Source organism: Podarcis raffonei, chromosome Z (assembly GCF_027172205.1).
Source record: "Podarcis raffonei isolate rPodRaf1 chromosome Z, rPodRaf1.pri, whole genome shotgun sequence".
NCBI classification, from domain to species: domain Eukaryota; kingdom Metazoa; phylum Chordata; class Lepidosauria; order Squamata; family Lacertidae; genus Podarcis; species Podarcis raffonei.
Window position 1 is genome coordinate 990,960 of NC_070621.1, and position 110,053 is coordinate 1,101,012.

General features: G+C 50.6%; 2 protein-coding genes and 1 pseudogene across 3 annotated transcripts in view; 2 read left to right on the plus strand and 1 right to left on the minus strand.

The window, feature by feature from the left end:
• The window catches only part of NR6A1 (nuclear receptor subfamily 6 group A member 1), a 44,498-nt gene extending 9,999 nt beyond the window's left edge, over positions 1 to 34,499 (plus strand). The window contains exons 4-11 of one of the 2 annotated variants that reach the window (XM_053373341.1): positions 5,865 to 6,095; positions 12,019 to 12,074; positions 14,961 to 15,118; positions 19,700 to 19,930; positions 20,357 to 20,611; positions 25,953 to 26,074; positions 30,929 to 31,081; positions 31,575 to 34,499. In XM_053373341.1, the coding sequence (XP_053229316.1) occupies positions 5,865 to 6,095; positions 12,019 to 12,074; positions 14,961 to 15,118; positions 19,700 to 19,930; positions 20,357 to 20,611; positions 25,953 to 26,074; positions 30,929 to 31,081; positions 31,575 to 31,663 (1,295 nt within the window). In that variant the 3' untranslated portion in view covers positions 31,664 to 34,499. The remainder of the gene's footprint in view (positions 1 to 5,864; positions 6,096 to 12,018; positions 12,075 to 14,960; positions 15,119 to 19,699; positions 19,931 to 20,356; positions 20,612 to 25,952; positions 26,075 to 30,928; positions 31,082 to 31,574) is intronic. The other variant, XM_053373342.1, reaches the window with a different exon arrangement.
• Positions 34,500 to 65,519: 31,020 nt separating this feature from the next.
• NR5A1 (nuclear receptor subfamily 5 group A member 1) lies at positions 65,520 to 108,789 on the plus strand. The gene is made up of 6 exons (XM_053373870.1): positions 65,520 to 65,797; positions 71,192 to 71,333; positions 78,633 to 79,393; positions 100,064 to 100,183; positions 100,986 to 101,133; positions 108,455 to 108,789. Exons 1-6 carry the CDS (start codon positions 65,693 to 65,695, stop codon positions 108,700 to 108,702), a joined length of 1,524 nt encoding a protein of 507 aa, XP_053229845.1. The 5' UTR covers positions 65,520 to 65,692; the 3' UTR covers positions 108,703 to 108,789.
• LOC128406549 (U6 snRNA-associated Sm-like protein LSm3) lies at positions 106,125 to 106,680 on the minus strand (annotated as a pseudogene).
• Positions 108,790 to 110,053: the final 1,264 nt, after the last annotated feature.

Here is a 110,053-nt window from a genome sequence, read left to right on the forward strand (position 1 = left end):
TCCTCCATCTCCTTTGACATTTCTCCCGTGGGAATATGGATGTTCAACTATGGGGTAAAATCCACAAGAAAAGGTCAACAACTTTGGGGTAAAATGGTAAAAAAAGTTCCACAACATCAATTCTAAAAATAGGCCCTCACACATGTTCCTGTCATCAAATCTGGCCCTCTTGCAAAAAAGTTTGGGGGCCCCTGTTCTGGGACAATTCTCCCCTAAAAAAAGGGACATCATCCCCTCCAACGTTTCTCCCCTAAAAAAATGGACATCATCCCCCCTGACGTTTCTCCCATGAAAATAGGGACGTTCTGCCATCCCCTCCAACGTTTCTCCCCTGAAAAAAGGGACGTTCTGCCATCCCCTCCAACGTTTCTCCCCTAAAAAAATGGACATCATCCCCCCTGACGTTTCTCCCATGAAAATAGGGACATCATCCCCTCCAATGTTTCTCCCCTAAAAAAATGGACATCATCCCCCCTGATATTTCTCCCATGAAAATAGGGACGTTCTGCCATCCCCTCCAACGTTTCTCCCCTGAAAAAAGGGACGTTCTGCCATCCCCTCCAACGTTTCTCCCCTGAAAAAAGGGATGTTCTGCCATCCCCTCCAACGTTTCTCCTATGAAAATAGGGACGTTCTGCCATCCCCTCCAACGTTTCTCCCCTGAAAAAAGGGACGTTCTGCCATCCCCTCCAACGTTTCTCCTGTGAAAATAGGGACGTTCTGCCATCCCCTCCAACGTTTCTCCCCTGAAAAAAGGGACGTTCTGCCATCCCCTCCAACGTTTCTCCTATGAAAATAGGGACGTTCTGCCATCCCCTCCAACGTTTCTCCCCTGAAAAAAGGGACGTTCTGCCATCCCCTCCAACGTTTCTCCTGTGAAAATAGGGACGTTCTGCCATCCCCTCCAACGTTTCTCCCCTGAAAAAAGGGACGTTCTGCCATCCCCTCCAACGTTTCTCCTGTGAAAATAGGGACGTTCTGCCATCCCCTCCAACGTTTCTCCCCTGAAAAAAGGGACGTTCTGCCATCCCCTCCAACGTTTCTCCTGTGAAAATAGGGACGTTCTGCCATCCCCTCCAACGTTTCTCCCCTGAAAAAAGGGACGTTCTGCCATCCCCTCCAACGTTTCTCCCCTAAAAAAATGGACATCATCCCCCCTGACGTTTCTCCCATGAAAATAGGGACGTTCTGCCATCCCCTCCAACGTTTCTCCCCTGAAAAAAGGGACGTTCTGCCATCCCCTCCAACGTTTCTCCCCTGAAAAAAGGGACGTTCTGCCATCCCCTCCAACGTTTCTCCCCTAAAAAAATGGACATCATCCCCCCTGATGTTTCTCCCATGAAAATAGGGACGTTCTGCCATCCCCTCCAACGTTTCTCCCCTGAAAAAAGGGACGTTCTGCCATCCCCTCCAACGTTTCTCCCCTGAAAAAAGGGACGTTCTGCCATCCCCTCCAACGTTTCTCCTATGAAAATAGGGACGTTCTGCCATCCCCTCCAACGTTTCTCCCCTGAAAAAAGGGACGTTCTGCCATCCCCTCCAACGTTTCTCCTGTGAAAATAGGGACGTTCTGCCATCCCCTCCAATGTTTCTCCCCTGAAAAAAGGGACGTTCTGCCATCCCCTCCAACGTTTCTCCTGTGAAAATAGGGACGTTCTGCCATCCCCTCCAACGTTTCTCCCCTGAAAAAAGGGACGTTCTGCCATCCCCTCCAACGTTTCTCCCCTGAAAAAAGGGACGTTCTGCCATCCCCTCCAACATTTCTCCCATGAAAATAGGGACGTTCTGCCATCCCCTCCGACGTTTCTCCTGTGAAAATAGGGACGTTCTGCCATCCCCTCCAACATTTCTCCCATGAAGATAGGGACGTTCTGCCATCCCCTCGGGCGTTTCTCCTGTGAAAATAGGGACCTTCTGCCATCCCCTCCAACGTTTCTCCCCTGAAAAAAGGGACGTTCTGCCATCCCCTCCAACGTTTCTCCCCTGAAAAAAGGGACGTTCTGCCATCCCCTCCAACGTTTCTCCTATGAAAATAGGGACGTTCTGCCATCCCCTCCAACGTTTCTCCCCTGAAAAAAGGGACGTTCTGCCATCCCCTCCAACGTTTCTCCTGTGAAAATAGGGACGTTCTGCCATCCCCTCCAACGTTTCTCCCCTGAAAAAAGGGACGTTCTGCCATCCCCTCCAACGTTTCTCCTATGAAAATAGGGACGTTCTGCCATCCCCTCCAACGTTTCTCCCCTGAAAAAAGGGACATTCTGCCATCCCCTCCAACGTTTCTCCTGTGAAAAAAGGGACGTTCTGCCATCCCCTCCAACGTTTCTCCTGTGAAAATAGGGACGTTCTGCCACCCCCTCCGACGTTTCTCCCCTGAAAAAAGGGACGTTCTGCCATCCCCTCCAACGTTTCTCCTGTGAAAATAGGGACGTTCTGCCATCCCCTCCAACGTTTCTCCCCTGAAAAAAGGGACGTTCTGCCATCCCCTCCAACGTTTCTCCCCTAAAAAAATGGACATCATCCCCCCTGACGTTTCTCCCATGAAAATAGGGACGTTCTGCCATCCCCTCCAACGTTTCTCCCCTGAAAAAAGGGACGTTCTGCCATCCCCTCCAACGTTTCTCCCCTAAAAAAATGGACATCATCCCCCCTGATGTTTCTCCCATGAAAATAGGGACATCATCCCCTCCAATGTTTCTCCCCTAAAAAAATGGACATCATCCCCCCTGATGTTTCTCCCATGAAAATAGGGACGTTCTGCCATCCCCTCCAACGTTTCTCCCCTGAAAAAAGGGACGTTCTGCCATCCCCTCCAACGTTTCTCCCCTGAAAAAAGGGACGTTCTGCCATCCCCTCCAACGTTTCTCCTATGAAAATAGGGACGTTCTGCCATCCCCTCCAACGTTTCTCCCCTGAAAAAAGGGACGTTCTGCCATCCCCTCCAACGTTTCTCCTGTGAAAATAGGGACGTTCTGCCATCCCCTCCAACGTTTCTCCCCTGAAAAAAGGGACGTTCTGCCATCCCCTCCAACGTTTCTCCTGTGAAAATAGGGACGTTCTGCCATCCCCTCCAACGTTTCTCCCCTGAAAAAAGGGACGTTCTGCCATCCCCTCCAACGTTTCTCCCCTGAAAAAAGGGACGTTCTGCCATCCCCTCCAACATTTCTCCCATGAAAATAGGGACGTTCTGCCATCCCCTCCGACGTTTCTCCTGTGAAAATAGGGACGTTCTGCCATCCCCTCCAACATTTCTCCCATGAAGATAGGGACGTTCTGCCATCCCCTCGGGCGTTTCTCCTGTGAAAATAGGGACCTTCTGCCATCCCCTCCAACGTTTCTCCCCTGAAAAAAGGGACGTTCTGCCATCCCCTCCAACGTTTCTCCTGTGAAAATAGGGACGTTCTGCCATCCCCTCTGACATTTCTCCCACGAAAATACAGATACCATCCCCTCCGACGTTTCTCCCATGAAAATAGGGATGTTCTGCCATCCCTTTCGACGTTTCTCCCATGAAAATACAGATACCATCCCCTCCGACGTTTCTCCTGTGAAAATAGGGACGTTCTGCCACCCCCTCCGACGTTTCTCCTGTGAAAATAGGGACGTTCTGCCACCCCCTCCGACGTTTCTCCTGTGAAAATAGGGACGTTCTGCCACCCCCTCCGACGTTTCTCCTGTGAAAATAGGGACGTTCTGCCACCCCCTCCGACGTTTCTCCTGTGAAAATAGGGACGTTCTGCCACCCCCTCCGACGTTTCTCCTGTGAAAATAGGGACGTTCTGCCACCCCCTCCGACGTTTCTCCTGTGAAAATAGGGACGTTCTGCCACCCCCTCCGACGTTTCTCCTGTGAAAATAGGGACGTTCTGCCACCCCCTCCGACGTTTCTCCTGTGAAAATAGGGACGTTCTTCCACCCCCTCCAACGTTTCTCCCCTGAAAATAGGGACGTTCTGCCACCCCCTCCGACGTTTCTCCTGTGAAAATAGGGACGTTCTGCCATCCCCTCCGACGTTTCTCCTGTGAAAATAGGGACGTTCTGCCATCCCCTCCAACGTTTCTCCTGTGAAAATAGGGACGTTCTGCCATCCCCTCCGACATTTCTCCCATGAAAATAGGGACGTTCTGCCATCCCCTCCGACGTTTCTCCTGTGAAAATAGGGACGTTCTGCCATCCCCTCCGACGTTTCTCCTGTGAAAATAGGGACGTTCTGCCATCCCCTCCGACATTTCTCCTATGAAAATAGGGACGTTCTGCCATCCCCTCCGACGTTTCTCCTGTGAAAATAGGGACGTTCTCATTCCACATGCTCCTGTGTGTCTTAGGTGCTTTAAATGCATGTTCTTTCTTTGATGCATATGTAATAAACGAGGACCACGTTATGTAAAAGTTACATAGTTGTTTTCTTTGACCTACTCTTTCTGTTAACTTTTCCATCAAAATTAATTCCTTAAATTAAAATTAAGGTTCATGTTTCATGTTCTCCGGTGTCTAGCAGTGCCAAGATGCACAATGAAGTCTTTTGTCTCTTAAGATTTTGTGCTTCATTTGCAAATAGAGAAAGCTATGCTATTTTGGGATTTTGATTGATCAATTGAGATGGAATTGGTTCCATTTCCTGGGCAGGATCTTTAGGAAAGGAAAGGGAGTCATTTCTGCTGTTTCCGGACATTTTTTTTTTTTAAATGGTTTTTATTAAGTTTTCATTTAAAATACACCAACACCAACAAAATACATAGATATTTCAAATCTTTTTACATTTGTCCAGACATAATCTAATCAGCCGGTCAGGAAGAAAACAGCATCCATCTGCAGAAAATTCAGCAATGGAGACCTGGGCAAGGGCAGCAATCGACCCCACATTCGCTCCATAAGACGCACAGACATTTCCCCTTTTTAGGAGGAAAAAAACAAATTGGAACACACCTATCTGTGCTGAAATAGCGAAGGCGAAAGCGACAGTTCGCCATATTAAATCTTATTTTCCCCCCTCCTCCTCCTGTAGGAAATAAATATATCCCAGCCATGTTGCAAGCGATTGATAGGAAGCTTGGTGCTGTGCGATTCCAGCTACGACCTTGGGGGGGGGGGAGAAAAACATTCAACAATGGAGGCCTGGGCAAGGGGCCGGGGGCCAGAAAGGGAGCCAACGACGGACCCCACATTCGCTCCATAAGACGCACAGACCCCTCCCCTTCCTTTTTAGGAGGAAAAAGTGTCTTACGGAGCGAAAAATACAATAGTTGCTCTCAAAGGCGCTCCTGGACAGTTTGCCTATCCCTGCCCTGAACCGACTCTCCCTGCCCATTTCGAACCTGCGCCTGGGTCCCTTCCCCAGGCGGTGGCACCGAGGTCCCCTGGACCGCCTCTCCCAGTCTGCCCCATGGAGGACCTTAAGGTCCATAAATAGCAACACCCTAGAGGTCCCGGGCCCTAAAGAAGTCTGATTAGCCTCTATTGCTGAAAGGTTCTTACAAGCAATTTGTTCTCAAATATGATGCTCGACTGCCCCTCAGTGGCCGAATGTGGATTTGCAGCATGTCCTAATCCTGCTCTGTCTCCCTGAGCTGTTCACACTGTGCTGTGCTCCTGTGATGAGGCTGCATTTTAACGTTGTGTTTTAATCTTGTTTTTTAAGTTGCATTTCAATCAACTTGTTTTTTATTGGTTGTTAGCCGCCCTGAGCCCGGTCTTGGTTGGGGAGAGCCGGGTAGAAATAAAAGTTTTTTTTAAAATTTTATTATTATTATTATTATTATTATTATTATTATTATTATTATTATTAAAACTGCCCCATGTCCCCTTCATTTCTCTGCGTCCTTGTCCCCGCATCTCACCCGCTGCTGTTTCCTCCCCCCCCCTTTGCAGGCGACCGGGCAGAGCAGCGCACCTGCCTGATTTGCGGCGACCGCGCCACCGGCCTCCACTACGGCATCATCTCCTGCGAGGGCTGCAAGGGCTTCTTCAAGCGCAGCATCTGCAACAAGAGGGTCTACCGGTGCAGCCGCGACAAGAACTGCGTCATGTCCCGCAAGCAGCGCAACCGCTGCCAGTACTGCCGCCTGCTCAAGTGCCTGCAGATGGGCATGAATCGGAAAGGTACTTAGGCTGGGGTCCGAGGTGGTAATAATAATAATAATAATAATAATAATAATAATAATAATAATAAAATTTTATTTACCGTATTTTTTGCTAAAAAGTAAGGGGAAATGTCTGTGCGTCTTAGAGTCCCTGGAGCCGAATTGCCCAGGGGTGAAAAGCAGATCTTTTCTCTTTTTTTGAAAGAGGGAAGTGGGTGTTGAAACAAAGCCGCTGATGGCAAGCGATCGGAAGCGAGATAAGGGACGCTAGCAACAAAGGAGGCTGCCTGGGAGGCGGGGAGGTATAGACAGCAAAATTGCAAGGAGAGGAGACAGGAAGACTAAATCAATGAGGAAAGAAATTAGAAAAAAAGAGGAGCAAAAAACTGCTCCAGCTAAGGAAAAGACACCAAGGCAAACAGGGAAGAAGGGAGTTTTGAAAGGAAGCAGCTGATTGGTGGGATCGGGAGAGAGATAAGGGACGCCAGTGATAAAGGAGGCTGCCTGGGAGGGGGGGAGGTGAAAGCCCATGGACCCTCAGGATTTTTACATTGGGTCACCCCAAATTCACCGTTAGATCACATAGCATGTCCATGTCTACAGCCTGCACCAAAAATTTTTGCATTGGGCTACCCCAAACTCACCGTCAAATCACATGTCTGTGGCCACAGCATGAACCAGCAAAATCATACACCCTCTGTTTCGTTCAGAATATTTTTTTTCTTGTTTTCTTCCTCTAAAAACTAGGCGCTTCTTATGGTCAGGTACGTTTTATGGAGCGAAAAACACAGAATATCCCACCCTCCCCAGCCAAAGCCAGGCTCAGAGCGGCTAACAACAGTAAAGCAATACAGCATTCTAAAATCAATTCATTCTAAAATCAAATTGATGGCAACCATTGGGCTAGAGTTCTGTGAGGATTGCCAAAGGAGGTGGTCAGGCTGTGCCTTGGCCAAAGGCCTGGTGGAACAGCTCTGTCCTGCAGGCCCTGCGGAAAGATGTCAAGTCCCGCAGGGCCCTAGTCTCTTGTGACGGAGCGTTCCACCAGATTGGAGCCACAGCCGAAAAAGCCCTGGCTCTGGTCAAGGCCAGCCTAACCTCCCTGTGGTCCGGGACCTCCAAGGTATTTTTGTTTGAGGATCACGGGACGTACCAGGAGAGGCGGTCCCGTAGGTAGGAGGGTCCTAGGCCGTATAGGGCTTTCAAGGGTTAAAACCAGCACCTTGAACCCGATCCTGTACTCCACTGGGAGCCAGCGCAGTTGGTATAGCACTGGGTGAACGTGGTCCTGCGGCGAGGACCCCGGAAGGAGTCTTGGCGTGGCATTCTGCACCCGCTGGAGTTTCTGGTCAGTCTCAAGGGCAGCCCCACGTAGAGCGAGTTACAATGATCCAGTCTGGAGGTGACCGTCGCGTGGAGGTAGTTCAGCGCACGTCCTCCAAGTTTCCTAATTGAGCCCTCTGTGGGCGACTCGCCCCAGAGCTTTTGGGGAGCCCCTTGCTCTCGTGCCCGCCCCCAGAGGCTGGCCTCCAGAAGGTGCCAGCACCCTCCTTTGCTGCCGGCCATCTGGAAGTGCCCACAGTTGGAGAGATCCCTCAGCCCACGTTCTCCCTTATCGAGGAAGAAGTTGAGCCCCTTGTGGACGCCTCGCCCCAGGGCCTTTGGGGAGCCCCTTGCACTCACGCCCACCACTAGTAGCTAGCCTCCAGCTCCTTCCTTTGCCGCCGGCCAACTGGAAGTCCCGGCAGTTGGAGAGATCTCTCAGCCCACGTTCTCCCTTGATAATAATAATAATAATAATAATAATAATAATAATAATAATAGTAGTAGTAGTAATTTATTATTTATACCCCACCCATCTGGCTGGGGTTCCCCAGCCACTATGGGCGGCTTCCAACAAAAGATTAAAATACCGTAACCCATCAAACGTTCAAAGCTTTCCTAAACATGGCTGCCTTCAGATGTCTTCTCAAAGTCTGGTAGTTGTTGTTCTCTTGGACATCCAGCTGGAGGGCATTCCACCACCGAGAAGGCCCTCCGTCTGGTTCCCTGTAACTTGGCTTCTCACAGCGAGGGAGCAGCCAGAAGGCCCTCGGCGCTGGACGTCCAGGCAGAACGATGGGGGTGGAGACGCTCCTTCCGATACACTTGACCAAGGCCCCAAATTAAGAAATCTGTATTTTTCAGGTCACCAGAGATGCCAAGCTCTTCTTTGGGGCGATTTCAAAGTTGTTGAGGCTTCTTTTGGTGGGGCAGTGGCCCTCAAATTTGCCTACAGAAACTGCGTAGGAGACTAACCCCCCCTTTTTTTGCTCAAAAAATTCAGGAGAGAACATCATGCTTAACGGGACTGCCCCTCCTGGTATGTCCCGCAGAGGACCCTAAGGTCCATGAATAAGAATAGCTTAAAGGTTGCAGGCCCTAAGGAAGCCAGATTATCCTCCACCAGGGCCAGGGCCTTTTTAGGGGTGGCTCCGACCTGGTGGAACGCTCTGTCCCACGAGACTAGGGCCTGTAAGACAGAGCTATTCTGCCTGGCCTTTAGTTTGAATTAGCCTGATCCTCTTTCCCCCTTTCCCTTCTATGAAGAAACCCTTTCTGGGACCCCGCATTTACCGTATTTTTCGCACGATTGGACGCACCGGACCATAGGGCGCACCTAGTTTTTTTGGGGGGAAATAAAGGAAAAAAAATTTCCCTTTATTTCCCCCCCCCAAAAGCAGGTCAGGGAAACCGAACCAGGTCGAGGAACAGCGGGATAGTGGCGCTGCGCCTCCCTGCTGTCCCCCGAGCTTGTGGGGCTGGCTGATGTCTGCCTGGCGCGAGGGGCGCTCTGCTTCAGGGCGCCCCACCCGCCGGGCGGCAGGCTGCTATCCGCAGCTTGGAGAGCCTTGCGGGGAACTCCTGCAGGGCTCCCCACCCTGCGGATGTCTGCCCGGCGCGAGGGGCGCTCTGATTCAGGGCACCCCACCCGCCGGGCGGCAGGCTGCTATCCGCAGCTTGGGGAGCCTTGCAGGGAACTCCTGCAGGGCTCCCCACCCTGCGGATGTCTGCCCGGCGCGAGGGACGCTCTGATTCAGGGTGCCCCACCCGCCGGGCGGCAGGCTGCTATCCGCAGCTTGGAGAGCCTTGCGGGGAACTCCTGCAGGGCTCCCCACCCTGCGGATGTCTGCCCGGCGCAAGGGGCGCTCTGATTCAGGGCGCCCCTCCCGCCGGGCGGCAGGCTGCTATCCGCAGCTTGGGGAGCCTTGAAGGGAACTCCTGCAGGGCTCCCCACCCTGCGGATGTCTGCCCGGCGCGAGGGGCGCTCTGATTCAGGGCGCCCCACCCGCCGGGCGGCAGGCTGCTATCCGCAGCTTGGAGAGCCTTGCAGGGAACTCCTGCAGGGCTCCCCACCCTGCGGATGTCTGCCCGGCGCGAGGGGCGCTCTGATTCAGGGCGCCCCACCCGCCGGGCGGCAGGCTGCTATCCGCAGCTTGGGGAGCCTTGCAGGGAACTCCTGCAGGGCTCCCCACCCTGCGGATGTGTTCCCGAAGCGCCGGGCGCTCTGCTTTCAGGGCGCCCGACGCTCCGGGCGGCAGGCTGCTATCCGCAGCCTAGACATCCCTGCGGGACCTCCCGCAGGGTTGCCTAGGCTGCGGATGAGTTCCCGAAGCGCCGGGCGCTCTGCTTTCATGGCGCCCGACGCTCCAGGAAGCAGGCTGCTATCCGCAGCCTAGACATCCCTGCGGGACCTCCCGCAGGGTTGCCTAGGCTGCGGATGTGTTCCCGAAGCGCCGGGCGCTCTGCTTTCAGGGCGCCCGACGCTCCGGGAAGCAGGCTGCTATCCGCAGCCTAGACACAGCTAGCGGAGCGCTAATCCCGAAGCTTGGGGCTGCGGAGCTCAGCGCGCCCCAAGCTTCTGGGTGCCGGCAAGGTCTAGACGGCTAGCGGAGACCTTGCCGGCACCCAGAAGCTTGGGGCGCGCTGAGCTCCGCACGCCCCAAGCTTCGGGATTAATGCAGCGCTCCGCTAGCCGTAGCGGATAGTTTCCTGAAGCCTGGAGAGCGAGAGGGGTCGGTGCGCACCCACCCCTCTCACTTTCCAGGCTTCAGCGAAAGCCTGCATTCGCTCCATAGGACGCACACACATTTTCCCTTGCTTTTTAGGAGGGAAAAAGTGCGTCCTATGGTGCGAAAAATACGGTAAATTCTTTCCTGGTCTCCTTGCTGGCCCCGGTAGGACCAACTTGGCCAGTTAGCCCTGGCGATCATTTGATGTCTACGGACTGGGATTCCCCCTCACCAAAAAAATGACCCCCAGATATTTGAATTTTCTTGATATTGATGCTGCATTTATGTTGTATTATATGTTGTTTTTAAGTCACATTTTAATCAGTGTTTTGTATTTGTTGTTAGCCACCCTGAGCCTGGTTTTTAAACCGGGAAGGGTGGGGTATAAATTTATTATTATTATTATTTATTATGCACGGGAAAACACGGTACATATTTGCTGTGTTTGGCGTTGTCATGTTGCTTCCTTTTTTCCTTCTCCCCCCTTTCCCAACCTTATTTCCTGACACTGATCCTTTGGTTTTATCTGGCCGGGCTGGAGTGTGAAGTGGATTTTTAACGTCTGCTGCCGAGGGGGTTCTGTTGTTGAGAATTTAGAGGAAGGAAGCAAGCAAGGAAGGAAGATTCCCCAGAAACTCTTTTAGCAGGCATCTTCCTAGGTCCTAAGGGAAAAAAAAGATTCCCCCAGACCCTTTTAGCAGGTATTTCCAGGTCCAAAGAAATAAAGATAGTGGCATCTACACACAATTTTTTTTTTTTAAAAAAGCTCTGAAACGTTTTGAAAAAGAAGTTGAATTTTGTATAGCTCTCTCTCTAGCTCTAGTGATTAAAACATTAATGTGTTAACATTGCATTTCAATCTTGTTTTTTCAGTTTCAATCCACTTGCTTTGATTATTGGTTGTTAGCCGCCCTGAGCCCGGCCTTGGCTGGGGAGGGCGGGGTATAAATAAAATGTATTATTATCATTATTATTATTAGTGCCCCCTTTGTATATTGTGCTTTAACACCCTTGCCTTGCAGGCGAGTCCTGCATGTGAACCCAGAGGCCTTCGTTTCGCGAGGAGCGGCACGGAAGCGAAACCCACGTCTTGTTTCGCCACCACGGTTCCCCCCTGCAAATAAAGGGGGCAGGGGATCGGGAGCCGCGTGCAAAAGGCTGCGAAACGAATTGTCTCCCCCTCCCGGGGCGCCGGGCTTTTTTGGGCGGGGTCGTTTGCCATTGCGGCCGAGACCGAAGGGCTGTGCTGGCCAGGACCGAAGGGCGAGGGGCACAGGATTGGGGGGCAGCGGCGGCCGGGGAGAGAGCAGCCGCAGTCCTGGAGCGCAACCACTAGGGGGAGCCTGCTTGGATCACTGGCCCACAGGCAGAGGCCAAACCGCCCCCAATTTCTCTCCCGAGGATCCGTTAGCCGGATCTCCAGAATCTGAGAATTATGGGCACCATTCTTTCTCTCCCAAGTATGTGTTGGCCGGATCCCCGGAATCTGAGAGTTATGGGCATCATTCTGGGCACCTGGGAATTACGGGCCCTGTGCCACGGAGACCATCCTTGCCTGCTGGCCCGTCTTTCCTCTCCTGCTTCAGCCCAGCTTGTTGGCCTTTCCCTTTGGCGCCTCTGAGCGCCATTTTGACTTCTTTACAATTTAAAATATATATAAATTTATTTTCAGTTTTTGTTACGGTCACGGACTTCCAATGCTAATGCGTATTAGGCTTCCCTCCCCGCCCCCTTTTGTGGTTCCTTATCCATTTAAATCAGGCACCCCCAACCTTCAGTTCCCGGGTGGCCCACCCCGCCCGCCCCTCCCGTGGCAACGGGCGGGGGGAGGCCGGGTGCCCGTGGGCCAGTCCCTAACCATCTGCTCTCGCTGCCTTCTTGTTTTTCAAGCAATTCGCGAAGATGGCATGCCCGGAGGCAGGAACAAGAGCATCGGACCTGTCCAGGTGAGCGGCCGTTGGGTTTCTCGCAAGTAGGCACCCCCAAAACCTTCGGCCCTCCCGATGTTCGCCTGCTGCCAAATAGATCAGTTCCTTCCAAGGATTATCGGGACAAAAGGAACGAGGAGGCGGAAGGGGAAGCGAAGCAGTTTTATTAACGAAACAGCAGGCGTGCAAAGCCTACCCGACAGGGGCTACCCAATCTCCCCTTCAGCTGCCCAGAGCCCCCCAGGTAGAGCAGCAGGAGAGAGACCCCAGCCGTTGGGTCTCCCACCATCGGGTCCTTTGATTTGGGTAGAAGCCCCTCCCACCTTATGGCTTTTATAGCCTGCCTTGATGTCATCAAGGGCACCCGGCGTCACTCATGATCAGCCTCGGCCCCCGAGACGGAATTAACAACGAAAGACCGATCTTTTCCCAAAGTGCTGGCTGCAGGGAGACTCTCAGCCGCTCTGTATTCATTTCATCTCAGGGTCCTGGGCTAATCACGAGTCACACCAGGTGCCCTTGATGACGTCCAAGAAAAAAAGCACATCGATAGGAACAAAAACTAATCCATTCAAAAGTACGCCTTGTGACAAGGATTACAAACTCCAATAGAGATTGCAAACTCGAACGGAGATCTCAAACTCAAACTCATAAAAAATAATTCATTACAGAATTATAAGAGTTCATGAGTAGAGATAAGTTAATGTAATCCAGATTCGTCGTGGAGGTCTTCGTTTCAATCATTGAGCAGAAGTCGGAAGTCATTTATGGATGAGAAACCAGGACAACGTTCTTATCCCTTGCCTGGTTCCGTTCATGTGCTTGTCCTGGGTGCCCGGGAGCCATCAACTTTGGGAGAAGATCGGTTGTTCATCCTTAATTCCATCTTCCATTTATTTGTTAATAAAACGGTTTCGGTTCCTCTTCCACCTCCTCATCCCTTTTGTCCTGATCTCCTTGGAAAAAACTGCTGTATTTGGCAGCACATTTGGGACTACAATTCCCATCCTCCCTCGCCGCTGCTCCCGTTAGCTAGGGATTCTGGGAGTTGTAGGCCCCAACATCGGGAGGGCCACAGGAGAGCACCGAGCCTACCCTGGGTGGCACATTTTCTCGCCGCCTCCCCGTTTTTGTGTGCGCTTGGTTCGGGGAGGGGGCCCTTTTCCAGAACGCTGCTGGCGGCCAGACCTTGGGCTGCGTCGGCGCTCCTGCCTCCCGGTCCTGCCGCCCTTGCCCGCCCCAGCCAGCCCCCCGGGAGCTGCTCCTCCCGAAGCCAGCACCAGCCCTTTGGTCCGTCCCGAGCCCTCCGGAAAGCTGCCCGCGCCGCAGTTTCCGAAGCCGCCCGGGGAACGTCCGCTTGGCGGGTGGGGTGACTTGCCCGGAGAGGTCTTGCGAAACTCCGGGCAGTTTAGGTCCTGGCCAAGAGAAGGCGCCCAAAGGCTCTTGCCAGACTGCGGTGTTTTTCCGGGGACGGGGGCCGCGGCGGCAATGTGCAACGGCACCTTTGGGGAGTCTGTGGCCTCGCCCTCCGGCAAGCTGTGCCGCAAGGCACGGCTGGAGAATCCAGGTAACGGGGGTCCCCAGAGAGGTTGTCCGGCTGCCCCCTTTTTCCTGGGAAACGTCTGAGCTGATGGGGGCCTGCGATTTTTGGAGCTGTGATTTTTGGAGCGATCAGGGGAGAGAATTCATTTCCATGAAAGGGATTCGAATTTCTGTTCTGTGTTTTTAGCCGCACGCTAGCAGAAAAGCATCGTTTAAAAATCTGTAAGAAATGTTATTTGTAGATAAGCGGCCCCCAAAACAGCCAGTTCCCGGCAGAAAAAACTATACAGTGGACGCTCGGGTTGTGAATGTGATCCGTTCGCAACCTGCAGCGTCTGCGCGGGTTGCGATTCGGCACTTCTGTGCATGCGCAAAGTGCGATTCTGTGCATGCGCAAAGTGCGCACCTGCACGATTGCCGAAACCTGGAAGTAACTCGTTCCGGTACTTCCGGGTTCCGACGGTCCGCAACCCGAAAAAACGCAACCTGAAGCGGCTGTAACAGTATGACTGTGTATTTGTAGATAAGCAGCCCCCCCAAAAGCCAGTTCCTGGCAGAAAATACTCGTGCGATTACCCTTGGGACATTGTAAGGTTGTTGCAGCAAAACACACACACTCTCTCTCTCTCTCTCTATATATATATATATATACACACCCCGAATTTTTTGCTCTACAAGACTCACTTTTTCCCTCCTAAAAAGTAAGGGGAAATGTGTGTGCATCTTATGGAGCGAATGCAGGCTGCGCAGCTATCCCAGAAGCCAGAACAGCGAGAGGGATTGCTGCTTTCACTGCACAGCGATCCCTCTTGCTGTTCTGGCTTCTGAGATGCAGAATATTTTTTTCCTTGTTTTCCTCCTCCAAAAACTAGGTGCTATATATATATATAGTTTTGCTGCAACAGCCTTACAGTGTCCGAAGGATGTTGCTAAGGCCCTTGCAAGGCCGTTGCTGGAATAAAAACCCACGTGAGCCGACAGGTGCAAGAGCAGGAGGAGTTTTCTGGGACAGGATGTCCTAGGACGTCGCTAAGGCCGTTGCTAAGGCCGTTGCTAAGGCCGTTGCTGGAATAAAAGCCCACTTGAGCCGACTGGTGCAAGAGGAGGAGGAGCCTTCTGGCAAAGGGTGTCGTCGGCTGAGCGCACTTTGCTCCACCGCCACCAAAGGGGCTGGCAGGGTAGCAGCTCAAAGGCTGGCAGGGAGCTGGTGTGGCACAGCAGGAGGGGTCCCGGCCTGAGAACCCCTTCTTCCCTTCGGCTCGCTTACTGCGGAGGGGGCCGCTCAACCCTTGGAGGGGGGCGGCTTGAGTAAAGGCCGGGGCGTGTGCATTTCCCTCCTCTCCTTCTCCCCGCTCTCCGCAGATCTCTGAGGAGGAGATCGAGAGAATCATGTCCGGGCAGGAATTCGAAGGCGAGGCCAACATCTCGTGGAGCAACAACGGAGACAGCGACAACAGCTCCCCCGGAAACGGGGTCTCGGAGAGCAACCAGCCCTCGCCCGTCTCAACGCCGTCGTCAAGGTGGGATGCTGGGGGTGCGGGGCAAGGTTCTCGGGGGGTCAGGAGGCAGTTCTCGCACTCGGGCCCGGTAGCCTACCAGGGTGCAATCGGCACGTTGATTTATTAAATTTATATACCCGGGGGTCTCGACATTGGGGTGGGGAAAGTTCTCAGGCTGTGTGTCAGGAGGCGGTTCTCGCATTTGGGTCTGGTAACTCACCGGGGTGCACATTGGTTATTAATTTTATTATTATTAAATTTATGTACCTGGGGGTCTTGACTTCAAGGTAGTACACGGGGGGGTGATGAAAAGACCTTGGGCCAGACCAGAACGGGAGTCGGGGGGTCAGGAGGCAGTTCTCGCACTCAGGCCCGGTAGCCTACCGGGGTGCAATCGGCATGTTGATTTATTAAATTTATATACCTGGGGGTCTCGACATGGAGGTGCGGAAAGTTCTCAGGCTGCATGAGACCGGTGTGTGTGTGTGCCAGGAGGCGGGTCTCGCATTTGGGTCTGGTGGCTCACCGGAGTGCACATTGGTTATTAATTTTATTATTATTAAATTTATATACCCGGTGGTCTCGACATGGAGGTGCGGAAAGTTCTCAGGCTGCATGAGACCGGTGTGTGTGTGTGCCGGGAGGCGGGTCTCGCATTTGGGTCTGGTGGCTCACCGGAGTGCACATTGGTTATTAATTTTATTATTATTAAATTTATATATCCGGGGGTCTCGACATGGAGGTGCGGAAAGTTCTCAGGCTGCATGAGACCGGTGTGTGTGTGTGCCGGGAGGCGGGTCTCGCATTTGGGTCTGGTGGCTCACCGGAGTGCACATTGGTTATTAATTTTATTATTATTAAATTTATATACCCGGGGGTCTCGACATGGAGGTGCGGAAAGTTCTCAGGCTGCATGAGACCGGTGTGTGTGTGTGCCGGGAGGCGGGTCTCGCATTTGGGTCTGGTAACTCACCGGGGTGCACATTGGTTATTAATTTTATTATTATTAAATTTATATACCTGGGGGTCTTGACTCCATCTTCAAGGTGCTATACGGGGGGCGATGAAAAGACCTTGGGCCAGACCAGAACGGGAGTTGGGGGGTCAGGAGGCAGTTCTCGCACTCAGGCCCGGTAGCCTACCGGGGTGCAATCGGCATGTTGATTTATTAACATTATTTATTAATGTACTCGGGGGTCTCAGTTACCGTCTTCAAGGAGGGGGCTGGGGGAAGATGTTCAGACCGGTCTCCAGTCGGTTTTGGGAGGCCTATTGGGTCGTTTTTATTTTGATTAGGTATTTTGTGGTTTTATATAGATTATTGTTAATAATAATAGTTAATAAAGTGGGGGTCTGGGGGGTTTTTATGTTGATTATATGTTTTCAGGTTGATTATATGGGGCTGCCCAGAGTGGCTGGGGAAATAACAAATTACGGCGATAACGTTTTGGGTTTATAATATATAAACGCAATAATAAATATAATAATAATTATATGATAATAATAAATAATAAATTTTTATTTATGCCTAGGCTGAGACCGGGTTCAGGGCGGCTAACACCGAATATAAATGCAGTTTTATATTTTGATTTTGTTTCGTGAACCGTATATGGCAATGCGGGCCAGGTGCCCTCCAGCTCTTTTGGGACTACAACTCCCATCATCCCTCTCTCGCAGGACCAGTGGGTCAGGGATGATGGGAATTGCAGTCCCCAAACACCTGGAGGGCCAAGGGATCAGGCATGGCCCAAGTTGGCCCTCCAGCTCTTTTCTGGACTACAACTCCCATCAGCCCTAGCTCCCAGGAGCAGTGGTCAGGGATGATGGGAATTGCAGTCCCCAAACTGCTGGAGGGCCACGTTTGACTCCCATCATCCCTAGCTCCCAGGAGCAGTGGTCAGGGATGATGGGTATTGTAGTCCCCAAACTGCTGGAGGGCCACGTTTGACTCCCATCATCCCTAGCTCCCAGGAGCAGTGGTCAGGGATGATGGGTATTGTAGTCCCCAAACTGCTGGAGGGCCACGTTTGACTCCCATCATCCCTAGCTCCCAGGAGCAGTGGTCAGGGATGATGGGAATTGCAGTCCCCAAACTGCTGGAGGGCCACGTTTGACTCCCATCATCCGTAGCTCCCAGGAGCAGTGGTCAGGGATGATGGGAATTGTAGTCCCCAAACTGCTGGAGGGCCACGTTTGACTCCCATCATCCCTAGCTCCCAGGAGCAGTGGTAAGGGATGATGGGAATTGTAGTCCCCAAACTGCTGGAGGGCCACGTTTGACTCCCATCATCCCTAGCTCCCAGGAGCAGTGGTCAGGGATGATGGGAACTGTAGTCTCCAAACAACTGGAGGGCCGGGGATGATGGGAATTGTAGTCCCCAAACTGCTGGAGGGCCACGTTTAACTCCCATCATCCCTAGCTCCCAGGAGCAGTGGTCAGGGATGATGGGAATTGTAGTCCCCAAACAGCTAGAGGGCCACGTTTGACTCCCATCATCCCTAGCTCCCAGGAGCAGTGGTCAGGGATGATGGGAACTGTAGTCTCCAAACAACTGGAGGGCCGGGGATGATGGGAATTGTAGTCCCCAAACTGCTGGAGGGCCACGTTTGACTCCCATCATCCCTAGCTCCCAGGAGCAGTGGTCAGGGATGATGGGTATTGTAGTCCCCAAACAGCTAGAGGGCCACGTTTGACTCCCATCATCCCTAGCTCCCAGGAGCAGTGGTCAGGGATGATGGGTATTGTAGTCCCCAAACAGCTAGAGGGCCACGTTTGACTCCCATCATCCCTAGCTCCCAGGAGCAGTGGTCAGGGATGATGGTAATTGTAGTCCCCAAACCTTGCAGGACCAGTGGGTCAGGGATGATGGGAACTGTAGTCTCCAAACAACTGGAGGTCCGGGGATCATGGAAATTGTAGTCCCCAAACTGCTGGAGGGCCACGTTTGACTCCCATCATCCCTAGCTCCCAGGAGCAGTGCTCAGGGATGATGGGAATTGTAGTCCCCAAACTGCTGGAGGGCCTCGTTTGACTCCCATCATCCCTAGCTCCCAGGAGCAGTGGTCAGGGATGATGGGAACTGTAGTCTCCAAACAACTGGAGGGCCGGGGATGATGGGAATTGTAGTCCCCAAACTGCTGGAGGGCCACGTTTGACTCCCATCATCCCTAGCTCCCAGGAGCAGTGGTCAGGGATGATGGGTATTGTAGTCCCCAAACAGCTAGAGGGCCACGTTTGACTCCCATCATCCCTAGCTCCCAGGAGCAGTGGTCAGGGATGATGGGTATTGTAGTCCCCAAACTGCTGGAGGGCCACGTTTGACTCCCATCATCCCTAGCTCCCAGGAGCAGTGGTCAGGGATGATGGGAATTGCAGTCCCCAAACTGCTGGAGGGCCACGTTTGACTCCCATCATCCCTAGCTCCCAGGAGCAGTGGTCAGGGATGATGGGAATTGTAGTCCCCAAACTGCTGGAGGGCCACGTTTGACTCCCATCATCCCTAGCTCCCAGGAGCAGTGCTCAGGGATGATGGGAATTGTAGTCCCCAAACTGCTGGAGGGCCACGTTTGACTCCCATCATCCCTAGCTCCCAGGAGCAGTGGTCAGGGATGATGGGAATTGTAGTCTCCAAACTGCTGGAGGGCCACGTTTGACTCCCATCATCCCTAGCTCCCAGGAGCAGTGGTCAGGGATGATGGGTACTGTAGTCCCCAAACTGCTGGAGGGCCACGTTTGACTCCCATCATCCCTAGCTCCCAGGAGCAGTGGTCAGGGATGATGGGAATTGCAGTCCCCAAACTGCTGGAGGGCCACGTTTGACTCCCATCATCCCTAGCTCCCAGGAGCAGTGGTCAGGGATGATGGGTATTGTAGTCCCCAAACTGCTGGAGGGCCACGTTTGACTCCCATCATCCCTAGCTCCCAGGAGCAGTGGTCAGGGATGATGGGTATTGTAGTCCCCAAACAGCTAGAGGGCCACGTTTGACTCCCATCATCCCTAGCTCCCAGGAGCAGTGGTCAGGGATGATGGGTATTGTAGTCCCCAAACAGCTAGAGGGCCACGTTTGACTCCCATCATCCCTAGCTCCCAGGAGCAGTGGTCAGGGATGATGGGTATTGTAGTCCCCAAACAGCTGGAGGGCCACGTTTGACTCCCATCATCCCTAGCTCCCAGGAGCAGTGGTCAGGGATGATGGGAATTGTAGTCTCCAAACTGCTGGAGGGCCACGTTTGACTCCCATCATCCCTAGCTCCCAGGAGCAGTGGTCAGGGATGATGGGTACTGTAGTCCCCAAACAGCTAGAGGGCCACGTTTGACTCCCATCATCCCTAGCTCGTAGGACCAGTGGTTAGGGTTGATGGGAATGGTAGTCTCCAAACAGCCGGAAGGCCATATTTGACTCCCATCATCGCTAGCTCCCAGGACAGGGATGATGGGAATTGTAGTCCCAAAACATCCCCAAGTCTGGCCATCGTTGGTATAGGGTGATATATTGATTCAATCAAACAATCATGGCATGGAATGGTGGAAGCTCTGGACCCCCCTCCATTTCCTGCGCCCCCCTTCCCCTCCCTCTTAACCCCCGCCTTGCCTCTTCCAGCAGATCTGTTGAGCTGAACGGATTTGCCGCACTCAGGGATCCATACCTGGGGGGCCCAGGGCCCGCCCCCTACCAATACCTCCCGCACCTTCAGAGCTGCCCGGCGCACTCGGCCCTGCTGCCCCCGCCCCCTCGGAGCCTCGACCCCCAGGCCTCCGCTCTCCTCATCAGCCAGCTGGTCTCGGCCGAGGACCTGGACCCCCTCGGCACCCCCATGCTCATCGAAGACGGGTGAGTGACACCCCCCTTTCTGCCTGCTGGTGGCCCCCTCAGAGCGGCACAATGGGGAGCCTTGCCACACGGGGGGGGGCAAAGCCGCTTTTGGCAAACCAGAGCAGCGCACGGAAACGCCATTTACCTTCCCTCCGGAGCGGGACCTATCAATCCACTTGCACTTTTGATGTGCTTTCAAACTGCTAGGTTGGTGGAAGCAGGGACTGAGCGACGGGCGCTTGCCCCGTGACGGGGATTCGAACCGACCGTCCTAGGCTCAGTGGTTTATCCCACAGCGCCACCCGCGTCCTTTAAAAAATGCAAAGCAGACCCGTGAAAAAGGAACCCACGGAGGGGTGGTATTAAATGGTGCGAACGCAACGTCGGCAGGCGGGCCCATAACCGGCACTCGCTTTGGTCCTCTAACCGCTCTCCCTGCTGCAGGTACAAAGTGACCCAGTCGGAGCTCTTTGCGCTGCTGTGCCGCCTGGCCGACGAGCTCCTTTTCCGCCAGATCGCCTGGGTCAAGAAGTTGCCCTTCTTTGGCGAGCTATCCATCAAGGACTACACCTGTCTCCTGGGCTCCACCTGGCAGGAGCTGGCCCTACTCTCCTCACTGACCGTCTATGGCCACCAGATTTTCGGAGACCTGGCTGACGTCACCGCCAAGTACTCCCCGTCCGACGAGGAGCTCCACAGGTGAGGCTGATGGGGGGGGGAAGCGCGGAACTGAGAAATGTTACAGAACGTTATGTTACGGAAGCACCTCTTACATCTCACTTCTTAGAAGCTAAACATAAGGCAATGGATTTCAGATGGTTGATCACTTATAAACCTCAAACTCCTGAGATAAATGCAGATATTTTGAGAAAGAAATTGCTACGGAAAGAAACATACTGGATTTTTAGATTTGTCCTTAATTTCGTCAGGTCTCAATTCTTATATCGACTTTCGTTCCTTCTTGTAATAATTTCTTACAGCTCTATTTAATATTATTCTGGTTATTCTTTACAAATCTTAGCAATCCCACCCTTTGTTTGAACTAGATGGTCTGTCCCTTTAAAAATTCTTTTGCCTTACAGTATAAAAACCTGTGATTGGAAACTCCCTTTATCAGTCTTTAACATCAGCAGTCAGAAGCTTTTCATCCCTGTTTTTGAGTTTGTTTGAAACTTACAGCTTATCTCTTATTCCTTTGTAAGTTTTTATTAAAACCCTTTTGTAAAGGCAATACTAGAATTTTTATAGCCGAGTCCTCAATTTCTTATTACTGCTGCTTGGCTCTCTTAAATAGGGCTATGTATAAAACTTGTCATTGAGGTTTTCCTACCTTTTTTGTAAACTTAGGGAAGCATTACAGCCCTGCTCTTTCTTTGAAATCATTTAAGGTTTATAATTTCTTTATATCCTTCTGAGGAAACTGATTAGTTCAGTGAAACGAGTTTTTGTAGCTGGCATCTCGTTAAGTCTTTGTTTAATTCTAGGTTAATTTTTTCCTTTAACTTGATTTTTGTTATTTAATTTAACTTCATAGTCGGTTACTTCTAGTTTCAGGGATTTTCACGGCATTTCATTATTTTTTTTGCGGAACTGAGAAATGGCACAAAACAAACGAAATGCCGTGAAAAACCCCAAAACGAGAAGTGACCTGCTAGAAACATTGCCTTGCGGAAATAAACTAAATAATAAAAAATTGGAAAGTTTAAGGGGAAAATTAGAAAAACCCTAAAATTGAACAAAGCCTTAACAGGATACCAGCTACAAAACCTCGTTTCAGTGAACGATTCCGTTTCCTCAGAAGGAAATGGAAAAATCATAAACTTTTAAGTGACCCAAATTCAAAAAAAGTGGTAACCCCCCCCCCCCAAATTCTGAAGTATTATAATCCTAGTTTGACCTAGGTAAAGCAAAACACAGTAATAAAGGATTGAGGACTCAAAAAGTACGGTTTCCAATACTGAATTTACAGAAAAGCTGAATGGCAAGTTTTAAAGAAAGCCCGGCTTAAAGAAAGCAAAGCACGGTAATAAAGGTTAATTCTAGTGCTGCTTTTAAAAAACCCCAAAATGGCACAAATTCAAAGAAAGGAATACAAGATAAAGCCGTTTTAGATTTTAAACAGACTCAAGAACGGGTTTGTTTGTTTGTTGTTTGTAGTGTCTTATAATATATGTTGAAAAGCCAATAAAAATTTTATAAAAAAAAAAAATGAAACGCTCCCATGGTCTAGATGTTACTGCTGATATTAAAGACTAATATCGGGTGTTTCCTATCACAGCTTTATACAATATAGGGTGGAAATTTTTTTTTAACAAGACAGGCCATATTGTTGAAACAATGGGTGGGATTGGTAAAAATTTGAAAAATAATAGTAACAAAAATGATATTGAACAGAGTTGTAGAAAATTATAGGTTCAAAAATACAAGAATAGTTTTGACTTGGTTCTGGCATTCGAGTGATAAAGGAACTAAAGGTGAACAACAATTAAGGATTTATTATGTTTTCAGAACGGGTTGGAAAATTGATATAGAAAGGTTTATTGTTTGGTGTACATATGGTTGTGAGATAAAATATGCGCAAAGGGACTTGACGGGAAGTCATAGTTGAAGAAAGGGTTTTGTAAAATAAAAGGGGGGGGAATATTTCCTTTCGTTGTTATCATTGTGTGTGTGTGTGTGTGTGTGTGTACATATGTGTGTTTTCGTATGGAAGGTTTGGGAGGAAATAAGACGGTAGATAACAAGTAAGCAACTCAATATTGATGTACATCATTTTTATTTACAGAAAATCATTTGATAGAAATTATTTTTTTTAAAAGAAAAAAATTATAAAAATGAACTAAAGTCAGTCTAAGCATTTAGACCTGCCCCGTCTCTTTTTGGGTCCGGCGTCGCGTCGGGACGCCTACCGGGAAAGTCTCGCCAATAATCCATAAATAGCCCCCTGTGTTGCAATATGGACGAGCCAAGCAAAATAACGCAACGTGACGGCCAATAACAACGGCGCTAAACGCTATTTATAGGCAGAAATTGCAAATGGCAAAGTCTCTAAATCTTCTTCACCAACGTGAGTATCTTCGGCGGTCAGTTTTCTTTATGATCCAGCTCTCGCTTCCATACATCACTACTGGAAAAACCATAGTTTTAACTATATGGACCTTTGTTGGCAAGGTGATGTCTCTGCTTTTTAAGATGCTGTCTAGGTTTGTCATTGTTTTTCTCCCAAGAAGCAGGCGTCTTTTAATTTCATGACTGCTGTCCCCATCTGCAGTGATCATGGAGCCCAAGAAAGTCAAATCTCTCACTGCCTCCATTCCCCCCCCTTCTATTTGCCAGGAGGTGATGGGCCCAGTGGCCGGGATCTTAGTATTTTTGATGTTGAGCTTCAGACCATATTTTGCGCTTTCCTCTTTCACCCTCATTAAGAGGTTCTTTAATTCCTCCTCACTTTCTGCCATCAAAGTTGTGTCATCTGCATATCTGAGGTTGTTGATATTTCTTCCAGCTTGGGCTTCTTTCAGTCCAGCCTTTGCGTGATAAATTCTGTATATAACTTAAATCAGGGAGACAATGTACAGCTTGGTTGTACTCCTTTTCCAATTTTTTAAAATCATTTTTATTAAGTTCCCCATTTTAACCATCCAATCAAATCGTGTTGTTCTTGTTCTTGTTGTTGAGTCGTGTCCGACTCTTTGTGACCCCCTGGACCAGAGCACGCCAGGCACTCCTGTCTTCCACTGCCTCCCGCAGTTTGGTCAAACTCATGCTGGTAGCTTCGAGAACACTGTCCAACCATTTGGTCCTCTGTCATCCCCTTCTCCTTGTGCCCTCCATCTTTCCCAACATCAGGGTCTTTTCCAGGGAGTCTTATCTTCTCATGAGGTGGCCAAAGTCTTGGAGCCTCAGCTTCAGGATCTGTCCGTCCAGTGAGCACTCAGGGCTGATTTCCTTCAGAATGGAGAGGTTTGATCTTCTTGCAGTCCATGGGACTCTCAAGAGTCTCCTCCAGCACCATAATTCAAAAGCATCCATTCTTCGGCCATCAGCCTTCTTGATGGTCCAGCTCTCACTACTGGGAAATCACATTAAATGTTCCAGATTATATAAATACGTGTCCATTAGTCCAAATATTTTGCCTAAATTGTAAAAAAAATTGGTTCAAGTTTGGTTTGGGGCTACTCCTTTCCCAATGTTGAACCAATCGGTTGTTCCGTGTCCAGCCTGGGGCCCTCTTGCATGTGCAGCTGCGACGCTCCCCACCTTTCTATACTCACGCTGTCGAGTCCGTGCGAAGGCAGCATGGGGGCTCTTGTTCCCGTGCCTTGCGGACAAGCGGGCTTCCTTAGTACCCCGTGCCCCTGTCTCCTGCTGCTGCTTCCTCCCCAGCCTCCTTGCGAGTCAGTTCCCAGCTTCACCCAAAGAGCGTGAATCTGAATTGGGTTAAGCGTCTCTCCCTGCCCAGACTTGGGGACCTCGGAACCAAGCTGGTGGAATTTCTCGACAGGGATAGTTCCTCGCAGGGGCCACCTTTGCAGCTCAATAGCTAACAGATTGAGGTTGAATCCTGGCAAGACAGAAGTACTGTTTTGCGGGGACAGGAGGTGGGCGGGTGTGGAGGACTCCCTGGTCCTGAATGGGATAACTGTGCCCCTGAAGGACCAGGTGTGCAGCCTGGCAGTCATTCTGGACTCACAGGTGTCCATGGAGACTCAGGTCAATTCTGTGTCCAGGGCAGCTGTTTATCAGCTCCATCTGGTACGCAGGATGAGACCCTACCTGCCCAGAGTGGTGCATGCTCTAATTATCTCTCGCTTGGACTACTGCAATTCGCTCTATGTGGGGCTACCTTTGAAGATGACCCAGAAACTACAACTAATCCAGAATGCGGCAGCCACATTGCTGACTGGGAGTGGCCACCGAGACCACATAACACCGGTCTTGAAAGACTTACATTGGCTCCCAGTACATTTCCAAGCACAATTAAAAGTGTTGGTGCTGACCTTTAAAGCCCTAAACGGCCTCGGTCCTGTATACCTGAAGGAGCGTCTCCACCCCCATCGTTCAGCCGAACACCAAGGTCCAGCTCTGAGGGCTTTCTGGCAGTTCCCTCACTGCACTCTCATCAGATGTCCAAGAGAAAAATAACTGCCAATCTTTTAGAAGACATCTGAAGGCAGCCCTGTTTAGGGAAGCTTTTAACGTTTAATAGGTTATTGTATTTTAGTGTTTTGTTGGAAGCCGCCCAGAGTGGCTGGGGAAACCCAGCCAGATGGGCGGCGTGTAAATAATAAATTATTATAATATTATTATTATTCAAATCAATCTTGATTACATTCCGAGACCTGACAAATTGTTACAAAGTGATGCACAATTCAGACAGCTTGCCTCCAGGTTAAACAAGCGTTTTGTTCAAAAGATTGGGACCATTGGTTCTTGCAACCACCGATAAAAACTTTGCCACTGCTAATGTTCTAGCGTTTGTCCGGTCTTCCAATAGGAACCTGACATAGTGAGCCTCTGATTTTCCTGGGAAAGGTACCAGCAAGGGTAATATCAGTTCAGTTTGCTCATATTTCGCACAGTGCAGCAAAGTATGTTTTATAGAGTTGATGTCTTGAGTACACGAGCAAAGTGTGTCCTGGTAGGGAACTCCTCTCAACCTGCCATCCAAACACTGCAGAAGGAAAGACGTTTAATCTGGCTTTGGTGAAAAGCCTACTATAATTTGGGTACAGTCAGGTTTTTAATGCAAGATGTTAACTTAAAGACATGACCATCTTCTACTCCTACTGCCAGCAGACTACAGACTGCGTGTGATCGAGATCGCAAGTCACTGTGTGCATGATCCCATAAGCGTTGCTTTAACGTCTTTAGGGCGCCTTTATAACCCAGATGATGATGATGATGATTTATTTGTTGAATTTAATACCGTCCTATACCTGGAGGTCTCAGGGCGGTTCTGGAACGGGATCTAGGATAGTTCCTGGAGGGCTGGCCTGATGCCAAACTCCCTCCCTCCCTGCCCGCCTCCCCTCTACAGGTTCAGCGAAGAAGGGATGGAGGTGATGGAACGGCTTATCTACCTCTACCGCAAGTTTGGCCAGCTCAAGATCGGCAAGGAGGAATACGCCTGCATGAAAGCCATCAATTTCCTCAACCAAGGTGATCCCCCACAGGAGACGCCCTGTCTCTCTTTTTATTTGCATTTTCAAAAAACAGGAATAGTGCGTTATATTATTATTATTATTATTATTATTATTATTACTATTACTATTACTATTATTATTATTATGGTACTTCAGGTTACATACGCTTCAGGTTACAGACGTTCAGGTTACAGACTCTGCTAACCCAAAAATAGTGCTTCAGGTTAAGAACTTTGCTTCAGGATGAGAACAGGAATCGTGCTCCGGCGGCGCGGCGGCAGCAGGAGGCCCCATTAGCTTAAGTGGTGCTTCAGGTTAAGAACAGTTTCAGATTAAGAACGGACCTCTGGAACGAATTAAGTACTTAACCCGAGGTACCACTGTATTATTATTATCAACTGAATTTATATACTGCCTTATACCCAGCGATCTAAGGGTGGTTCACAGAAAACTCCCTTCCCTCCCTCTGCCCCACTTCCAACTTCCTACCAGGTAAGCCCCGTAGAGTGCAGTGGGGCTTACCTATGGGTAAGTGTGCGTATGATTTGAATCATGGCCTCCCATTAGTCCACTTTGCCTGTGCAGAAGGGATCTGCTTCATCCCATATTTTGGGGTTCCAGGCGGAACAACAGACCCACATGGACCGTCTCCCTCCTGAACCTTACGGAAGGGCAGGTGTGCGCGTGAGAGTGGAGAGGGGCCACTTCTGTGCTCAGCCCCCAGCTGAGAGTGGATCTGGGACCTCACTTGGGCCTGGGGAATCCGAGTTCGAATCCCTGACCGTTAGGTCCAGTGGCGGACGACTCTGGGGTTGCGTGCTCCATCTCTATAGGCCGAGGGAGCTGGTGTTTGTCCGCAGACAGCTTCCGGGTATGTGGGCAGAAGGACTAAGCCGGAGCAGGGCACGGAAACACCATTTACCTTCCCGCCAGAGCGGTGCCTATTCATCTACTTGCACTTTGACGTGCTTTCAAACCTCTAGGTGGGCAGGAGCAAGGACTGAGCAACGAGAGCTCACGCCATCGCAGGGATTCGAACCGCCGACCTTCCGATCGGCAAGCCCTAGGCTCTGTGGTTTAGACCAGGCATAGGCAAACTCGGGCCTCCAGATGTTTGGAGACTACAATTCCCATTATCCCTGACCACTGGTCCAGCGAGTAAGGGGTGATGGGAGTTGTAGTCCCAAAACATCTGGAAGGCCGAGTTTGCCTATGCCTGGTTTAGACCACAGCGTCACCCGCGTCCCTACAACTTCCCTTCCACACTTTTCCTGTTCTCTTTCCGACCATCCCATTTGTTATCGAATCAATACCCTTTTATCAATTTCAACTTGGCTGGATATACACAAAGCCTGCTAAGCTATGTTATTTGTCTGTGCCGGTTCTTGAAATAGTACATGAACATTATCCATTTCTTCTTAGATTCCTTGTCTTCGTTTTCTCTTACCCTGTTCATCAACAGGTTCAAACATTTTACACTGCCATTCTTCCTTAGTGGGTACTAGATTTGTGCCAATCTTCTCTTCTTCTTCTTCTTTGGTGATCATTTGTAGCTGAGCAAGATTGTCTTCCATAAACACGGTTTTAACAATGAGTCCGTAAGTGACTGTGGAGGCCAATTCTGGACCCACACGTCCTTCCACAGTGGGGACCTTGGTTTCCAGGTGGGAGTTGATCATGGTGTGGATTTGCCAGGCGTACCTTCCTCTTAGCACGTTTCTCCCTTGCGTCCTGAGTTCGAGTGTCTTCAAAGCCCAGGACACCTTTGGTCAAGGCTGTTCTCCAATTGGAGTGTTTGCAGGCAAGGCTTTCCCAATTGTCAGTGTTTATACTACATTTTTTAAGATTGGCCTTGAGAAAGTCTTTGGACCTCCTTTGTTGACTACCAGCACTATGATTTCCATTTTTAAGTTTGGAATAGAGTAGATGCTTTGGAAGACGATCATCAGGCATCTGCACAACATGACCGGTCCAATGAAGTTGATGTTGAAGAATCATTGCTTCAACACTGGTGATATTTGCTTCTTCCAGTGATATTAGTTCGCCTGTCTTCCCAAGTGATGTGTAAAATTTTCCGGAGGCATGGATTCTTTATGGAATCTTTATGGAATCTTTCAAGGAGTTGGAGATGGCGTTTATAGGTGGTCCATGTTTCACAAGCATTTGGTAAGGTTGGTAGTACAATAGCTTTGTAAACAAGCATTTTGGTTTCCCTGCGAATGTCTCAGTCCTGAAACACTCTGCACTTCAATCGGGAGAAAGCCGTACTCGCAGAGCTCAAGCGATGCTGGATTTTGGCATCAATGTTGGCCCTAGGTAGGAGAAGTGATCAACATTTTCCAATGTTACACCATTGAGTTGGATTTGTGGCGCTGCAGAGGGGTTGTTTTGTACTTGTTGGTGCAGCACTTTGGTTTTTTGGATGTTGAGCAACAAGCCAAGCTTTTCGTAAGCTTCTGCAAAGATATTTAGGATGGTTTGGAGGTCATCCTCTGAGCGTGCGCACACTACGTTCTAGCTGCAGTGGAGGCATATAGTAGTACAGTAAACCCTTTTGTTTCTGGGGGGGACCTCTCTTGTTACTACTCCCCATCTCAAGTCTTTCGGGGAAAGTATCTTTTTTAATTCATTATTGCAAAATCGCACCTGCCAGCCAAAGTCACTGGCTGCTGCCAAAAGGAAGCAGATCTTCAAACGAGGTAAAACTATATCCCAAACTTGAGGACATTAAATTAGGACAAGCGCTGCTGATTGCAATTTGTGAACAGGAGAGGGAAATTAATTACGGCCTCTGGATTTTTTTTTTTAGTTACAGGTAGGTAGCCGTGCTGGCCTGCCGTACTCGAAACAAAATAAAAAAAATTCCTTCCAGTAGCACCTTAGAGACCAACTAAGTTTGTTATTGGCATGAGCTTTCATGTGCATGCACACTTCTTCAAAAACATTCTTCAGGGTTTTTTTTTTAATCTTTTTGCTGCACGTTCTGACGTTTAAAAACTTTCCAGCTCAGTGGGCTTAATGGACTTAATCTGAACTTCATTTTTATTCTCCTTTGAGACATATTTACTAACCGATTGGTTCAATCGGAGGAGAAGCAGAGAGAGACAATAGAACATATTTTTTTGGACATTTCTGCGAATCTGGTGGGTGTTAAAGACCATCTGGGATCTGCCCCGAGACCTCCAGGCCATAGGGTGGCAAATGAAAAAAATAATCTGTGGCCCGTTGTCGTGTTTTCTTTGATCGCGTAACAAGGCGTAAAATTCATATTTCCCCCCCCCTCCCATAATTCATAAACCATATTGTGACCTCCTCTCCCTCGCTCAGCCTGTGCGCCGGGTGTCTCTGGAACGGACATTGTAGGAACTGCAGCCCCTGTTCCCTTCGAGCGGAGCTGGGACCGGCCCTTGGCAGCTGGAATTGGGAAAGCCCCACCACAAACTTCTCTTTCTCTTTTTAATGTGATTTTTATAAAATTTTCTGTTATACAATTTCAGCTAAACATTTTACATACTTAAGATCTCAGTGACTTCCCTTCTTTGCTTTCAGTGTTTCATTCCATATCTTAGATCCCTGCATATTTTACAGAAAATATACCCATCAGTTTTCCATTATTTACATCCATCCAAACTTATTTACACTGTTGACTTTATCTTAATGCAGACAGCATTTTCAGCTACACACCATTATTTTCCGTATATTTTCCATATATTCAGTAAATGTTGTCCAATCTTCTTTAACTATAAACTCTTTCTGTTCCCTTATTCTATATGTTAAGTCTACAAGTTGTGCATATTCTGTCAACTGAAGTTGCCAATCTCCTTTGATTGGCACCTTGCTCATTTTCCATTTTTGGGCTAACAAAACATGGGCCGCAGCAGTAGCGTACGTAAATATCCTTTTCTGACACCTGGGAATTTCAGTCTGAATTATCCCCAACAGAAAGGACTCTGGTTTTGGGGGTTAAATAATTTTAAACATGTTTTTCAATTAATTATAAATCATTTCCCAATACCCTCTTATGGCCTCGTACTTTTCGCTCCTTCTGTGGGACTATGGGCCAACTCCTTTCCCTGTCCGCACAAACAGGAGAAAACAGAATTATCAACCCTCTTGCTCTCCTCCTGCCAGCTGGAGACATTGTGGGGCTGGCCAGACACATCCATAAAGGTGTGGGGGTCTGTTGGGAACACCTGCTCTTGGCTCTGGGGGGAGGCAGGGGGTTTCCTTTCCTCCCTCCCACCTACTGCTGCTGCTGCTACTACTTGCCCTTACTCTCCTACATTCGGGGCAGTCTGGCCCATGGGGGATTTCCGCAGAGTCAGATTTGCTTCACGGCCTCGCATACAAAGCCAGCGGACAGGCGGCGTTTCAGCAGCCGCACAGTGGGAAGGGCTGCCTGCCTGGGCCCAGCGAAGCGGCTGCCAGTTGGGTTCCTCCTCTTTGCCTCCAGCTTGCGAGTGGAGCCCCTGGTTTCCTTTGTGGTGGATTCAGAATACAAGACCCGCATATCGATTTTACTTGGCCCCTCCCAAGGTCTCTCTTCCCCCTTTCGCTGGGCTCCAGGTCCCATCATCTGCTGGCCACACTGGCTGGTGCTCAGGGGAGTCAGGGAGTCCGGCAGCCGTTGAAGGTCCCAGGCTCCTCCGGTCCAGGCTGTCCGCGATTTGGTCTCAGCTCCTGGAGGAGCTGCCCCATGGCCAATCAACAGAAGCTGCTCTTGGGACTTGCTTCTGGGGCCCTTCCTCTCCTCCTCGGCCCCTGCACCTTTTATCGGCATCGTGGCAGTTGGCGGGAGGGTGGGGAGTGGGGACAGGACGGGGCGGTGGTTCCTGTCCCACTCGTCACAAGCGTGGTTTCTTCTGCTCAGATATCCGAGGCCTGACAAACACCTCCCAGCTGGAGCAGCTGAACAAGAGGTGTTGGTATGTCTGCCAAGATTTCATGGAGTTCAAGTATCCGCACCAGCCGAACCGGTTCCCAGATCTGATGATGTGTTTGCCGGAGATCCGATACATTGCAGGTGAGACTCTCTCGGTGGTCGTTCTGGTTCCACTCCTCGTGAAGCTTGGAGGGAGACGCTTCTCTGCCTCTCTCCGGCTGCGCTGCCAGCGTGTGGGAGCCTCCTTCCCACCTTCAGAAGTGCAGTCCAGGGCAAGGGAGGCAGGGAGGTTGCTGAAACAGACTAGTAGCTCACCTAGCTCCTCATCCTGGAGGCCGTGGGGCCAACCAGATGCCCACCATGGGGAATCCAGAAGCAGGAGTGCAAGAGCCCTCTCCCCCTGGGGGCAGAGGTGGAGCATAGCCACCCTGAAGGCAGCAGTGTTTCTGAATAGCAGCTGCTGGGAGCCGCGGGAGGAGAGAGTGCTGTGGGTTTGCCTTTGGGGCGTCTGCTTGGCCCCTGGGAGAGCAGCCTGCTGGACTCTGGTTGGCCCCGTGAGCCTGACCTGGCAGGGCTCTTTCATGCCGCCTTCGACACGGGGCAGCTAACCAAGATTGTGTTCTTGTCTTGACAGGGAAAATGGTGAACGTCCCGTTGGAGCAGCTGCCTCTCCTCTTTAAGGCTGTTCTGCACTCCTGCAAGGCCAGCGTGAGCAAAGAGTGAGCAGCCGCTTCTTCCCCCCTCCCTCAGGAGTAAGAGGAGGAGGAGGAGGAGGAGGAGGCACATGCAATTGATGGAATGGCTGCAGCTGGGCAGTGGGTAGCCTTGCTGTTGCGGCAGGAATCTTTGTGGGGTTGGTTGCTTGGTTTCCTCTATTTTTCTTGTTCTTTTTACTATTTTCCTATGATATTTATTTCACGACAAAGTTGAATGTATGATCTTCAACCCCGTGCACAGCATTCCGTCCGAATGCAGCCATTGAGTCCTCTCACAGTTTACAGAATGTGAAGATGTTTGTTAACAGTGTTTTTTAGGGTTAGACCTCTTTTTTTTTACCAGGGCTGGAGGCTGGGGCCGATGACTTAAGACTACCTCAAGGAGAAGGTGCTGGGCTCCTCTCTTTCTGTGGGACCTGCACCCAAAGTGTTTGTTCTGTTGGGGCAGTCGGCCATTCCTTGGAGGCCGGAATCTGCTCTCCCCTAGAGAAGTGCCAAGTGCTGTGGCTGCCCCCCTCCCCCCCCCCTTCTCAATTGGCTGCCCACAGAGCACCTCAGATACACACCCCACCTGCTTGAGGTCCCTCTTGGCACTCCTGACCCAGCAGCCATTAACCCCTCACTTTACCACAAAAACGCAAGGTTGCAAGGATGATGGCTGAGTCTCAGTGGGTGAGATGGCAGCCCCTTCCTCGCGCAGTCTGAGGGGTCTGCTCTAGACTTTCCCTCGCCCTGCCCACCACCTGCGAAAGAAAGCTGGGACAAGCAGGGAGCTCTACAGCTCTGTGGCCTTTGAAGGGGAAATGAGTTTCCGGGTTCCCTCTGGACACCCCTTCAGACTGTCATTCTTAGCCCTTGGAAAGGGGCCCTCGCAAGACTCTCCAGGTTGTGACTGGTCTTTGCGTGGTGGGAGACTCTCTCCCCTGCTCACACTCAGTGGGCTCTCCAGTTCCCAGAGGCCCCTCCTCCTCCTCCACCCACGTCACACTCCTTCTTAGCTCCATGCTTCACAGATGCTCACAGCAAGAGAGGCTTCTCTGCGAGTGTCTTCTTCTAAGGCCTTCAGGCGGCGGGTGGGAGCCCCACACACTGGCTAATGGCCGCAGTTGGCAGACACAATCAGTGGCTGGAAAGGAATGACCTGAATTAGCCCATCTCACCTGTTCAGCCCGTCTCATAAGCACACGCAGAGGCAGTCCCAGTGTTGCTGCCGCTGCCAGCGCCCCCCAACCTTGCTTTTTGCTGCACCCCACTGCACCCTGTTTACATTTGGAGGCTTGGCATATTTCTAGGGGAGATCCTGATACAGGTTGGCCTGGGAAGCGCAAGTGGGAAATGCGACTGAGCATCAGGGAAACTCACAGGCCCCTCCCCACTGCCAGCCCAGAGCTCCTTTGGACCATTGGCATTTGCTTTGTGGGTGGGGGGGAATGTCACCCACAGGGCTCGCTCTCTTTGCTTAACTTCCCCACACTCAACGCTGCTGTTGCTGATACCAGCAAGGAGAAACGGGTAAATGGCCCTGCTGTGGCCAGCGCTCTGTGGCTTTTTGTGCGTCACAGACTGGTGTCACTGCCCTTTTGCTTTTCCCATTGGTCCAAGTAGCATTTGTAACCCCCCCTCCCCGCCACTTTGGAAAGCCTTCTGCTTCGACACGATATACCTCAAGGGGTGGGGGGGCGTGCAAGTGCTGCGTTCCCTATCTGCCCTTCTGTCTGTCTGCCTGTATGTTGTCTGTGTCGCAAAATTAGAAAGTGCTGCCTGCCAGGACATTGGTGTTATTTTTGTGTTTTGTGTTTTGTTTTGTTTGGGGGGGGGAGCTGTCCACAATACCTCTGATTGACCCATTCATTACCTTCTGGTTTGCTCCTTTTACTTAGCAGGGATTCTATACATTGCACAAGACTGCGGAGTCTAGCCCATCACTCGACATTTCATAGAAACCTCACAGATCTGTGGCCATGGGATTTTTCAGGACCCCTCTGCTGTCCCCACACCCCCTCCCCTCCTGCATATTTCAAAGGTGACTTGACTCAGGAAGGAGAGAGGCATTGCAGCCTGTGCAGGAGGGGGGGGTGGCTGTGTGAGAGGACGCTTTGCTGGCCATTGTGTAAGCCCCCCCCCCCCCCATTTTGCCTCCGCATTCACAGCATCCCTTCGGTGACACACAAAAGCCTCTGTTTATCTCTGGGAGCAGGGAGAGCCAGGCTGAATCCGGGCGCAAGCCAAAGGCTAATGCAGTGAGCCAGAAGGTAACTCATTGGGCTGTCGTTAATGCCTCCCGCAACCAAGCCCGCTGACGGCTTATTTGGTTTTGAAACAGGGTAAAGTGAATGTAATGCTTTGCGGACTCAGGTATTATGTGAAGAAAATAGGAACTGTAGCTTAGAGACGTAGGGACCGTAGGTCACTCACTTAGATGGATTTGTGAATTTGGTTTGAAGGACGCTGTACAAAGGTTGGAATTCTCTTTCTGTGCGGTCTTTTGTTCAATGGTCATTTTGCAAAAACAAAAGGGGGAACTGTATAATAACGTGCTTAATGCTGTGCGGGAGAGGAGGGGGAGAGGAGAGCTCTGCTATTTCTGCTTTCTCCGCTGCTGGGGCCCAGCAGCCCACCTGCCACAGGGAGATCCCTGCTGCAGTTTCTCTGGGCTTTTTTTTTAGCATGATTTGATTGGTTGAGTTTATTTGTTTGCTGCTTTTCCACAGTGAACTGAGCCCAAAGCAGCCTACAGTATACCAAATATACTGAAATAAAGAGCATGTCAGTAAAAAACCCCAAAATGACAATAGTCCCAGCAATTTGGCAAACACAGAATAAATTCAATTTTAACCCCCCCCCCCAAATACCTAGGCTTATTAAGTACACAAAGACAAAATAGAAATGGAAGTTTACTGGCAATAAAGTTTCTTACTGCCCTTCCAAAAAGCCTGGCTTAATGCAGTCTGGAGGTGGGGGGCAGGTGGCATATGGCTGGCTCCCACAACCTTACTCCAGAGGAGGCTGGCAGCAGCAAAGGCCAAATGTCGGGGAGGGCAATGATGGCAGGTCTCTCCCCAGGCTTTCTGGAAGTACCAGTTCTGGAAGCACTTTCTGGTGCAGGTCTTCCTGCAGGTTTCCAGCCTATTGCCACTCATTTTGAAAGAGAGAGAGAGAGAGACTGTTAAGTCCCTCCCCCTCCTGCACCTGAGCACCCCAAGAAAAGCCACCAGGGCCACAGCACAAGCTTCTTGGGCCCATTGTGACCAGGAAGACCCCCAAAGGCCGCCCAGTTGCCGTTCTCCTCCTCTCCCCCTTCTTCCCCCAGCTGAGCAGGGAGGCTGGAATTCCCCTTTTGCCCTTCAGTGGCAGTCCTTCAAACCAACCTTTCATTTTGTTTTTGTTTTGTTGCTGTTTATAAACTTGAACTACTTTTTACCTTTAAAAAAATATTTTATTTCTAAATAGGAAAACAACCAAAAAAAGGGGTGAGGCGGAGGGGGACCCATCAACGCCGCCCCCCGCCCACCACTGCGCTGCCACCGCCTGCTCCCCGCCCCCTGCCTCCGCCAGTTCTGCAGCCGTGAGTCTGGGCAGAGCAAGGTGGCAGTGGCCTTGCCCTCTTCCTCAGGCTTTGACATGGCAGGAGGGGAAGAGGGGGGGTGGCAGCTGAAGTCTGACGCGGATATTTTTGTATCTCAGGTGATACCAGTCCAAAGCGATGCTCCATCTTGCGGCAGCAGCCTGAGGGGTTTCTCTGGGTTCTCTGTGCGCCCTTTGCGCCGCACGCAGAAGCTCAGGGATATGTATTTAAACTGAACCCAGGGAAACCCCCCTGCTGCCCCTGCCAAAGCAGGAGGGGGCTCTCTGTCCCCAGGCCTGCGTGGGGCCTTGCGCCCCCCTGGCATCGCCTGGGGAAGGAGCCCCAGTCTGGACGTGAACCCGCCCCGCTCAGGGCACCCATTGACCTCAACTGAGCCGCCTTTGCGATAGATGCATTCTTTCTTTCTTTCTTAAGTATGAAAATGTTTTGTACTAGTTTGTTGATAACATTATTGACTCAGTTTCCATAACAAAACTACCTCTTGTGTGACATCCTGTTTATCATCTCAAAGGGATTGTGTGGGGGGAAAGAAACAAAAAGAAAAGAAATCCCCGCCCCCCCACTTTGGAAAAAACCTAAAATAACCCTGCTTCCTCTTTGTACATGTTTCTGAGTGGAGAGGCAACAGGGTTTTTTTCGGGGGGGGGGGAGATGCTGCTTTGTCAACTTCTCCAGAGATTCTCTGTTCCTCATTGCTGCTGCAGGAGAATTCTTTGCCCCCCTGGGGCTGTGTCAGAAGGAGGTAGCAGGATGCATGGGGGCGGGCGAATGAAGGGAAGGGACACCTGGAATCTTGAGCAGAGTTGGTGGAGAAGAGGGTACGCGGTGTCCTCTGTCCCCAGACACAAGACCACCCTGCCCTCTGCAGCAGCACGTGGAGGGGGGAGCTCTTGGCAGCCTGAGCCCAAGGCTGCAGGCCCCCCCCCACCCTACACACTCATGGCTCCTGCCACCTCCTTCTCCCCACCCTGCTAACTTTTAGACCTGCATCTCCGTCCCCCCGTCCACCGTGGGACTTTCCCAGCTGGAGGGAGGAAGGGAGGGGCAGCAATGCCTTGACCAAACAGCCTGCAGCGCCTTTTCCCTACAATCCCGTCTAATAAATCAGGGAAGCAGGGTGTCACTGCAACATAACAAATAGTGAATGTTTAGCTGTTATGTTTCAACATGCCTGGAGCTGGAGCATCTGCACTGCAGGGAAGCCACTTGCCCGGTGGCGCCTCCTGCCTCAGGAGGTGTTGACAGCAACAGTGTTCTGACCGGGTGTAGTTTTGGCCGTGTGGCAGGTGGGGCCGGTGCCCCTCGCTTTCGCCCAGCAGCCTCGGCTCCAAAGTTCTACTCTGTGACTTGACTACCTGTGGAAATGTGACCAATAAGTGTTAAACGCATGTTTAGCAAGTGTTAGATCTTTGAACTAATAAATGTGAAATGGTTCTGCACTGCTTGACTCTTGAGTGTCCTTTCTTTTGCTTGCTTGCTTGCTTCCGTGTCCCACAGGTGCTCTCCCCACACGCGCGCGCACACACCTCTACCTGGCAGTCAGTGTATTAGGGGAGGGGGTGCTTGGAGCAGGGGGTCTCCGCAGGCCGTGAGGCTGAAGGAGCTTCCACCAGTGCCGGCAGGACGCGTCTCTGGCAAGCTGGAAGCTGCCTTTGGCCCTGGCGGTGCCTGCACAGCGGAGCACAGCAGGGTAAGGGGAGGCCAGAGAAAGAGAAGCATGCCTTCCACCCCGTCCCTTTGGACAGGGCTGGCTCCCCTTTCTCCTGGTTATCCAGATCTCAGCCCAGGCTTTGATGGGGAGGTGTTAGGAATGAGCAGCAGGTGAAAGAAGGAGCAGGTTATTTTAGCCCCTCTTGCCTTGATAGCTGCCAAGCAGCCAGAATTCCCCCCCCCCCCTTTTACAAAAAACCCAATGTGCAAGCAAACCTGACTGCAAAAACAGCCTTGACCAGAGCTCTGCAGAGGGAAAGGAGAGATCAGTTAAAGATATCTTGTTTTTGATGAGAGAGCGGCAAGCCGTGAGGAGGGACGTGGTATTTTTAGATTTCTATGCATCCTGGAGTGCATACATCAGGGCCCATTCAGCCAGGAGCAGGCGGCACACTCACAAAGCCATTGTGCGCCTCTGTGTGTGCGTCTGCCTGCCACACTGAGATAGCAGTGGCCACGTCACCGAAGTGAGCAGCTGCTGCTCCCCCCACCCCCCACCCCCGTATCCGTGGGCTGCGCTGCCTCTCCGTGCCTTTCCCTGATGCTTGGCGCTTCTGGATTGGCCTAGTTAATGGAACACATAAATGCATTTGGGTTCCCTTTATTCCTTTCAAAGCAGCCAGAGTATGAAAATCCCTGCTTGCTGCCAGCTGGGCCTATGGCCCTACCCAGGAATTAAATGTGCCTTTGTTTTGCTAACACTCCAGGCCCCACATTCCCTTGTCAGCAGAATGTCTTTCCACCCTGCTCTTTGGAATTAAGTTTAGCCTCAGCACATAGGAAGCTGCCATTGCACCTTCTGTGCTGACTTGCGGCAGGCAAGGTAGTCAAGCAGGTGCCTCTCCCTGTCCTCCCTGCAGAGGCTTCTGACTCAAGCTGAGCAACACACTCCCCTCCTGTGGCTTCCAGCAACTTGCAGTCAGAGGCATTGCTGCCTCCAACTGGTGGTAGAAGAGAGCCATTCTGGCTAGGAGCCATTGATGGCCCCTCCTCCTCCGTGAATTTTTCTGTTCCTCCTCAAACCTTCCCCAAGTTGATGGCCATTGCCGCCTCCCGTAGGAGCAAATTCCATAATTCCCTTACAAGTCATGTGGTCCTATGTCAGACTGTTGCACAGCGCAAGGTTCTGCTTACATGCTCACTCCCAGAAGACCAGCCAGCCATCTTCAGGCCAATCCCAGGCTACAAATCGGCAGCCTGGCCTCCAGGTTGAGGTGGGTGTGCTGTGAAGCCACAGCCTGTTCTCCCCAGAGATCCTTGAGGAGTCTTCATGGGTCTGATCCAGCTGCAGTAGTGACAGGAGGCTGGTGCTGGTGGCTTGGCGTTTGCTTCTTCAGGCTTTTCTGCTGCCCCCACCCCAGCAAAAGCCAAGCTGTGCAGAGGTGGGAGGACTTGGGTGGTGCGCAAGAGGTGTTAACACTCTTTGGCTTGATCTCTTTAGGTTCCAGAGCGGCTCTTGGATGTAGAAACCTGTTCTTGACTCCTCCAGGAAATGGTAATTCAGCAAAGCCGGATCTGCCCCCAGCAGACGGATCTTTCAGAAATTGTTCCCCTGACAACAAGGTCCCCATCACAGCCATCGCCATGGAGATACAAGACCTGCATCTCCTTTCTCCAGTGTGTGTGGCTGGCCCCCCACTCGGTGGAGGCACCCCAAGTGTAGCGCACACTTGGCAACCATGTTAGCAGAGGCTCCTAGTCTGTCCTCGGAGGCAGACCTTCCTCCTCCCTTGCCCTCCTTCCCAGGAGCCCTCTTGCTGTACAAAATGTGCCCTCTTCCCTTTGAAGACCCGAGGTGCTGGTGTCCTGCACCACCTGAGCAAAGTTTTGAATTGAAGCAGGTAGAATCTAGATGGCATAAAACTGGAATTGGGGCCAGTGGCTTTTGAGCCTTTAAGCAAAGCTTGCCTTTCACCCAGCCACTCTCTATTGTGATGTGTTTGGACAGCAGCTGGACCCAAGAGACCATGTTCTGCTTACGTAATGTGGGTGAAAAGGAGGTTGCTCCCCCCGGTAGGCAAGGAGCCATGTGGCTTCTGTATTTCCAGGGGGTCCTTCCTTGACCCGTGTGCTTACGTGTAGAGGAATGTTGTGGTTTTGCTTGCAATAAGCATACTTCTACCAGCTGCAGTGACTTTGAGGACATCTGAGGTTTTCCCCCTTGAGAATGGTTTCTTTCCTGTATCCTGCCTTCTCAGTTGTTTTGGGCTACAAGTCCCATCAACTGGGGCCGGTGGGAGTTTTAGCCCAAACCACCTGAGCTACAAATTCGGGAAAGCTGAGTGAGACAGCTAGGAATCTCACCACCTTCAAATCCCTCTTCAAAACTCACCTGTGCAGCAGCACCTTTGTTAGGTGAGAAAGGCTTTGGGAGGAGAAAACCCACTGCCTTGCAAGACATCTTTGGGAGAAGAAAAGACTTTAAGGAGCAAACCCCATGGCGGTTTGATGCCGTTTTGTGTGCCTCATTCAGGCAACTCTTAAACTTAAGCTGGTGCCAAGCGTCTTGCTCTGCTTTCCTTTAGACCACGTCAGTGAGGTTGAGGGGCAGGTAGTGCAGCCAGGCCAGCCCAGGACCTCCAGACACACTGCCCAGGCTTTGCTAACCCAGCAAAGACAACCTGGGAAGCAGCAGTTACAAGTTCCCGGTCTCCAGGGGGCGCTTAGATTCCATCAGTTTGATTTCACCCACAGAGATGCACTTCCTGTCTCTTGAGACGGATTGGAGCCAACAGGTAGCAGTCTAGTTTGCCTCAGGCATTTTGCAGAACCCAAGCCCTTCCCCTGCTTTTTTCAGGAATTATTAATATTCGGCTTTTCTGCTTGCAGCTGACACGCTGTAGAGCTCTGTGCTGGCCCCACCCACCGCGATGTCTGCTGGAAATCCACAAGCATGATTCAAGAACAGACTTTCCCCTCCTGTAGTTTCCAGAAACAGAGATTCAAGAGCGTCACTGCCTATAACTGTGGAGCCAGACCACAGCCATCGCAGGAAGTAGCCATCAATAGTTCGCCTCGCCTTTTAAAGTCATTGTGTCACAGTGCTGTAGCTGCTTTAAAAACAGCAAGCCTTCGGATGCAGCTCCTTTGTCCTCAAGTCCTCAAGTAACTCAAATTGACTGTGGGTTTCTCCCTGATCCGCTCCCTGCATTGGAATTCAGGTGGGTACCTTTGGAGGAAGTCGGGATCGGAGGAAGACGGACAACCTGTGTTTTTCTTGTTACCTTGTCTCCTTGAGCCCAGCCAGGACAAGGGTATATTCGCTGTGCCTTGGGTGGGGTGGGAGTGTACATGTCTCTGGATGTGAGTAACGGGGGGTGAGATGGTGGGCTATATTTAACTAATCTGAGGGTCTTTTGGGGATCTGTGCTAGCTCCATGAGCTCCCCCTCCCTGATCTTTGGACCCACAGAAGTGGAGGAGGCACCAACTTGTCTTAATTGCCACGTTTCCCTCGCTTGCTCATCTGGCCAGTGACAGCAGCTGTTGCGCGCAGGGCCCTGGCATGATGGTTTACTGCCGAAGGCCGCATGGCCTATGATTTGGCCGGGGAGGATGGCAGCGAACAAATCACACTGTCACCAGCATCAGCCTCATTAACCTGATCTTTGGTGGATCACCAAATGTCAACATTGCCTGGAACATCCATTATCAGGCCCAAGGACTCGGCGCAAGGCATTTTGTCAGGCATTTCTGTCACTGGCTCATGCTCTGACCTTCACAGAGGGAAAGGCAGCCTGGGGTGTGTGTGTGTGTGTGGAGGGGGCTGTTTGCCCACTAGCCTGCCCCCACAACCCTCACACAGCCCGGCCATATTTGTTCACATTCAGGCCCTATTTCTAGCTAGTGCCTCACGCCACGTTGACTGGATTGAAACGACAAGTGCAGGCTGCAGTTACACACAGCGCCACCAGCCATTGTTCTGCACCAGCTTAACACCCTCAGCACTGGCCGTGGGAGGAGAGGGAGACAAGAAGAGGGACAGACAAGCCCCACAGGACCAACTTTCCTGAAGTGGCTCCTGACCCCAGTCGTGTGTGCACAGATCAAGATCCAAAAGGAAGTTCTCCACCAGGGGGTGCCAACTTGAATAAAAGGTTGATGGGGGCAGGTAAGCCCTGCCCCACATAATAGATCACAAGGCATAATGCACACACATTGTTTAAATGACAGTGCCCATCAGCTTTCAGAGGAAGCAATGCTTCTGAATATCTGTTGCTGAAAACAGCAGGAGGGAGGAGGGCTCTCACGCCCGGGTCCCGTGTGTGGAATTCCCATAATGGGCATCTGGTCAGGCACTGGGAGAACAGGAAGCTGGACCCGATGGGCTTCATCCAGCAGGCTCTTCTGATCTTCTTAGGTTGACCCATAAGCCCCATAAGACCCCACACCCTTCAGACTGCAGCTTCCCTCCCTCCTAATGTTTTTTTGGGGGGCTGGTAGCTGTGGAAGCACTTGTGAAAGCTGTTTGAGGACCAAATTCCACAGGGACAGCACCAATGTCACGTACGAGCCAAAGCTTTTTACATCCCAGAGGGAATATATGCATAAGAGGTTGCTCTATGCCAGTGGTTTTCAACCAGTGTGTCGTGGCCCCCTGGGGTGCCTTGAATGGTGGTCAGGGGTGCGGTGGGCAACCCTGGCCTCTGTCCCTCTTCCTTCCCTCCCTCCCTCCTCTGATGCCCTCCTCTATCTCTGCCTCCCCAAGGCTTGCACAGCTGTTTGTTGCAGCAGCCCTGGCTTCAAGCTCCCCAGGCGAGCTCTGTGGGGCAGTGTAAGGAGGCATCTCTCTTTGGGGCGGTGGGGGGCAGCTCAGAGACCAGGGACAGCAGCTGCCCAGAGGACTCCCAGGGAGAGGGGAGAGGAGAGGAGGCTGAGGGAACACATGCACTCCCACTCTCTGGCAACCAATAATAATAATAATTTATTTATACCCCGCCCACCTGGCTGGGTTTCCCCAACCACTCTGGGCGGCTCCCAACAGAATATTAAAAACATGATAAAACATCAAAACACGTTAAAACATCATATAGTGTCTGACTTAATACTGGGAACACCTTCCAACCTCTGCTTTAAAATCCCAAGGGAGTCCATTCCACTGCTGAACAGCTCTTACCATCATACACTTAGCAAGTCCCAACACTGTTTCCAATGGCCAATTACCAGCTATGCCTGGAAAATTCCAGATGTATGGCAACCGTAGATGGGTGGGGAACCTCTGTCCCTCCAGGTGTCCTTGGACTCCTCCAGCTCCCGGCAGCTGCCATGACCAACGGTCAGCTCTGGTGAGAGTTGAGAGTCCAGAACTACCTGGAGGAACCAGATTTCCCACTCCTAGAAATAAGAACACAAAAGGAGCTCTGCTGGATCAGGCCCATGTCCATCTAGTCATGCACCCTGTTTTCACAATGGCCAGATAGAGGCCCCAATGGGAAACCCATGAGCAGAATCCACCCACAAGAGCCATCTATCCTCCTGCTGTTTCCAGCAACTGGTATTTGGGGGGAAATTGCTGTCTCCATCAATAGTCCTCTCCTCCTCCATGAATTTGTGCAGTCCTCTTTTATAACCATCGAGGTTAGTTGCCATCCCTGCCTCCAGTGGGAGTGAGTTCCACAGTCCAACTATGCACTGTGTGAATAAATCTCTCCCCCACTAGGGACAAGTTCACAGTTCACAGTACTGCTGCATAAAAAGCTTGGAACACAAGAGGCCGTTGATCTGGTTGCAGGCAGCGTTGCGCCAAGAGAGGATGAGCTCAGCTATGCAGCCCACCGGCCCCTGAAAGGAAGACCACCAGCACCAACCGGGCCCAGGGCCCAAGTAGTGGAGGGACCTCCTGGCCCAAGTTTGTGAGACCCGGAGTGCTTCATGCAGCTCCTGCCTTATCGCTGGGAGGTCTTGCAGTCAGGGACCCAGGCTTTGGCAGGCAAGGGTGAAGACGTTTTGCAACCGCTCTCATAGGCCACACCTGCAGCAAGCGCATTCCAGGAACGTGGCAGGGGGAAGAGGCACAGCTAGGCTGCAGATAACCAAGAGAGGATGGGGACTGGCCATATTTATCTCCCTCCTGGGACGTTGCGGAATATCAAGGATAGGAATAAATGAGACCCTGGCAGTTTTTCCTCAATGCTCACTGGAGCCTTGTGGCGGCTGCTGAGCTGCTTTTGAGCTCAGCTGAGGGATTCTCAGTGCATTGGGGCATGTGCAAAGCGCGCTTTCCTCCCACTTCTAAGGGCCCAGTTGCAGATCAGCAGTAGAGCTTTGCATGCATAACTACTGTTCAGTCATTGGAAGCACAAGTGGCACTTTCATTGCTTTCGGGTGACGGGCGGAAGCATCCCTCGTTGCTCAGGCTTTGGGTCGTTAACGGGGGTCTTACTGGGGGGTGGGGGGGGAGAGATTTATTGTCTGTTTTGTGGGGTTTTGTGTATGTGTCTTGTTTTGTGTGTGTGTGATTCCTTCCCCTTTTAACAGTAATTGTTGTGTGAAAACTTTCAGGAATTTTGTTGTGCTGTGTTATCATCGTCCCCACCCCACCGCCCATATATTTGGTGTTACTGAATGTCAAGATGTTTTATATTTTTTTATGGATTTGTAAAAAGCTTTGGAGCATTTTCTTGTTGAAAGCAATGGATAAATAAATAAATAAATAAATATTTTTAACCCTAGAGGTTGCAACCTCCAGCCCTTGGCCCAGTTTCAAAAGAGAGGGACACATTACACCAAGTCAGACCACTGGTCCATCCGCTTTCTCATTGCTTTCTACCCTGACTGACATCAATGGCTCCCCAGGGTTTCAGAGAGTAAGCCTTCTCCAAATCCACCTGGAGATGAGGAGAATTGACCCTGAGATCTTCTGCATGCACAACAGATGCTCTCTCACTGAGCCTATCAGCTCACAGCCCTGGCAAGAGACCTCTGCCGCTCCTCTAACATCCCACGGAGCGAGGGTGGAAGAGAGCAGACAGAAATAAGGGTGGCCCCACCCACTTTATATGGCCCCACCCACTTTTATATGGCCCCACCCACTGCCAGAATGCAGTCCTCTCCCATTTTGCATTAGCAGCTTCCTTAGGCTAGAAGGGCGGCTTTTCTGGCAGGCTGAAGAGTCCGAACAGACAAGAGAAAACACTTTTTCCTGCAGCACAGCCTTAAACCATGGATTTTTCTCCCCAGGAGGCAATGTTGGCCACCCACTTAGAGGGCTTTCAAAGAGGATGGGGCAAATTCATGGCTGATAATGCTGTCAATGGCTGCTAACCGAAACAGTCATATTGCTGGGAACTCCGGGTGAGCAGAGGTGCCCTCACGCCCAGGTCCTGTTTGTGGGCTTCCTGTCATGGGCACCTGGCCACTGCAGAGACAGGATGCTGCCCTAGATGGCCTGATCCAGCAGGACTGGATTGCTCAGTTGGTTAGAGCACGGTGCTGATCACAGTCCCCATTTGGGACAGCTGCATATTCCTGCATTGTAGGGGGTTGGACTAGATATGGGGTCAGCAAACTTTTTCAGCAGGGGGCCGGGTCCACTGTCCCTCAGGCCTTGTGGGGGGCCAGACTATATTTTTTTTTGGGGGGGAGAACAAATTCCTATGCCCCACAAATAATCCAGAGATGCATTTTAAGTAAAAGGACACATTCCACTTATGTAAAAACACGCTGATTCCTGGACCGTCTGTGGGCCGGATTGAGAAGGCCTTAGTTTGCCTACCCATGGACTAGATCAGCGGTTCTTAACCTGTGGGTCCCCAGATGTCATTGGACTACAACTCCCATCATCCCTGAGCTCTGGCCTTGCTAGCTAGGGGTGATGGGAGTTGTAGTCCAACAACATCTGGGGAGCCACCGGTTGGGAAAGGCTGTACTAGATGATGCTCAGCTTCCCTCCCAACTCCACCATTCCATGCTTCATTCTATGACTCTTCTTATGTTCTACACCCTCTGTGGGAGGCAGGAGGGCTCTGACTACCAGGTGCTGGAAGCCACAGAAGGGGAAGCCCCAGAGCTCAAGCCAGCCAGCCAGGTGATGTGCAGGTGTGGGGATGCAGGTGACACGTGGAGAATGAGGGCTTCACAAGCCATCCAGCAGGCTCTCAAGTACAGTGGTTCCCATACTTAATCCATTCCAGAAGTCCATTCCAAAACCAAAGCGTTCTAAAACCAAGGCATGCTTTCCCATAGATTTTTTTTTTAAAAAACCCTAAAACACCAATTTAACATGAATTTTGCTATGTAACGAGACCATTGTTCCATAAAATGAAAGCAATAATCAATGTACTTTACTATAAAATAAATAAGACTGTATTGTGGATGTTAAAAAACAAACTTTTTTTTCCTTACGTGCTCTGATGATAGTCATTGTTTGTATGGTGTTTTTTTTTATTATTCATTTCTGCAGTCACACAATCAATCATTCAGTAGCTGAATGTTTAGTCTCTGAGCATGGGCAGACTGTCATTCTCCCAACACTCAAGCCAACCAATCAAAAGCAGCTCCTCACAACATTGGGAGCCACTCTCCAGGTGGCTTGAGCCCCCCTACCTAATATTTCCCCCCTTCGTCCCAGTAGGCCTGAACCGAAGAGCCCATCCCCTGCGGGCAGAGGGGACTTTCCCACTATAACTCCATCACCAGCCGAGTCCTTGGGAAGAGGAGAAAGTGCCCAAGGATGTTGAAGCCCCCCCTCCCTGCAAAGCCCCTCCTTGCCCAAAATAGCTGGCCACTTAGCGGCCTGCCCAAGGAAGTAGCCACTTTGCCCAGGAGCTTCCAGGCTCTCTGCTGAGCAGCAGAGGCAGCCCTGCCCACACAGCCAAGGCCTTGAACCCGCTCAAGATTTATTTGCCACGACATTGGCACCAGCTCCGAACATCTGGCATTCAGCTGATAATGGCCTGCGGTGCAGAGGAAGCAACACTTTCCCTTTTCTGCGTTCTTCTCAGCGGGGCAGCAAGCGGGAAGCCGCCAGGCAGGGTAGGCCTTCTGGCTGGGGTGCAAAAACAGCTCTGCTCTGGTGGGAACTGGCTGCAGCACTCTGCACGCGCTCAGAGGCACCCTGCACCCCAGCCAGCAAAGCAGTAAAACACACACACACACACACACACAAACTCCAAGCCAGATTGTTTGTATCTTCAATTCTTGTAAAACGGGGAGCTGCAGTTCCCAAATGAAATCCTGCAGGAGAAGCAAGTTCACAAAATCTTGATAAAATCACCACCTGCTGTTGGGGCCACCAAGCCAGGACACACGGATTTTTTGCGGGGTGGGTGGGGTGTCCCAGGGATGCAGTAATGGCACCCCAGTCCGAAAGGGCTGCTGAGGGCAGTCTAGTGCTGTTCTACATTGTGTGCAGAAGGAAAATCATGACCGACCCCCCCCCCCATCCTGTCTCTGTAGCCTCACGGAGGAAAAAGAGAAGCTGCTTCCCCAGATGGTGCTACTGTTTGAACCTTGAACTGTCACCCAGGAACATGGATGCTACGTATTGGTTGCTTAGCGACAAATTCATTTCCTGGGCTGCTGGTGTTGGGGTAGAGGGAAGGTCCCCGGGGGTGTCTTTCTGCCCCCGTCCATTTCTGCCTGCACCACCAGCACCATCCTGCCATCACAAAGGCGGCACTGCTAAGAACCACCAGTGACATCCTGGAGGTGAAGTTTTGACTCCCGGGGGGGGCTGCATTCCCCCCTCCTCCCCTGACCGCTCACCCCGTCATTCACAGCTCTTTTATCAGCAGAGCCTCCTCTTGAGACATTTCTTCCTGCAGTTGCACAATTCACACGCACGCCATGCAACGCGCTGCTTCTCTCCCTAGCGAATTCCAGATGTTGGTGGCCTTCAGCTGCAGGCTGGCCAGGGCTGGGGGGGGGAGTTGCAGCCTCTGACGCTATGGGTTCCCCATTCTTGATTTGCTCTCTAATCTTCTCCTAGACGCATTCACTTCCAGGCTCCCCAGGTCCTGCCCCCACAAAGCTCCCATTCTTGTGCACATTCCATGGCTGCCCTTCCTCAGCAGGGGATTCGAGAGCTGTGTGAGCAGCTATAGTGGGAGGGAGCAGCCGGTTTAATATCCTATTTAATAGGCACAAAGACTTTCAGTCACCATTTTGCTTGTAACTGCTGGTCATAACACCCTGGAGAATTGCACGGCTCATGCTGCGTGTGACTTAACTGGTGCAAGGCTTGCGTGGGGAATCTGGCAGAGCAGAGTGAGGCCTCAGAGGGGTACAGAGCCCTCATTCTCATGTGCCAAGTTCTCTCGGTCCCAAACATTGGGAGGGCAGGTGGGGTTCTAGGGACACAGGTGGCACTGCACTGAAATACATACGTCACGGACAGAAATGTTTTTACTTGGGAGATCACCTGGCCCCATAAATGCCCACTCAACGTCTTCAATTGGCGGAACTGGCACTGTTACAGGCATGACATAACATGCATTTCACACTTGTAAGAAATTGGTATTTTAGTGTGGCAGCACCTACACTTTGGAACTCCCTACCTATTGATATCAGGCAGGTAACTTCCAGTCTACTTTTTAAAAAGGTAAAGGGACCCCTGACCATTAGGTCCAGTCGTGGCCAACTCTGGGGTTGCAGCGCTCATCTCGCTTTACTGGCCAAGGGAGCAGGCATACAGCTTCTGGGTCATGTGGCCAGCAGGACTAAGCCGCTTCTGGCGAACCAGAGCAGCGCACGGAAACACCGTTTACCTTCCCACCGGAGCGGTACCTATTTATCTACTTGTACTTTGTGCTTTTGAGCTGCTAGGTTGGCAGGAGCTGGGACCAAGTGACGGGAGCTCACCCTGTTGCAGGGATTTGAACCACTGACCTTCTGATCGGCAAGTCTTAGGCTCTGTGGTTTAACCCACAATGCCACCCACATCTACATTTTTAGGCACCCTCTAAAAACATTCCTGTTTGGACAAGCCTACCCAGATGTTTAGAAAGTTGCTGCAAGTTCTCATCTGTTTGAGTCTATTGTTATTTTTACTTTTCCAAAGTCTCGAATTACTCTTGTTAATTCTTCTAATTGATAATTGTATTGTTTTATTATTATTTTTAAACTGCTTTGAGGTTTTGTTTTGGGCTTCTTTAAAAAAACAACATCAACCAGTGTATAAATCTTACAAAATTAATAACAAGCAAATAGTATATTAAGTGTACAAATCTGTCAATTGACTCAGGGCATGTCTGCATCTGGACTGCTGGGCTAGCAGAAAAATGATGTGTTGATTCCATGCTGTCAAAGAGAAAGGATACCCACCCAATGTTTCTTCTATGCAGACTGACAACCCTACATAGGAAGGATAAAACCCAGAGACCCCTTATGCGAAGAAGACAACATTCATTCTCCCTTTCCCCTTTCATGACTTGGACTCTATGACTTAGCTAACTTTACTTATTCTACATGCCTATTTCAGGGTCCTATAAGGACCTCCCTCCACCCCCAGGCCATCTGCTTCAACCCCTTGCCATTCAAGAATCACGGCTAAAGAATTCCTGGCAAACTGATACCCAACCTCTGCTTAAAATCCTCCAATGAAGGGAAAATCTCCCACTTTCCCAGGTGGTCCGTTCCACTGCCAAGCGACTCTTACTGACAGAAACTTCTTCCTAGCGATTAGTAATAATCTCTTTTCTTTTCGTTTGAAGCCATTGGTTCGGCTCCTGCCCTCTGGAGCAGCAGAAAACAAGCTTGCTCCATCCAATATGGGAAAGCTCTTCAGATATTTGATTATGGCTACCATATCTCCAGGGATGCAGGTGGCGCTGTGGGTTAAACTACTGAGCCTCTTGGACTTGCCGATCAGAAGGTCGGCAGTTCGAATCCCCGTGATGGGGTGAGCTCCTGTTGCTCGGTCCCTGCTCCTGCCAGCCTAGCAGTTTGAAAGCACGTCCACGTGCAAGTAGATAAATAGGTACTGCTCCGGCGGGAAGGTAAATGGCGTTTCCGTGCGCTGCTCTGGTTTGCCAGAAGCGGCTTAGTCATGCTGGCCACATGACCGGGAAGCTGTACACCAGCTCCCTCGGCCAGGAAAGCGAGATGAGCGCCGCAACCCCAGAGTCGGCCACGACTGGACCTAACGGTCAGGAGTCCCTTTACCTTTACCTGCCATATCTCCTCTCAGTCTCTATTCCAAGTTGAACATACCCAACTCCCACAACAGTTCATCAAAAAAGTTTGTAAGAAGCTGTGCAAAGGGCTAAAGATTCAGAAATATTTAATTCTGACCATAAACATACTGCAAAAGCTTTTAAAAATTGTTTTGTTTTGTCATCTTTCAATTTTCACCTGTCGCTTTAATTGTTCTCTTACATACATTTAAAAAATATTTCCCAAAATGCCAACATCACCCCTAACCCCAAAGACTTCTTCAAACACATGGAAACCTTCAGAGAGACTTGCTAGAGTGAAACTGTTTGGATCTTCCATGTGACATGATCATAGAATTGTAGAGTTGGAAGGGAGGGACCACAAGGGTCATCTAGTCCAAGCCCCTGCAATGCGGGAATTTTTTGCCCATCATGCGCTTGAACCCACAACCCTTTAGATTAAGCGTCTCATGCTCTGCTGACTAAGCTATCCCTTCACCATGTCTGAAGCCACCTCTATTATTCCTTGTAACTTCATGGGAGAACCTCCATGTTATATTTTGTTGTTTGTTCATTAAGTTTTGACAATTTAATAAAAATATTTGGTGTGTTTTTTTAAGGTGGAAAGATTTATGAACCCGAAACGTTCATGTCTTTGACTCTTCCTTAGGGCTTTCATAAATAATGTAAATCCAATCTCTTAACAAAACTCAGTTAACGACATTCGTCAAAACTAACGAGCGTAGCCATGTGCCCTGCTTTACAGAGGAGAGAGCTCTGTTTTGAAGGACAGCCCTCTATTCTGAAGGGCCACTGGCTCCAAGTCCTAATTTAGAATGATCAGAAGGCACTTTTGCAGAGCTTTTGCAGCTGCTGACCAACAAACTGAGCAGGCAGCCACACAGGCCACCCCCTTCCATGATATTTATTCTACTTCTGTTGAAATTGCAGCCACTAATTCTAAATTTGCATTGAGGCTATCAGTTGACATATGCAAATTTTATGCAGACCTCTTTCTCCTTCCTTCTGGTGCCGATAACACCAAGGTTGCAGGTTTGATCCCCCAAAGGGGCAGCTGCCTATTCCTACATGGCAGGGGGTTGGACTAGATGATCCTCAGGCACCCTTCCAACCCTATGATTCGCTCTCTCTCTTTGGCAATGTGTAAGCCACCACCCTAAAACAAACCTTTCTTTTCTTCAAATAATCTTTATTAGTTTTTCAGTTAGATACTCCACATACACATATTGTATTACATTTTACATTTATACTTGCTCTTCAGAGCTGACTTCCTTCTTCTGGTTTTTTATATCACATACAATTTTATTGCATTATTTTCTTCCATTTTATATATTGTGATTCATTTTCCATAATTGTCCATAGTGTATCCATAAACAAATAAGTCCTTGTGTTTATACAATTATTGTCTGTCTGTATTCATTTACCACTATTGTTAGCTATATTAGTTTCCTTATACATTTTGCTTCTTCTTCTTTTCATTACCCATCACTTTTCTTACTCTTTCCCATTATGAGCTTTGTTTCCAATTCTATTGGTTTTACTATTTCATCTTCTCTTTCCTATATACAACATAAATTTTTCCCATTCTTTTTGAAATGTTTCCTTGCCCTGCTGTCAAATTTTCCCTCTTTGTTTGGCTATTTCTGCATATTCCATTACCTTCTGTCGCCATTCTTCTGCTGTTGGTAATTGCTGCTGTTTCCAAACCTGGGCTAGCAGTAGCCTCGCCGCTGTTGCTGAATATAAAAACAGTTTCTGACCATTCTTAACTCTATCTTCTCCTACCATTCCTAACAAGAATGCCTCTGGCTTTTTCAAAAACGTTTATCTAAAGATCTTCTTTAGCTCATTGTATATATTTTTGATTTATATTGTATCTTACCGGCCCAGTGGTTTTCCCTACTTTCTTCAGTTTAAGCTTGAATTTTGCTATAATAAGCTGATGATCTGAGCCACAGTCAGCTCCAGGTCTTGTTTTTGCTGACTGTATAGAGCTTCTCCATCTTTGGCTGCAGAGAATATAATCAATCTGATTTCAATGCTGCCCATCTGGTGATGTCCATGTGTAGAGTCATCTCTTGTGTTGTTGGAAAAGAGTGTTTGTGATGACCAGCTTGTTCTCTCAGCCCTGAGTGCTCACTGGAAGGGCAGATCCTGAAGCTGAGGCTCCAAGACTTTGGCCACCTCATGAGAAGAGAAGACTCCCTGGAAAAGACCCTGATGTTGGGAAAGATGGAGGGCACAAGGAGAAGGGGGCGACGAAGGACGAGATGGTGGGACAGTGTTCTCAAAGCTACCAGCATGAGTTTGACCAAACTGCGGGAGGCAGTGGAAGACAGGAGTGCTTGGCGTGCTCTGGTCCAGGGGGTCACGAAGAGGCAGACACGACTAAACGACTAAACAACAACAACATATATTTTTGGGGAAACAAACCTTTCTTCTCCTTAATGTTACTTGAAGTGCTGTCTCATATGTCTAATCAGAAATGAGCCCAGGACAGGTAAGTTATAGCCACAGCTCAACAGGGCACACGATCCACATTCAGAAGGCCACAGGTCTGATCAGCCCATTGATTATTTGTTGAATTTATACCCTGCCTTTCCATGTATGGTAGGAATGTGTATAGATGCTAGGCGATAATATTTATTAGATCTTATCCTTCCTCCCTCATGTTTGTGAGTTCAGCAGAGTGCATCCCTTTGCATCTTAAAAGGGAAGCCTAGATATCATAGTCCAGTTTTAGCCTTTTACTTCAAGTAATCCAGGGTGCTTTAAAGCAGGCTGGATTTTCCTGGTGTTTCCTCCTTTTCTCCCGCTTAAAACAGTAATCACACAAGCAGTCTTGCAAAAGATAAAGGTAACATTTACTCACTCAGGATACTTGTTGGAGAGTAACAGATACAGCAGCTTTGTTCAGGCTTAACATGGCAATTCAGTTACAAAGACATACTGTACTTAAATCCCGCTTAGGATGGGAGTCTGAGCAAGGGAGCTCAGACATGCAGGTTGTTCTCACCTTTCTGGCTTGGTGATGAGATGAAGGACTAAGAGTGACGAGGGGCCAAAACGAGCCCAGAGGGAGAGCCCGGCCAGGTGAGGAGGTTCCCTGTGGCTACACCCTGTCAGGGCTCAGAGAGAGTGGCTCCATCAGAGGTCTCTCTGGCAAACTTTCAGGAAAACATAGCAAAACATAACTATACAGCTTTTAGAAGACACCTGAAGCCAGCTCTGTACAGGGAAGTTTTTAATGCTTTACATTCATACCTCGGGTTACAGACGCTTCAGGTTGTGTTTTTTCAGGTTGCAGACCGCCTAAAGCCGGAAGTACCGGAATGGATTACTTCCAGGTTTTGGCGGTTGCGCATGCGCAGAAGCGCTAAATTGCACTTTGCACATGCGCAGAAGCACCAAATTGCAACCCGCACGTGCGCAGACGCACCACTGTGGGTTGTGAACGTGCTACCCACACGGATCATGTTCGCAACCCAAGCGTCCACTGTATTATGTTTTGCCAGATGGGCAGGGTATAAATAATAAAATTATTATTATTATTTAAATAAGAATAGCTGAAAACATAGAAAACAATAAGTAAAAAAACAAACATTGATAAAAATTTATATATGTTATATATATATATATCTTCATAGAATTGTAGAGTTGGAAGGGACTGTGTGGGCCATATATTTGTGTGTGTTAAAAACATACAGATAATACACTAAAAACAGCACAGCAACAGTCCTTTCCTTAAAAACAGTCAGCCAAAAGTCTGTTGGAATGAAACAGTCTGCCAGCAGAAAGACAGCAAGGAAGGAGCCACCCTGGCTTCTCCAGGGAGGGAATTCCATAGTTGCCTGGGAGGAGCCACCACTGAGAAGGCCCTCTCCTGCACCCCCACCAAAGGTCGTGGGGGCCAAGAGAAGGTCCTGAAGACCTTAGAGCCTGGGCAGGTTCTTTTGAGGTCATGTGGTTTTTTAGGCGCACCTAAGCCGTGTTGCTTTTTGGGTTCAGCTTCTGTTAGTTTTTAGTTGCATCCTCGCATACATGTGCAAATATAAAAGTTTATTATTTATGTGGCGATTCTGTCGGGCCTTTTAAACTTCACATAGCTTAGGGCCTCAGCGTGTCTTAAACTAGTCATCTGAGTCACCCTCACCTGGTGGAGCCTTCACAGCGTCCAAACTGACCCCTACAAATCAACCTGGAATGTCAAGTACCTTTCATAAGGTCAAGGGACCCCTGACCATTAGGTCCAGTCGTGGCCGACTCTGGGGTTGCGGCACTCATCTCTCTTTACTGGCCGAGGGAGCCGGCGTACAGCTTCCGGGTCATGTGGCCAGCATGACTAAGCCGCTTCTGGCGAACCAGAGCTGCGCACGGAAATGCCATTTACCTTCCCGCCAGAGAGGTACCTATTTATCTACTTGCACTTTGACGTGCTTTCGAACTGCTAGGCTGGCAGGAGCAGGGACCGAGCAACAGGAGCTCACCCTGTCGCGGGGATTCGAAATGCCAACCCTCTGATCGGCAAGTCCTAGGCTCTGGTTTAACCCACAGCGCCACCCGCGTCCCTAGTACCTTTCATACATATTTGTAAAAAGAGCCGTATCAAAAGCAAAAAAAAACACCATAAAAAGGCAGTTTGTGTCTGTCAAAAGGATCCGTGATGGTCTGCTGTGGGCCAACTGCTGTGGTTTGACCAGTCCAGAAGAAGCCAGACCACAGGGCGCAGTTAAACTAGTGAACTCCTTGCCACAGGAGGAGAGGGCTATGGGAGACTCTTGGCCGCAATGACTGTTCTCTCCACAGTTGGAAGCCGCAGGAGGGGAGAGGGCTCCTGCGTTCAGGTTGTGATTGAGGGCTTCCCATTGAGGATGTGGTTGGCCACTGGGCTAAAGAGGCTCCTTTGGCCTGATCCTGCAGGCTCTCATGGCACCAGCCTCCATCTCAGCAGAGTGTCTGGCTGGGCAGGGCATCTCTCTGCCCCGGGGGAGACCTTGCTAGGGCCCAGCAGGGCTGAGCAATAAATCAGGCTGAGTTCCTCTCCCTCCCTCATTTTTTTAATGAGCTTCTTCTCTGGCCATGAAAGCCCCCACGAGCATCCTTTAGCAACTTCCTTTCCCCTCCTGCTTGAGCTATGGCAAAGGTCCCAGTTTATCTTCCTTGCTGCCACATTCTGATGCTGGTTTATGAGACGCGTTTATATCACAATTTCTTTTCTTTTCTTAACAGGGTCACGTGGCCATGGAGAAAGCCAAGCAGGCAACTAATCTCTGTCCACCTTGGCCACCATTTGGAGGTGGGAAGTGAATTGGATGAAGGTCCAGTAGCGGCTGGGACTCCTGACCCGGGGGTGCCCACATTGTGAGGGTGAGGGGAACCCCAGTCAATCCTTTCCAGACTGAAACCTAAGCCCAAGGACCTGGCTGTTTCCACTCCTGGAGACTCACGCAAGGGCGCTTGCCTTCTCCAGCTCAGCGAACAATGCAGAGCAAGAAGGCTTTCCCAATTAAGTGATTTAAAGCAGACTATGCCAAGGCCATCTGCCACAGCCGCAACTCCTCCACTCCTGAAACCATCCCTCACCTATCTGATGGGATGAGGTAGGCTGGCACCACCAGTTGAACCGTCCATCCTGCACTATCTGTGCATTGGTCGCTTGGAAGATTTAAACCCCAGTAAGGTACGTGGGTGGCGCCGTGGGTTGAACCACAGAGCCTAGGGCTTGCCGATCAGAAGGTCGGCGGTTCGAATCCCCACGATGGGGTGAGCTCCCGTTGCTCAGTCCCAGCTCCTGCCAAACTAGCAGTTTGAAAGCACGTCCAAGTGCAAGTAGATAAATAGGTAGCGCTCCGGCGGGAAGGTAAACGGCGTTTCCATGCGCTGCTCTGGTTCGCCAGAAGCGGCTTAGTCATGCTGGCCACATGATCCGGAAGCTGTACGCCGGCTCCCTTGGCCAGTAAAGCGAGATGAGTGCTGCAACCCCAGAGTCGGCCACGACTGGACCTAATGGTCAGGGGTCCCTTTACCTTTACCTAAGGTACTGAACTGGGCCTCGGTTTCTGCATTGGCTTCCTGCTTCCTGCACAGATCCTCTTTTTCATGGTGTTGCCTTTGCAACTCCAGCAAATCTGTGCCTGTTAGAGAGGCTGAGCTGCCTGCCTGCTTGCTCCCCACACAAGGAGGGCCAGTGCTACTCTCTTCCCCAATGGGCAGGGTGGACGCTAAGCTACAATTCAGGGCAGTTTTTGCAGGATCCGTCTCAGCGCCAACCTGGACTTAACATGAGTCCATACGCAGCCTCCCCCCCCCCTTAGACCGCAAGCTCTGTTCTGGAACTTACGTGTGAAGGAAGGAGGTTTCTATGTGGATAAGCAATAGTGCCTTATATATAACCACAGTCTTCTCATGCCTGGATGCCTGGAAGCCACCATGTTTCAGTTTAGGAAGTTAGTGCCTCAAAGGGAGCGGAGAATGGCTCAAAATGCTGTAAATCCAGACACCAAGCGAATCTTCTGGGGTGGGGCTCTTTTGCGCTTGACTTATCTTTAAGTGTTAGTTGTGCATCTTATTATAGCTACAGCGATGCATCACAATTTTATGTGTGATTCTTCTGAAGGCTTAAGACTTTTGCAATAAAAATATACAGCAAGGAGGGGGAGAGGTAATAATAATAATAATAATAATAATAGTTGTTGTTGTTGTTTGTACCCTGCCCATCTGACTGGGTTGCCCCAGCCACTCTGGGTGGTTTCCAAGACATGAAAACTTAATAAAACATCAAACATTAAAAACTTCCCAATACCTTCAGATGTCTTCTAATAGTTGTGTAGTTCTCTATTTCCTTCACATCTGATGGGAGTGTGTTCCACATGGTGGGCACCACCACTGAGAAGGCCCTGTGCCTGGTTCCCTGTTACTCACTTCTCACAGTTAGGAAACCACCAGAAGACCCTCATTGCTGGACCTCAGTGGAGGTGGAGACACTCCTTCAGGTACACTGGGCTGGGGCCATTTAGGGCTTTAAAGGTCAGCACCAACACTTTGAATTGTGTCGGAAACATGTTGTTGCTTTGTTGTTTGGTCATTTAGTCATGTCCGACTCTTCGTGACCCCCTGGACCAGAGCACGCCAGGCCCTCCTGTCTTCCACTGCCTCCCGCAGTTTGGTCAAACTCATTACAGGGGCATTGCAGGCACCACCAAAGCTCACTATCGCCAAAGGCAGGACTCTTCTGGCAGATGATAATAATAATAATAATAATAATAATAATAATAATAATAATAATAATTTTTTATTTATACCCCGCCGTCCCAAGCCAAGATCAGACTCAGGGGGGCTAACAACCAATAATAAAAACAATTTGATTAAAATACAACATTAAAACATTAGGATGCAGCCTCTTCACAGGAGGAGAAAGAAAAAAGAAAGAGGGGGGGAATCAAATTGGCTCCAAGCCAAAGGCCAGGCGGAACAACTCTGTCTTACAGGCCCTGCGGAAAGAAATCAGATCCGCAGTGTCCTGGTCTCATGAGGCAGAGTGTTCCACCAGGCTGGAGCTATCACTGAGAAGGCCCTGGCTCTGGTTGAAGCTAATCTAACTTCCTTAGGGCCCGGGACCACTAGGGTGTTGCTATTTATGGACCTTAAGGTCCTCCATGGGGCAGACCGGGAGAGGCGGTCCCGTGGGTAAAAGGGTCCTAGGCTGTGATCCACAACATCCGTCTGAAGCACATTGAAAGCACAACTAAGGCACCTGAGAACTGCAGTTTGTGGAAGGTGCCGGGAACTGTAGCTCTCAGTGGGGGGGAAACCAAATTTCCCAGAATTCTTCGGTCATGTATGTTGAATAGGCTTTAAATGTCTGGTGTGTAGATGGGCCTGAAGTCTCCAAAATAAGCCTTTCTCCACTTTGCAGGAAACCTGTGGTCAGGGATGATAGGAGCTACAGCCACCTGCATTTGAACACTGTGTCCACACACTGTCCCTCTGAAGCACGTTCCAAACACAGCCTTTCCCCCAGAGAATTATGGGCACTGGACATATTCCCAGCAACCCTGAACTGAATCCAGTGCCCAGAATTTATTTGCAGAGTGGAGCTGAGGAGAAGAAGGGCTTCAGACCTGGATTAGAAATATCCTGTGTGTATGAAGTCTAGTAGCTTTGCTTTTTGACCCTCCAGCAGAGAATATCACTGTTTGTTCATGTGCCAGCATAACAAACAGTGCTGGATTTACATATAAGCTAAACAAGCAAAAGCTTAGGGCCCCCTGGCCCCCCCCCAAAATTATGAGTCTTTGTAAATTGTAAATTGTAAAGGAACTTTTGTTATTGCCAATGTGTTTGCATTATTAAGTTTGTTATGAATAAAAAATCATTTTAAGTTAGAGCTTAATAATTATTTCATTATTAATATACTTCTTCTTAATTGTATTTCACTATTAATATACTTCTTAAGTGTATTTCGGTTACACTTTGATAAAATACATATTTTGTTATGTGCAAATGGCTTTAGATACCTATTAGGTCCATAGTTCTAGTTACAGGTAGGTAGCCGTATTGGTCTGCCGTAGTCGGGGAAAAAAAGTTCCTTCCAGTAGCACCTTAGAGACCAACTAAGTTTGTTACTGGTATGAGCTTTCGTGTCCATGAAGTATCTGAAGAAGTGTGTGTGCACACGAAAGCTCATACCAATAACAAACTTAGTTGGTCTCTAAGGTGCTACTGGAAGGAATTTTTTTATTAGGTCCATAAATTACCATATAGAATATATTCAACACAGAAAAAAGCAACAATTTGTTGTTGACAAAGGACAGCTGGACATATAAAGGGCCCCATTACCTTCGGGAGCTTAGGGCCTCATCACACCTAAACCCGGCCCTGATAACAGCATAAGAAGAGCCTGCTGAATCAGGCCATTCATAGAATCACAGAATCTTAGGAGCTGAAAGGGTACCCAAGGGTCATCTAGTCCAACCCCCTTCAATGCAGGAATCTCAGCTCACACATCCATGACAGATGGCCATCCAACCTCTACTTAGAAACATCCGAGGAAGGAGAGCCCACAACCTCCATAGGGAGACCGTTCCATTGTTGAACAGCTCTTACTGTTTTTACTTTACTGTCAGAAAGTTTTTACGTTTGTTTAGTCGGAATCTCCTCTCTTGTCACTTGAAGCCATTGGTTTGAGTCCTACCCTCTAGAGTAGTAGAAAACAAGCTTGCTCCCTCTTCCACCTGACAGCCCTTGAGATATTTGAAGATGGCCATCATATCTCCTCTCAGTCTCCTCTTTCCCAGGCTACACAGACCCAGCTCCTTCAAGGGTTCCTTATAAGCCTTGGTTTCCAGATCCTTGATCATTCTTGGTCACCCTCCTCTGCACACCTTCCAGCTTGTCAATGTCCTTCTTAAGTTGTGGTGCCCAGAACTGGACACAGTATTCCAGATGTGGTCTGACCAAAGCAGAATAGAGTGGGACTATGACTTCCCTTGATCTGGACACTCGACTTCTGTTGATGCAGCTGAGAATAGCATTAGCTTTTTTTGATGCTGCATCACAGTCTGGACTCATGTTCAGCTTGTGGTCCACCAAGACCCCTAGATCCTTTTCACATGTACTACTGGTAAGCCAGGTGTCCTCTATCTTATATTTGTGAAGCTGGTCCTTCCTGCCTAACTGAAGAACCTGATATTTGTCCATACGGAAATTTGTTTTGTTAGGTTGGGCCCAGTTCTCCAATCTGTTAGAAGGTCATTTTAAATTCTTGTTCTGCCTTCTGAAGCATTAGCCACCTTTCCAGTTTTGGTGCCACCTGCAAATTCCTTCACCTAAGTTGTTTATAAAGACATTGAACGACAACAGGCACAGGACAGAACCCTGCGACACCCCACCTGTCACTTATCTCCAGGATTAAAAGGAACCATTAGTTAGCACTTTTTGTGTTCAGTCAGTTAAAGATAAAGGTAAAGGGACCTCTGACCATTAGGTCCAGTCATGACCGACTCTGGGGTTGCGGCGCTCATCTCGCTTTACTGGCCGAGGGAGCCGGCGTACAGCTTCCAGGTCATGTGGCCAGCATGACTAAACTGCTTCTGGCGAACCAGAGCAGCGCATGGAAACACTGTTTACCTTCCCACCGGAGCGGTACCTATTTATCTACTTGCACTTTGACATGCTTTCGACCTGCTAGGCTGGCAGGAGCAGGGACCGAGCAACGGGAGCTCACCCCGTCACGGGGATTCGAACTGCCGACCTTCTGATCGACAAACCCTAGGCTCTGTGGTTTAACCCACAGCGCCACCCGCGTCCCTAATATAGGCTCCACTTTTTCTGGGTCCAAATGCCCGAGGAATTCCTTTCAGGGGAAATGGCTCACAGGCTTCCACATCAGCTTTCCTATCACACTCTCTTCCCCTGCATTTCCACATGTGATTTTTCCTTTCTCATGAGCTTAGAAGGTGAGCCTCTCCAACTGTCTTTTAAATGGGTGGTCTGTTTGGCTGCTGAACAGGTCAGACCTTTCCTTGCAGGTAGCCCAGTATCTTCTAAGATGACACTACCTTGACCCTTTGCTCCCCAGGAGTAGAAGTGCGACGTGTCTCTCTCGACCGAGCAACAGCTGATGGCGCTGCGTACATGATGCTGAACCAAGACGCTCCAGACCAGATTGAAGTCCCAAGGGAAGAAGTGGAGAGGCTGAGAGTGAGAGGTAGAGAGGGGATTTATTTATTTTTAATGTATTGCATTCATATGCCACTTTTCTTGATTCTCCCCCTCCTCACTTGGTCCCTGTGAGGGAGGTTAAGCTGAGAGGCAGTGACTGGCCCCCAAGGTCACCCAGGGAGCTTCAGGGCTGAGCGGGAATTCGAACCCTGGTCTCTTCCAGGTCCTGGTCCAACACTCTGACCCCTACACTCACTGTCAGCAACGTAAGGACCATGGGCCAGAAGCGGCCCACGAAGGCCGTTTAGCCGGCCCCCAAACCACCCCCAAACCAACTGATGTTGTAAATTACTAGGTTAATGTTAAAATGAAAAGAAAGAAAGGTGTAAATTGATTAGGTAAATTTTATGTGAAAATAGTTTTGGAAAACCGCTACAATGGAGTATATGGAAACTCAGCTAGGGGGATTCAAGGAAGTCATTCAACCATGTTGACAAAAGTGGAATTATTATATGTTTGTCTGTTTGTTTGCGCATGCCCAGATGCCGGAAATCGCTTCTGCGCATGTCCGCAGTGCCAGAAATTGCTTCTGTGCAGGTGTGATTTTCAGCATCTGGGCATGCGCAGAAGCGTTTTCCGGCACCACAGACATGCGCAGAGGGAATTTCTGGCATGGCACTGTGCTGGTCTGGGTTAGGGTTAGGGTTTAGGGATTAGGGTTAGGGTTAGGGTTTAGGGTTAGGGAGATCAGCACCAAACTCTGGGGTTGCAGCGCTCATCTCGCTCTATGAGCCAAGGGAGCCGGCGTTTGTCCGCAGACAGCTTCCGGGTCATGTGGCCACATGACTAAGATGCTTCTGGCGAACCAGAACAGCGCACGAAAGCGCCGTTTACCTTCCCGCCGGAGCAGTACCTATTTATCTACTTGCACTTTTATGTGCTTTTGAACTGCTAGGTTGGCAGGAGCAGGGACTGAGCAACAGGAGCTCACCCCGTCGCAGGGATTCGAACTGCTGACCTTCTGATCGGCAAGTCCTAGGCTGTGTGGTTCAACCCACAGCGCCACCTGCGTCCCGTTCGGTCAGTTAACCAGCTACAAATCCACCTAACAGTTTCCTTGTTCAACCCACATTCCACCAGCTTCCTTGCAAGAATATCATGGGGGACTTTGTCAAAATCAAGATACACTTTGCCTAGAGTGTAAAGTCCAACAAATTCCTCCATTGCCTTGTTGACAATTTCATTTTCCAGAAGGTGGAAGAAGCAAGAAGGAGATCACCCATCTTGGACCTGGTCCTCACCAACAGGCCCATCTATTCCAACATTCATTTCTCACAGTGGATAAACAGTTACGTCTGAGAAATCAGCAAGTGTGACTCAAGCGCAAGAGCCCTCTTCGCTCCTGCTGTTTCCAGCAACAACTTCAAACTATGAAAGCAGAGCACAGCCATCAGGGTTGGTAGCTACTGATGGCCCTCTCCTCTTCCATTAATTTGCCTGATCCTCTTTTACAACCATCCAAGTTAGTGCCTCTTGTGGGAGTGAGTTCCACAGTTTAACAATTTGTTAAAGTGGAAGGGTGCAGCCTGTCCCCTCCAGGCGTTCCCTAAAATGGGCCAATCACCAGCCAGGGAAAAGGGGGTTGGTTTTTGGGTGCAGCAACCTGGACACTGAGGAGGCATTTGGGGTGAGGGTGGGGCACACAATTTGTGGGGCGCACCAAAGGCTCACCTTCTTCCAAGTCACCTAAGCTTCGGGGGGTGGCCATTTCCTCTCTTTCCTCTGATTTTTCTCCTGCCATAGAGGTTATATCAGGGGTCAGCAAACTTTTTCAGCAGGGGGCCGGTCCACTGTCCCCCAGACCTTATGGGGGGCCGGACTATATTTTGAAATAAAAAATTTAAAAATGAACGAATGCCTATGCCCCACAAATGGCACTTTAAATAAAAGCACACATTCAACTCATGTAAAAAGACGCTGATTCCCGTACTGTCCATGGGCTGGATTTAGAAGGTGTTTGGGCCGAATCCGGCCCCCGGGCCATAGTTTGCCTACCCATGGGTTATAATCATTTGTAGGAGGATCACTGCATTCAGCTCCCTCAGGGCCCGTTTTTCAATTGTGCACAAAGGTATTTCAGGAAGAACTCTTGCTTTGCTTGCTCCTTAGCCTTTTCGGCCTTTTGTTTGTGGTCCTGAGGTCCATCTGGTTGTTTTCTATCAGGTGTAACTCACTAAAAAGATGAATACATTTTCTATACAGTGGTACCTCGGGTTAAGAACTTAACTCGTTCCGGAGGTCCCTTCTTAACCTGAAACTGTTCTTAACCTGAAGCACCACTTTAGCTAATGGGGCCTCCTGCTGCCACGATTTCTTTTCTCAACCTGAAGCAAAGTTCTTAATCCGAGGTACTATTTCTGCGTTAGTGGAGTCTGTAATCTGAAGCGTCTGTAACCTGAAGCGTCTGTAACCTGAGGTACCACTGCATAAGATTAAGCTGCAAGTGTAAAATTTTAAAATGAAGTGCATTTTCACTTCTTCTTTTTTTTGTGTGTGTGTGTGTGTGACAGAACTACCTAGCAACTCTCCGGTCTATCTGTTTCATTTATACATAAAAAAGAATTCCAATGTATGTACTAGTTGAAAACTGATTGCCTTCTTCAAAATATAAAATAAAAGTAAACTATGATTAGGAATGCATAAGATATAACAAAAACTAATTTGAACAAAACTGCGCCTCTCAGAGCTCTCTACGGGGCCCCCTGAGGTCTGCGCCCTAGACGGCCTGATGAGAGCCCCAGCCCTGTGCGCGTGTTTGTGTGCGTGAGAGCGGGGGTTGCCGGGGAGGCTGCACCGAGCGCCTTCAGGGGTTCCTTCCCGGCCTCTGACAGGTTATCTTGGCCCTTTCGGCCTGGTGGGACTCCGACTCCCGTAGGGAAGCACGGTCAATGGCCAGGGACGTTGCGAGTTTGACGCGCAGCTGGCCCTGCCGGAGAGCGGCGCGCAAGGCCGAGGAAGAGCGCAAGGGAAGAGCGCAGCCAGGCGGGAGCGCTTCAGTCTGTCGGTAGATGTTCCCGGGGATGCGGGAGGCCTGCAGAACCCGAACCAAACACCTGGGTCCGCCTTGCTCAGCGCCTCGGAGGCTCTCCAAGGCAAGGAGAGTCTTTCTCAGCCCTGCTTGGAGACGCTGAGCGGGATGAACTCGAGGACGTCCTGAGCGCCAGGCGGACGCTCCGCCACTGAACCGCGTTGGTCCTTCTCCTCTGCGCCCCGTAACGCACCAGCAGCACCCAGAGGAGACCTGGTTAGGGGGAAATACTCTTGTGTAAAAGGGAGAACCGCTGCAGAAAGAGGGGCTGCGCTGGACACTCTCTTTTCTTGCGTGGATTTCCCCATCACCGCGTTAAAAAAAGACAAAATACTAGGAACACGTTATTTTAAATTGCTCATCCCCTCGTTTGAAGGTGGTTCGGAATCCTTTTTCAGGCTCGCTATGGGACGTTTGTTTGGCGCGTTCCTCCGCCCCTTCCGCGCCGACCCTCCGCCTTCCTTCGCTTCTTTATGTTATGATGATCATGTTTAATGCATCTATTAGCGATGCGCGTCTGCTGCGGCTGCTGCCCGAGAGCATAACGCGCTGGTGGCTTACCATATTATTATTACACCATAATAAAATTAATACATTACAATATTTTATCATAATTACTGTTTATAATATGTTACAAAGTATAAATTATAATATTATATAAAATGTATAGTATACAAACATAGTATAACAACAATAATTTTAATGTACCCCCTGAATATATAATAATAATAGTAATATATAAATATTTTGTTATATTTTTTCGTATTAACATTACTATGATATCTTACAAAGTGTGTTATAAATTATATAACACAATATTGCATAACAACTATAATATTTATATGTCTTCTGCCCTCAATATATTATTACATAATTACCATACATTATAATTTATGTTAATATTATAATTGATAATGTATTACAAGCATGCTATGAATTGTAATATAGTATATTTAAGTATATAATGTTATGGTATAACAGTAACATTTATATTTCTCCCCGCCTTCCGAATTACCCAAATCTCTAATAATTTGGAGCGTGATTTGCTGAGCGGCTGGAAGAAAATAAAAACGGCACATGAGGCTGGGCGCGGGGGAAACAAATAAAAACCTCCGCCCCCGTTTTATTTCCACCGGCGGTAGAGGCACGAAGTTCTCCGGCTGACAAAGAAAGGTAGAGGCACGAAGTTCTCCGGTTAGCAAAGAAAAGATGCTAACGAGTCTTGTTTGTTTTTTTTCTGAAAAAAATCCGAAACATTTTATCAAGTCCCTCCGAAAGGATGAATTACACATTTTGAAGGGGGGTGTTAATTTCCCCTCCTCCCTCCCCCAATCTCAAATTAAGCAGCAGTGACCCACTCGGTGTCTTTTGCTTGGTCCAGGACTCCCCTAAAATCCAGAAATTCTCCTGGCCGAGGCGAACCGGCCCGGCTGAATCTGCGCGGCGCCTCATTCTGCGCGCTCTGGGCGGCTGGCCAGTTCCCCGGGCTGACCGTGAGGAGCGAGGCGCGCCGCTGGGGAGGCCCGGTCGACGTCACACGCGCGTGCACCCACCCAACCATCCAGGAGGGAGACTCCCCAAGAGGAGAAGGCCGCTGAATACCCCCCCCATGCCCCCGCCCCATGGAGCACAGAGTTTGGGTCGCTTCAGTCTGGAGTGGGGGGGGGGGACCAGGACAGCACCGGGGCCCTAGCTGTGCGGGGGCTGCTTGGGTGGGGGAGAGCTTTGCTAGGGAAGGAGGGATTGGGGGGGTGTCCCGTGGCAACTACTCTCCCGCGTGGGATGGGTGGGGGGAAACCAGCCCCCAAGGTCCCTTCCGCACGCGCTTTGTCCTTCTCAGTCCTTTCTTCCCTTCTTGTAATAGTAGTAGTAGTAGTAGTAGTAGTAGTAGTAATAGTAATAGTAGTAACTGCAACAGCAACAGCAACAGCAGCAGCAGCAACAACAACAACAACATTATTTATACCCCGCCCATCTGGCTGGGTTTCCCCAGCCACTCTGGGCAGCTTCCACCAAAATATTCAAATACAATAGTCTATTAAACATTCAAAGCTTCGCTAAAGAGGGCTGCCTTCAGATGTCTTCTAAAAGTCTGGTAGTTATTTTTCTCTTTGACATCTGGTGGGAGGGCATTCCACAGGGCGGGCGCCACCACCAAGAAGGCCCTCTGTCTGGTTCCCTGTAGCCTCACTTCTCGCAATGAGGGAACCGCCAGAAGGCCCTCGGCGCTGGATCTCAGTGTCCGGGCTGAACGATGGGGGTGGAGACGCTCCTTCAGGTATACAGGACTGAGACCGTTTAGCGCTTTAAAGGTCAGCACCAACACTTTGAATTGTGCTTGGAAACGTCCTGGGAGCTAGTGTAGCCCTTTTGCCTCTGCCGCTGCTTCTGAGTAGCTGGTGCGCCCCGTCGGGGCCACAAGTCCATGGAAGCCAGTCTCGAGCTGGGCTGATGAGGACGGGACGTTTCGTCTTCGGGCTGCGCGGGGAGGCGGGGCAAGCGGAGATCTGCTCAAAGGCCGCCGTGGGGGGAAGCCCTGCCCCCACTGGGTGGGTGGGGGTTCTGACTCCCGACGCCCCACCCCGCGGGCATAGTGGAGCCCTAACTCTCCACTCCTCAGCGCCCTCCTTTCTCGGCTGGGCGCTTCTTACTCCCGCCCACCCCCATCCCACCTCCACCCCCCCAAGCCTCAAGAGGCGGCGGAGGAGACTGGGCAAGCACAGCTTCCTCGCCCAGCTATATAGGCGGCTGCCCTCTCTTGCCCATCGGTCGGTCGTCGGTCCCGCTGCCAGTCTTCCCTCAGGTCCCGGTCCCGCCGCCGCCGCCATCACCGCCGGTTAAGGCTCAGACGCTGCCCGGCTCTCCTACTTTTCCAGAGATGATGGATTACTCCTACGACGATGATCTGGACGAGCTTTGCCCAGTCTGCGGAGACAAGGTCTCCGGCTATCACTACGGGCTGCTCACCTGCGAGAGTTGCAAGGTAAGGGCCGGCCGTCGAGGGACAGCGACCCGCTCGGGACTGCCTCCCGCAGCCGAAAAAGGGGCTTAGCGGTCTTCCTCTTAGGAAGGAGAGAGGGGGGAGCGTTGAGATCAGGGACCCCCAAATTTGGACCCCCAAAAATGTTTCAGCGCAGCAGGGGGGGCTTGTGGGGGTGGGTGCCCTTCTTTTAAAAAATTGCAGGCTCCCCCTTCCCCAAGGAACTCCGCTCCACCCGCCGACTGAATAATGACCCCCGGATGGGATTATCATAATAAATGCCGCATTGAAAATTGGATATCGCCCGGGGCGTCTTAACTGCAGCGCCCTAAAACACCCCGGAGCAAAACCGCCGGTGCAGAAAATTATGGTGGCGTATTTTAATACATGACGCTGGACGCGCGTATTCAAAAGAGGTTCATCTCTCCGCGAGGGATGGGGTTTACAAATATTTGCAGGGCAAAACGGCGAGAACAGGACTGAAAAGAAAATAATTAGGACGCAAACAAAATTTGAATTATTATCGCTATCGCTGCTCCATTGTCATATGAAATAGTGGTAACTGCTTCATTATTATTAATCATTAAAATAAAGCCATGCTACTAATATGAGCAACATAAACGCAAATAATTATATTGATTAAAATAGCTCCAAAATTATTGTTAAACGTATTTTTCTTAAGCACCAAGCCATCCTCATCGAACTCTGGATTACCCAGAGCTTCCGAACAGTATTTCATTAATCCCAGAACCTTACCATATTCTGTTGAAAATCCCGGTACATATTTCGACCTGTAGAAGCTTCACTCGTCTTAATTTTGGGGCCCATCTCTGTAGCGCAGCCCCACAGTGCTCGCCCCGTAGAAGCCACAATACGGCCTCAGTTACTTTGGGGTTTTTGTGATATTTTAGAGGACTGAGAATGTTTATCACTTCTCCTCGAACCCCGATTTTACGGAGGGCGAGGTTTAAGGAGTCCGTGATCCGGAGCCAAAAATCGCATGTAACGCCGATTTGATGCCATTCCCGTTCAGGAGCGATAGGTTCCCGAAGTCTGTTCCGGGGAGGGGGTGGGGGCCGGGGGGCAAATGCTTCCCCTGCGCGGCCTTTTCGTCCCTAAAACTCTTTTCGAAAAATGCGCGGTAGGAATTATTTGGAAATCTTTTCTGAGAATGAATAAAATGCTTCCGGAATAAACGAAATCGACTGATTTGAGGGCGACTCGATCAGGAAATGTGTCCGGGAAAATGCATCCCGGTCTGGAGTTCCCAAAAGGTGATTCAAAGGAGGAGATTCGTCTTTGGGGGAACCGCAAGTCTTAGCAGTAAATATTATTAAGTGCCTAGCGAAAACTGAACCTGGGGGCGCGTTTGGGGATCTGGGGACACTTTCCGGTGAGCAGCGTGGGCGCCTCAGGGTGTGGATGTGACGGGGCAATTATTTTCCAAGAAATTGTCGATTTTTAGGCGCGGGGAAATATATGGCTGCGCGAAAGACGCGCGAGGACCCTGCGCGCCTCTTTCCCTGGACCCGAGCGGGGGGAACCGAATTGAGCCCCGGAGCGCTGCCCTCGGCCCCTCTGTGCAAAAGGCCTGGCGGTGCTCAGGACCAGACCCGGCTGGCCCGCTCCGTCCTTCTCTCCAGGAACGGAGAGGGGTCTCCGGAGGCCGCCAGAGGACGGTGCTCGGCGGGGCCCCTGCTGGGAAGGGCCGCTGTGCAAGCGGCGGGTGCGGGAAGGGTTAAGGAGAAATTGGGGTGGGGGGTGAGGCGAATATTGAATATTGCCCTCCACCCCGCTGCCGGATGATGACACCCAGCAACGCCATCCCTTTAAGTGTCTGGTCATTTTTCTGCTTTGTGGATTTATTTATTTGCCTGACGTTCTTCTGTTTTTCTTCGTTCAGTTCGGTTTAGTTTCTGTCCAGTTCCCCCGTCCTCCCTCGCTGTCTCTAACGGTGTTTTAGCTCGCTTGCTTGCTTGTTTTGAGGCGGTGTTTTTGAGATTCCCAGCTTAACGGTGGGACCGAGGAAGGCGGGGGAGGGAGAGGCCCAGAGGCGGGAGCCTCAGTTTACCAGGATGCGTCTCTGGGTATGTCTGCCACATTTGTCGTGAGGCCTCCACAAAGGAAGGCCACGGTCCGTGGAGTCTCTTCAAGCTTCTGGAGGCCCCCCCATCATGTGTGTCTGTGGGGGGGAGAATCGGCAGCTCCAGCTTGAACTATGCGATCGCCCCCACCCTGACCACCAGCGAAAGGGAGATGCGCTTTCCCTGGGGGACTGGTCATGCCCTAGGCGCCTTACGGGGTGCGGGTGGGGAAGGGTGCCAGTTAGGTCCTGAGAGGGACTCTAGTCTTAAGAAACATCTGCCACCCCGTCTCAGTCTCTGCCTGGAAAAAAGTGTATTCCTTCGCTTACACTCCAGAATTATAATTAGGATTATTAAATGTATTGCTCACTCTTCACCAGTAGGTCCCAGGACGGCTTACAGCAATCTGAAATTCAGAATTAACAATTGTGTGGTAAGCCGACCCTGCTCCCCCGCTCCCGCGTGGTTCTTGCAGTTTAACATCCTGGCTGAAGGTTAGATTCCAGGAGGCAGAAGATGGCAGGGCCTGGGGTATCTGCGGACAGGTTCCGGGGCTGAAGCGAGGGGGCCGGGGCGGTGGAGCCAACTGAGGAACCGTGCGCGTCTTGCCTTCTCAGAAGAGGCGCGCTCTTGAGGCTCCCTTTCCCCGGGGTGAGACCACCTCTTCTAGGGATTCATCCCCGGAGGCTGAGCCGCCCACCTTATTCTGAGTCGAAGATCTTTTTATTTAATTGCCTGAGGTTGTGACGTCACCGGCGGCTTGCAGAAGTTCGCAAGACAAAATGACTCGCTGAAATGTGCTTTATTTTAAATAATCGCAATATAATGTTATTCTCCTCCTTATGTGGAAGTGGTGATGGACTGATAATAATAATAATAAATTCTTTTTACACAGCCCATTTAATTGGGTTGCCAGGGTCTGTCAAGACTGGCCCGTACGGGCAGGGGTACCTTTACCCTTTACCTTTAGCCACTCTGCGGGTGGCTTCCAGTATATATAAAAACATAGTAAAACACAGTAAAATATTACACCTTATAGAGCTTCCTTATACAGGGCTGCCTTCAGATGTTTCCTAAATGTTATATAATTACTCATCTCCTGATGGGAGGGCGTTCCACAGGGCGGGTGCCACCACCGAGAAGGCCCTCTGCCTGGTTCCCTGTAGCTTTCCTTCTCGCAATGAGGGAACCGCCAGAAGGCCCTCGGAGCTGGACCTCAGAGTTCTGGGTTCTTGTCGCCCCTCCTTGATAGGAGTCAGGGAGGTGGCGATGGTGGGGGCCAGAATGGGACAGCTTGATTAGACGCTAATTATTATTGGAGCTGTGGTCCCCAAAGGGGTCCCTGGCCTCCCAGTTCTCCTCTGCTCCAGCCAGCATGGCCACCGGACTGGTTAGGGGTGATGGGAGTCGTACCCTTTGCTATCAAGTGCTTGGGTCCGGGGTGCCGCGGTTATTGCCCCCATCAGCCCTGAAACTCTCCCCGGTTGCTCCGCATATCGCCCCTCCTCTCACCGTTGCTCCGTTCCTGCTTTGCTCAAAAGTCTTCCTCTTCCATTTCCGAGCTGCCTCATGTGTGATATTATATTATATTATATTATATTATATTATATTATATTATATTATAAACTTTCACTCCTGGCGCGATGTGTGGTCTTCTGCATGTAGTTCCAAACTGTGATAATTTAGAACAGGTACTTTATAATAAGCAAACATCCAAACATAGAAACTATTATTTTATTTTAAAAGCCACACGCTCGACCCCCAGTAGGGCTGGGAACGTCCCCTGTCAAAAACCCGTGAGCTCTGCTGCCAGCCCATACAGGCAGCGTTGAGCCAGGTGAACCAAAGTTCTGCCTAGGTATCAGGCAGATTTCCATTTTCCTGAACTGCTAACACCAAAAAAATTAACATGGTATAATCTTCTTCATCAGATGCATATGGGGACATGACTATTGGGTTGTGGTATTGTTTAGAGATTGTTGTTGTTGTTTATTGTTTACGACTACTTTTGTAATGTTTGTAATTGTGTTGTTGTTTTTACATGTTGTAAGCTGCCTTGAATATGGTTTTAACTTTGGAAAGGCAGCACACAGATAAAACCACTAGAAGACAGAGAGGACGTTAAGTGTGAAATCAGAGGGAAATTAAATGGATTTATGATTATTAATAGTATCACTATCATCTTACAAAGGGCCCCAAAGTATAAAGTAAAGACAAAAACAGTCTATGCCCACAGACTCACCATCAGAGGGACATGGCACAAAAGAAATAAACAACGAGGAAGGCAGAGGAAAGCAAGTGTTGGAGCAGCTGCTTCCTGACTGGCCGACGGATGGGGCCAGGCCGGTCTCCCCTTTGCAGTGTTGCTGTTCCTTGAACAGTCCTTCAGATAACGGATGCAGAAATGGTTTCAGTCGCCCTTCCCAGAGCAGAGCTGATGATCATAATGCTTTGGTACACGTGTCGTGGGATACACTCTCACACGCATTCCGGTCTCCCGATTCCACCCTCCTGCTTTCCCAGTTGCCCCCCTTATGTCTCAAAGAGCGCCAGAGGGACCTGGGTTTTGAGACAAGGAGCAGAGCTAGCTATCTAAACCCAGAAGCAGCAGCAGAATTATTTATTAAACTTGTATACTGCTCTTCATCCAAAGATCCCAGGGCGGTTCACAACAGAAAAAATACAAAATGAGGGCACAAATACATAATAAAACATAGACAAACAGACAAACAAACAAACAACTCCCCTCCCAGAAACACCTTTAAAAGGACACAGAATGTTAATCGGCTGACAAGAAGAAGGGCCGCAGGTGATATACAGTGGTACCTCGGGTTAAGTACTTAATTCGTTCCGGAGGTCCGTTCTTAACCTGAAACTGTTCTTAACCTGAAGCACCACTTTAGCTGCCGGAGCCCGATTTCTGTTCTCATTCTGAAGCAAAGTTCTTAACCTGAAGCACTATTTCTGGGTTAGCGGAGGCTGTAACCTGAAGCGTATGTAACCCGAGGTACCACTGTAGTCTTCTCCTGCCTGCACCCAAGCTTCATATGTGTCGGGTTCCCTGTGAGTTCCTCAGAATCATAGGCTGTGCTCTGGAAGGTCTGGCATATTCACTAAAGCGAGAGTTCCCCTGGGCATACTCAGAGCGCATGTTTGAATCCCCCTCCCAAGTGACAGCTGCTTTGGGCAGGGCGGGGCTTGCAAGGCGAGGGGTGTGGGACCCACCTGTGACCCCCGTTTGTGGGGAATTCTTCGCGCTTCCAGACTCCTTGAACTTCTCACACTCCCCCCCCCCCGCACATCTTACCCTCAGGGCTTCTTCAAGAGAACCGTGCAGAACAGCAAGCACTACACGTGTACGGAGAACCAGAACTGCAAGATCGACAAGACGCAGCGCAAGAGGTGTCCCTATTGCCGCTTCCAGAAGTGCCTCGTGGTGGGCATGAAACTCGAAGGTGACTCCCGTGGGCAGAGTCTTGGGCGGGCGGGAGGGGGGCGAGTCTACCTACCTGACGCGAAAGCGCCTTCTGCCAAGCGGGCGGGGAGGGATCCTGACATCCATTTATGTCCTGGATGCTGCCGCCTCTGAGCTAACCGCGGCCAGGAGGGCTTTTGCTCCGACCCAAGCAGGACGGGGGGGGACGTGGGACTTGACGTGGGTGCGAGTGGGTGGAAGCAGTGGCGTAGCGTAGGGGGTGCGGGGGGGGCGGCCGCACCGGGCGCAACATTTGAGGGGGGGGCTAATCTAGTGGAAGAGACTCGAGTGCTAAAATCCACGGGTTAGGGGGCGCGAATTACTTGCCTTGCCCCGGGTGCTGACAACCCACGCTACGCCACTGGGTGGAAGGACTGGCGACTTGACCCCTACTACCGGCCAATTTTCTTCCTCGTTCCCCCTCTTAGCCCCCGTTGCTTTTCTACCTCTGAGGGAGCGAGGAAGCAAAACATATAGGTATACATGCATTTCGTGCCTAGGTCGTGAGAATGCAACACCTTCCTTGGCCAGGAGGCGCGTTTTTGAAAAGAGCGCGCCTCCAGGCACAGCGTCCACCCAAACCACAGTGCCGGGCGGTTTAAAAGAGACTTTTTGAGATGTTCTAGATCTGCTTCCTTTATATCTTTAGCCTCTTTCCCCTCTACCCACCCCGTCCCCTAGCATTCCCAGTCCCTTCTCCTTCTGCTGGGTTTCCACGTGTCCCGTGTGGCTCTTTACAAGAGGGGCAGGGACCTTACCCTGCAAGGACTCTTGGAAGTGGAACCCTGTAAAGTGCAAAGGAGCTGAATGCTTTTTCTGCCTGTGCTGTCAAGCTTAGTTGCAAGCCACAATATCCTTATTACTATTAATTCCGTGTTCCATTTGAGCGGAGGCCCCCTAAGGGAAAGTCGGGCAATGACGACAGTATTCTTGTGGTTCCTCAGTAACCTGGAAGGCTTTAAAAGAGGGCGGGACGAATTCATGCAGGATTATAAGGCTATCCATGGCAGCAGTGCTTTCAGACGTGCTCAGATCCTGCTCGCGTGTTTCCCATGGGGGTATCTGGGTGGCCACTGTGAGAACAGGATGCGGGGCTGGATCCCCCACCCCGCTTGGGTTCCTCTTATGTTCTTGAGGCAAAATGCCTGTGCAGCCTCTTCTGACACTCTTATGTCCAAAGAGCGTTTCGCGCGCCCCCCCCCGCGTCATAATCCTGACTCTTTAAGAGCCAGCATTAGGGCGATAATTAAATCTGGCGGGAGTCCCGTCCGCCCCCGTCTCATTGCCCAGGCCCAATTCCCGATGCTCGGCTCGCTTTGCTGGAGAAGTCCTGGAAAAAACCCCGCATTTATTTTTATATTGCTTTTAAAGCCCGCCTTCCGTTTCCAGTGAGTGATCTGAAGATTGGTATATTTCCCATTTAGAGTCTAGCGATTAAAAGGCCGCAGTGCCGATTCAATGCACACTATTTGCTGGTACTCCCAGTTTAAAACCCGACTTCCCAGCTCCGTTTCCGCTGCGCGTTGCTGTCACGTTCGGGGACTTTCCTGCCTTGGAGAGCAGAGCGGAGGGCTGCCTGGAGAGCAGGCTTTGAACGACATAAAGTGAAAGCAAATTCCTCCATGGGGTGGAAAGGAGGGGGCGAGGCAGGGCGCGGGTCCCGCGGGAGGCTGCTCCACAGCATAGTAGTCTAGGTCTGGAAGGACACGTGTCTCCGGGAACCAATTGGGGTTTCAAATAATAAAAACAGGATAAAAATAAACACAGAGAGAGGTCACGTGAGAGCCATCTTCAAATACCTAAAGGGCTGTCGCATGGAAAATGGACCGTGCTTGTTTTTTCCTGCTCCGGAGGGCAGGACCCGAACTCATGGTTTCAAGCGACAAGGCAGGAGATTCATTCAGGCTCAGCACCAGGAAGAAATTTCTGACAGCCAAAGCTGTTCGACGGTGGAAGGGTCTCCCGCGGGAGGTGGTGGTCTGTCCTTCCTCAGGGGTTCCGTAGTTGTGATTCCAGGGGTTGGACTAGATGACCCTTGGGGAGCCCTTTCAACAAAGCCCAAGTCAAGGCTGCCAATTTTATCAGATCATGAAGGCTAGTTCCACAGTTGCCAGGCTTGCGGTGAGGGTTGTTTTGAACAGGATGGTTCTGTTGCCTATGTCATAAAGGAATGCCAAATCATATAAAGTGTCCGGAGGTTCTACTCGTTGTCAAAATCTCAAATATGTGCGTTTCTCTCCATTAAAGCTGTATCCCAGAGTAGTGTGGTACAAAGCGTCCAGTGTAAGATTTTGGGCTGTTTCCCACCGAGATGCAATTATTATTAATATTAATTAATAAATAAATTACATTTCTAGACTGCCCTTCATCCGAAGATCACAGGGCACGTTATAATATAAAATCTCAAAAACACATCCCTTAGTAACAATTAAAAAACAATATCCCCCCACGGTTTAAAAGGCCACAGATGATGATTATACCTCACCCATCTGGTTTGCTTTCCCCGGCCACTTTGGGTGGCTTACAGCATATCTAAAAACTGGCTGAAGAGGAATGTTTTTGCCTGGCACTTAAAGATATGTAGAGACGGCACCAGGCTAGCCCCCCCTGGGGAGAGCATCCCACAAGTGGGGAGCCACCACAGAAAAGGCCCCTTCTCATGTTGCCGCCCTCTGGATCTGTCTTGGAGGGGCCACATGAAGAAGGGCCTCAGAGCTTCTGGGCAGAAGCGGGCCTTGAGGGGTGGTGCTCCTGCGCCATTTAAGGCTTTGTAGGTCAAAACCAGCACTGAACTGGGCCTGAGGCCCAAGTGGCAGCCACTTGGGCCACAGTTGGCATTATGGTATATGCTCAAACTGTCTTGTTCATGCTGCCAAGGTCACATATAAGACCAATTCTTTTGACAATATATTTACATTTGCATCATCAAAAATATTCAGTAACATTAAGTTTTGGCAACGAACAATAGTTTCTATAAATAGCAATATTTATCATTCATGTCAAGAATAAATTCCAAAAATATTGCACCAAATTACAGTAAATGGTAATATGTACGAAGTTTATTGCAGTCCCTCCAACTAGTAGGTCATAAAGAAGGAAACATTTTTGACATTTGCAAAGGAGTGCAATACCATCTGTGCAATAATTTCAAGGAGTTTTCCCAAAGAAATCTGGAAGCAGATTTTTAAGGGCTGTGATCCCCAAATTTTATTCCCATCCTTGGGAATAATTTGTGTGCAAATATCTAGTTCCCATATCTTTTTGAGGGGGTTCCATAGATCCATTGATAACCTACATTATGCAATATAGAGTATAATTAAAATCTAATCCTTTCCCTCCTCTACCCACTGTAATTTTCAAATTTTGTTAATGCGTGATTGGTTTTTTTACACATTCCTCACCATCTCCAGTTGCACATACAGACTCAGGCATCTATGTGTGATAAGCCAGTGGAGATAGGGTTTTCGTGTACGTGTGCGGGAGATACTTTGTGCATGCTCAGAAGCACCCTCTACACATATCCCAAGGCATGTGGATGAAAGCAGGCAGTGCCAAGAAGGGGTGTCTGTGTGTTTGGGCACTGGGGGTATAACGGTTTCCTGTATCATAATGGGATGCACTTTTGCTTAAAAACACTGAAAAAGGGACTAATTATTCTCAGTTATTGAAAAAGCTTGCCCTGAAATGCAAAATTTGGAAACACTTATATGTAAAGTTACTACTCATAACTATTAGCACTTTTTAAAACTTCATGAAACTGTTTATAACTTTTACAGCTGCCTGGAACTTCCTAAAACTGCTGAGAATGTTCAAGAAGAATCCAGATATTGGTCTATATGGAAAGATTTCTGGGCAAACAACTAAACTTCTTAATTTTTAATACTTCTTTCTGTGGCAATATACAATTGTGGTTGGAGAAACCCAGTTGGATGGGCAGGGTATAAATATAATCATAATCATTACAATGTCGCACAAGATCTTCAATTTATTCTCAGCAATAATAAGTGATGGACCATGTATAAAACATTGTACATGTATTAGAAAATTTGCAAGCTCCATTTTTCCTGTATACATGCCATGCATAATACATTATACAGTTACATCTACCAAAATCGATGTATTGATTTCGGGGTGACCTTTTTTCAAAAGGTTTGGAAATGACAGTTCGTTCCTTTGTTTTTTAGGCAAAAGTTCATCTAACTAAGCTACAGGAACATGAGGTTGTAAAAAAGTTATAACCCTAGCGGACACTTCCCTTTCCAAAGATCCCAGGGGAAAGGAATAAAAATAATACTGTATTCAGATTTGTTTTTTGTTTAAATCCCAGCAGTCCGGACATTTATTCCGGCGGGTGCTCAGCTTTTTCTACCGTTGCAAGGAAATAGCCTCCTATCCTGAGCAGTACTGAGTGTCCAGCCAAGCAGTGGACTGGGATGCGGGCCTCACTGGAGTCCCTTGGGCACGCCCATTGTGCAGAACCTGGCTGGCCGGAGCCCCCTCTGACAGCAGGCGCCATGGGGGGGGGGAGAGATCTGCTCGGTGGTGAAGTGCCCCCACTTTGCATGCCAAAGGCTCCAGGTTCAATCCCTGGCACCCCCACCCCCCTTAAAAGGACCCTTGGCCGGAGAGCTGGTGCCAGCACAGCAGACAATACCGGTGGGTTAGATGGACACCAGTGTCCGCCAGATTCTTCTGTTCTGTGCCTTGGCGGAGCAGGTGTGATGAAACTTTCGGCCTCATCCCGGAGGTTTCTGAGCTACAGTTCCCGTCAGCCCCAGCTGATGGGAGTTGTAGTCGAAAATATTTGTTTGCATTTATATCCCACCTCGTTCTCCGAGGAGCTTAAGGTGGCAGAGGTACAGGGTTCTCCCCTATTTAATCCCATCTAGCAATACCACTGCAGTGCCCTTGAGTGCACGCAGAGTGCCCATACCTCTTGATGCCTTGCGACTGGCCTTAGCCTTGCCCGCGTCAGGTGGGCTTCGCGTGGCTTTATCCACCAGGGGTCGCCGCGAGGGGCGGAGAAGGGCTATAGTTCAGAAGGTCCCAGGCTTAGTCCCCAGGGACATCTCCAGCAAGCAGGGCTGGGAGAAGACTATGAGGAGGCGCTGCCAGTCAGTGGAGACAATTCCGAGCTCTATAGACCAGGAGTCTCTGACTTGGCAAAAGGCAACTGCCCCAGGGAGCAAATTTGTATGAAATATTGTGGGAGAGCTAAGCCCCTTTCCGCATAATCGATGACAAGACAGGGCGCGCACATCAATTGAGTAGCAATGCCCATCAACCGGGGTGGGGACTGTCCCCCTCCAATATTTTGTTAGGGGGTGGGGAAAGGGACCTCGACCCCTAGGAGATGGCTTCTATGGACTGGCCTCTAATGCCACACGCAGGGAGCTTCGAGGCCGAGTGGGAGGATTTGAACCCAGGTCTCTCCCAGGTCCTAGTAAACTAATCACTATGCCACCCCGGATCTCTTAAAAAGAGATCCTTCAACAATGGAGGCCAAAAGGCAACATGAAAGTGTAGTGATTCGGGAGGACTAGAGGAAAGGGAGGGGGCGCTGACCCCAGCCGCTCTTAAAGGGCTCAAAAGAAGAGGAAGGATGTGCGCGAGAGCAGGAGTGACGCGAGGAATCAGGACATCATTGGCATTGCGCGTAATTGCGCAGGGGTGCGCGCAGACATCTTTGCTAGCGGCACAGAGGACTTCCCAACGTGGCGGAGATGGGGAGCCCACGGCCATGTTGGCTGCCAGTCCGGCGAGCGACGGGCCACGGGGGGTCGACCACACCTGAGCTCCCCATTCTCATTTCCCGTCGACCGGCTTGCAGGAATTGGTGGGACTTTGCTGCGAGGTCCCTTCCCCAGCTTTCTGAATGATTTGATTTGTAACGCACTGCCTTTCTGGCCAAGGAACCCAAGGCGGCTCACCATTTTCGAATGCAGAAACCAATAAATTACACAGCATAAACCAAGAAGTTCTCGCTGAAGTAGGAACCAGACCGAGGTGAGGAGTTGAGTTTTGGCGCGCCTCTTCCGCTCCAGCGGAGACGAGGAGCCCGCGGTTCTCCAGATGTGGTCCCCAGGCTCCAGCAGCCTCTGGAGAGCCGCAGGCCCCTCATCTCAGCGCCCCGAGCTTGGGGAGGGCTGTTGCGCCAGCACCCTGCTTCCAAGATGCATCTGGAGGATGGGCAGCGCCAGAAGAGCATCTCTGACCACCAAGGTCTTTGGTTGGACCTCCTGATGTCAGCTGCTGGCTGGGCCGCTGGCTTCTAGCTCAGGCGCAGACCGCTGGGGCGCACAGATGGGGCGGGTCGTTCCCCCTCCAAAGTAGGAAGAAGGACCTCCGGAAGGCTAACACCTGAGCACGTCGTTCCTCCTTTTCAAGTCGGTTTCAACTTTTAATAGTAGCTCGGGCTTACTAGCCTCGCATGGCCCTTTACCCCAGGAGGAGTTTGGCAGAGGCATTTCCGTGGCCAGTGGCCGCCGCCGCCTGCCTTCCTTCCTTCCTTGCTCCGGAGGAAGGTGGGAGGCGAAGCCGCGTCCTCTGCCAATGGACCCCGCGGGATGGCCGGGCCTCCTCTTCTCCCGGGTTCGTGGGAGTCGCTCTTGGCGGCTGGAAGCCTCTCCTGGCTTCTCCCTCCCGCTTCCCCTCTTCTCAGGGACTAGGGCGGGAGGTAGGATATGGGGCGAGTTTCTTCTTTTGGAAGCGGGGGAGGAGAGCGCTGGCTTCCAGGGCGCGCTTCCAAGGCAGCTGCTGCGCTTTTGGGAACAGTGTCGGCATCGGGGATGGAGGCCTGGGGAGGCCAGCAGAGAAGCACCTGCGCGGGTTTCACAACCGTGACACATTCTTGCGCTCTGCTCGAGGGTCGCGGCGCGGGCAGTGGCGCGAAATAACAACAGCTAGTTTGGGAAAGGGGCCTTTACGCCTCTAGGACCACGCTCTCCGTCTCCCTCGCCAGGACCATCCTGCAGTCATCCTCTTCCCCCTGAAGCCCCGAGGGTCTAGCATCCACACAGTGTTCAGATGTGCATTAAAGGTCTAGCCAGCACGCCCTGCTTAAATTCAAACGTGTTTCAAAGTTACAGTGTGCACGCGACCTGCAGTGTCGCCAAAGCGGGGCGGATCAGGGGCCAGATTCGTGGCGTTCCCCCACCCCGCGTGCAGTCGTTTGAACGCAGCCTGGGCCCTCCTGGTCGGATTTTGTCTGACGCCTTTTCCCCGCTTTCTCTCCCTTTGCCCCTTCTTCTTCTCCTCCCTCCCTCCCTCCTTCCTCCAGCCGTGCGCGCCGACCGCATGCGGGGTGGCCGGAACAAGTTCGGGCCCATGTACAAGCGGGACCGAGCCATGAAACAGCAGAAGAAGGCGCTGATCCGCGCCAACAGCTTCAAACTGGAGACCGCCCAGCCGCCCATCGTGTCCCCGGTGCAGGCGGCGGCGGCGGCGGCGGAGTACGGCGGGCTGTCGGCCTCGCTGCACGGCCTGAGCCACCACCACCAGCAGCCTGGGGTGGCAAAGGCGCTGCCCCCGCCCGGCAGTGGCAGCAGCAGCTCCAGCAGCTCCGGCAGCGGTGGCGGTGGCAGCGGGATAAGCAGCTCCACCGCCATGGCGCCCGTCGACTACGAGCGCAGCTCTTACGGGACGCCCGCGCTGGCCATGCCGGTGCCCTCGGGTCACGGGCCGCTCTCGGGTTACCACTACCAGTCCTTCGCCAACCGGGCCATCAAGTCCGAGTTCCCGGACCCATACGCGACGCATCCAAACGAGGCAGCCCCGCCGTACCCCTACCCGGAGGTCTACCCCAATGGCGGCTCCGCAGCCACTGGGGGCGACTTGCCCGACGTGATCCTGAAGTTGCTGCAGCAGGAGCCCGACGAGGCGCAACTCAAGGCCCGCATCCTGGCCTGCCTGCAGGAGGAGCAGAGCAAGGCCCGCCACGAGAAGCTCAGCGCCTTTGGCATCATGTGTAAGATGGCGGATCAGACCCTCTTCGCCATCGTGGAGTGGGCGCGCAGCTGCATCTTCTTCAAAGAGCTGGAGGTGAGTGGGGGGCGGGCGGGGTCGTTGCTTTTCGCTGGGGGGGGGGACGAACCCCGAGAGGAAATGGCTTCCCACGACCTACATCTCCCTGACTTGGGCATGTTTCCAGCGGTTGCTTTGTTTGGTGGTGGGGGGGTGGTGTGGGTGGTGAGGAGGAAGGTTGAACTGTGGCTGGGGCGAGGCCTGCTTTGAGCACGTGCAGAGCGCCGGCAGCGAACGCAGGGTAAGTCTTCTGCCAGGTAAGGACTCCCGCAGCTTCACCTGCGCTCAGTAATTTACCTTGGGAACGCTCTTTGAGGTGCCCACCTGGCCCAGGGGCTGCCACGCGAAAGGGCAGCTGGTGCCCAGTTCTCTCTGCGGAGGTCGAGGCCGCCCCCCCCCCCGCCTTCCTCCCCATGTGAGCCAGCGGTGATGGGAACCTGGGAAGCCTTGGCAAAGGGCAGTTGATTGTTCGCTGCGCCCAACAGCCGCCCTTTCAGGGACTTCAGCTCTGAGTTGCTCAGGGACAACCTGGAAGACTGTCCTGCCCACTATGCTCCTGGGTTACTGGTGTCCATCTGGGCTGATGGGGCAGAAGGCAGGGCCACCCCCTGGACAGGTTGCCAATGAGAATGGGGAGGCTGCTGAGAGCGAGCAGAGGCCGGTGGGCCCACAGGTGCCTCCTTGGCCAGAGGTGTCTTAACAGTAAGCCCCATGGAGTGCAGCGGGGCTTACACGCAGGTAAGTGTGTGTATGATTTCAGGCATGGCTGCCTCCCTCAATGCTTGCAAAGGGGTGTGCATGTGGATATTGAAGCATGGCCTCCCATTAGTCCACTTTGCCTGTGCAGAAGGGATCTGCTTCATTCCATATTTTGGGGTCCCAGGCAGAACAGCAGACTGACCTGTCTTGAACCTTACGGAAGGGCAGGTGTGCGCGTGAGAGTGGAGAGGGGCCACTTCTGTGCTCAGCCCCCAGCTGAGAGTGGATCTGGGACCTCACTTGGGCCAGGGGAATCCGAGTTCGAATCCCTGACCGTTAGGTCCAGTGGCGGACGACTCTGGGGTTGCGTGCTCCATCTCTATAGGCCGAGGGAGCTGGTGTTTGTCCGCAGACAGCTTCCGGGTATGTGGGCAGAAGGACTAAGCCGCTTCTGGCAAACCAGAGCAGCGCACGGAATATCTTTCCTAAATATTGGGCTTATTCACCACTTGGAAAAAATGCATTCTGAGAGGCAGAGAGCTGCCCCCCCCCCTTTGAAAGTGTCATTCAGTGTGAATCTGTGGTGGTGTGAGATTTGCACCCAGGACTCCTCAGTGGATCAGCAACCTCTGCACTGTTCAAGCCCTGGAGGAAATGGCTACAATAAATAAGACCAAAGCAATGGCCGGTGGAGAAATGCTTTCAAGTGAATGAAAATTCATGTGTTCAGGGCAGCTTCTTTCATTAGCATTGGCGGGGCTTTCACATTTAATAGCTAAATGAGCTCTCCCCAGCGTGGCTTTATAGCGTCCCACTAAAACTGCTATCAGAGTTTAAAAAAAACCACTAGCCAGGCAATTGATGGGCATAACTCATTTGAGGCCTGGCCAGTGTGGGAGGAAGAGGGCTCAGCTGGCAAATGGGGCTCCAGAAGATTCCTCCGTTAAGGAGCCAGAGGCACCGCCAGGGTCCCTGGGCTCTCATTGCCTGCCTTCCTCCAAGGCCGGTGGATCTCTGTAGCCCTCTCTCCTCACTCCAGGCAGGCAACAAACTGCTCTCTGATTGTAACTTCGCTTTTTAGATCTGGGTTTAAGATCTTCTGCATGAAACAGCTCTGCAATTGGAAGGCCATTGCTTTGATGTATAAATAAAATCTCAGAGCACATCACAACAATTGTGCATAAAACCATACAAGAAAAGCTATATAACAAAGTTAACATTAAAGAAAAGGTGAAGGTGACCCCTGACTATTAGGTCCAGTCGTGACCGACTCTGGGGTTGCGGCGCTCATCTCGCTTTACTGGCCGAGGGCGCCGGCGTACAGCTTCCGAGTCATGTGGCCAGCATGACTAAGCCGCTTCTGGCGAACCAGAGCAGCGCATGGAAATGCCGTCTACCTTCCCGCTGGAGCGGTACCTATTGATCTACTTGCACTTGGACGTGCTTTCGAACTGCTAGGTTGGCAGGAGCAGGGACCGAGCAACGGGAGCTCACCCCATCGTGGGGATTCGAACCACCGACCTTCTGATCGGCAAGCCCTAGGCTCTGTGGTTTAACCCACAGCTCCACCCGCGTCCCTAAAGTTAACATTATTAATCAGCTAAAGGCAGTGGAAAGGTGTGTTCTTAATTGCCTGCATAAGCCTTATGGGATAGAAAAGAATTTAGCAGGTATGTGAACGTTGAAACAGAAGGGGCCTGGATTCCATGCCGTGTGAGCAAAGGAAATAGTTTATTATTTGTTTGTTTGTTTTTACATTTATAGCCCACTTTTCCCTCCAAAGAGCTCAAGCTGTTACACATAGTTCTCTTCCTATCTCTTTATTCTCACAACCTGTCATTTAGGGTAAGGGAAAGTGACTGGCCCAAGGCCACTCAGCAAGCTCCTTCAGGCCTTGTTCAAAACTGCAACCATGACGGCTTCAGAGGGGAGGTGATCTCCAACCCCTGTTTTCAATACCAGTGCTCACCAACTTGGGACAGCATGGTGTAATGGTTAAAGTGTCAGACTAGGAAAAAGTTAACAGTAGATTGGGAGCAAAATTCTCTAGGCAGTTTGTCCTGAAATTATGACAAACTTAACACCAGTGTGTACCTCACAGGGTAGTTTTGAGAATAAAATAGAGGGGAACCATGGAGGCCAAGGTGGAATATACCGTATTTTTCGCTCTATAAGATGCACTTTTCCTCTCCTAAAAAGTAAGGGGAAATGTGTGTGTGTCTTATAGGGCGAATGCAGGTTGTGCAGCTTTCGCTGAAGCCAGGAGAGCAAGAGGAATCGCTGCGCAGCGAAAGCAAATATCCTGCTGGCTTCTGGGATTCAGATTTTTTTTTTTCTTGTTTCCCTCCTCCAAAAACTCCAATTTCCCTCTTGCTCTCCTGGCTTCGCTTCGCTGGAGAGATGCTGCACAGCTTTCCCTCTCTGAGCAGCGCCCATTCAGCAAAGCGGGAGGAGAAATGGAGCCCCTTCCGTTTCTCCTCCCGCTTTGCTGGAGAGGCGCTGAGCAGAGAGGGAGAGAACATCTTTTTTCTTGTTCTCCTCCTCTAAAACGAGGTGCGTCTTATGGTCGGGTGCGTCTTATGGAGCGAAAAATACGGTGAATGTAATATAACAGTAAAAGGGGGGTTAGGCAAATGCGTGGGGTGTAAGGTGAACAGTGGCTACCAGTCATGATGGCACCTCCAGAGTGAATACTAGTTACCTGGGGCTCAACAGTGGGAGAGAACTGCTAACACCCCCCCGCAAATGTCCTGTTTGTGGTCTTCCCAGGGACATCTGTTGGCCACTCTGAGAAATGGGCTGCTGTCCTGCAAGCCCCAAATCCTCTGGAATAGACAGGAAGGCTAATCTTGTTCTAGGACAAAAGTCATTCCCCAACTATTGCTAATCTCCCTTTACTGTGATGTAGACATCACAGTTCCCGTCTTCAAAGACACAGCCCCCTCTCCCCAGAAACGGGGGCTTGAACATGGTGAGGGGGAGATATTAGTCCCTGATCTGGACTTTGTGTAGAAATGAAATCTCTCCACCACAATAATGAGCTTCAGAACTTATCTCAATACTAGCCACACTAAGACAAACACTGCAGAATATCAAAGAAAGACATTGCAAACAAGAGGTGGGCTTCAGTCCTTTATGTAGTTCAATGGACTTTTCTCCCTCTGATCCTGGAGGGAGATCCTGTGCTGGTTCATCAATGCAGAACTTCTGCAACAGCTGCTGCTCCTACCCATCTGCGGCCGGCACATGCCATGGCTTCCCAAATTTCAGCTTCCAGCTCATGTTTCCAGAGGCGAGTCATCAGGTACTGAAATGGAAAAATACCAGCCTCCTCTCATGCTTTTGCTGGAGTGGAACGTCTTGTCTAAGGTAAACGTCCCTTTACAGCATTTTCAATACAGTGCACTCAAACACAGCAATTTATTTACATTAAAACTTACAACTTTAATGGGTGGGGGGTGGGGAGGCAGAGAGAACAGACAACTTGGTGGTTAATACTTTGGCTCGCAGAACTGTTGCTCCACTCTTGCTCCAGCCCTGATGAGAGTAGGTGGAGCAGCCTGGTGCCGTACATCCTTGCTCAGAGCTAGTGGCCAGACCTACACTATAAAGTCCTCTTACACCACTTTAAATAGCCTTGGCTTCCCCCGAGAATTCTGGGAGTTGTAGTTTTTAAGGTTGCCAAGAGGCATTAGGAGAGCCCTCGCCCTCCCAGAACTTCAGTTCCCAAAGTGGTGCTACAGTCAGAAACTTAGCCAGGGCCTGCGCAGCCAGATGTGCTGCAGAAGTGCCAGCCCAAAGAAGACTGGATGTCTGGATTGGGACCAAGCTATTCTCTAGCCATGCGCTGTTCTCCCAGCCAGTGGCCAGACCCACACTATAAAGTCCTCTTACACCACTTTAAATAGCCCTGGTTTCCCCTTGGGATGACGGGCCTGATCCAGCAGGCTCTTCCTGCGTTCTTACGGCTCCTAGCCCTGATGGCTGTGCTCTGCCTCCCGCACTCAGAGGCAACAATGCTGTTGAATACCAGTTGCTGGAAACTGCAGGAGGGGAGAGAGATGCTCTTGGCAGTGGCGGAGGAGGCCGCTTGGGCACCTGGGGTGGCACACCCAGGGGCAGGGCACACCGTGGGGCCTCTGGAGTCTGCCTGCCTCCTCCCACTCAGTCGCCTTGCAGTTGGGGGGGAGGTAGCGGGTGGACTGTTTGGTCAGAGCAGAGCCTTCACGCACCCAAGCACCATGTTTCTCCCAGGAAAGACGCATGGCTTGGGTGCGCTGCAGGCCCGCGGTGAGTGCCGCCTGGCATTTTGTCACTCCCTCAGTGGTGACACCCGGGTGGGCTGCACCCACCGCAGCCCCCTTCCTCCGCCACTGGCTCTCAGGTTAATGTCCTTCTAGCAGGTTTCCCAGAGAGGGCACCTGGTGGGTCACTGTGAGATATTGGACAAGGTGGGCCACTGGCCTCATCCAGCAGACTCTGATGTTCTTGTGAATGTCCTCCTGGCCAGCCCTCGGTGCTTCCAAACCCTGAGTTTGAAGCCAGGGTGCCCTTTGTAACCCTTCCCAAACTGTTCCTTTCCTTCAGGGACTGCAGCAGCCCCCGAACTCTGCAATGGCACCAAACGGTGCCAGTGTGTCAGAACCCTCCAGCCTCCCCAACCCCTTTCCGTACATAATTGTGCAGAAGGCCGAGGGGACCGGCTGCATTGCCACTGGGCTAATTGGCCTCTTGACACCAGTTCCCAGTGCAATATTCTGCCCCTCACCCCCACCCCACCCGCCTTCTCCCAGGGCAGCCAGATTGAAATCAGATTTAACCTCCCAGATATATCGTTTCATTTAAGGGCTAGTAATTCTGTCAGTCCAACTCTGACAAACGAGAGCCTCGCCTGCCAATCTGCGGGCAAGAGTGATGTGCTGCTGTTCCTGGTGTGTCAGGCGCCGGAGAGTTACAGGCTCCGCTGGCCTTCGGGAGGCAAGACTAATAACCGGCCAGGCCAGGGGAGATTTGGGCGGGGGGCGGGGAGGCGGTTTCTTGTTTATGGAGGGAGGTGTGTGGCGAGGGATAGGTGGGGGCGGGGGGAGAGGTCAGAGCTGATACCCATAAATACCCTCTCTTAAGTGAGCTGAGATGAGATGTGTCAAGGCTTGAAGGAAGATTTGCGGGGATGGAGTGTCTGGGCAGGGAGGTGGAATAGATTGCTCTTGGGGTTGTCCTAGGTTTGGGCTCTTCTCTTCCACGGACAACCTATAATTTAATAAATTATATAGAGATGGATTTCTCCCGGCGATGGGAGGCTTGAGGGTGGCTCCAAGCAATGGGGACCTGACGGGATGGGCGCTGTGGCTTGGTCTGGGCTGAGGTCTCCTGATTTGAATGCCCAGTCGGGTGTGGATGGAGAGATCTGAGGCTGGCTACAAGAAAGAACCAGCGTGGTGTAGTCATTAAGAGTGTCAGACTAAGACCTGGGAGAGGCCAGGGTTCAAATCCGAAACTGGCTACCATGAAGCTCGCTGGGTGTGACCGTGGCCCATTCACTGCCTCTCTCAGCCCAACCCACCTCACAGGTTGTTGTGGGAATTGAATGAGGAAGGGGAGAAAACCATGTAGACCACTTTGAGCTCCTTGGGGGGAAAGTTGGGATATAAATGCTAATGCTAATAATATGGGACGCAGGTGGCGCCACAGAGCCTAGACTTGTCGATCAGAAGGTCGGCGGTTCGAATCCCCGTGACGGGGTGAGCTCCCGTTGCTCGGTCCCTGCTCCTGCCAACCTAGCAGTTCGAAAGCACGTCCAAGTGCAAGTAGATCAATAGGTACCGCTCTGGCGGGAAGGTAAACGGCGTTTCCGTGCGCTGCTCTGGTTCGCCAGAAGTGGCTTAGTCCTGCTGGCCACATGACCCAGAAGTTGTACGCCGGCTCCCTCGGCCAATAAAGCGAGATGAGCACCGCAACCCCAGAGTCGGCCACGACTGGACCTAATGTTCAGTGGTCCCTTTACCTTTACCTTTTTAATGCTAATGCTAATGCTAATAATAAATGATAAAACATTTGAAGATATTAGTACTGTGCAAGTGATCAGTGCTGTGAATTGATAAGTTGACACCGGGGGGGGGCGTGGTTTTGTGTTCAGACTGTGCGAGAGGGGAAATGTTTTGCCAAAGTGACTCTGAAATAATTGGAGCGGGCAGGAACGCGCCTTGGTGGTAGAAGCAAAGACCCCCTCCTGCGGATAGAATGGACAATCGCGGTGTCTGGGCCCTCCCTCCAAAGTGATGTGTGTGGGTTCTATTTTGCAGCGTTTCACTGACGCAATAATAGCGCGTTCGTGGTGGAGTTGCACCGGACTGTCCCAATATCATTCTGCTTTATTAGTTGTTCTGCAGTGTTATTGTGCTATTATTACCTGGAGGAGCAACTCTTGTGCAAGGGATGCTGAAAAGAAAAGACGCCCCAGCCCACCACTCCACACAATAGCCATCACATTTCTGGTATGAAATATTTTAAGATTTCAGCAGGGACATGCACCGGTTGTGCTCCGTGAAACTTTTGCAGGGGCAAACTGTCCCGAAAGTGGGATAACCTATAACCACCCTCATACCTAGAGATGGGAAGGCCTGGAAAAAACCCAGGAAAATTGACCCCCCCAGGTTTTTTCCATATCCCCCCAAAGCTGTTTTCCCCCAGAATTTTTTTTTAAAAATAGTTTGATATAGTTTGAATATTCCACACATTTTTTTAAAAAAAATTCTTGAAAAAAACGGCTTTGGAAAAAAACAGAAAAAAAGCCTGCCCCCCCAATTTTTCCATCCCCCCGGCCTTCCAGCACCCCCCTTTACAGCTCCCTGCCAACTGACACCAGGCAGGTGCTCTCACTGAACTCTTTCCAGCAACAGCTCAAAACATTTTCATTAGGGCTGTTGTAAACATCTGATCGCATAGAAGCTGCATGCGATTTGCTTCCTTTTAATCACTGCTGACTTTGGTCACCTTTTGAATACTCTGAAATGCCTGCTTTTAACTGTGTTTTATCAATCGTTTTAATGTTCTGTTGTATATCTTTGTTAACTGTTTAGAAGCTCTCTTACCATCATGCGGTTTATAATATATAATAACAAATTCAATTAAAACCCCACACACACTCCTTTTCCTTTCAAACGGAGTTTGAGCCTTAGTGCAGTCAGTAACCGGATGTTGGTTACTTCTGGGCCTGGCATGCAGAAAAATTGAAAGCTGTTTTTCAGAAGTCCATGAGAAAAATGACAAATAGGAAGGGGAAGAAGAAATGGAAATGACAGCAGTAGTTCAGAAAATGAGATAGAAGAAACTGCATGTATATGTTGTGTCTTCTGTTTCTTTTCTTTTTAAAGCTCTACTCACAGGGTAGACCTTCTATGGAGCTTAAATATTGAGGTGGACCTTAACTTCATTTGCTGTTGGTGCTAAGGGGCAAATCTGATTATTTTTTATGTTGATGGTTTCTTGCTTTTTTGTTGCTTTTGAGGGAAAGTTGGGTGCTTACCTGTTTTATTGGAAGCATAATAATTTCATATACATTGCATTTCATGCAATTTGTAAAACTACTCCACACTGAACATTTTTTCAATTTTTCCAAGATTTCTATTTTTTCTGGAAAAAAACATTTTTTTCTCATGGCATCAAAATTTCTGGAAATTTTACATCTCTACTGATACCATCATGACCAGTTTTGGAACTTAGTTCACTTCCGAGATCTGTGGCTAGTTGCCTGATGGAAGCCCTTCTTCCCTGGGACTCTCCCGTGTCTGATAAATACTTTGAAAGCTCATTGGAGAGTCTGTAGTGGGGTGGTTTGCAGAGGAGGACCATGGCTGCTCTTGGCCTCAGCTGTAATTATCTTCATAGAATCATAGAATTGTAGAGTTGGAAGGGACTCTCAGGGTCATCCAGTCCAGCCCCCTGCAAAGCAGGAATCTCAACTAAAACATCCAGGACAGATGGCCAAACCCAACTCTGCTTAAGAACCTTCAGAGAAGGAGATCCCACCACACCTTCTCAGGTAGTCTAGTCCACTGTTGGACAGTTCTTACTGTTAGAAAGTTCTTCCTAGTGTTTTGTTGGAACCCCATTTTTTAAAAAGTTGAATCCATTGGTTCGGGTCCCACCCATCAGAGCAGCAGAAAACCAGACTGCTTCATCTGCCAAGCGAGAAGCCTTCATATATTTGAAGATGGCTATCCCATCACCTCTTAGTCTTTTCTTCTCCAGGCTAAACATCCCCAGATCCTTCAAGCTTTCATCATCAGTCTTGATTGTGAACAGAGCTCTCCCCCCCCCCCTGGAACTCACCAGAACTTAGTTCCTGCACCTCTCAGGTGGGCACCATTGCCATTATAAGAGAACAATAGAGGCGTTCAGGGTGAGTTGCGGCACCTCTTTTTCTGGAAAAATAGCACTGGTTTTGAGACCATTGATCTTCTTGGTCACCCTCCCCTGCACACATTTCAACTTGTCAACATCCTTCTTAAATTGTGGCACCCAGAACTGGACACAAGACCTCCAGGTGGGATCTGTCCAAGGCAGAAGAGAGCAATACTATGACTTCCAATGATCGGGACACTAGACTTCTGTTGATGCCACATAGCATTGCATTACAGTCGTACCTTGGTTGTTGAACGGAATCTGTTCCGGGAGTCCGCTCAACTTCTGAAAATGTTCGACAACCAAGGCACAACTTCTGATTGGCTGCAAGAGCTTCCTGCACTCAATCAGAAGCTGCAGAAGCCGTGTCGGATGTTCAGCTTCCAAAGAATATTCAAAAACCAGAACATTCACTTCTTAAGTCGTTTAGTCGTGTCCGACTCTTCATGACCCCCTGGACCAGAGCACTCCAGGCACTCCTGTCTTCCACTGCCTCCCGCAGTTTGGTCAAACTCATGCTGGTAGCTTCGAGAACACTGTCCCACCATCTTGTCCTCTGTCCTCCCCTTCTCCTTGTGCCCTCCATCTTTCCCAACATCAGGGTCGTTTCCAGGGAGTCTTCTCTTCTCCTGAGGTGGCCAAAGTCTTGGAGCCTCAGCTTCAGGATCTGTCCTTCCAGTGAGCCCTCAGGGCTGATTTCCTTCAGAATGGAGAGGTTTGATCTTCTTGCAGTCTATGGGACTCTCAAGAGTCTTCTCCAGCACCAGAATTCAAAAGCATCAATTCTTCAGCGATCAGCCTTCTTTATGGTCCAGCTCTCACTTCCATACATCACTACTGGGAAAACCATAGCTTTCCCAGCAAAATAGCAAAATACACCAGAACAATTAAAAAACAGTAATAATAATGTACCCCCGCTTCTTATAGCAATGTGTATACAGGATCAACAACAGCAATATTATCTGATACTAAAACTGAAAGTTATGATACATTTACGGCTCCATCTGGATGGGCTCATTTTGTTGGTTTGCCTATAGGTTTTTGGCTGGGGCAGGTGGGGACATCCTTTCTGCTGTGGAGTCTGTGCTTAACTTATGTGGATGGTTTTTGAATCTAGTTGAGTTAAACCCAGAAGAAAGCACCCATTTCCCTTGGAATAGGGGGAATCTCTACTCCCATTAACTATAAGGGAGAGGTGATATTTTGTCTGCATTTTGATGGAAAAGTACCCAGTCCACACAACTTGAACCAATACAATATCCTGAAGAAGGATTTTGAGAAGCTGGAAGGGGGGCAGAGGAAAGCGACCGAAGATAAAGGCTCTTGCGACCCAGACTTAAAATGAATGTCTGAGGGATATGGTGGTGTTTAGACTGGAGAAGAGGAGACGGAGGTGGCCATATTCAGATATCGGAAGGGTCGTTGGGAGATAGAGCTCGTTGCTCCAGACGGTAGGAACCAAACTATCAGATTCAAGTTACGAGAAAGGAGACTCAGCCTAAACATTAGGGAAGACCTTTCTGACAGTAAGAGCTATACAACAGATATCCTCAGAAGGTGGTCGACTCTCCTTGGAGGTTTTTAAGCAGAAGTTGGTTGGCCATCAGTCATGGATTCTTTAGCTGAGATTCCCGCATTGCAGGGGGTGGACTAGATGGCCCTCGGGGTCCCTTCCAGTCCTACAAATCTGTGATTCCAAGTGAGCTGAAACACAATTATCTTTCAAAATTCGTACTTCTCTGAATTAAGTAATGCAGTTCCCCATCCAGTGTGTACAAGAATGCATACATTGGGAGGAAGTGTGCCTAAAAAGGAACGCATTAGTAAAATTAGATATAAAAATGCATTAGGGGAAACTGATTGCAGGAATGTTTTAAGTTTATCAAAGTTGCATCTAAAAAATAGTGCTTATTAGGTGAAATTCACAATTAAACGCTGATGAATTTTCATGAGGATTTTTTATTTTTTACTTGTGGAAAGCTGAATTTAATATTAGAAAAACAAGAAACTGAAATTGACAGATTCATGTTGACCCCAGCCAACATGGCTAGAGGTCAACATCTACGGGAGTTGTAGTCTGATAACATCTGTAGAGAAGGCCGTGCGAGGCTGCACATTTGCATTTTTTGCTTTCTTTTAGGTAGGGTTAAATGTCCTGCACACCCAGTTCTTGGAACTGAGAAGGGGAAGGAGAAAGTTGCAAGCCTGTTGTGCCGGACTGACATCTAGGCAGGCAATTAAACAACATCTTGTTTTCCTGATGATCTTAGTGGTGGGGGGGGAGGGGAGAGGTCAGTCGCTGTGACATCTGAAGGGTGTTAACCTCTTATTAACACCTTCAATTTGTGAAAGGTTTTGATTGTCATCTCCTGGCCCAGCTTCCTCCCTTCCCAATTGTCGAGGGGACGCATCCAATCTTCACCAAATAATTGTGCCCTCTGCAACTCCCCCCCCCCCGCCCGCTGCAGTGGCTGCATCCGTAGCAGCCTCTCAGAGAGACTTGTGGACATGTTTCATTTTGAGAGATCATAACAGCACAAGAAGAGGCTGCTGGATCAGGCCAGTGGTCCACTGAGTCCAACATCCTGCTCTCAGATGCCTCGGATGGGAAACTTTGGAGCCATCCTGGCTAGAAGACATTGACAGCCCTATCTTCCTCCTCCATGAATTTCCCCAGTCCTCTTTTCAAGCCATCCAAGTCGCTGGCCATCACTGCCTCCTGTGGCAGGGAGTCCCATAGTTTAACTTTTCTCTGTCTTCCAATATCTTCCAGTATTCAACTTCATTGGCATTCCTCCACACCACGTGTGACTTTATAAGCTTCCCTCGTGATGCTTCTGACTTGCCTTTTCTCTATAAACGAGAAAGTCTCCAAAGTTGCAACCTTTCTTCGTAGGCAAGTCGCTCCATCTAATCTATCCTTTGGGTTGCCCTTTTCTGCACCTTTTCCATCTCATGGCTGGCATCCATCTGTCTCAAGAAGGCAAGCCGCTGCTTTTTAGCAGTGACCTCCCCGGGGTGCAAACCCAGGCAGTGTGTCTGGAGGTCCTGGGCTGCCAGATGATCCTCTGAGTCTGCTTCCAAAGGAGAGCAATGCAAGACGTTTGGCACCAGCTTAAGTGTGAGAGTTGCTTGATGGAGGCATACAAAGAGCCACACTCCACATTTGTGTCGGGTTTGCTCCTTAGCCTTTTTCCCTCCCAAGGATACCTTGCAGGGCAGCAAAGGTTTAAGGTCAGTTTTCTTTCTCCCAGATGGGCTCCCTTCCCAGGTGGACAAGCCCCACCTGCCCCTCACTTTCCTCTGCAGCACAGGCAGAAACTGCCTTCTTGAGCAGAGGACCCAGTCAATACTCAATGCGTGAGAACCTTGTCTTCGCAGGCAGGGAAGTCCCTCACTCACTGAGGGTTTGAAACCCACCGGCTCCCCTCACTTGGCTTCGCTGGCCAGTCGAGGCCATTGCCGCTGGGCTTGTGGCTCCTGTCTCATGCTGACAGCTTCTGGAGCCACAGTTGAGAGGTGAGTGCAGGGTAGGGACCAAAGGGGGGATGGACTACCTCAGAAGGAGCATCATGTGTTCCCCCCACCTGAGGTACTGCCCCTCCCCTAACATGCCATACACCCCAACTCTACACTGTCCTTTTCTTAGATGAAGCAACCAGCACCTGCAGACATTTCTGTGGCTTGGAGATCAGGGGGTTGGGGGAGCCTCTGCCTCTCCTCTGCCTTCCCCCCTTTTTGTGCCTGCTCTCAGTGGCGCAGAAGCAAGGGCAGTGGAAGCAGTGGGCAGCCCCAAGCTCCACAGGGCTCTCCTTGGTTTGGGAGCAGAGGCAATGGGTGACCTGTGCAACGCCCAAATTCTGCACCCCTCCGCCTCCCTCCCTCCCTTCTAAATCATAGGTGCAGTGTCCCCAACAGTGCTCTGCGCCCAGCACAACTGAACTGGTCCTGCTTCCCTAAACCTGCCTCTGGCGGAGGCTGCAAGTCTTCCAACACACACAGACACGCAGGCAAAACTGGTGTGTTCAAACCCCTCCAGGTGACTTGCATGGAAGAATTTTGCTTGAGGTTTTCAAATCTCGTGGAGTTCCACAGTTGGAGGCAGGAATGCTTCTGAATGCCAGTTGCTGGAAACTGGCACAGGAGGGGGCAGAGGGCTGCTGTGGTTGAATCCTGCTTGCTGGTTTACCAATAGAGCCACCTGGTTGTCCACTGTGAGAGCTGGGCGTCCTTCTTGTGTCCTTGGCCTGTTCCACTTGCAGTTCAAGGCACCCATTCCCTCTGTACTCCCTGAACTCTGCAGCACCCTTGTTACACAAGCCAGGCACATTACGCAGACCTTGAAACAATTTGCACCTCTAAATAGCTACTTGGGACCAATGCTCTTTGTGTTGGAGCGCTGTGCACCAAAGGTCATCGGTCAGAGGGACACGGGCTTGTAGGTGTCTCTCACCCCCCACCCCAATTCCTCTTGGAAAGCTCTGATGCCAGAAAAGACACTTTCTGTAACTACCAAGGAGTTAATTGTCAGCTTCAAGCAGTGGAGTCCTAGCCCACATTGCATCCTGCTGTTATGAAGGTTTGCGAAGACAATTAAAAGCCCTTCTCCTTTCCCCACTAGCCTACACACACACACACACACACACACACACACACACACACACACACGGATTATACCTCTTTTTGGCTGCTGTTGATAATTGGTGGGTCAGGGGTGTGGAGAAACTCTGCCTTTCCTAGCAGTTAGAACTGACTCTTTGTGAACCGAGGTTCATTGCCTAACACCATCAAGCAACGGGCTCCAGTAGCACCATGTTTTGATTGGTGTGAGCTGTCTCTGCTTAGGTCTCCTGGACGAGATCTGTGCCTTGGCCATCAGCATGGAGGTCCCTAAAGCAAACTCTCAGTCTGCATGTGCAAAGAGGTGAACTCATGACAAAAAGAGACTGTGGGAATTGCACTTTGTTCATGTTCATTTCTTCCTTGTTTGCACCACGCACACACTTTGAAACAGGTATTACTTTGTTTGCACCCTGTGGGCTGGGAGAGATAGTGCTTTGCTTACACACTTGTAGGACAGGGAGGGAAGAGGAGACCCCCGGCAAGGTTGAAAGAGGAAGTGGTAGTCTCTGAGGTCTGGGAAGGCTGGCTGCAGGTTCAACCGCTGCCCTCGTTCTCAGTTGCTCATCTGCAAAATGGCAACAATGGGAACCTACTTCCCCTCTAGGTTTGTTAGGTGGGCTGGTGTAATTAACGTCTTTGCAAATAAGGAGCACATAGACATTGCTAGCAACAGGATCTGCTTGAGTGGGGCAGCTTCTGGGATTATGCATTGGCTGAGGCAGGAATGTTGAGTCCTGGAAGTCTCCTGCAACTCCACCTCCCGTTCCCTGAGCAATCTCTCTCAGGGTAAGTGTGCAAACCCTATAAAAAGCTTTTCTTTTCTCCCGGCTCCTGCTTTATTGCCACTCTTTGCTGGGGAATCCCGGCGTCCTCTGCTTCCCTCGTTCCACATCTGTCTTTTTTCTATTATAAGTGCCTTGCACAATGGGTGCAGACGCCTGAGCTCTCGGGAGAAAGTGTAGGGCTGTGTGTGTGTGTGTGTGTGTGTGTGTGTGTGCATCTTCAGTCCATGAAATGCTCTGCTCACTTTTGCCAACGCTGTCAAGGTGTCTGCTGCAGGAGAGTAGCCACATTTTGGGGAAGCAGGTGGACTGAGGGGAGCTTGAAAGGGGGCAAGGCAGCAAGGAGCTCTCTTTTGTGGGGCAGATGGAGAAATGAGGGAATGGCTTAAAGTCCAAACTGACACTGCCCAGCGCTTTTGGGACTATGACAAGCTTGATTGGGAGTCAGTTTTACTTTCTCTGCTGGATTTTGGATTTTACTGTGGTATTTTCGACTGTCCTGTGTTTCAGCTGAACCCTTTTGAGGGGTTGGAATAAACTTTTTATTCTGCTTTGCCCAGAGAACTATACAATGGGACAATTCACGAATATCTAAGTACGTAAACGAAACTGATAAGAAACTGCCCTGCTTACTGAACTGTTCCTTTTGTGTGTGTGTGTGTGTGGGAGGTGCCCCCTGACACTCACCCATCCAGCCTCAGTTTCACTTCTGCCTCTTAGACTGAAGACTGTTCTCTGTGGCTGGTGTCCCTGGAGAAGCTGAACCCCTGGCTTGGCTGTGCTGGCAGCCACCTTGGGCAGTGGGGATGCCAGGATTTGCTTTGCATTTGAGGGCGTGTTCGTGATGGCCTGTCCTCCTCATGGAGGCATCTGGGAGCTTATGTGCAATCTTGCTATACTTGGTGCAGTACAGTGGCGTAGCGTGGGGGGTGCCAGGGGTGCCGGCCGCACCGGGCGCAACATCTGGGGGGGGCGCGAGTCCAGAGGGCCCAGCCGCGTCGTGCCCTCGGCCCGCCCCTATTGTCAGAGCGGCCGGCCAGCCTCCGCCTGCTCCTACCTTGCCCACCCGAGGACTGCGGCAGCGCCCGCCCCCGTGGCCACCTACCCCCGCCTCACCCATTGGCTTGCCTCCCTCGACCCTGCCTCTCTCCGATGGCCGCGGGGGTGTCCTGCTCGGCGCCGGCGCCTTTTTTCAGGAGGTAGGGAGGCTGGACGGGGAGGTGGGGTCGGAAGCGGGCAGAGAAGGAGGGGAGCTCGTAGCCAAAAGGGCTGCGCCAGCCGGCAAAGGGCCGGGGAAAGTTTGGAGAGGAGAAATGCACCGTCATGATTTCCCGGTGGAAGCGGCAGGATTAGGGATGGCGAAGCGTAATTACGCACGAATTTCGCTGGGTGAGAGCTTCGGGGATCGATCGGCGGAAATGGGAATCAATTGGAATATGAGAGAGAGAGAGGGACCATCATTCATAGGCATAGATTTGTAGGGTTAGGGGGCGCAAATCCACGGGTTAGGGGGCGCAAATTACTTGCCTTGCCCCGGGTGCTGACAACCCACGCTACGCCGCTGGTGCAGTATGGTCCTCACTGAAACGTTTGCAGGTACAAACTGCTTCCTTTCCAATCAGTGCCAGTCCCATAACTTCCTGCTGAAATCCTGCAACATTGCATACCACAAATGTTCCCATTTGTTTGTTTTGTCTCACTTTTGTTGAGCTATAAAGCACAAGAGATGCCCCTCCAGGTGTCAACGATATGGGAACTTTGGGAGAACTTTGTCCAGAACAAATCCACCACTAATGAGCTATTACTATTGCAGACAAGTGTGTGTGTGTGTGTGTGTGTGTGTGTGTGTGTGTCCGTCCCTGGTCTGGAGAGGCCCCAAAGTGTTTTTTGGGGTGTTTCATTTATCCAAAGCGCGTCTTGCAAGTCTTGACAGAGGAAGACCCACAGCTCCGGGGGTGGAACACCTGCTTTGCATGCAGAAGTTCTCTTGTTCAATCCCCAGTGGCCTCATCTCCAGGGAGGGCTGGGATCTCACCCTTCCTGAGACCCTGGAGAGCTACGGCTGCCAGTCAGGGTATGCTGGGTGTGCCAAGTGGACCAGCGCTCTAACTGAGTACAAGGCAGTAATCCTTTCCGCAGTCCAGTAGGGTAAAGGTAAAGGTAAAGGTAAAGGTAAAGGGACCCCTGACCCTTAGGTCCAGTCGTGGCCGACTCTGGGGTTGCGGCGCTCATCTCGCTTTACTGGCCGAGGGAGCCGGCGTACAGCTTCCGGGTCACGTGGCCAGCATGACTCAGCCGCTTCTGGCGAACCAGAGCAGCGCACGGAAACGCTGTTTACCTTCCCCCCGGAGCGGTACCTATTTATCTACTTGCACTTTGAGGTGCTTTTGAACTGCTAGGTTGGGAGGAGCAGGGACCGAGCAACGGGAGCTCACCCCATCGTGGGGATTCGAACCGCTGACCTTCTGATTGGCAAGCCCTAGGCTCTGTGGTTTAGACCACAACGTCACACCACGTAAGACGGCATTATTATGATCATCCTCCTGGGTGTACAGCTGGTGCCTGGGTGTGTGTGAGAGAGAATACAACTTGTGAAAGGCCACCAGGTGGAGATCCTTCGAGCCCCCAGACAAGGCTGCTGTGAATTTAGCAACGCAGCACCCCCCTCCTCTGCAACCTGCCCCCGTCCTTCCTGGGCATGCAGGTGAGGGGGAGAGGGCACCCCGTTGGCACCGGGGAGTGAAGTGGGGGCTTTCCCTAACAGCCGGTTCCTTCCACTCCGCATTCCTTCACGCTGGAGGAGCACATACTGTGTCCTGGAGGGCAAAATGTATCGACAGCAGCCTCCCCAGAGACACTGGCCTTTTTGTGTGCAAACAACGGGGTGGTTCTCCCTCCCTCAGGGATGGGGGATGCGCCCAGCAAGACACTGTTTTGAGAACTGGGCGAGATGCTTGGCCCGGGAAGGGATTCAGATAAGAGTGGAGATGAGCCAAGCAGCCATTGTGCTCTCCCGCTGTGGGCTGTGCTTGCTTTGCAGCTGGGGGCTGGTGGTGGGGTCTCCAAAGCCAGCCTTGCTGAGCTGCCCCCACAAACTGCCCCTGGAGCTCAAGGAGGAGGGAGGGAGGCTGAAACAATTCATTGCACTTCCTTCCTTCCTTCCTTCCTGTCTTCCTTCCAAGGAGCTCTAAGCGGTGCACATGGTCTGTGTGTGTCTTCCTCGCCTGCGTTCTTATCCTTGCAGCAACCCTGTGAGGTAGGCTAGGCTGAAAAGCAGTGACTGGCCCAATGTTCCTCAGTGGTTCTGCCCTACTTTCCAAAAAGCGCTTTGCTGTCCTTACTCTTTGCATTCATGTCCCCCCAAGGCCCTCATCCACAAAACAGCCCTGCCAGGTAGGCCAGGCTGAGAGGCAGAGACTGCCCCCCCCAGGGGAGCTTCATGGGGGAGCAGGGCTCTGAAGCCTGGCCTCCCAGGTCCTTGTCCGCCCGGCTAACTGGCTCTCGGAGCCCCTCCTGGTCCCTCTGCGGAGTGGGGCCCTGGCCCTGCATGCCTGCCCCAGATGCTGACCCACAGAAGCTGGTGTCCTAATAAATTTGCCCATTAAAAAAGCTGCAGCAAGGGACTGTTTTTACCACGGCAGATAAAGCCATAAATCTTGGACAGTTTATCAACCTGCGTCCCCAAGTGCTGTTCAGCCCTGAAGATTGGAGAGCCATGGCTCTGTCCTGTTCACACAAGCACTTAGCCGAGTGACGGACTTGCAGGATGTCCCGTGCTCAATTTCCAGAATCATACAAGTCTAGAAGGCGGCAGGCAAAGTTGTGACTCGGAGGAACAATCTGAAAGTCTTGGTGGAACCATCAAGGTCAAGAAATTTATTGCTGCGACTCCAGCTCACTTTGCCAGGTGCCTGAATTGAAATCTTGGTTGGGGGAAGCAGTATGGTGGGGGCAGAAGGGCAAGGAGATGCAAGAATTAGTCAGTGACAATTAAGGCTTAAAGCTAAAGGGACCTCTGACCGTTAAGTCCAGTCGCGGACGACTCTGGGGTTGCGGCGCTCATCTCGCTCTATAAGCCAAGGGAGCCGGTGTTTGTCTGCAGACAGCTTCCAGGTATGTGGCCAGAAGGACTAAGCCACTTCTGGTGAACCAGAGCAGTGCACGGAAATGCCGTTTACCTTCCCGCTGGAGCGGTACCTATTGATCTACTTGCACTTTGACGTGCTTTCGAACTGCTAGGTGGGCAGGAGCAGGGACCGAGCAACGAGAGCTCACCCCCTCGCGGGGATTCGAACCGCCGACCTTCTGATCGGCAAGCCCTAGGCTCCGTGGTTTAGACTACAGCGCCACCTGCGTCCCTTAAATATATATTAAGGCTTAAATATATGTTAAACTGGCACAGCTTTAACCTTTTATAGTAGCAGGTGGGTGATATTTGACCTAGAAGCCACTGAAGGACACTTTGCATTTGCCCCATGGAGTTATGGCAGGGCTGGCTCTAGGTTTAAGTGGGGCCTCTCTGTCAGGTGGGCTTACCTGGTTGTGGGGACCAGCCTTCTAAGCACCTCTGGTTCTTAGGTGCCTTTGAACGATCCCAGAATGGTGTTAGGTCAGGTGCTGTGCACAAAATTTTTTAAAAGTTGCTGTGTGTAGCCACAGGGCACTCAGCAGTGTGCTCAGCTGGGGGGGGGGGTTGCAGGGTGGGCAGGCATCCTCTGTAGGTCTTGCTGAATTCCTGGGGCCCTGCTAACAACAACAACAACAACAACAACAACAACAACAACAACAACAACAACAACAACAACATATTATTTATACCCTGCCCATCTGGCTGAGTTTCCCCAGCCATTCTGGGTGGCTTCCAATCAAGTGTTAAAAACAATACAGCATTAAAGATTAAAAACTTCCCTAAACAGGGCTGACTTCAGATGTCTTTTAAAGAGAACATAGCCACTTATTTCCTTCACATCTGAAGGGAGGGTGTTCCACAGGGCGGGCGCCACTACCGAGAAGGCCCTATAAAGTGAGGGAAGAGTCGTTACTTCAAATGCATGCCCTGTTGCCTCTTGTTTAAGTGATCTGTAACACCTAGCAGGATCCGGACCTGGAAAGGGTCCCAGCTCAGTGGCAGAACATCTGCTCTGCATACTGAAGGTCATGTCACTCTTGCCAAAGCCCCGGAATATCTGAATGACTAAGACCATTGACACAAATGCCCTGGAGTTCCTTCTCCTCCTTCACGGAGCCCACCTGGCTTAGGAAACAAGCTAGGAATTGGCTTGAACATGAGTGGAGAACTCCGGTCAGATTCTTGCTCTTGATGGGGTCACACTCCTTCTGAAGGAGCAGGTATGTAGCCTGGGGTCCTTCTGCTGTCGCTTGAAGCTAAGGTGGCCTTGGTGGTGTGGAGTACCTTCCATCAGCTTTGGCTGGTGGCCAGCTATGTCCTTATCTGGACAGGGAAAGCCTAACTTCTGACATCTACGCATAGTTTAGCCTCTGAAGATGGTTTGGAAACTTAAGCTAGTGCAGAGTTTGGTGACCAGGTTGCGCTCACCGGGATGAGACCATTTGAGCGTGTTACACTGAGGGTGACCCAGTGGCACTGGCTGCCAGTTAGTCTCTAGGCCTGGTTGAAAGTGCTGGTTTTGGCCTCTACTGCCTAAATGGCTCAGGATTGCAGTACCTCAAGGGCTGCCTCTTCCCACACGAACTAACCTGGACCCCAAGATCATCCTCTGAGGCCCTTCTCCATGTGGCTCCTCCATGAGAGGTCCAGAGGGCGGCAACACGAGGCGGGGCCTTTTCTGCAGTGGCTCCCCATTTGTGGGATGCTCTTCCCAGGGAGGCTTGTCTGGCGCCTGCGTTCTATATCTTTAGGGGTCGGGTGAAAATGTTTTTCTTCAGCCAGGCATTCTATGTCCTTTTAAATGTCTTTGTGGGAGGAAGGTTATTGGTTTGTTCTTTAGTTTTTTTTAATGTATTTTGTGTTCTCATTTTGTACTTTTATGTTGTGAATTGCCAAGAGATTTTCGGATGAAGGATGATATACAAATGCCATTATTATTATTATTATTATTATTATTATTATTGCTATTACAAAATCCTCTTTGGAGGAAGCTTCTCAGCTGTTTTCTTTTCCTCCTCCTCCTCCTCCTCCTCTTCCTCTTCTTCCTCCCAGGTGGGTGACCAGATGAAGCTGCTGCAAAACTGCTGGAGTGAGCTGCTGGTCTTTGACTACATTTTCCGCCAAGTGCGTCACGGGAAGGAGCACAGCATCCTGCTGGTGACAGGCCAGGAGGTAAAAGCACTACTGTCTGCAGGTTCCGCAACGACCCTGTTCAGAAATGCTGCAGCAAAATGTCGTAGCGCGAAGTGCCACTGCTGTTGCTCGGGATTCTGGCCACTTCCTTTCCTTTCCCCATGCCCACCCCCCTTGTCTCATCGCCCCCACCCCCAAAAGTTGGTCAGCCTTCTTTGCCCACTGGGCACCTGGGTTTTTTGGGGGGTGTGGGGGGGGCGTTCCCTCTACATTCTTCCGCCCCAAAATCCCACTGCCACCACCAAGAATGGCTGGGACAGTTTTGGCTACATAAAAAACATCAGATATGGAGAGCTGTCATTGCTGTGGGTAGATAAGAATGATGACTTGCCAGGAACGTACAGAGTGTAAGAGGACACAGGTCCCCTGCCCCACAGCAGAGGGAGATAGAGGCCGGGGGTGGGGGGAGAGAATTTGCAAGTACTCCATTGCACATATTTAGACTTTGGGTTGCAGTTCTCTGCACACTTACTTGAGAGGAAGCCTTATGGGATGCTAAGGGACATCACTTGTGAGTCAGCCTGCGTTGGATCGCCTGGCTAGTTAGACTTTGGTCGTTATTATTTATCCTTCTGTGTACAGCCAGCACCCAGATATAACCATATTTCTTGTAATTTAGTCAACAACTCAGCCCATTAACTGCTGCCTTAACAGCTGCTTGCTCAAAAGTCTTTCTGGTGGAGGTCGTCCCCCACCGCCCAGCTCTTGAACATCCTTGTTCCCCTGACAAGATGGTACTTTTCGGGGGTCCTGAACCCTGCCCACCTCTCCTTTCTTCCAGGTGAACGTGTCGACCGTTACCATGCAGGCGGGATCCATCCTGAACAACTTGATGCTGAGAGCGCACCAGCTGGTGGCTCACCTGCATTCTCTCCAGGTGGACAGGCAGGAGTTTGTCTGCTTGAAGTTCCTCATCCTTTTCAGCCTTGGTAAGTGCCAAGGAGTGTGGGTGGGGCAGCGAGGGACCTGGGAAGAGCAAACAGGGGCTGACATGGAGAGCCCCCTCCCACCCTGAGATCTCAACCACACCAGGTGTTTGGAGGAGACTTGCTTTGCTTGAGGGTTCGTCTGTCTGGCGGATGGGGCTGGAAGCACCCTTTGTCTCTGCCTTCTCTCTACTGCCAGAAGGACGTTTTAAGAGCCCGGCTGCTGGACCAGCCCATCGGGTCCACCCTCTTGTTCCCACAGTGCCCAGGCAAGCAGGACTTAAGCAATGAGGGCCCACTGACCTCTTGCGGCCTCCAGCAGCTGGTAAACTGGAACATTGCTGGACAGGCCTTTCCAAAAACATGGATGTTGGTGGCCTCCTTGAGCGTGTTGTTGAGAGCTGAGGCCATGAAGCAGTTACTCTTCATCTGTGTTTGTGTCCCGAAGAATTCAGGGACAGCCTCGAATGTGGTCAGCCATTGGAGATTACAGCCCTGCCTATCGCCCAGAGGAACTGTGCACAACTTCTGACCTTGACAGGGAAATGTGGGAGTGCGGTCTGCAAAGGAGTCAGTTTTGTCTTGACTGGTACCTGCCTCTGATCCCTGCCCCCAAAGACCCCTTCTTTCTGCTCAGAAGTTGATTTGCACCAGTTCAGGCAGCCTTGCCTCCTCCCCCCCGCGCGTGGCAGTGGAGCAGGGCCGTCTGTGTGGGTGTGAGCGACACTTCCGCCCCCTCCACAACCTCTCCTACAAATGGTTGCACCAGGAGTGGTTGAGGGTGCTATTGGCTTCCTCTGCTAGGCCTGCAAGGTTGCGCACCAGCCCTGGGGTGGCAGGGGTCAAGCAGTGACCGTTTCTGCACTGGGAAGTTAGTGCTGAAGTCTCAGGCTGTTGGTCTGTCCAGCCCAGCATTGCCTACACTGACCGGCAGCAGCTGCTGCTTTTTGGGGTCTCAGGCTTGCTGTTTTATCCCATAGAATGCCATTTGGCAGCTGAACCCAGCGACTCAAATGCAGAGATTCTGCCTGTTCTGCGGAAGTGCTCAGCGCTTCAGTTCTCTGAGGGAAATGACACCAGCAGCAGTATCCTCCCTGGACGTCTGCCAAAGCTGTAGTCCAGGCTCCTTTTGAGAAAAAAGGTTAAGAAAAGTTTCCTCCTTCCGGCAAATGCTGTGTTTGCCAGTTTCATGCCTAAAACCCACCCGGGATTCTGTACCTGAATTGTGCAACCTGAATGCAAATCAAGCCTCTTTATTTTGCATAAATCGAGGCTGGATGAGGCCCGTGGCAACCTCCTGTTTCCACATTGTCCAGCCAGGTGCCCTGGTGGAAAAACCACAACCAGGGCTTGAGCACATCAGCACTCTTCCCTCCTGCCAGAGCTATAGCTAGGTGATCTTGCGCCCCTGGCAGAACCGTCCAGATTGCACCCCCGAGCCACGGACAAATCAGCTCTTCTTTCCACCTCTCCTCCACCCCCCCATTCAATTCACCCTCTATTCTTATGAGGCAATAATCAATATTTATATTTATGGACATATTTTAAGCTGATTTTGCCCCCCCCCATTGCTTGCACGCCTGGCGGGGGCCCACCTCACCAGCCCCTAGCTATGGACCTGCCTCCCCTCAGCCAGTTATGACCCAGCCGCAGAGTGGCACAGCTGTGAAACTGTTTCATGGTACATTCTGTACGGCATCCCTCTAGGGACACTTCCTGCAGTGGTCAAGAGACCAGGGTATGGAAGTCAGAACCGCCAGCTAAAGGTTGCAACTTGAGCAATAATGGAAATTAAGAACTGGTCTAGACACGCGCAGCACTTCTAGCTCCTTGATCTTGAACTCAAAGCTCCATAAACAGGCAAGAGAACGTTGCAGGTTTGGCTGCTTCAGATTTAAAACGCTCAAAAGATTCTAAATACCACCAATTCCCTGCCTTGTCCCTTAGCCACATGGTGCAAAGCGACAGGAACTGCAGCCGTCCCCACTCCCAAAGAGAGCAAGGTTTCAAGCCCCGGAACTGAGCAAAGGCAGCAAACAGTGTTCTCTCCACACAACTGGAAGGCAGAGACACCTCTGCTTCTGACGGTGGAAGTGGAGCATAACCATTGTGACTAGTGGCCTTTGATAGCTTCCTCCTCCTCCAGGACTTTTTCCAGTCCTCTTCTAAAGCCATCTAAGTTGGTGGCCGTCCTGGGGGAGAGAGATCCATGGTTTAATCATGCACTGTGTGAGGAAGGGCTTCCTTTCCTCCTTCCAGAAGAATTCTGGGTCAAATGAATGAATGAATGAATGAATTTATTAATACGGTCACAGACCAGCGTCAAATGATCTTCTTCAGAGCATATAAGACAAGCTCTGCCGTTGGGTCAGGCCCGAGGGGGCCCATCGAGTCCAGAACCCTGGTCTCACAGATGCCCCAATGGGCAGCCCATAGGCAGAACCTGAGTGCCAGCACACTCTGGCCTCCTGTGGGTTTTCAGCAACTGGTGTTTCTCCTTGGCTTCGCAGCAAAGGACCCCCCCCCCACTCCATGATGCCTTCCCTTCCCTTTTTGCGCATTGCGTTAAAACTTCCAGCTGCCGGTGTGGAAGCTTTTCTCCTTCCCCGAAGAAAACCAGGAACAAAAGGTTGCCCTCTGCCCATGCCCCGTGCCCAACTTCCCTCTCGGAGCGTGGTGCCGATTATGCTGCAAGCCGTGTGCCCTCGGCTGTACGGGAGCTGCCACCTCCTCGCTTATATATGCAGGCTGCATTTGCCCTGAAGAAAAGAATGTCTCTCCTCTCTCTCTCTCTCTCTCTCCCTCCAGCTCACAATCTGCACTTGGCATCTGTGTGTATGTGTGTGTTTCTGTGTGTGTATGCACAAACACAGGCGTGCGAGAGCGGGGAGGAAAGGGCGCCATTTGAGTCTAAATAGATTTTTCTCCTGAGCAGGTAAAAGAGGTTTAATTAAAATTAGGGCTTCTCTGAACAGCAATATTTATGAGGGACGGCACAGGTTAGCTTTGTTCTCCAGAAGGGCTTAATAGAAGCTTAATGGATTGACCCCCCCCCCTCCACACGCGCCCGCCTGACTTCCATTCTCCAGCCAGCCACTTGAGGGGATGCGGAGCAAGAGCGGCTTTTATGCGCCTGCATTCCCTTAAGCGATTGCAATTTATCAGAAGCCTCCAGCAGACAAAAGCGGCGCTGAATGCAAAGAACTCTTGAGGGCATAGAAATTGTCCCGGCAGCTCCGCCTGTGTGTGGGGCGGCTTTTGTCGCAGGACGGAGTCTTTGCAGCCGCTCTCTCAATGGAGCGCGTCGATGTTATTTGGACAACATTCTTTATGCCTTGCAGGAATGAAAAGATTATTCAAATATTCAATTAAACCGTGAATAGGGTTTCTTCTGCAAACCAGGTGAGTTGATCAAGACGAACCCTCTATTGTTGCTCCACCTCAAAGTGTGTGTGTGGGGTGGGGGGGTGGGGTGGTAGGCAAGAGAAGGCTTCAGCAGCGTAACTTCTAGGGTGTGCGAGTGTGAGGGCTGCGTGTCCCCCTCCCCCTCTTTCTCCTGGAAACGAAAACCACGATAATGTTATGCAGATGAAGAGATTCCATAATTGCGTGCCTGATTATCCCAGCAGTGACTCAGAAATGAAAGGAGGCAGTCAGCACCTCTGGTGCTAAGCACAAGGCCCAGGTCAGGGGAACGTGGAAAAAGCCCTGAGGCAGGATGGGGGCCGTGGCCCTCCCAGACCTGCAGTCTGTTCTCCCAGTGGCCAGTGAGACGCCTCTCCCCTCCTGCTGTTTCCACCTGTGGGTCCCCAGATGTTGTTGGACTACAACTCCCATCATCCCTGAGCTCTGGCCTTGCTAGCTAGGGTGATGGGAGTTGTGGTTCAACAACATCTGGGGACCCACAGGTGGAGAAAGGCTGATACAGTGGTTCTCCATCTGTGGGTCTCCAGATGTCCTTCCAATCCTCTTGGAAAGCCGTCCATGTCGGTGGCCATCCCTGCCTCCTGCAGGAGGGAGTTCCATAGTTAAACTCTTCTCTGTGTGAAGAAGTACCATATTTTTGCAATACAAGACGCACCAGACCACAAGACGCACCTAGTTTTGGAGGAGGAAAACAAGAAAAAATAATATTCTGAATCTCAGAAGCCAGAACAGCAAGAGGGATCGCTGCGCAGTGAAAGCAGCAACCCCTCTTGCTGTTCTGGCTTCTGGGATAGCTGCGCAGCCTGCATTTGCTCCATAAGACACACACACATTTACTTTTTAGGAGGGAAAAAGTGAGTCTTACACAGCAAAAAATACGGTATTTTCTTTGATCTGTCCTGAATCTTCCAACTTTCAGCTTCGTTGGCTATCCCCGAGTTTTGGCGTGAGGAGAGAGGAAGAAAAGTTTTCCCCTGCCCGCTTTCTCTGTGCCACGTGTAATTCTATGAGCATCGATGTTGCTGCTGCCTCTTTCTCACTTTTCCTCTACACAAAAAAGTCCCAATTGCTGCAACCTTTCTTCACAGGGGAGTCCCTACGTCCCCAGTGAACTTTGGGCTTCCAAATTTCAGTGGCGCCCTGTGCAATGCCAAAATCCAGCCCCCCCCATTGCCTTCCATTTCACATTGTTGCAGCACTCGCCACGGTGCCCTCTCAGCTCAGCGCCCAGTGCAGAGAAACTGGTTGCGCTCCCCTAAATCCAGCTTTGCCATTCCCTCATCCTTTGGGTTGCCCTTCTCTGAAGGGTTGCCCTTCTCTAAACCAGCCCTTTCTTCAGAACCAAGAGGACTGAAATCTCACTGCTGTTTTTAAGGGAAGTGCCATAGTTTTGCAGGAGAGCAGCTGCAACCTCCATCCATGGCTCCACCCTCTCCTTGGTCATTCTGACGGCCCTTTCCCGAACCTTTTCCAATGCTTCAATGCCCTTCCTGCCCCACCGCCGAAATGGGGAAAGTGTTTATAAACACATACATACAAAAAACCCCAAACCCAAACAGATTTATTTCTTTAAAAAGATCAGCAGCCACAAGCGCAACTAAAATAGTTATATCCACTGATTTGATACATGAAGACACCTGCACTTAAGTTATTTCGGGAAAAACCCCTTATATCAACTTATATGCCAAATGATCTTACGCCTTCACAACAGTCAGGTTTGGATGGTCTTTCAGAATTAAGGGCAGAATCTTAATGTTTAAGGGTATCAGAAGACAGTGTCCAGAGGTCCAACATTTTTGAAATGGTGACCATTTTTTTCATGGTTTCAGCCAAACCCTCAGTGGAGGAGCTACAACTCCCATTTCCTCAGACAAACAGCATTGGAATATTCCTTTTGGCAGATTTATAAATCTCTTCATAGGTTTCTTCATCCATTTCTATTGTTGTCACGGTCTACTCAACATCACCCCAAATCATATTTAAGTGCTGGTCACAAGCATGTAATCTGCCTCAAAGTTTTCGGTCATTTCTCATTTTTACATCAATTCGTTCATCAAGACCGAGCCTGATGAGATCCAAGGGCTCTTCTACGGTATTTGTGGTTTGTTGCTGGTCTACCACCATTTTTTCCAAGCCCCTTCAATGCCCTTTTGGAGGTGAGGCCAGAATTCTGTGGTTCTAGGCTGAGTGTTGGGAATGAGAGGGAGGGAGGAGAGGTTTTGGTGGCACCCCCAGAGCGCCCGCTGTGTCTTCCCAGTTAGCCTTGAAAAGGCTCTGCCTCATCTCCCCCTTGTGAGTGTGGCAAGAACAGGTGGCTGCCCACCATTGGAGCCCCCTCCCACTGCTGTTGCTTGGCCCCTGTGGCCACGCTCAGCGGATGAAGTCAGGCCCAAGGAAGGACGCTTGCACTGGCAGCTTTTGCCGAGTTTTCAAGAGCAGTGTACATGAGCAGGCACATTTTCAGGCAGGTGCACAGATTAAGAGGGATATGCTTATCGCTACAACTTCACACCTGCCTATCTCATCCTCCTGCCCCTTGCTTTTTGGCTGAGCTGCTTCAGGCACCTTGGATCACGGTTTCCATGTCAGCTGAGCCCTTCTGTCACCTGGGAAGGCCAAACAGATTAAGCCCCAATCCCTCCAGCCGGTGTTTAGAGAGGAACACAACAGAGAGGCTTTGAAGTGAAGGTTTGTTTAGGGAACATCATAATGCAAGAAAAAGAACTGATTGTCCGATACAGTTTGTTTACCTCGCGTAGCCTTTACCAGCGTGATGCTCATCTGCAAAATATAAGCCTGGCGAGGTGAGTCCTTGTTCATCCAGGCAGATGAAGCTTATGAAGGTAGGAAGAGCCATTAGCTGGATCAGGCCAATGAGCTATCTAGTCCTGTTCTCACAGTGGCTGACTAGACGCTTGTGGGAAACCAGTAAGCAGGATCCTTGCACAAGAGCAGGTCTCCTCTCCTGTGTTTTCCTGCATCTGGTATTCAGAAGCCTCTCTGCCTCTTGACCACGGAGGCACAGCGCAGTAACTGTGGCTCCTCTCCTCCTCCTCCATGCATTTGTCCAAACCTCCATCAAGGCTCTCCAAATTGGTGGCCATCATTGCCTCCTGTTGGGACGCGGGTGGCGCCGTGGGTTAAACCACACAGCCTAGGACTTGCCGATCAGAAGGTCAGCGGTTCGAATCCCCGCGACAGGGTGAGCTCCCGTTGCTCGGTCCCTGCTCCTGCCAACCTAGCAGTTCGAAAGCACGTCAAAGTGCAAGTAGATAAATAGGGACCGCTCCAGCGGGAAGGTAAATGGCGTTTCCGTGCGCTGCTCTGCTTCGCCAGAAGCGGCTTAGTCATGCTGGCCACATGACCCGGAAGCTGTACGCCGTCTCCCTCGGCCAATAAAGCGAGATGAGCGCCGCAACCCCAGTCAGCCACGACTGGACCTAATGGTCAGGGGTCCCTTTACCTTTACCGCCTCCTGTGGGAGGGAGTTCCATAGTTTAATGTTGCGCTGCGTGAAGAACTACTTCCTTTTCTCTGTCCTGAATCTCCCAACGTTTGGCTTGGTTGGATGTCTACGAGTTCTGGTGTCATCAGACGAGAGGGAGGGGGAAAACCTCTGCTTTCTCCACACCACATGCAATTGCATATGCTTCCGTCAGGTCGCCTCCAGTCCCCCTTTCTCTATGCTAAAAATATGGAGAGGCTCACAGGGGAGTCTCTTCATCAACCTCAGCCGTTTTGCAGATATCAGCCGATGGCTTGTGCGAGCTTTGCAAGTGACACTTTCCATGCCTGCGGCCTGTGCGCCCAGGAGGAAGTCCCTCTGTTCAAGAGAGGTTACCCCATTCAATGCGTGTCCCCCCTTATTTCCCCTCCTCCCCGCTCCCCCCCTCTGCAGATGTGAAATACTTGGAGAATTCGAGTGTAGTGAAGGAAGCCCAGGAGAAGGCTCACGCAGCCCTGATGCAGTACACCGTCTGCAACTACCCGCACGCCACAGACAAGTTCCACCAGCTTCTGATGCATCTGTCTGACATCCGGTCCCTGAGCATGCAAGCGGAGGAGTACCTGTACCACAAGCACCTGAGCGGGGACGTGCCCTGCAACAACCTCCTGATTGAGATGCTGCACGCCAAGCGGAGTTGAGAGCGCCCGGAAAGGCTCTCCGTCCCCCTTTTGTCTGGGGAAGAGACTCATGGCAGCAGAGGGGCAAGGGTGGTGGCAGGGAGGAAGGAAGGGTGAGTGTCTTGTCTTCCCCTCCCCACAGGAGACCTCTCCCAGGTCCGACTTTCATGCAATGCCCAACCCTTGCCTGCATTTTGGTGTCATTCCTCCCGAGTCCCAGGCTCTCGCTCTCTAAAAGCCATGGGGCTCAGCTGTGTGGGGACTGCCCTTGGAGGCTGTTCAGGGGACACTTTGGGTGGGAGTTTGCTTTCCTAACTGGGCGGAAGAGGAGTCTTCTCCCAGGGTGTGTGAGAGTGGAGGCATCTGCCCAAGCTTCCCACCTCTTCTCCAGGCATGGTCCTCTAGCTAGGTGGCTGGGAAAAGATGGAGAGAAAAAGGCCCAGCACTGGACCCACTGGAAGGCCCCCACACCTCACCTCACCTGTCCCTCTGCAGGTAGTGGCCTTGTTGGCCACAAGGATGATTTCTGTGGTCCATGGGCCACCATGAGAGCGAGTTTGTTGTGCCTCAGATACACTGAAGCCCCTCTTCTCCCTGGGGCTTCATTTTGGGAGACCTTTCTCCGAGGCCTTGCAGCTTTGAGTTGAGCAAGTCAGGTGCTCCTTTTATTTTGATTTTGTTATCTGTTTATTGCATTCATATATCTATATATATCTATATATATTCTTCCCCCTCCTGTGCACATCACATTCCCTGAGCCTCTGCGTTGGGAGGATACGATAACCGATGTTTGTTTCCTGAATGTATTTTTTGCCGTTGTACCTTTGGAGCAGGTGCTCAGATCGTCTTTCTGTGTGCTTCCTGGGGTGGGGTCTTCCTTTGTCCACCTCTGAACACAACCACTACTTTGGCTGGACAAATAGACCCAGCTAGAAGCACTGCTTGCCCAGCCCACGACCTAGGCAGCTCTTACTACCCTGAGTGGTTTGATGGAGACCCAGACCCACGTAGCCCTCTCACAGGGCTTCCCCATCTCCTTCTGAGGAGCATCACATCAGGGTGTGACCCACAGACACCAGTGTGCTTGTGGGGCTTGGGACAAGAGGCTGCATTCCTGTACAGTGGTACTTCTGGTTACGTACTTAATTCGTTCCGGAGGTCCGTTCTTAACCTGAAACGGCTCTTAACTTGAGGTACCACGTTAGCTAATGGGGCTTCCTGCTGCCACTGCACTGCCATTGCACGGTTTCTGTTCTCATCCTGAAGCAAAGTTCTTAACCCAAGGTACTATTTCTGGGTTAGCAGAGTCTGTAACCCGAAGCGCCTGTAACCCGAGGTACCACTGTATTGCAATATCTTTTTGAGTGTTTTT

Bases quoted from the DNA above. Each gene is read 5' to 3' on its own strand.
- NR5A1 (XM_053373870.1), top strand. From the start codon at position 65,693: ATGATGGATTACTCCTACGACGATGATCTGGACGAGCTTTGCCCAGTC. The intron at 71,334-78,632 runs GTGACTCCCGTG...TCCTTCCTCCAG, and splicing joins GGTGGGCATGAAACTCGAAG to CCGTGCGCGCCGACCGCATG. The intron at 101,134-108,454 runs GTAAGTGCCAAG...CCCCCTCTGCAG, and splicing joins CCTCATCCTTTTCAGCCTTG to ATGTGAAATACTTGGAGAAT.